At 41.5% G+C, this 136,492-nt stretch overlaps 21 protein-coding genes across 33 annotated transcripts in view; 13 read left to right on the top strand and 8 right to left on the bottom strand.

Moving 5' to 3' along the window:
- LOC107305265 (pentatricopeptide repeat-containing protein At5g47360-like) overlaps nucleotides 1-12,549 on the top strand; it is a 17,399-nt gene extending 4,850 nt beyond the window's left edge. The window contains exons 2-7 of one of the 3 annotated variants that reach the window (XM_040528989.1): nucleotides 8,003-8,102; nucleotides 8,893-10,716; nucleotides 10,900-11,026; nucleotides 11,559-11,667; nucleotides 11,939-12,162; nucleotides 12,246-12,549. In XM_040528989.1, coding sequence (XP_040384923.1) covers nucleotides 9,010-10,419 — 1,410 coding nt within the window. In that variant the 5' untranslated portion in view covers nucleotides 8,003-8,102; nucleotides 8,893-9,009 and the 3' untranslated portion in view covers nucleotides 10,420-10,716; nucleotides 10,900-11,026; nucleotides 11,559-11,667; nucleotides 11,939-12,162; nucleotides 12,246-12,549. Of the gene's footprint in view, nucleotides 1-8,002; nucleotides 8,103-8,892; nucleotides 10,717-10,830; nucleotides 11,027-11,558; nucleotides 11,668-11,898; nucleotides 12,163-12,245 lie in introns of all 3 variants that reach the window. The other 2 variants (XM_040528987.1, XM_040528988.1) reach the window with 2 other exon arrangements.
- A 1,510-nt stretch (nucleotides 12,550-14,059) lies between these two features.
- LOC102709325 (probable pyridoxal 5'-phosphate synthase subunit PDX1.1) lies at nucleotides 14,060-15,222 on the bottom strand. The gene has a single exon (XM_015842371.2). The coding sequence runs from the start codon at nucleotides 15,209-15,211 to the stop codon at nucleotides 14,084-14,086; it is 1,128 nt and encodes a 375-aa protein (XP_015697857.2). The 5' UTR covers nucleotides 15,212-15,222; the 3' UTR covers nucleotides 14,060-14,083.
- Nucleotides 15,223-18,090: 2,868 nt separating this feature from the next.
- Nucleotides 18,091-20,705, bottom strand: LOC102705020 (GDSL esterase/lipase CPRD49). Of its 2 annotated transcripts, XM_015842277.1 has the most exons (7): nucleotides 20,469-20,561; nucleotides 20,273-20,358; nucleotides 19,690-19,767; nucleotides 19,070-19,210; nucleotides 18,930-19,006; nucleotides 18,681-18,830; nucleotides 18,091-18,562 (listed from the first exon to the last, which is right to left on the bottom strand). In XM_015842277.1, the coding sequence occupies exons 1-7, from the start codon at nucleotides 20,473-20,475 to the stop codon at nucleotides 18,349-18,351; spliced, it is 753 nt and encodes a 250-aa protein (XP_015697763.1). In that variant the 5' UTR covers nucleotides 20,476-20,561; the 3' UTR covers nucleotides 18,091-18,348. The 2 variants fall into 2 exon arrangements, with proteins under 2 accessions (XP_015697763.1, XP_006663137.1); XM_006663074.3 differs by lacking the exon at nucleotides 20,273-20,358 and having other exon boundaries at nucleotides 20,432-20,705.
- Nucleotides 20,706-29,601: 8,896 nt separating this feature from the next.
- On the bottom strand, nucleotides 29,602-32,598 carry LOC102704749 (laccase-22). The gene is made up of 6 exons (XM_006663073.3): nucleotides 32,314-32,598; nucleotides 31,990-32,141; nucleotides 31,432-31,676; nucleotides 31,208-31,339; nucleotides 30,172-31,101; nucleotides 29,602-30,077 (listed from the first exon to the last, which is right to left on the bottom strand). Exons 1-6 carry the CDS (start codon nucleotides 32,422-32,424, stop codon nucleotides 29,947-29,949), a joined length of 1,701 nt encoding a protein of 566 aa, XP_006663136.1. The 5' UTR covers nucleotides 32,425-32,598; the 3' UTR covers nucleotides 29,602-29,946.
- A 5,796-nt stretch (nucleotides 32,599-38,394) lies between these two features.
- LOC102709041 (protein OCTOPUS-like) lies at nucleotides 38,395-40,422 on the top strand. The gene has a single exon (XM_040528917.1). It carries the CDS (start codon nucleotides 38,886-38,888, stop codon nucleotides 40,125-40,127), a length of 1,242 nt encoding a protein of 413 aa, XP_040384851.1. The 5' UTR covers nucleotides 38,395-38,885; the 3' UTR covers nucleotides 40,128-40,422.
- Nucleotides 40,423-41,117: 695 nt separating this feature from the next.
- On the bottom strand, nucleotides 41,118-44,500 carry LOC102704463 (mitochondrial uncoupling protein 1-like). The gene is made up of 8 exons (XM_006663072.3): nucleotides 44,234-44,500; nucleotides 43,920-44,129; nucleotides 43,611-43,823; nucleotides 43,417-43,515; nucleotides 43,244-43,348; nucleotides 42,598-42,672; nucleotides 41,539-41,625; nucleotides 41,118-41,450 (listed from the first exon to the last, which is right to left on the bottom strand). Exons 1-8 carry the CDS (start codon nucleotides 44,312-44,314, stop codon nucleotides 41,415-41,417), a joined length of 906 nt encoding a protein of 301 aa, XP_006663135.1. The 5' UTR covers nucleotides 44,315-44,500; the 3' UTR covers nucleotides 41,118-41,414.
- A 4,625-nt stretch (nucleotides 44,501-49,125) lies between these two features.
- LOC102704189 (elongin-C) lies at nucleotides 49,126-51,333 on the top strand. Its single transcript, XM_006663071.3, has 3 exons — nucleotides 49,126-49,430; nucleotides 49,524-49,629; nucleotides 50,998-51,333. The coding sequence occupies exons 1-3, from the start codon at nucleotides 49,244-49,246 to the stop codon at nucleotides 51,077-51,079; spliced, it is 375 nt and encodes a 124-aa protein (XP_006663134.1). The 5' UTR covers nucleotides 49,126-49,243; the 3' UTR covers nucleotides 51,080-51,333.
- A 2,717-nt stretch (nucleotides 51,334-54,050) lies between these two features.
- LOC102708758 (very-long-chain aldehyde decarbonylase GL1-11) lies at nucleotides 54,051-57,509 on the top strand. The gene is made up of 7 exons (XM_006663633.3): nucleotides 54,051-54,214; nucleotides 54,295-54,432; nucleotides 56,211-56,356; nucleotides 56,450-56,569; nucleotides 56,650-56,862; nucleotides 56,958-57,038; nucleotides 57,122-57,509. The coding sequence occupies exons 1-7, from the start codon at nucleotides 54,182-54,184 to the stop codon at nucleotides 57,189-57,191; spliced, it is 801 nt and encodes a 266-aa protein (XP_006663696.1). The 5' UTR covers nucleotides 54,051-54,181; the 3' UTR covers nucleotides 57,192-57,509.
- A 7,787-nt stretch (nucleotides 57,510-65,296) lies between these two features.
- On the top strand, nucleotides 65,297-66,469 carry LOC102708482 (zinc finger protein ZAT5-like). The gene is made up of 2 exons (XM_040528981.1): nucleotides 65,297-65,329; nucleotides 65,408-66,469. Exon 2 carries the CDS (start codon nucleotides 65,497-65,499, stop codon nucleotides 66,304-66,306), a length of 810 nt encoding a protein of 269 aa, XP_040384915.1. The 5' UTR covers nucleotides 65,297-65,329; nucleotides 65,408-65,496; the 3' UTR covers nucleotides 66,307-66,469.
- Nucleotides 66,470-74,005: 7,536 nt separating this feature from the next.
- LOC102708198 (ribulose bisphosphate carboxylase/oxygenase activase B, chloroplastic-like) lies at nucleotides 74,006-76,927 on the top strand. 2 transcript variants are annotated; one of them, XM_006663631.3, is made up of 4 exons: nucleotides 74,006-74,198; nucleotides 75,199-75,485; nucleotides 75,555-75,746; nucleotides 75,829-76,927. In XM_006663631.3, exons 1-4 carry the CDS (start codon nucleotides 74,133-74,135, stop codon nucleotides 76,694-76,696), a joined length of 1,413 nt encoding a protein of 470 aa, XP_006663694.2. In that variant the 5' UTR covers nucleotides 74,006-74,132; the 3' UTR covers nucleotides 76,697-76,927. The 2 variants fall into 2 exon arrangements, with proteins under 2 accessions (XP_006663694.2, XP_015697866.1); XM_015842380.2 differs by having other exon boundaries at nucleotides 75,196-75,485.
- A 1,260-nt stretch (nucleotides 76,928-78,187) lies between these two features.
- LOC102703910 (ribulose bisphosphate carboxylase/oxygenase activase, chloroplastic) lies at nucleotides 78,188-80,853 on the top strand. Of its 2 annotated transcripts, XR_001551394.2 has the most exons (7): nucleotides 78,201-78,307; nucleotides 78,412-78,710; nucleotides 78,799-78,990; nucleotides 79,086-79,558; nucleotides 79,646-79,927; nucleotides 80,247-80,329; nucleotides 80,559-80,853. XR_001551394.2 is itself a non-coding variant. In XM_015842381.2 (6 exons), exons 1-6 carry the CDS (start codon nucleotides 78,272-78,274, stop codon nucleotides 80,675-80,677), a joined length of 1,401 nt encoding a protein of 466 aa, XP_015697867.2. In that variant the 5' UTR covers nucleotides 78,188-78,271; the 3' UTR covers nucleotides 80,678-80,853. The 2 variants fall into 2 exon arrangements, 1 of the variants encoding a protein (XP_015697867.2); XM_015842381.2 differs by lacking the exon at nucleotides 80,247-80,329 and having other exon boundaries at nucleotides 78,188-78,307.
- Nucleotides 80,854-84,234: 3,381 nt separating this feature from the next.
- On the top strand, nucleotides 84,235-86,458 carry LOC102707915 (putative cyclin-D7-1). The gene is made up of 6 exons (XM_015842438.1): nucleotides 84,235-84,317; nucleotides 84,439-84,810; nucleotides 84,942-85,028; nucleotides 85,124-85,222; nucleotides 85,311-85,610; nucleotides 85,905-86,458. Exons 2-6 carry the CDS (start codon nucleotides 84,532-84,534, stop codon nucleotides 86,148-86,150), a joined length of 1,011 nt encoding a protein of 336 aa, XP_015697924.1. The 5' UTR covers nucleotides 84,235-84,317; nucleotides 84,439-84,531; the 3' UTR covers nucleotides 86,151-86,458.
- Nucleotides 86,459-87,444: 986 nt separating this feature from the next.
- LOC102707631 (thaumatin-like protein) lies at nucleotides 87,445-88,615 on the top strand. The gene is made up of 2 exons (XM_040529085.1): nucleotides 87,445-87,609; nucleotides 87,709-88,615. The coding sequence occupies exons 1-2, from the start codon at nucleotides 87,543-87,545 to the stop codon at nucleotides 88,410-88,412; spliced, it is 771 nt and encodes a 256-aa protein (XP_040385019.1). The 5' UTR covers nucleotides 87,445-87,542; the 3' UTR covers nucleotides 88,413-88,615.
- Nucleotides 88,616-89,439: 824 nt separating this feature from the next.
- LOC102703627 lies at nucleotides 89,440-95,357 on the top strand. 7 transcript variants are annotated; one of them, XM_015842022.2, is made up of 6 exons: nucleotides 89,440-89,580; nucleotides 90,870-90,972; nucleotides 92,304-92,378; nucleotides 92,952-93,011; nucleotides 93,135-93,275; nucleotides 93,391-93,935. In XM_015842022.2, exons 1-6 carry the CDS (start codon nucleotides 89,485-89,487, stop codon nucleotides 93,447-93,449), a joined length of 534 nt encoding a protein of 177 aa, XP_015697508.1. In that variant the 5' UTR covers nucleotides 89,440-89,484; the 3' UTR covers nucleotides 93,450-93,935. The 7 variants fall into 7 exon arrangements, 6 of the variants coding, with proteins under 6 accessions (XP_015697508.1, XP_015697503.1, XP_015697506.1 ...); XM_015842017.2 differs by having other exon boundaries at nucleotides 90,202-90,972; XR_001551349.2 differs by lacking the exon at nucleotides 89,440-89,580 and adding an exon at nucleotides 94,486-95,357 and having other exon boundaries at nucleotides 89,944-90,972; nucleotides 93,391-93,548.
- Nucleotides 95,358-95,986: 629 nt separating this feature from the next.
- On the bottom strand, nucleotides 95,987-97,478 carry LOC102707356 (scarecrow-like protein 34). The gene is made up of 3 exons (XM_040528594.1): nucleotides 96,711-97,478; nucleotides 96,116-96,603; nucleotides 95,987-96,005 (listed from the first exon to the last, which is right to left on the bottom strand). Exons 1-3 carry the CDS (start codon nucleotides 97,476-97,478, stop codon nucleotides 95,987-95,989), a joined length of 1,275 nt encoding a protein of 424 aa, XP_040384528.1.
- A 216-nt stretch (nucleotides 97,479-97,694) lies between these two features.
- On the bottom strand, nucleotides 97,695-99,499 carry LOC102707078 (scarecrow-like protein 33). The gene has a single exon (XM_006663628.3). It carries the CDS (start codon nucleotides 99,497-99,499, stop codon nucleotides 97,868-97,870), a length of 1,632 nt encoding a protein of 543 aa, XP_006663691.2. The 3' UTR covers nucleotides 97,695-97,867.
- Nucleotides 99,500-99,613: 114 nt separating this feature from the next.
- LOC102706800 (scarecrow-like protein 9) lies at nucleotides 99,614-101,759 on the bottom strand. Its single transcript, XM_040528913.1, has one exon. The coding sequence runs from the start codon at nucleotides 101,726-101,728 to the stop codon at nucleotides 99,797-99,799; it is 1,932 nt and encodes a 643-aa protein (XP_040384847.1). The 5' UTR covers nucleotides 101,729-101,759; the 3' UTR covers nucleotides 99,614-99,796.
- A 6,194-nt stretch (nucleotides 101,760-107,953) lies between these two features.
- On the bottom strand, nucleotides 107,954-110,315 carry LOC102706517 (scarecrow-like protein 34). The gene has a single exon (XM_006663626.3). The coding sequence runs from the start codon at nucleotides 110,169-110,171 to the stop codon at nucleotides 108,126-108,128; it is 2,046 nt and encodes a 681-aa protein (XP_006663689.1). The 5' UTR covers nucleotides 110,172-110,315; the 3' UTR covers nucleotides 107,954-108,125.
- Nucleotides 110,316-115,701: 5,386 nt separating this feature from the next.
- On the top strand, nucleotides 115,702-119,573 carry LOC102703347 (RHOMBOID-like protein 2). Its single transcript, XM_006663068.3, has 6 exons — nucleotides 115,702-116,261; nucleotides 117,456-117,619; nucleotides 118,146-118,309; nucleotides 118,439-118,698; nucleotides 118,795-118,921; nucleotides 119,213-119,573. Exons 1-6 carry the CDS (start codon nucleotides 115,960-115,962, stop codon nucleotides 119,333-119,335), a joined length of 1,140 nt encoding a protein of 379 aa, XP_006663131.1. The 5' UTR covers nucleotides 115,702-115,959; the 3' UTR covers nucleotides 119,336-119,573.
- Nucleotides 119,574-119,858: 285 nt separating this feature from the next.
- LOC102706239 (serine/arginine-rich SC35-like splicing factor SCL30) lies at nucleotides 119,859-125,265 on the top strand. 2 transcript variants are annotated; one of them, XM_006663625.3, is made up of 13 exons: nucleotides 119,859-119,948; nucleotides 120,143-120,286; nucleotides 120,367-120,444; nucleotides 121,229-121,393; nucleotides 121,477-121,608; nucleotides 122,517-122,584; nucleotides 122,656-122,722; nucleotides 122,803-122,970; nucleotides 123,479-123,546; nucleotides 123,617-123,683; nucleotides 123,755-123,922; nucleotides 124,449-124,516; nucleotides 124,587-125,265. In XM_006663625.3, the coding sequence occupies exons 2-13, from the start codon at nucleotides 120,153-120,155 to the stop codon at nucleotides 124,646-124,648; spliced, it is 1,245 nt and encodes a 414-aa protein (XP_006663688.1). In that variant the 5' UTR covers nucleotides 119,859-119,948; nucleotides 120,143-120,152; the 3' UTR covers nucleotides 124,649-125,265. The 2 variants fall into 2 exon arrangements, with proteins under 2 accessions (XP_006663688.1, XP_015697876.1); XM_015842390.2 differs by lacking the exon at nucleotides 119,859-119,948 and having other exon boundaries at nucleotides 120,204-120,286; nucleotides 122,808-122,970; nucleotides 123,479-123,548; nucleotides 124,587-125,264.
- A 4,785-nt stretch (nucleotides 125,266-130,050) lies between these two features.
- LOC102705962 (glucan endo-1,3-beta-glucosidase-like) lies at nucleotides 130,051-134,678 on the top strand. Its single transcript, XM_040529077.1, has 3 exons — nucleotides 130,051-131,247; nucleotides 133,742-134,045; nucleotides 134,183-134,678. Exons 1-3 carry the CDS (start codon nucleotides 130,162-130,164, stop codon nucleotides 134,209-134,211), a joined length of 1,419 nt encoding a protein of 472 aa, XP_040385011.1. The 5' UTR covers nucleotides 130,051-130,161; the 3' UTR covers nucleotides 134,212-134,678.
- Nucleotides 134,679-136,492: the final 1,814 nt, after the last annotated feature.

Here is a 136,492-nt window from a genome sequence, read left to right as displayed (position 1 = left end):
ACTTTCTAAATTAAAAACTATCTTACTAATTATAGAGTTTTCATATGTTAGAAGTTACCTTTTCAATTAGAAACTAGGAAAAAAGACCTTTTGTCAGAGTTTGTTTGGATAATCAGATTAACAAATGCTCGATAGATAAACAATTTTAAATGCTTGGTTTATATGATTGAATTTGAAAGAGTTTAGCATATCTTATTTGCATTATTAAATTGACACGTATATATAAGTAATATACAAATCATACATATATATCGATCAACATATTGAGGGAACATGCCCGTAAATGAATGAAAAAACTAGCGAATGACCAAAACGCCCCTCCTCCCTCTACCATCTCCGTCTCGCTCTCTCCCCTTCCCCCGATCTACACCGCCACTAGTCGGAGCTCCACTCGCGTGCCGCCACCGATGAGAATGCAACGCACACGTGCGTGGGTCAGGCGGCCACGGTGCTGACGCCATCTTCTCTCTTCTCCTTCCCGACTCTGCTTTAGCCTCCATCTCACTGTGTAGGAGCGCACGAGCAGTGCCGGGTGATGAACTCCACCCCCACCTGCCTCCCATCTTCTACCCGAATCTAATCGAAGGTATACCTCGTTGTTTCCTCTCCCTTATCCTTCCCTTCGATTACAAGACGACTAGTTTTTTTTCTTCGGTTGGTGAGTTGGCATAGATGGGAATCCGTACCAGCTTTGAGTGATTTCTTTCTTTCTTGAATAAGAGAGGATCCAAGGAAGAGGACTAGGTCTAACCAGTGACAGATTAGGTCTCTCACAGACCACTAGCCACTGTTGGGCCTCTTCGTCTCTGGCTCCGCGCTCAGCGGATCTCCGCCCTGCCCCACCGGCTGCCACCTGAGTGCCTGACGACGTGTGGTTCTGGGTCCTAGAGACACGCCTCTGCCACTGGCCCATTGGTTGTGTTGTGTTCATCCATTGGGAAATTCAGCTGCCAACTGCCCTGTTGGCCTGCCATAGCAATTACCAGGCTGCCTCGCCACCACTGCACTTGTCAACTGTTACGCTCAATTTCCAAAATTTGCCGGTTTCCTGACATATGTATTGTTCAATCACTCATTTTCAAAAAAAAAAGCATCGGAAAGTTACTATCTAACTTGTAAGATTTCTTATCATTTTGCTATTTTCTATCCTCTATGTACTAGATATTTTAGTAGTTTAGTACTTCCATATGCTAAACGCTTTCAATTTATGGTTCATTCTATGAGGGTTTAGGGTTTAAGGATTGTTGACTTTTGCATCTACGTTTGACCGTTTGTCTTATTCAATTTTTTTGTGCAAATATGCAAAATTATATCATTCTTAATGTTCATATAGTAACAAAATAATTAATTATTATATAGACTTTTTGAATAAGACAAATAGTATCATAAACCTAAAAGTTAATGCCACCAAATAAAAAAAAGCGGAGGGAGTATTAGTTTACAATTATGTGATATTATACATACAAAATATTAGGTTTATGATTGTACAATTTTTTTCTACCCCTTCCTTTTTCAAATTACCCAATCTTAAAATCCTAGGTCTGGCCCAGGATGAGATACAAACTGCGTGATGGAATAAGTCTTGATGGAATAAGTCTTGGCTGATTGGTCTTATGTTCTTTTTTGCTTTTCAGCTTTCTAGGACATCTACTTTTAGTTTGAGATGCTCTAGGACAACATCTCCTGTATGATTTCAGTTTGGGATGCTCTAGGACAACATCTCCTTAGACTAGCAAGCAGCTATAAATATGTATGCAACCTCCCCCGGGAGAGCATGTCATTTAGTGATAAGTAAACAGAAAATTGCTCCAACTCCTAGCGCCATCCAATCGATGAGAGTAAGGATTTTGTTGCTTACATCTGGTATCAGAGTTGTTCTATCCTATAGCCTAGACATCTCCTGCTCATCTCCTTCCTGAGCTCCCCTTTGTCCTTAGCTGACAGGAGGATCACCAGTTATTCCTGCTCATCCCTCTTCCTCTGCGCTGACGAGTAGAGGCAGCCTCCTCCCCTCACAGCAGCCCCTCGGTGGTGTGCCATGTCCGCAGGACAGTCTTAGCACTCGGCCGCCTTGAGCGTGCTACTCCGGTAGGAGGCGGAGCTCGCCGCGACAGAGGAACGCGAGCGAGCGGCGGTAGAGACCGCTACTACGACAACAAGGGCGTTAAGGCTGGCGGCGATAGAATTTGCAGCAACAAGGGCGAAAATGGAAGCAGCAGATGCAACGCGTGCGACGGCGGTAGTGCTCAAGGCTCTGTGCGACAGTAGCACCAGTAGCTGTCTCTGCCTACGACAACTCCGTTGATGAGTTGACGAGGGAGGCAGCTCGTACGCGGGCGGAGCAGTGGGCAATTGCGCAACCCCACGTGCTCGGTGGTGGCAGCCCAGACGGGCGTGGACGCACCGATGGCGCTCCCGATGGGGGAGCGCGTGACAGCGACGGCCCAAACGGGCGTGGATGCGTCGGCGGACCCCTCGGCGGGAGCACGGACAACGGCGGCGCCCTCGGAGGCAATGGCTGGGTCGACGGAGACTGCGGTTGTTGCAAGTTGCGTGACTCCCTATCCGGACTGGTACCGTGGTCACCACGGGATTCAGGCCGTCATCAGGGAAGTCGGCCCCGGCGATAGGTCGCCTACCCTCACCAAAACCAACTACATCGAGTGGGCCACGGTGGTGGATGAAGCTCCAGGTGCGACACATGTGGGAAGAAATTTGGTATGGCGACGTCGACTTTGATGAAGATCGACGGGCGCTAGATGCCCTCATCGCTGTAGTCCCATCCGAGATGTAGTTCTCGCTTTCGCAGAAGAGGACTGCCAAGTAGGCTTGGGACGCCATCGTTGTGGCATACATCAGTAGCGACCGCGCCCGCAAGATCATGCTGCAGGCACTTCGCAAGGAGTGGGAGAACTTGGCTTTCAAGCTAGGTGAGGACATCGATGACTCTGCCCTCAGTCTCAACTCTTTGCTTCAGAAGTTGGTGCAGTACGGCGACGACACCTACGATGAGGAGATAGCCGTCGAGAAGCTCTTCCTCTGCATCCCAGAGAAGTACAAGCAGATCGCTCGCTCGATCGAGTCTTTGCTGGACCTCTCCATGATGATGATCGAGGAGGCGATAGGTTGCCTCAAGGTCGTCGACGACAATGAGCCACAACCTCTCTTGGGGCCCATCACCATTGGCAAGAAGCTCCATCTCAGTCGGGAGCAATGGGAGGCATGTCAGGGCGACGGGAAAAAGGGGAGTCCTCGGTAGGCGGCCGAAAGCGCAGCAAGCCGCACAAGGGGCGTGGAGGTGTCCAAGTAAGGCCGCGAGGACGCACCTAGGGTGGAGCCTGCGGAGGCGCCCAGGACGGCGCCATTGACCACAGGCCGATGTGTGATGACGCCTACTGTAACTGTTGCAAGTCTAACCATTGGGCCAAAGACTGTCGACAGCTACGACACGACCATGCCAACGTCGCACAAGTGGAGGAGGAAGAGTCGGCCCTGCTCCTGGCACACGCAAGCATCGAGCTATCTCTGGTGCCCCCGGCTACAGCAGTTTTCCTCCACCTTGAAGAGCCAAAGGCATGCGCCCTTCTTGGCGACAGCTCCAACAACGACAAGACTAACGGGTGGGTCCTCGACACTGGCACCACCCATCACATGACCGGTCGATAGGAGTTCTTCACCGAGCTTGATTCCAGCGTCCGAGGCTTCATCAAGTTTGGGGACGCCTCAGCATAGAGATCAAGGGCACCGGCTCTGTTATCTTCATTACCAAGTCCGGGTCTACTACATCCCTGCGTTGAGGAACTCCATCATCAGCATTGGACAGTTGGAAGAAGAGGAAGGTTCACGGGTGGAGATCAAGAACGGAGTATGAGGATTTGGGATTGGGGAAAGATCGGGGATCGCCGTGGTCGCCTCCTTGTCAAGGTAACCGAAGGCACCAATCGACTCTACATCCTTAATGTGCAGGTGACAACCCGTTTGCTTCACCATCCGTTGGGACGAGGCATGGCGGTGGCACGAGCACTTCGGCATCTTCACTTCGAGGCCCCGAAGCGACTCAATGCCAAGGAGATGGTGCGAGGCCTGCCATGCCTTGACCACGTGGAGCAATTCTGCGACATCTGCGTGTTGACGAAACAGAGGCGGCTCCCCTTTCCCCAGTAGATGAGCTTTCGAGCCAAGGAGCGGCTCAAGCTCGTGCACGGGGACTTGTGTGGCCCACTGACACCGGCCACACCGGGAGGACGATGTTACTTCCTGTTGCTCTTCGACGCCCTCTCCCGCTACATGTGGATGATGGTCCTCGGTAGCAAGGAAGAGGCTGCAAGGGAGAGGCTGCGGATGCCATCGAGCGCACGCAGGCTGCTGTGGAGGCGGAGTGCGGCAGCAAGTTGCGTGTGCTGCGCACCGACAACTGTGGTGACGGCGGCTGAATTTGCGTCGGCGCCGATGAAGGCATTCACCGCCACTACTCTGCGTCGTACAGCCCGCAGCAGAACGACGTCATCGATCGGCACAACCAGACGGTTTACGGATGGCTCAGGCCCTCCTTAAGCACAGAAGGATGTCGGTTGTCCTCTGGGAGAGGCGGTGGTGACGGTCGTCTACATCCTCAACCACTCACCTACCAAGGCCCTCGATGGCAGGACACCGTACGAGGCTTGGCACGTAAGCCAACAGTCTCCCACCCGCGGGTCTTCGGCTGCCTCGCGTTCGCCAAGGAGCTTGGCCACATTGGCAAGCTCGACGACAGGAGCACCCCAGGGGTGTTCATCGGCTACACAGAGGGCTCGAAGGCCTACCACATCCTTGACCCGAAGACACAATGTGTGCGCACGGTGCGCGACGTAGTGTTCGATGAAGGGTGAGGATGGGCATGGGACATGACGGTGGACAACGACTCGACTCCGATGTACGACGACTTCACTGTCGAGTACGTCCACTTCAAGCGAGCTTGGGGAGTAGGCAGCTCTTCTTCACCGAGCGTGCCTCCTCGAGCCTCCGCCAACTCCGGTACCCGCCACTTTGGCAGCGCCACGCTCTCGAGCCACGACTTCGGCAATGATGAGTTCTTCGTCGACACCACCACAGTCTGCAACCCCATGCACTCCGGCACCAACAGCCACCCCTTCGGGCATGTCCACTCTGACACCAGCTCGCATTGAGCACAACCCGGTGGAGTTCGCTACTCCGCTCTCCCATGACGAGGAGCACATCGACGCCTACCACGACAGAGAGCCCTTGCGATACGGTAGGATGGAAGACCTGCTCGACGACCAGCCGGTGTTGGGACTGGTGTCTCATGACCTGGAGGAGCAGTTGCACCTTGCGTGCGACGACGGCGAGCCTTGGTCCTTCATAGAGGCCGAGAGACACGTGGCATGGCGCGCCGCGATGCAGTCGGAAATGGACGTGATTAAGGAGAACCACACCTGGGAGCTTGCTGACCTCCCTCGTGGTCACCGCGCGATCACCCTTAAGTGGGTGTTCAAATTGAAGAGGGATGAAGCCTGAGCCATCATCAAGCACAAGGCTCGTTTGGTGGCACGCGGTTTCATGCAGCAGGAGGGGAGCGACTTCAACGATGCCTTCGCCCTCGTGGCACAGATGGAATCTGTGCGACTCCTTGCGCTAGCAGCTCAGCAAGGTTGGCGCGTCCATCACATGGACGTCAAGTCGGCGTTTCTTAACAGCGACTTGAAGGAGGAGGTCTACGTGCACCAGCCGCCGGGTTTTGTGATCCCTGGGAAGGTGCTACGCCTACACAAGGCCCTCTACGACTTGCGGCAAGCACTGAGGGCGTGGAATGCCAAGTTGGATTCCACGCTCAAGGGGATGGGCTTCGAGCCAAGCCCGCATGAGGCGGCCATCTACCGGCGGGGCAATGGAGGAAATACCTTGCTGATGGGTGTTTGCGTCGATGACCTTGTGATGACTGGCACCAAGGATGCGGAGGTGGCGGCGTTCAAGGAAGACATGAAGGCCACTTTTCTAGATGAGTGACCTGGGGCCTCTATCCTACCTGGGGATCGAGGTGCACCAAGATGACTCCGGGATCACGCTTAGCCAGACCGCCTACACCAAGCGCGTCGTTGAGCTAGCTGGGCTCATCGATTGCAACCCAGCCCTCACTCCGATGGAGGAGAGGCTGAAACTGAGCTGGGATAGCATGGCGGAGGTGGACGCTACGCAGTACCGACGTCTTGTGGGGAGCCTTTGCTACCTCACCCACACACGACTGGACTTGGCATTCTTCGTCAGCTACGTTAGTCGGTTCATGCAATGACTGACGACAGAGCACCAGCAGGCTGTGAAGAGGATCATCCGCTATGTTGCGGGGACTCTCGACCATGGTCTCTACTACCTGAGGTGCCTTGGAAAAGCACACTTCGTCGGGTACATCGACAGCGACCACAACGGCGACATCTGACACTAGCAAGAGCATGAGTGGGATTCTCTTCTTCCTCGGCAAGTGCCTCGTTAGCTGACAGCCGGTCAAGCAGCAGGTGGTAGCCCTTTCCAGTTGCGAGTCCGAATACACAGCGGCCTCCACCGCTGCGACCCAGGCGCTCTGGCTTGCTCGACTACTCGGTGATCTCCTTGGTAGAGACACTGGAGCGGTGGAGCTTAGTGTGGACATCAAGTCCGCCCTGGCCCTGGCAAAGAACCCCATTTTTCACGAACGGAGCAAGCACATCCGGGTGAAGTACCACTTCATCCAAGGCTGCTTGGAGTAAGGGAGTATCAAGGCGAGCTATATCAACACCAAGGACCAGCTTGTGGACTTGCCCACCAAACCCCTTGGGAGGATAAAGTTATTTGAGCTTTGCTCTAGGATCGGGATGGCTCAACTTTCCCACAAGACGACGCAGGGTTTAGGGTTTAGGGTTTAAGACTTAGGGGGGGAATGATGGAATAAGTTGTGGCTGATTGGTCTTGTGTTCTTTTTTGCTTTTCAACTTTCTAGGACAACATCTCCTACTTTATGGTTCAACTTTTGCTTTTCAGCTTTCGTGGAGTTTGGGATGCTCTAGGGCAGCATCTCTTTTATGCATCCAGTTTGGGATGTTCTAGGACAACATCTCCTTTATGCTTTCAGTTTGGGACACTCTAGGACAGCATCTCCTTAGACTAGCAAGCAGCTATAAATATATATCCAATCTCCCCCAGGAGAGCATGGCATTTGGTGATAAGTAAACAGAAAATTGTCCCAACTCTCCTAGCACCATCCTCTCGACGAGAATAAGGATTTTGTTGCTAACACTGCGAAGTACCCAGATTTCTTTTGCTCCATATATCATAGCTGCTCAATCTTCAACCTCCAGACCTAAATCCTTCACTTTACCAGACCACTTATGTCAATTTGGTGATAATGTTCGATCACTCTCAAAATCTTTGGTGGATATTGATGCTATATAAATCTATTATTGCTACTGTGCGTGTCAAATTGAAGTTCTTTTATTTGGTCTAAGCATTTAAGTCCTGCTAAATTCTGCCAAAATATGTTTTTAATTTGTTCATTGTTCCTGTTTCAAATATTTATGGCCTTTATTTTTGAAGATCAAACCACATCAGTTATGAAAGAAATATCTCCCAATCTGGCTACCTTTATTCTTCTTCACATGGTTTCCAACTTTTGACCTCTGATAAAAATTCATGTAGCATCTATATAGACTTATTTGTCTGGTGGGATTGGAAAAGCTAGGAAAAAGAAATTGCTAGATGGAACTTCAAGGAATTAAATTTCCCTTTAGCATTTACGGGACAGGAAGCTATCTGGCAAAAAGTCTTTAAGACAGTGCGACAGATACAATTTAAACTCTGAAGCATATTGTCAATTTTTGGAGTTTAAATTGTTAACATACTGCAACCCACTACTGCAAAAATTCTGTATGTTGGTTATGATGGGTCATACGTATAGATTAGTAGAAGCTGCATCTGTTTCTTTACCCAATAGGTTACTCAGGATGGCTCAGTCCTATTGTATGCGTTGCCTTTGCAGAGCTGTTGATTATTCATCTGATTAAGTGAGTTCTGCTTCACAACCTCTGCAATGGATAACTATGACTGGGGCTCCACACCAACATTGTTGACAAGATCAGGTGAATTTTTCATTCGTTCATCTATGTGCATATCATTCAGTCAATTAAGATATCTTTTGCATGCTACTACTTTTGAGCAGTTCTTTACAGAGGTGTGTGATGCTCAGAATTGATGATTAACTGGTTTTACTTGTTGAATACATTATCTCACATGCATAGTGCACATATGAAAGCATGTAGGATAAAACATAATTTTATTCTGAAGGTGTGCTGGAGGTGAGTCTTGTGCATCTGGATTCACGACATACAGAACTCAATTAGTTTTATGTTAGGTTAACAACTTAACATGGCTGTTGCACAAACTATGCTGCTGATTCCTGCTGATTTCTTATAGTTTATGAAAGATTTTTAGTTTACACTTGCATTCTATCATTTCTTCCTTTTTTCTTGAAATTCTAGAAAGAGTGTTGATGAGTACATTAGTAGGTGGCATGGTTAAGTATGGCTAATCTGATGTGAAGGGTTGGATTGATTAAATTTATGAAATCTGAAGTTGCACTGAAAGAACTGGTACTCACATTTAAATATAGACACATTCTTTAATTTGGATTGACCTCTAAAATACAGTATGATCTCATTGAGTATGTTTCTCCTTGTCTTACAGAAATCTGGAACAAATTGTTAACCTTACATCTTTTGAGAATCTATGGGAAATTTCAATTTGTGTATATGCAGTTCCTACATACTGCCTTGTAGCTAGTGATGTGAACTAAACAGTAAACACCATATTGGTTTTTAATTGCATCTACATCTATCTATATGTGAAAGCTGAATGTTTTCTTGACACCAGGATGAGCTACATCAGCGAGAAATCCATGGCCATCAGATGGAGGAATGAGACAGCCTAGGAGCACAATTACATTACTGATTGCATCCCTTAACCAAACACTATCCAAACCGGCACAAGATGCCACCACAGCGTCCGTGCCTGTCCCTCATCCGGTGCCTCTCCAGTTATGGTGATGGCGATCTCACCACCCTCCTCTTGGTCCTCCGCTCGCCGCCAACATCCTCCACGTCGCTCCAGCGCACCCTCACCAGTGCTTTCCCATCTCCCTCCAACTCCTTTCCCCTTCAGAAACTCCCCTACCTCCTCCCGCTCCTCCCCTCCCCCCTCCTCTCCCTCCAGTTCCTCCTGTGGCGCCTGCCCCCCTCCTTGCCACTCCCGTCTTCATACACCCTCTCCTCGCTCGCCGCCTCGCTCCCTGATCTCCCATCCTCCATGCCCCTCCTCCTCTCTTCTTCACCACAACCTCTCCCCCTCAGGCACTATGCCCTCTTACTGAGCATCTCCGCACACGCTGGCCTGTTTCCCACCTCCCTTGCCATCTTGCGACACATGCATTCTTTCAGCCTCACCCCTGATGTTTCCTGCTTCCTCTCCGCCCTTCGCTCAGCGAGCTCTCCCAGCGATGTCTGCACCATTCTCAGTATCATGTCAGTGTCTAGTGTCTCACCAAGTGTCCCACTGGTTGTGACCTCGGTTCATAAGCTGGCAAACGCAGGGGACTTTGTTGGTGCCCGCCGGCTCATCAAGAAAATGCCAGAGTTTGGGTGCGTGGCCAATGTGACTGTGTACACTGCGTTGCTCGATGGGATGTGCAATTTCGGGGATGTGGATGCCGCGTTGGGACTCATGGAAGAGATGGAGGGTGGTAGCTTGGGCACAGGGTGTGCACCCACCGTGGTGTCCTATACGTGTTTGGTGAAATGCCTGTGTGGTAATAGGAGGATGGTGGAGGCACTGGGCGTGCTGGAAAGGATGACAGGGAGAGGGGTGATGCCCAACCGGGTGTTTGTGCGAACACTTGTCAGTGGGTTTTGTTCAGAAGCAAGGGTCATGGATGCTTATGCTGTGGTGGAGCGTGTGGTCAGCGATGGGAGCATGTCAAGCGAGCAATGCTACAATGTTCTGCTTGTTTGCCTGTGGAAGGTTGGGATGGAGGGTGAAGCTGAAGGAGTTGCGCAGAGGATGATGAAGAAAGGGGTGCAGCTGAGCCCACTGGCAGGCACTGTAATGATCAGAGAGCTCTGCAATAGGAACAGGTTACTGGATGCTTGCTACTGGATAGGAGTCATGGAAAAGAATGGGGTGATCTGTGACACTGATGTCTACACTGGTCTGTTGCTTAGGCTGTGTGCGGAAGGGCATGTTGGTGAGACCTTGGTGTTGACGAGGAAGGTTGCTGAGAGGGGAATTCTCATAGAGGCCTATTGTGCTGATCGTTTGATGGAGTTGCTTAAGCAATATGGTGATGAGGATCTAGCATCACGTATATCAAGACTGAGAAGGTGCTCTGAAGTGCTATCACATTGACCAATGTGTGATTCCAACCCTCATATAATTTATGAAGAATATCATGGTTAGTTGAGTTCAAATCAAGAAAATTGCTTCTGTGCTGCATGATTACTGCAAGAGAAGGCTCTGGGAGTTTGCTACGGTGAAATAGATTGGTTGGGGGGAGGGGGGGGGGGGGGGGGGGAGGTGCAGCACAGTGATTTGCGTGAGCAAAATGTGTGCGATTTGCCCATTTCCTTTGGTTTATCTGAAGAACTCAGTCCAGATCCAAAGGGTGCTTGAGGCCGTGTAAATTATGGTTGCGATGGAACTCAGGTACCTCCCCAGTCTCCTCCCAAACAGATACATAAATGCTTTACATGGATTAATACTTTTTAAAAACACATGCTAACACTGTAACTCGTACTTTTTTTTTACATTCATGTGTAGCGGCCAATTCTAATCAAAATCAGACTACAGATTTAGAGCCAGAATACTCCAACCTGAATTCTTTGACAGGTTCAAATGAGTTGATCTTAAGGAAGAAGGCATTGAACAGTTGGTACTTCTGCTCGTTTTTCCTTCCCCACGAGTATAGCATGATGTGCCCAAGTCACGGCAGCAACTTATACTCGATAGAGTCTTGGTATGTGTGCACCGCAAATAATTCCATTTGAATTCATATGTTTATTTATGGTGACTAATATCCAGGGTGAATCCAACATTTATATGGAATACTTCATTTGGAACATTAAGTGTATATTTATATAACTACTACAAATTCCATAAGAACTATTGCAACCAGATACCAATGTTGACACAATTCGATATTCTTATATCAGCAGACAGTAGCAAAACAATAACATTAAACAATTTTAGTGAAAGTTTTAATGATATGGATTTCACGGCTCCCATCGTTTCGCTTTTTAGAGGAAAAGGCGAAAACACGTTTTTGCAAACGAAAAATAATTTGCAGGTAAAACTTTTATATATGTGTCCATGGTGACTCAAAAGCAAAATATATAAAATAAACCACGATGCAAAAAAACCACAAAAATCAAGTGCAAAATTAAGTTCTAAAATTCAAATTTTGGTTTATAACTTATAAGTAGTTGCAGCTGCGAAACGATAGGAGCCCACATCTTCATAGCCTTAGCATACCTTTATTTCATTTGCAGTGATTACTAAAAGCCGTTTCACCCTCATGGAAAGAAGAATTTCAGTATACAGCATATGCAACCAATGCATATGTTGCCTTAGGATCACTTTGGAAGCCAGCATTACAAGGTAAACGCTTCTTTCTTGTGAACATCCCATCTTATTTACAAACAATGCATGAGCATCCTTATGTGTAAAGTTCAGCACCACCACTATCTTGGTTGTTGCTAGATGGATTGTGAAGTTTATTAAGATTGTCTATTGCGAACTAGTGGCCACACTAATTAAAATTCTGGTCTTTGACCTACCTCGAACGTTTCAGTTTTTTCTTGATGTGGTCCTGTGTTCAAATTCATTTAGGAAATTGCGAATGTGGAGCGCATATGTTTTTACTATGCAGGGAACAGGTCGGTCAAGCTTAGTACTGCTTTTCACGCTCAACATAGAGGTAGTGGATCCAAACGTGCTAACTGCTAAGCGCAACCAGATGAGTAATTTGGAAGCTAAGCTTGATGACCTGCGAAGAGAGAGCTCTTTTAATAATGGGGTTATATTCCCACATGTTATTTTTGTCACCCAGCACATTTCCCTCCTGAACTGCAAAAACCAACCGACGATGCTGAGGTGAGGTTTGGTTCAAATTTGTCTGTTCTATCTATTATTTTGTGTTTGGACTGAGCTAGAACATGCACATTCATCTTCTGCAGCTAGAAAGGTTAATGCAGAGAAGTACGGCAGTGTGCGGTTACGTGTCAATTCAGAAATACTGGGGGAAAGGCAAAAGAAAGATAAAGAGGATGTTCTCTGAATTAGCGCGGTTTTATTTTTGGTTATGCGGGCTAATATACTTAACAAGGCAAATTTACTGCTGGATCTGGAGTGGTGTTGGAATTTAAACGAGTTTATATAGTCGAGGAATCACAGGGTTTAGGTTTAGGGTGATTGTTTGGCGTCATATTTGTAAGCGAAAAATAATTTTAGAATATGTTGGATATATGTATTCTTAGTGATCTAAAAGATAAAACTGGAAAACAAACTTAGAGAAAAAAAACCCAAAATAAACTCTAAATTTATGGTTAAAAATTTAAATTTTAGTTTATAAACATAAACAAAGGAAAAATGAAGGTTGCATTGTTTTTTCTTTTCCAGCTCTTTTTTTTTTGAAAGATTTCCAGCTCTTATTATGATAGATTTAAAAGATGATTTTGTAAAATTATTCTTAAAAGTTATATTTCAAATTTTTTGGCTATTTAAAAAGGCAGTGCCATGCAGAGCCGGAATGTTTAGAGGGTCTGTTTGGTCTGTTATCATTTTTAAGCCATCATCAAATTTTACCATTAGTAATTTTCTGGAAACGTAACGAGGAAATGTACTGTAACCATTGTTATCTTACCAAATTTTTAGTAGTTCTGAAAGTTGTCTTAAAAAGTAGATAGCAAAACATGATAATCCCACAAACCAAACACATCCCAACTGCGCCAAAATTTAGTAATGTAAAATATAAGCCAAAACTTAGCATTATTTCTGTAGGGTCGGCCCTTAATTTCATTTAATGTAGTATTATGAGCAGATTTAGGCTCTCTTTGATTTGTAGGTAAAGCATAGGAAGTGTGGAGGACTTTAATCTTATGTAAAAATTTCCTATGAGAGCCTCTGATGGCTTTGAAAATATTCCCACATGTTTCTTTGGATCAAAAGAACAACCCTTTAGAATTCCTATAGAATGACCTAAAGCATAGGAATTTTGGAGAAAATCTACCGTAAGCTCAAACCTTTTAGATCTCTGTGTCCCCTCTTCTCCAAATTCATAAACAATTTTCCTATGAAACAACTAAATAATAAGATTGAGCTATTTCTATGTTTTGGCATTCCATAGGATCAAGTAAGCAAGATATCTTAAATCATGTGTTTTTCCTATTCCATATTTTCGAATCATGTGTTTCAAAGGAGCACCTGAAGAATTGTGTTCTACCCTTTTGTTTAAAATTCCTATGGATTTGGCAAATCCTATAGAAGTTTGGAGGAAAATAAACATAACATCCTGCCTTATGTTTTCTTCTTATATTACTATAAATTTCTTTGTTTTCCTACATATAAATCAAACGATGGTTTTTAACTTTATTGTGTTTTCAATTCCTATAAAAATCTAGTGGGCAGGGTAATTCCCGTTCCTGCATTTTTCATATTCTCAAGTTTTCACAATGCTAGCCTAGCAGGACGAACGATATTGAAATGAAACCAAAGATGTTGGTAAGGAGTCTCAGGTCATGTTGGAAATCAAAGATGGTACAATACCATACCCCCAACACGTTCGAAAGAAACTTAGGAATCTGAAATGTAATTCAGCAAAAGCTTGGTAAGGAGTCTCAGGGCGATTTGGCTCAAAATCCCATGGCAATAATGTGAACAAGTGTGTTATTTGCTGCCGGAGTAACTAATGGAGTAGCAGCAGTGGAGTGGATATCATCTCCAAGGCAACGAATTTTTCTTCTTATCGTCGTCGTTCTGATGCTGATCCGAATCGAATCTGATGGATGGCGAAGAGTTAGTGGGAGCGGGCGGCGTAGCGCTCCACGTTTTCGTCGGAGAGGTTGATGCCGACCATGGCCTCCCCGAGCCCGGCGCTGACGTCGGCGAGGATCTCCGGATCGCTGTAGTGGGTGACGGCCTGAACGATGGCACGGGCGCGCCGCGCGGGGTCGCCGCTCTTGAAGATGCCGGAGCCGACGAAGACACCGTCGCAGCCCAGCTGCATCATGAGGGCGGCATCGGCGGGGGTGGCCACCCCGCCGGCCGCGAACTGCACGACGGGGAGGCGGCCCAGCTGCTTGGTCTGCATGACGAGGTCGTAGGGCGCGGCGATGCGCTTGGCGTAGGAGAAGACCTCGTCGTCGTCCATGTTGCGGAGCGCGCGGATGTCGCCCATGACGGAGCGCACGTGGCGGACGGCCTCGACGACGTTGCCGGTGCCGGCCTCGCCCTTGGTGCGGATCATGGCGGCGCCCTCACGGATGCGGCGGAGCGCCTCGCCGAGGTCGCGGCAGCCGCAGACGAAGGGGACGCGGAAGTTGTGCTTGTTGATGTGGTGGGCGTGGTCGGCGGGGGTGAGCACCTCGCTCTCGTCCACGTAGTCGACGCCGACGGCCTCGAGGATCTGGGCCTCGACGAAGTGGCCGATGCGGGCCTTGGCCATGACCGGGATGGTGACGGCGCGCTTGATGTCGCGGATGAGGGCCGGGTCGGACATGCGGGCTACGCCGCCCTGGGAGCGGATGTCGGCGGGGACGCGCTCAAGCGCCATGACGGCGCAGGCTCCGGCCTCCTCGGCGAGGCGCGCCTGCTCGGGGGTGACCACGTCCATGATGACGCCGCCGCGCAGCATCTGGGCCAGGCCCACCTTGACGGAGAAGGTAGCTGCGGGTTTGGAGGAGGGCTCGACCACCACCTTGCCGCCGCCGTAGAGGGCCACCACGCCGCTGCCGCTGCCGTCGTCGGAGGATGCCATCCTGTGGAGTGTGGATCTTGCCTTGCTACTCGACTGGGACTGCGACTGCGAGAGAGGTGAAGTGGTGGTTCCGAGAAGATAGATGGAGAGAGAGAGAGAGATAGATGGTTCCAGATGGAGATGGAGCGGATGTGATTTGGGATGGAATAGAATGGGATCCCTTGGCATACCTTCGGAACCCGACCTGCCAACGGGGAATTGCCCGTCACCTCTAGCTCATCTTTAAAAAAAAATTAAATAACTAATATACTATCTTCGTCTCATAATAATTTTATTTTTTATTTTTTCTTAACGTTTGATTATTTGTATTATTTAAAAAATTTATATAAAAAATTAAAAAAAATTAGTCATGCATAAAGTATTACTTATATTTTTTCATGTTTATCATAGAGTAAAAATAAAAATATTAGTCGTAAAAATATTTCAAATAAGACGAATGGACAGATGTAGTACTAAATTTTACTAATTATATTAAAATATATACTCACAAGACTAATCATTTGACTTGTTTATGACATCTAAATTACTAAACTTCTCGCCCAATGACCAAACCTTGTCAGTCTCCCTTATTCCCTATCATATATCTAGATATATCTAGATAACTACGTGAATCCCATCGTCCATCCATACTTTCTTGAGAAATATGCACGCTTTATTTTTACTTATATTTATAAGTCAAAATTTATTTTTTAACTTTATATTTAGAGTTAATTTTGATGTTTTCTCATCGTAATTTATTTTTCAGTATTTGCTTTTAGATCGTTAATAACATGTATATAAAGATTTTATTTACAAATTATTTTTTGTTTGTAAATATATCATTTGATTTGTTTTATCAAAAAGCCAAAAGATAGCAGCTACAGAGAGTGGATATAGAGTCAGTGAGATGTGTTGGACTTTGCAAATTTTAGATAGTGTTAGGAGTCTGTTAGAGCACACATTAATTCAGAGATAAAATCATTTTCATATGAATCGCTAAATTGAGATTTGAATTGGTAAATTTTAGCCATGCTGTTTAGAAAGCTTTTACGTCTCCATCCTTACCCCGTAAGCCAGAATTTTCACCGTTTTTGTCCTGTCACCACCAATGACAACGGGGATAAATTTTTTTCATCCCCGTCCCTCATGGAGAATTTATCTCCACAGAGTCCCCGTCCCCCCTTAAAAACTTAATATACATTTCAAATCAAATATGTAATTCATATTTTATTATCATTTTATCAACATATATTCATTTATTGACATAATAAAAGTGCAATACTGTAATTTATTAAATATACTAAGGAATATAATCACATGTTATGAGCAGAAAACGGAAACGAGAGGGAGGATCATCCCCACCCTCATATGATTCGATGGGACATGTTTTTTTTCCATTTGATTTTCTGTTGAGAAACAATTTCAACCATTCCGTTCACCCTAATAAGAGAATTTTCCGCTAGAAAAACGAAAGAGGAGCCCATTGCCACCTCCTCTATTACGGACTAGGTAGTTACTTGCGGTGGTCGTGCACCCCTATATGGTTGGTTCTAAAATTTGATCGATATCATTTAGGTATTTGTAATCTTAAAACACACAATTAATAATATAAAGTCGTTTAGCTGTGTTACTTAATATCTCATCTTTTATTTATTTATTTTGACAAGCACAACACATATTGATGATTAAAAAATAATTTTTAGGTAAAATTTTTATAAACATGTTCTTAACAAGCTAAAAGTTAAGGTTGGAAAAATAAACAACAACAAAAATTTCAAAATCAACTTCAAATTTAAGTTTTAAATTTGAAATTTGGTTTATAAGTATAAGTCAAGTGAAAACGATGAGGGCAAAACAATTAATATCATATTTGAACATTTCGGGTGCTAATGTTGATTTATGTAATTTTGGTAATCAGGCCTGAATTTGATGTGCTTTTACCATCGGAATATAAAAGATAATTTATGTACTTTCGGAACCCATATTTGAACAGTTCAATGTTCGATTCAGTTGATATTTCTTAATGAAACTTCAATTTCATCGAACAATAGCGTGAGGAATGTGTATATCCAAAATTGTGCTGTCCCTCAATAAAAAAAATCAATCATAAGTCTCTATAATATTTATATTGGTCACCACAGTACATACACATGTGACCACTAAAATTTCAGTAACACAACAAATATCCTATGGACATGTACCAGAAGGTTGAGTCTGGAATCCAAATCACGCATTACTGATATAGATAAGGGAAAATTTGCTACAGGTCACTCATATTTGGCGCTCTTTTCGGAAGAGCACTGCAAGATCGCGTTTTGGCTTGAAGACATCCCAAAAAAAAGGGTAATTTGCCACGGGACATTGCCGGCATTAATTTATTATTTTTGCTATACTAATTTATTATTTTTGCTACACTTGGAGAGAGAAACTTTCTAAAAAGACAGTATTGCCCTTAGTCCAACTCATTGAAAGGAGGTGTCGCGAGGGCATTGTCGCCGTGGCCGAGTGAAAGGTTGTCACCACCACTAGGTTTTCTGGAGAAGGGGATCGGGGAGCTTTCAGTTGTGACCAGACTCACTTAGTCTAAACGAAGGAGACAAGAGCATTTCGGTCCTTTCATCCAGTTTTCTCTCTCCAAATGTAGCAGAAATAATAAATTAATGCCGACGGTATCCAGTGGCAAATTACCCTTTTTTTATGCCTCCGGGTCAAAACGCGATCTTGCAGTGCCCTTTAGCAAAGAGCGCAAAATTTGGGTGTCCTGTAGCAAATTTTTCCTATAAATAAATATTAAATTGGGCATTTGTTGTATACTCCTTCCGTCCCTAAATGTTTGACGCCATTGATTTTTTTATACACGTTTAACCATTCCTCTTATTCAATTTTTTTTAAAATATGCAAAGCTATATATATGTATAAAAGTATACTTAACAATAAATAAAATAATATAAAAATAATTAATAATTTGGAATTTTCTTTTGAGTAAGACGAATGGTCAAACATATATAAAAAAGTCAACGGCGTCAAACATTTAGAGACGGAGGTAGCAGTATATAGCAGCCCAGGGGACAAAACAATTAATATCATCATAAATCTGTCTTTTGTTGAGATTGATTGATCGAGCTAAACCCTATTAATACATGACCCCTTCGTCAAAAGCTGGTATTTGATCCCTACGATAAATCAAAGAGATCTTAATTATAAATCATGTAATGTTCTTGAGCACGTTGGAGATATGATCCATCAGGCATCGTCATCATCAGAAATTTAGATTCAGACGAACTAAGGAAGCAGCAGAGATGCTCCTGTGGGGTCGACGGGTTCAGTCAGTCCCACTGTATCCTCCTGTGGAAGGTCCAGTCGGAGGGGTTGATGGTGGATTGGCCGCTGGAGGAGACGAGGTCATAGGGCGAGTCCTCCCCAAACTCCGTCGGCATCGCCTTCCAGTGCAGGCATGGATCCCACTCTGCCTCCTTGAGTACCCTCAGTATCTCTTCCACGACAATCTTGCTCCCTTCTTCAGAGAGATGCAGTCCATCCCTGCAGGCAGCCACATTCACAAACCACGGATTGAGTGTATTGCATCCAGCTAGATATTTTTGGACGGAGGTAGCACTCTCAAGGAAATGGATGAATTATAAATCATTCACAAACTCACGTGAAGCAGGCTGTCGCCCAGTCGTCCCGCTTCTGCATACCATTCCAAAGATCAACCACCTTCAGGTCCATCTCTTTGCATAGAGATACACAGGCTTCAGAGTACAGGCGGCAAGTTTCGTTTGTCCGGACTATCTCACTCAGTACAGTGCTGTATACATTATATACACAACCTCTGAATTACTACTTCCCATTCAAATATAAGCCAACAGATCCTAGACAGGAAGTTAAGATTATCTTTAATTTGAACCTGGTTGATTTACGGAGCGTCTCCTCGTTAAGCGGCGGGCAGCTGAGGAAGATGACACGAGTCTTCTCAGACAAGCTCTGAACATAAAGGCCACAGTCAAGCAAGTTCACAAAATGGTATAAGTAATTTGCATTCTGTACCTTCAGGTGTTTTGCTATCTTTCTCATGTTGTCTATGTACTCCTCTAGTGGCACATGAGGTCCAAGACCAGATGAATGGGCAGCAACCGAATCATTGCCACCAAAGTAAACTATTACCAAAGAAGGTTGCACGGGCGAATCCTAAGGCGAATGGAGCTCACAAAATCAGTAATTTGGCAACTGCCAACTAAATTTGAACACAAAAATCATAATAAATAACAACATAGTAAATAAAATATATTAATCGTATACAGTGATCCTCGAGACTATCGAGAAATTTGACACTGAAAGTATTCTATTCTACAAAAGGGATTTCTGGCACATTTGAGGATTAACGTAAATCATACAACAAATGTGACAGTAAATGACAGCAACTATTACGAGCATGGTAAATAGAGCCAGATTAGTTCTTGTTGAATGAATAATGAATTAAGTAGCACAAGAGGGGATATCACTAAGATAAGAATCATCATATTAGAAGGGAGGATCGAACCAAGCACAATACTCATGATTATCCGGACGTATGACCATAATCTGTAGCAACTGCTCCTACCATGTTAAATTATCCACTCCACTTGATCTGGCTGGTCGTAGGAACGAGAGCAAAAAGGGCCAAATACCTTGGGGAAAACTTTGTCAATGACTTGAAGGGCGCGCCTTGAGTTCCAACCAATATACCCTCTGAGAAGGATATCAGCCTGAATGGTTGTGGATAGACAGTTGAATTAGTGAGATGTACTCCATAGTATGTAGGACACCAATTAATACACACATTATGTTGAAAATGGCACGAAATAGAGGGCATTTGTGGTTGGGCCAACCTGGGACCAGAACACTGATTCAAACCAAAACGAACACCATAGATGCAAATAATAGAAATAATGCCATCCATTGCCACCATACTCATAGATGCTTCGGAAAATCATTGCTTACGATAAGTCAACATACAAGGAAACGTTTTTACCTTGAGGCCTATGAATTCTTAAGACAGACTACCTGGAAAAAAACAAAGTTTCACAAAACTCTATGTATGTTTTGAGGCATTGTAACACAAAACCCTATGAATGCTGCTGAAATCGGTTGCGGCAGAAGCATGCCCATTTAGATAGAGTACTATTTCCTCGAAGTCTTACATTAGTATTTACTAGTAGATACTCTACTATCACTAGTGGTAACTAAGGAAAAAAAAAGGACTAGATTTACATGGCCACCCAGAGATGGGGGATCAAGATGCCAGACAACCAATCTCCTATGACAGGTGGGAATTGAACAATCTCGTATGGAAAATCCTGCAAAAAAATAACAGTTAATGTGATAGGGATTGGAGAGCCTCCCTCAGGAGAGAGGGAGGGTGTGGGTGACCTTGCGGGCGTAGATGTCGGCAAGAGCGGCACCCCACCCGCCATTGCTGAAGCTGAACTGCACGATGGAGGAGCCGAAGAGCACGAAGAGCGGCCGGCCTGGCGCCGGCGCAAAACCAATCATCTCTTTCCTTGTGGAAATTGGATTGGATTTCCTCCTCCTTCTTCTTCTTGGATCGGAAAGCAGCTAGCTAGACGGGCCTGAGAAGAAAAGGGGAGTCGCAGAAGAGGAGGGATTTCACATAACTTAAAAGATAGTGGAGTATAAATTAAAAGTAGTGCTCCGGCCGCGATCAATTAAATTGACGACGGTCTGCAGTGTACTATTACTCGATATTAAAGGAGCAGAACATGGCAGATACAACGACAGTAACTCTTCCAATACTCTTCGTATGGCCCGGTTCAGTTACTAAAAACTTTTTCTAAAAACATCACGTCGAATCTTTGATATTTAAATAAAGTATTATATATATAAACATTAAAACTAATTATACGATTATGAAGAAAATCGTCTGATGAATCTTTTGAGTCTAATTAGTATATAATTAGCCATAAGTGTTATAATAACCAACATGTGCTAATGACGAATTAATTAGACTCAAAAGATTCGTCTCGTAGTTTTCAGACAGAATCTAAAGTTTGTTTTGTAATTAAACTATATTTAAAGTTTCATACAGAATTTAAAATTTATTTTGTAATTAAACTTCAAATATATAACCGTCGATGTCATATGTCCTCCAAAAATTTTGGCAATTATACTCCTCAAGTACGACAGACCTCGGCTGACATTTCTAGGTGGATTGAGTAATTGCTGTCGCATTAATAGCTGGATCCGACGGATCCTCTGCCTCCAACAATAGAGATTGTATAATGCCTCTACGGATGGTAAAAGACAATTTCTTTATTTAATGTCTAGCACTTATTAAATAGCTTATAATATAAATAATCATATAATTTATTCTTATTTGACATTAAAATATATGCAAGAGACTATCTCTTGGTTAAGACATAGCTTTTACCTCTCTTTTTAAAAAAATTATATAGTGTATTTTATAGATAGCTTATAGATACCCATTGAAGATGGCCTCACAGCAGTGAGACCCTGTTTGTTTCTCTCCAACGGTTTTTTTAATCCTTGTCATATCGAATGTTTGATACTAATTAAAAATACTAAATATAGACTATTAATAAAATTCACCACGTACTCTGGACTATTTCGCGAGACAAATGTATTTAGCCTAATTAGTCTATGATTAGCGAATGTGATGCTACTATAAACATTTGCTAATCATTGATTAATTAGGCTTAAAAAATTTGTCTAATGAAATTGCCTTTATTTATGTAATTAGTTTTGTATCTGTCTATATTTAATACTCCTATGATGCGTTTGGTTCGTGGACGAGATGGATTGGGTTGGCTCTATCCCTGGATTATAGGATGGGTTGGTTTCATTTTTCTATTTGGTTGGATGGATGAGTTGAACCTTGTTTTTTTGTTTGGTGTAAGAGATGAGATGGGATGGGTTAGACCTGTTTTTTGTTTGGTTGAAGGGATGAGATGAGACAAAGGTTACCTCTCATATCCAAAATAAAATATTAAATACTAAAATTAATATATGAATAACCTAAAATAATTGAATGTATATTTATACAAGTAATATATTTTAAATAAATTTAATAAATAAAATGGATATCTCTCTATGCGTCATGGTTGTTCTGGGACGGATCCGTCCCACCGTTTTGGTGGGATGGGTTGGATCTGGATCTGAGAGGAATATTTCTCTTCTGGGTCCAACCCATCCACCAACCAAACATGATCAAAAATGGGTTGGCTCTATCCCAACCCATCCCATCCTTACAACCAAACACATCCCTAATTAACGTACAAACATCCGATGTGACAATTACTACGAAAATATCCATGGATCTAAACAACCACTAAATCTTTATTGAGATTCACTATGCTATGGTACCGAGTTACTCCCTCTCGTTTCTAAAATAAATAAATCTAATTCTTTCTCCGTTTTATAATATAAGATGTTTCACTTTTTTGCTTACAATGTTTGACCATTTATCCTATTTAAAAAATTATGAAAGTATGCTTGTGACTTACTTTATTATCAAAAGAATTTTAAGCACGACTTATCATTTTTTATATTTGTACTAAATTTTTAAATAAGATGAACGGTCAAACGTTACAACTAAAAAATTAAACATCTTATATTACGAAACGGACCTAGTTATTATATGAAACACATCTTGAAGTACTGCAGAGGATCTTATAAATCTTTAATTGGATAATAACTATATGAACCATATAAGGATTTTTTATGTATTTTTAATTTGTTTTGACGGTTCGATCGAACATCGAACGTAATCCATTACCTAGTAATGATATCAATAATAAGGAAGTGTTAATTTATTAGCACACAATGGTGTCATTTACTGCGGTATAAAGATTTAAATGTAGTGTGTAAATTATATTTCATATTTTGAATGCAAAATTTTAAATCATATTTAAATCGTATGTAGAGTCTGAAATCAACACATCAATGCAAATTTTTGAATCAAATACAAATAAAAAAACAATACATAGAAACTAAAACCCAACGTGTGTTTTCTTAAAAGAAAATAAAAGCCATGAAAAATATTTTTTTGTGATGTCCAATTGTTTGAATTTATCTCTGTAGCTTTACATATTCCAAATTTGAAATTATGTTGACGTGCATGTCTCTATACAATGCATGCATGATTAGGTTAAGAATGGGCAATTATGACCGTTGATGTTTTACCCCTATTTTTCGCTTCTATTTATTCTTAAAGGCAAAATTTGAATTTTGGAGTAGATTTTAAGGGTTTGTTTATCTTAATTTATTTTTCATTTGCAAATAAGTTTACAAATTATTTTTTATTTGCAAATAAACAATCACCATTTTCCTTTTGTGCCATGGTGCATTTATTGAATCAACAGATTATATTTTCATTAGAAAAATAAATGAAATAATAAAAGTTAGGATTTGTATCTCAAACAAAGTAAAATAGCTCAATATATAAACATTATTACAGGTGTCACATTCATTTTTAATTCTTTATTTTGGAACGCAGAGAGTAGGATCCATATGCATTACTTCATTTTAATTAATATAGAGGTTACCCTAATGGCGGCCAGCTATATTATGTGCTCACGTGTTCTGATTATTAGTGAAGCATTGATCAAATACATGGGAATTGAATTGTGTGATACAATGGTACTATATGCAGTATTTCAAAATATAAATATTTCTATTGTTTAAATCTTGAACTTTCTTTATTTCAAAATATAAGCCATAACTATTTTTTTATATTCCATAATATAAGATGTACGTGTAAACATATTTTTACTAGCATATCTCCTTTCTATAAATTTAGCATATCTCCTTTCTATAAATTTAATTTATTTCTTTACCATCAAAATGCTCAACCTCGTTGAATGCATGCATGCACCAGGGATTACTAAATGAGAAGGGTGGTTATAACTTGTTATTTGTGTTAGTGACAGACACACCTTATATTTTATATTTTAGAATATATGGAGTACTTTAATATAATTATTTTATTGCTACTCACCGTACTAATTATCACACCAATCACCTTATATTTAAAATTATTCTCATTTTATCTTTCCACCCACATCTACATCTTATTTATTCAAAAACACTTTAGTCTTTTCTCGTAACCTAGTCTATTAAGTAATAAAGAAATACTTGTATTTTGGAAAATTGGAGAAGAGGTGCAGTTGGGTGGAGATTGGAAGTCATGGAAACCATGTGTGATCTGTGACCCATCATCATTATTCAGTTGTCACTTCCCTTGTCTAAAAAATCAGCTTGAGTTTGTGTAGGACCATTTAGACAGTCAGCATCCGTTTCTTCAACCACCCGTGTCGACAATCACTGCTTCGAGGCCAATGTCATTCAATTCCAAACATACGAGTAGTTGAAGCTGCAGATTTGCAGCTTGCAAATTTCATTTACTCTATCACAATAAATACCACCGTGCAGAGCAAGCAGGTGGTAGTTCTCTAGTGTTCCCTGTATGCGAGTAGCAACCATATATTGCTTGCTAGTACTGTATTTCCTACGAATAGTTTTGAATTACCTCATTTGAACTTTTGCATGCAAAAGTTCTATAGGGTTTACACTCACTAAGGGCTCCTCCAAATTCCTATATTTTAAGATATTTCTAAGAAATTTTAAAGATGCATTCATTTGTTCCAAACACCATATATGAATAGTTTTGAATTACCTCCTTTGAACTTTTGCATGCAAAAGTTCTATAGGGTTTACACTCACTAAGGGCTCCTCCAAATTCCTATATTTTAAGATATTTCTAAGAAATTTTAAAGATGCATTCATTTGTTCCAAACACCATATATGAATAGTTTTGAATTACCTCCTTTGAACTTTTGCATGCAAAAGTTCTATAGGGTTTACACTCACTAAGGGCTCCTCCAAATTCCTATATTTTAAGACATTTCTAAGAAATTTTGAAGATGCATTCATTTGTTCCAAACACTATGTATGAATTTTTCAATAGAAATCTAATCCTTCAAAATTTCTCTAAAATCCATTTGTTCCAAATGAGCCATAAATTACGTATTACATAAATTCTTTGTCCTATTGATTTGTAAATTTGCCAATAGTTAAAATTTTTAGCAAGTTTGAACCTCCGTTCCGCAATGTAAGTCTTTCTAGCATTGCCTATATTCATATGGATGCTAATGAATCTAAACACATATATAAATTATATACATTCATCAATGAATGAATTTATGCAAGGCCAGAAAGACTTACAATATAAAACGGAGGTAGTAGTTTCTATAGCATTAAATGCATTGTCACATAAGCATAAATCTTATGTGGTAAGAGAGTTAATGAGGAGAGAGAAAAAAAGATGAAAAGATCATTTCTCATGGAAGAAACCATCTCTACACAAGAACTAAGAGCACAAACAAGGTGATAGGTGGATAAAAGGAGAGAGAAGACAGATGATTGAATAAGAATTTAATTTGAAAACATCATCAGTGTCTATATGCATGACACGTATGAAAACTACTTGATAGTTTCTAGGTTGGGAATGACCTAAATGTCTGTTTGGCCACCCTTGTGGCCAGTCTGAGGTTTGACCAGGCACGTATAGCCCAACTACTTTGACCGGAGATACAAGGATAGTCTTAATGCATAGTTTTGTCTCACACTTTTAAAAAGTGATACATCAGTTTTCTTTAAGTTTGATGTATGAGACAACCTCTATCAGTACATAGTTTCATCACACATTAGTTTCATCTCACAATTTAGTACGCTAGCTATGACATTAGATCTTTGCTTGAGGTTATAATCAAGTGTGATATATAAATTATGTATACATTTGTATATAACATGATATGCATTCAGTTTCTCTACATTGGATCATAAAGATGATGTTCAAATGAAACTTTTTGCTCTCGGTGACATTTCATTCGAGTTTTATCGGCTGGAAAACAACGCCCACCATGTTTCATCCTGATGAAACTATCATGAAACGAATTTGCTCTCTTCTGTTAATTTTGTTGTCATGTTATCTATTTTACCAATGTAGCACTCTATTAAATAGATGAAACCCCACTAGAACTAGCCTGAGAGCAAATTCAATAGTATAGCCAACTACTGGCTACAAATTATCTATAGCTAATTTAATAGTCAATTCATAAAATAGTCATATACTACACAATTAATACTCAACCCCACCTGTCATACATACATATGTCTTAAAGTCCGTGCTGCAGCTGGCTACAAATCTGTAGCCCGCTGCTCTTCTCTCTCCTCTTTTATCACCTTAAAATATACTCATAGCTAGCTTATAGTCTGCTATTGTACATGCTCTAAAGAGTGCTTTAATCGTAGATACGCAGGTATTATGACCAACAACTATGGTTTAATTCGATTAAGACCGTCCTTGTGTTTTTAGTCCCGAGGTACATTGAGTCTTCGTTGATTTCTAAACCTAGTTATAGGATACATGGAGAAAACTGTTTACACAAGGCTAACCTCTTATGGTATTTTTTTCATCAGATATTCTATCTTATTCTTCATCCTGAATATAGAGTGCGTGAAGGAAAAATTGTTCAACAAATACTTCATTCTATTCTCCAAAAATAGAGCATCCTTTATATTAAAAAAGAAACATTATATTTTGAGTTTCTCTGCTCACTCCATTTTAACATCCAACCTTACGATATAAGGACAAGAACAATATGAGAGCAGAGCAGACGGTTGAAAAATATTAATGAAATATATATGAAAATTATAATATGAATATCCGTTAAAGTAATAACTGATATTTAGAAAGAATTTATCTAGATGATCATCAAAATAATAATATAGATAATTAAATTTGAACGAGCTGTTGAAATGCCCTTATAAGTGCTATGTTTGATGACTCTGTACTGTTCCAATGAAGAAGCTTCCAAGCATTAGGTGATTGCCCATGTTGGTCGAAAAAGATGCCAACAGTTCCAATGAGGTCTATGTAAATTTCTACATCTATGTAGATTTTGGTTCTAGTGACCTTAGCCCCTACCTTATACAAGTTCCTACGAGAAGTCCTGTAAAATTATGTATTCAAAGGTGTTTGGCTGTGACATAAACCTTTGAAGCAAACCACTGGCTCTGGTTTCTGGTTTTTGCTGGTTTAATCACGTCCCGGTTTGGTTTTGATAACTATACCACTTTTGATTAAACATTTGATTTTTTTTTCTGGTGTCAAACACACGTGCAATATATGGGAAAGACATGTATGAGCTTTTTGACTTACGTATACGCTTTTAGATTATTATCCAATAATTGTAACTGGATTTGATTGATAGAATTAAAAATTTCAAACATTTGATCACTAGACGAACCTAATAAAAAGATGATGGGAGAGAAAATGGAAGAAAGAAAGAAAAGAAGGGCAATTTAGTCCTAAGATTCTGATACGAAGGGGGGTAAGCAGCGTCATATTTTAAATAGATTCAACGCCATAATGACGTCGTTATGAATATATAAATAAGTAGTATTTCGAAACCTGCATTTGCATATTTCCAAATCTTTGTTCAGGCGGAGGCTAAAGACCAAAGCGTCGCCATATTGGGCTGGGCCTGTTTGTTTGGGTGGCCTACGGCGGCGGCGGCGGCGGAGACTGCTCCAGTGCCGTCCACCCCGCCGCATCGACGGCGCCTTCGCACTTCTCCTCCACTTTCCTTCCTCGCACTCTCCCTCCTGGTTCCTGCAGGTCCGGGTTCTACTTATTACTGCTTTTCCTCTCAGATTAAGGTTCGTCCTTAGCTTATTAGTTCATAATTCGGGATATTTTCCTCGATCCATGAATAATTTGATTAATCTGCTGAACGGATGAACTCGTCTTGCAAGAGACTAGGATATTGAACTTCTAATAAATGGGGACAAATAAAATGCCTTTCTTCTCTACCTATGGGTTGCTCTGAACTTGAATATCTAGCAGTCTACACATCTGACACCACGAACACCGCTCTAGAGTGTTTCATGATGTACTGCGAGAAGCTCTATGCCTTCTGCTGCAATTTGCAAGAGATTGTGCTAATGTGCAGAAGCTGGAATTGACAAGTAGCTTTAGGGATCAATTGCACTTGCATGATTTATTGACGTATAGAATCCATACCTCCCAGAATGGAAGTTTGTTGATTCAGATAATGGTACTCAAAATGCAGTACAGTGTCAAGCTGACATACTTGCACACTAATGCCTATCTGGTAGGTACAAGGTACGACCGTCCAAAATATGTTGTTTCTCTGCATCTACATAGGTGCCAGGCAGATTACTAGGGTTTAGTTACTTCCGAAGGCTTAGAGCAAGTTCAATAGTATAGCTAACTACTAACTTCAATTTATCTATAGTCAATCTAATAGTCAATTCATACAATAGTTATCTACAAAACATCAATTCATGGTCTCACATATCATACATATATTTTGTCTTAGAGTCCATGTGCAGCTGGCTACAAATTAGTAGCCCACCACCCTTCTCTCTCCCCTCTTATCTCTTTAAAATATGCTTATAGCTGGTTTATAGCCTGCTACTGTACCTGCTCTTATATCGGAGCTCCCGGTTGAGTGTTCTTTTCCTGCTTTCTGCAGTATGAAAATCTGAACATTTTTGTCACAAAAACAATCGAATATTTTGCCGAGTGCCATCCAAAGCTTTAAAAAGTTTTGCCTGTGCATTGGAGGTTGTTATGACATCATTCAATAGTATTTTATGTTGCAAGTGGCATTCATATACCATCATTTATATGTCTTGTCGAATGTTTAACAATTGTTTCTTGCATAGCTGACCTCAATAATTCCGTTAATGGGGGTGTACCACGTACATCAGATGTTTTGTTGGCCCATTATCAGGTATGTTCAATGCATGTTCCTAACAGTTACCAATTTATTAGTGATTACTTTGAAGTTTAGCTAGTATGCGATTACCATTTGTGTTGAACATAGTACTACAAGCTATCAGATAATAAATAGTCATCACTTGTTTCTTTTGGAAGGTTTTTCTAAGAAAATCTGGAAACTTAGGCTGCTTAATCTAGGAGCTAGTTCTTAATATTCAGGTCATTAAAATTGAGTAACATGGTAGCTACCTTTTAGAACGTCATTCCCTTCCTTGCTAAAAAGTTTGTTTGACATGGAGAGTAGCTTGCTGCTAACACTTATATTCCACACTGAAGAACCTGAACTATCAACTAAGGATAATCCTCAAGCAATGGGGACCGGTGATATTCTTCGAAAGAGTCTCCTTGACTCTTCAAAATGTTGAGTTTTCAGCTCAAGATGTCAATGTTTTTAGGTTTGGCCAGTAGCCAGCTGCCAGCTGGATAGAATGGGAGGTGGAGGCAGCATAACTCAAGCTGGGTTGGTCCCCCGCCCCAAGATCAATGTCAGGATTAAAATCAAGGGTCAAGTCTGCCCAAAGAGGCAAAGGTGCCAAGGCTGCCTGGATTTTTTGAATTGGGTTACCGTTGAACAGGTTTAGAGTAAGGATTAGCCTGCCTGAAGAATACTAAACTGGAGCTAGCACTAGATAGACTATACAGGGGTGGGTTCAGCCAAAGAAGATAGGGAGTACCATATAGGTGGTAGAAGGGATCAAGGGAATAGCTAGAGGCGAGGTATTTCTAAAAGTGGATATCTTTTGGTGACATATACTTAAGACGGATTGATCTTTTACGAGGCATTCCAACATATATATTTTCATTCATTGTAAAAGGGAAAAGGAGTTGATGGCAATAGCTAATTACAACCTGAATGCCCTATACGCATTATCTTGGTAAACAAGCCCAAAAAACTCAAAATGAGAAAAAATGTAGCAAGAGTCAAGTAGTATCACATTTGGCAAATCACCATTGTTCCTTTTCCGCACATCAGACCAAAGCCAATTACCCTTCTTGTAATTGGCCCCACTCCCTTAGGGCAGTTTCGAATTCCATGTTGTTAACAGTGCGGAAGATCTTTGGGTGGTGGAATCAGAGTCTCACTAGGTCTTTTTCCATTGTCCACTACAAAGACCATCTTTAGTCCCCATGATGTGTGCACCTCGAAATGGCAATGCATAAACCAAACACCTGGAATATAACAGGTCAATCAAATTTTTTTTTCTGGAAAGCAGAAACATGAGGTGTTATTGTGTCTTAAAAATGCATGTTTTAAATTCAATACCAGGGTTGTCTGCTCTAAATCTGATAGCTGTCCAACCTCCAGTAGGAACTCCAACGGTGTTCCTCTCGATGGGGTCGATGAGGTTGAATGTAGAAGGGGAGGTCTTGGGGTTGTAGTTCCCAACGCCCCTCCCAACCACAAAAAAATTAAAGCCATGTAAATGGATGGGGTGGCTTTCTGGTGATATGATTCCTGTATCCTGGAGTACAACCTGCACTGAAGCATTGTAAGGCAGTCTGTAAACCCTGGTCCCATTCATGGTTTGAAGATTTTTGGGACCGCTCCCTGTATAGTTGAACTTGTGCAGTGGTGTTGCTGGGAAGTCTTGTGTGAACACCCCTGGAATGTTATAATAGTAGGCTTGAAGAATTGGGGTTGATGGCATGATGAACGTCACGTTGTTGATTGTGCCCACCACCCTTGTCCCATTGATGCAGCTTGGACATGGATTGACGCCCACCCCGACAGTAAGGAGAAGGGAGTGGTCTATTGTCTGTGGCACATTGGCAGGGTACTCCTTGGAATTGAGGCTATGGAGCCGGTCAGCAAATTTCGACACGATGGAGGTGGCATTTTGTGGTGGCAGCTTGATGAGAATGAGAGGTGCCGCCATGGAGGATGAGACTGTGTTGGCATAGTGCAAAGTAGCAGTGCCTGTTTTGTTGTCAACCTGCAGGGGTGAATCCATGAAGGGGGAGACTGAGAGAAGGTAACGGCCAGCACTCTGGTTAGCTCTGAGAAGGACGCTGGTGGTCTGGCCTGGGGTGATGAGCAAGGTATCGGTCGTAAATGGCTTGGTATAGACTGCATCAACCTCAACAACAGTTAGTTCATGGCCAGCAACCTTGAAAAACAGGTCATCATTCAGTGCAGCGTTGATGATCCGGAGCATGTATGTCTTGCCATTTTCAACTTTGAGCTTGAACCCATCTGTGCAGTGTATTGCAATCATGCATCAGAAAATTGTCAAGTCTTTTTGGCTCAGCTGTAGGACTAGCACCGAGTTAGCCATAACGACAAGCGGTGGCCCTCTCACCTTGCGAGGAAGCACACTCAGACAACGGACCAGGATGACCATTGATGGTGTGTGAATCAGAAATATTGGGTCCCACGCCTAGCTGCATGGCCTGGTTAATTACATTTTCTGTGTCCTCTTTCCACCATTCTCCTGGATGCAGCACATGATAAAGTAATTAGAGCTGAATGCATCAAGATGTAAAGAAACAGCTACATTATATTCCCCTATATATATATATATACCTAACACAATAACATCCTCCTTGTGAGGAGCGGGGAAGGGGTAGGGCACGCCAAGCTTTGGAAGGATGACGATAGCACCATGGATGGTAGCTCGTAGCCAGTTGATGTGGGCATGCCAGAGGAGCGTTCCACGTTGGCCGGTTATGGTGAAATTGTACAGAAAGCTGCTGCCTGGCTGTATTGGGCACTGTGTTATGTAAGCTGGTCCATCGTACCACCCTGTCCTTATCTGCCTTACCCCATGCCTGATACAGTTATGACATAAGTACCTGTTATGAAGCTATACACCACGTGTATTTTGTTGCATAAATGAGAACTTAGCTAGCATATTTCTGTTTTGTGCTCACTGGGGAGGATCTAATGCTCCAGTGAATGAAGCTACGCATGTTTTTATCTTTTAACTAACACAGCCTGATTATATTTTCTTCTTCTTATGGGGTACTTTACTTATAGAGAGCAAAGGGCGGGACCCTTGAAGTATTGATTTAAATTCTGGTGTATATTTCGTGCACGGTTGAAGCATATATGCATAGGTAGCTAGCTAGCTAAGCTGCTTACCAGTGGATGGTAACGTTGTTTGCAACATGGTTGACGACCTTGACAAGGACGTTGTCGCCTTCTCTTGCATACAGTGTCGGTCCCGGGAACTTGCCATTGACAGTGAGGACGGGCTTGGTCGAGCAAAGCCGTGTCATGTTTCGCATGACCACCTGCACAAGAGAGACAGCCAGACCAGACCATGGTAATAAATAACCATCCATCGATCTTGCCATTTCTGCTGCAACCTAATATAAAGACTCGTATGATATATGTTTGTTGATAATTGCGATGGATATGCATGCAGTTATCTATCATATATGTGGCAAAGACTGATGCCCTCACATTGAACTTGTAATGCCGGGTGATGGCGTGGGCACTGAGAGCCTGAAGCAGGAAGCAGCCGGCCATCAGGAGCAGGGTAAGCCGCCGGCGTGACGGCGGCAGGACGGCCATGTTTGGTGTTGTCACCGGCGGCGGCAGGGGAAGGAGAAATAAGCTGGGTGACAGTGCAGTGCATGGAAATATGGAGGCAATGCATGCTTATAATGCTGCTGCTGCTTGCACTGGCTAGCTCGGAGCATTGGGCGGTGTTGGGATTTTAGCTGCCATGTCGTTTTAAAATTTAGGTGGGGAAGCCTTGCTTAACAAGGCTAGGAGGCTTCTGATTTCCTGTCCATTCATAATTTACTTTCACGAGCATTTCTGGCTGTTCAATTTTACATTATTTATCAGCACCCCAAACCCAGCTGCTGCTGCTGCTGCTTGGCTCATAGTAGTACATTATATTCCTTGAGTACTACACAAAGCTAGCTACCCGATTACTCCACTGCCGCACCCAGTTTCTGGCTGTTCATACGTGGTGAACCTTCACATGACATTCTTAATTGTTTTATTTGTTGCATATATCCGTCCCTTTCTATGGGTTGGCTAGCAGGCAGAGGCTAATAAAATTTGCAAAGATATACGCACTTGGAATGCATGGATCCATCTGGGGGGTTTGGTTCCTTGTGCTTGTCCTCGATCACGTAACAAAACGGCCATTTGCTCATGCAGTGGCTACTTACAGGTCAGTTTATCTCTATCGGCCTCTTTCTCCCATCAAACTGAAACTGAAGGATAATATAGTATAGGAGTAGGAGTAGGAGTAGGAGTTTAAGTAACTTACAGTTCACTTCCTACCTTTGACCGCTTACAATGAGCTATGGTCGTATCAACATCCTGGTATTTCACCTGGCAAATCAAAGCACCCCTAAAGGCTTTGGACAAAATTAAGAGATAGTATTGTATTGCCGACCAAACACACCAAGGCAACAGGAGACATCCTGCTGCCCTTTCACCAAGTCTTTCTGGGAAGCTATTGGTTTCAACCTACCATATCGAATATTTGCAATCAAACTACCTACTGCCTCGCACACACTCCCATTTTTTCTACATCCTCTGCTTCTGGCTACTATTGAACCATAGGCATGATGGGCTTGGTGAACCTCCTTTTCGGCAGAGAGGCTTAAAATTGAAGACAGAGGAATTGCAGCGGAACTGCAACGAGTTCCTTCAGCTGCCCTACCTCTAAACTATTTTGCTTGCTTGTATATAACCGGAGGCTTTTAAACTGTAATGGTCATTGGTCTCCCTAACTGTAGTTGAGAGTTGAGACCTCTTGTATCTTTTGCTATTTGGAAATGAATTTAGATGGGCCGGGGAACCTCTCCCTCCCGGTGATCCTTCGAAAAAAAGCAATTAGTGCTTAGCGATGTAACAACCCTGTTATTGAGTAATAAAAGCTCTTAGAGCATGTTCATTAGTATAGCTAAAAGTTCATATTAGAGTTAACAGGTACAATAGATTAATTAGCTAACTGGGAGGCTAGCTCACACAATTTTTATTTCTCAGTTTCGGTGTCTCGATGGAGTTCGATCGTGACGGTGTGAGTGTTGCGTACGCTTCAGCCAGCTAAATATTTCCCTTTTCTTCAACCATTTAGAACAATCGATCGGACCATGCATTGCATGTCATGGCCCTGGGGATTAGTTGGATGCACCGCGATCAAAATCCATCGACAGGATTCATCATTGGATTAGATTAGATTAGATGGTACATTGCCATGGCATCCTTTCCATTTGCATGTAGTTGAGAGGTGCCTGTCCAAGGTAGCTAGGGAGGAGAATAAGATCGATGTCGATGCAGCCAGCTTCGCACAATCATATATATGTAAGATAATTCCGGTTGATTCAAAACCAAGCTAGATAGAACTAATCCATGTCCACCTGGCTGGTTAAATAGCTTTTGTACGGTATATATATACGCACCAAGGAAAAGGAAGCATACACCATCCATCCCTATCTCCATTTGCTTTTTGTTTGATGCATTCAGTCAACGCTACCTCAAATACTCCCTCCGGTTACGTTGGTGTGACACCGTTGACTTTTAAATTTTTAATTTATGTTTGATGTTTCGTATTATTTAAAAATTTTATCCAAATATACAAAATTATAAATCATACTTAAAGTTATTTTAGTAATAAATCAAATCATAACAAAATAGTCAATAATTATATAATTTTTTAAATAAGACAAAATATCAAACATAGATAAAAAGTCAACGACTTTAAACAAAAAATCGGAGGGAGTAGGTAGTGATACATATGCACTAGAGAACCATGGAGATACTACAGTAGAGTATATCGATTTATGTATGTGTGCATTTCTACAAAGAGACCGGCCAGTTCGTGCAGTGTGTGCAAGAGGGAAAAAAAAGATCAGAGAATTAATGCGGACTAAAATAGTAGTAGGGAAAATTCAAAGAAGATAGATAAAACTTTAAAAACAAGTAAATATTCACACAAAAAGAAGCCGACATTAGCGTGGAGAATTTTTTGTTGAGTCTGAAACTTTATACTCCCTCATTCCAAAATATAAGTAAATCTAGATCGTTCAAATACTAAGTTTAGATCAAAAGATACCCTTTTAGTTACTTATTATTAGTGATCACTATTTGAATTTTGTTCTACTTTTCACGTATATTTTTATTAGGATGATACATGATTACAACATACATCTCCCCATTTTTTTGAATTTTTCAAATTGTTTACATAGGTTGGAAGCAACTTAGATGGTTTAAGTTCAAGCAAATAGTCAAAAAATTGAAAATATACCTTTTATAATGGTGTTATCTATGGCTTAAAAGAATTTAGCTTAAAATAAAACTTATATTAACAATGGCAACAAAAAGAAATATTATTAAGTAGTGAAGTGAACCATTTTCAATAGGTTAGAGGAGGGAGGGGGAGAGGGTAAATGAGCCAAAGAATACTTTAAAGGGTTAAGTGGTAAATCAATTAGTTTGGGGGGTAAAATGGACTTTTTTTCTTTTTGGATGGACTGTTTTATTTTCTTGAGAAGTCTTGTATGCATGCACGTATCGGTCCGTTATGGATGTATACATGGGGCCGGGGCATATAATTACCAGTGCGCCCATCCACGTTTGTCACTCGTTCGTTTTGCAGATGGTGATGGCCCATGAAACATCAACTTCTAGCTGGGCCTGGGTGCTTCAACACATTAACAGTGCGGATATGGCGCAATGTAAATACAAAAATCAAGGCCCACTATATATATGAACTAGGCTAGATTGCGAAAGTCTCCAGGCCATGGCCCAACGGGTGGCTAAGGTTATGGTCTTCTAAGAGAAAATGTCAATTTTTGCCTCTTAATTATCACATGATTTCGAATTACATCTTTCATTTATAAAACCGGATACACAACGTTTCAAACCAGATCAACTCAACTCCAACAGCGCTTTTATCTGACATGTCACATTGGCCGGCTAACAATGACTTTTGACTATAGGACTTTTGGCCGACTTAACCGGATTTACTACCCACGGATTTTATTCAGATTCATCTAATACTGGAGTAGTTAAGAAAGACAAAATGACATTTAACAAATGCAACAATGTAAGTAACATATGCTTCTATATCTGATTAAAAATACATTAAGTTTTATATTTTTTTTATAAAGCATGTCATTGACCATAATTTTTATTATGGTAGTTCTGTAAAGTTCAATAAGTTTAATAGGCTAAATATTTTTCAAGAAAAATACGTGTTCTTTCTAGCTACTCCTACTAAATTATCGTTGTTTAAGTTGTTAAATGATATATTTTCGAGAAACAAAATAAAATATTTATTAATTCATTTTTTACTGGACTGAATTTGTTTATTATATATACCTCTTTAATATTTATTTTTATAAATAAATCATCCCAAGACTTATTTTGAAAATTTACACTATCTTGTCACAACAGTCTCATGCGACGTTGACACTTGACCACTGATTGTTTGGTTGTTTCATATAAAAAGACAAACAAAATGTTTAAAAACAAAAATAATTTGTGAATAAATTTTTTTATATATGTATTCTTAGCAATCTAAAAGTAGTTAAGACTAGAATTTCTAAACTTTGATTAAACAACTTTAAAATTAACTTAGATTAAATTTTGGCTTACGAGGGTAAGTAAAAGTATAGGATGAACATCATTTCATTTTTACACATCTATGATCGGAGGGACTAGGGAGTGGTGTATGGATTGATGGATTAATTTGTAGGGTTAGAGCGCCATCTGGCGGCGGCAGGCACGGTTACCATCATTGTTGTTTGTACGTGCCGATGAAAGTATGAGCAGGCGCAGCTAGCATTTGTCCTTGTCATCGCTTGCAGCCGTAGCCATCCAATATATCTGTATGATCGTCGCCGTCGCTTTCAGCTAACTATATGAATACGACCTATTAACACTGAGGTTTCGCTCTTTTTTTTTTAATTATTGATTATGGTTTTTCTCAATCTTTTAAGTAATGTGTTTTATAATGAAAATATATACAAAAGTTACTTATCTCATATTTTTGAAAGCAAACTTTTTATCTTTGTTTATACCATCAAATAATTATCATAGTTTAAATCTAAAATACTCTTGAAAAATGAAATAACCCAAAAAAATGGAAATCTCATAAGAAAAAACACCACCTCGGTGCCTATGCATACTTACTGGTCTAGATAATATGTAAGTGCACATATATGCTTTCGAGTAAATATCACAAAAATTTTGGGTGCCTTACTCAATATATGGTAAAACTTAAAAGTATGCCTCGCAAAACTCAAAGTGTAACATATATACTCCCTCATTTTCTAAATATTTGACATCATTGATTTTTTAAACATGTTTGACCGTACGTCTTATTTAAAAAATTAAGTAATTATTAATTTTTTTCTCTATCATGTGATTCATTGTTAAATATATTTGTATGTATACATATAGTTTTACATATTTCACAAAAATTTTTAGTAAGACGAAACGGTTAAACATATTTAAAAAAATCATTGGCATCAAATATTTAGGGACTGAGAAGAGAGCAGTTGTTATCGCAAAACTACCTGCATTAGACAACCATTAGCTTCACCGCTAGTTGACACGTAGAACCCTCGTCTAGTCGCAGGTATGAACTATGCGACACATGCTAGTGGGTTGTACATGTCAGGTGATGGTGGATCTAATGTGGGAAGCCTAACGCATGTAATTTTGTATAACATATCTGTTAAATACATAGTTTCGTGAGACATGTACTTATAATTATAATTTTATGATATTTTGGATAAAGTTTATGTTGTTTGGCGAAATTGGATGGCCCACTTGGCTTTCTATATATGGCGACTTCCAAGCACCACCAGTAAGAACAGTTCTAATGAAAAAAAACAAACATACATGAAACCATCTATAAAAACTATTTTTTACTATGGAGATGTCTTTTATTAATAATTATCTTCTCTTTTTCTCTCCTAACTTTTTATTTTTCTACCAACGTTGAGCGTGACATGTCATAAAAACTAGTGGTTTTTCTCTAATGATGAATTCATGGTTTCTGGGTGCATTGGGTGAAGAGAAACTTATTTTTTCACGAGAAAACCATTTCTAAATTTTTTTCCTATCTTTCTTTATTAATTACGTTGTCATGTCATCATTTTACTTATGTGACAATCTATTTAGTGAGAATAGAAACTACCATTAATATATGAACCGGCCCTAACGCTGGTATATTCGATACAACAAGTAGCTGCTAATGATAGGCTGAACGCGTAGATGGTATTCACAGCGGTGGAGAGGATTAAAATTGAAGTTGGGGCGCATGCGTGGAGATGTATGATGCTCAGCCTGCATGTTGTCAATAATAATGATAATTATTATGAAGTGTGCATGCCATGGCCATACGGAATGGGAATGGCCCCAGACCATTCATAATTCGGAATGATCCAGCTAATAATCTGCGTGCTACACCCCATATGATGCATCAATTTCACCTACTGCTGCTGCTGCGTATTACTACTACACAAGAATACGCACGCTGATGCATGCATCGATCCGGAACATCTAGATGAGATCCAATAGTATCTGCCCTGCACAAGAAGTGGAGTATTTGAAATAAAAAGTTAGGGAAAAAAAGAGCAAAAGCAAAGTTAGCACTGCAACCAAAACCAAAACAAAAACAAAGACAGCGGTACTACAGTTATAGGAATGCGGAGCTAAGAGTGTGCTCTGCTCTGGAGTAATACTATCACTACAACCAGGCAAAGGGAGCTGGGAAAGAAGAGAAGGAAAAGAAGAAAGAAAAAAAGAAAGCAAAAGAGAAAGAGTAAAGGGAAAGAGAAGCAGCGAGCTGAGCCTGAGCTCAAGTAGAAGAGCATCGATCTGTCTCTTTTGCCTCCTCTCTCTCTCTCTCTCTCTCTCTCTCATCTTCCTTTCTTTTCACGAGATAGCAGCTGCTGCTGCTGCTTCTTCTTCTTCTGCTGCTGCTGAATTGCAAGTTTGCAAGAAGAAGAATTTGCAATTGCATTTTGATTCTAGCTAGCTTAGTTACAAAGATTGGGATGATGGAGGAAGAGTCGACGGGGTCCGGGTGCGTGTGCGCCCTCCACCCGGGCGTCGCCGTCACCGGCTTCTGCCCGGCCTGCCTCCGCGACCGCCTCGCCGGCCTCCACCCGCCCTCCGCCGACCTCCGCCGCTGCAAGTCCTTCTCTAACTACGCCCGCTCCTCCAATTCCTACTTGGACCACCCGCACCGCCGCTCCTGCGACGCCCGCCAGCCGCCGCCCATTCTGCTCCCGGAGCCGGAGGACACCATCGCCCGCCCGATGAAGGAGCACATCAGCCTGCAGCAGGAATCCAGGAATGGCGCCTTGGGTGCCCTGGGCAAGCGCTGGCAGGAATGGCGCCGCAAGACCAAGCTCAAGAAGCAGAACCACCACACTGGTCCTACCACCACCACTAGGCCCCTTCCGCCGGACTCCTCCTCGCTCGCCCGCCGCTCCTGCGACGCTTTCTCCAGCCGCACCATGCTGGGCTTCGACGAGCCCCGCGCTTCCTGCGACCACCGGCCCCTCTTCGTCCCACGCTCCGACGACCAGATCCCCGTGGAGGAGGAGGAGGATGAGGATGCTTACGAGGCCGTGCCCGGCGGCACCACCCAGACAAGGGACTACTACCTCGACTCCTCCAGCTCCAGCAGGCGCCGCCGGAGCGTGGACCGCAAATCCTTCTCCTCCGACACCGGTGAGCTGCCCAGGATGATCGCTGGTGCGGCTGCCAATGCAAGGGTCTCACCAGCATTCGTCGGCACAGAGTTCTACCAGCACCAGCAGCAGGTGAGCAACCAGTACCACCATCGCCAGCCAAGCTTGGAGCCGCCATTCTTGGGCCGGGAAGAGGCAGCAAAGCAGAGCAAGCACAAGAGCAAGGGGATCAAGGGGTGGAGCATCTGGGGCCTCCTGCACAAGAAGAACAGCAGCAGCAGCTCATTCGGCGGCGAGGCGGCACGGGCGACGGCGCCGGAGCTCCGGGCAAGGGGGTACGACGGGCAGATGCTCCGGTGCAACAGCAGCGTGAGCGCGAGAAACTCGTTCAGTGGAAGCGGATTGGGGAGGATTCGGAGGGCAGACGAGGTGCTGCTGGAGAGGAATTTCAGCGCCAGATATTCCTCCTCCTCCTCCTGCAGGATGTCACAGCTTCACAACAACTCCAACTCCATTGCCAACATCTACAGAGGTGGAGGTGGAAGGCCCCCTCGTTCATCAGCTACTTCCAGGACCTCACTTGGCCTCTACTACTACTGAAATTGCTCCCTCTTCTTTTCTTGCTTGCTTAGCCTTACTTAGCCGCCCAAATCAACCAATTATTAATGTGCATAGCAGCTTATATATACTTGGAGACTTAGAACTGGTGATTGTATTGATCGCAGCGATGCTTATACCCAATCTTACTTAGTTTGCATTACTACATCCTTTGTTTATTAATCTTGTCCAGCCACAACATATATGCATGTTTTTTCTTCTTCTTTCATCCCTTCAATTCAAGTTGCTTATTACGTTTTTCTGCTGCTTCTATGTCTATGTCTACATCTATCGATGCTTGAGATTAGCCATATGTTGGACTGGTTCATTGTCATTTTTCATTAAAAAAAACACATGTTTTCGGACCATTTTGTGCAGTAAATTAAGAGGCAGTAACCCATGGCTCGGGCCTCATGGTCCGAGGAAGTCATCGTTCTTATTCAAGGGCTTGTTTGACACGGCCTTCGCCCCCACCCAAAATAAAAACAAATTAGGCTGAAATGATCTATAGAAAATAAACTAGAGAGATCAAGCTCAAATCAGGCTGAAATGATCTATAAAAAGATGAAGCTAGGTTGAAGTCACTCCAGAACTCCACTAGAATTTAATTTAGGAGTTACAACTCTATCAAACATGCATTAAATCTCAACAGAGACTATATTTGGAGGTCATAGCCAAAAAATATATTGGTAAACAAAAAAATGAATAAAAAATATTTATATATATGTTCTTAATCATCTAAAATAAAAGACTGAAAAATAAATTATGATGAAATCAACTCTAAATTTAATGTTAAAAATTCAAATACTGGCATATAAGCATCAGAAGTGAAACGAAGAGGCTCTTGACATGCTACAAAATCTAGAGCTCGCGTTTCAAAATAAATTATGATTTTCCATTCGCAGACAAATGTTCTTGACGCCTCAGCTCAGTGCTCATTCATCAGGGATAAAGCGAATGACATTCAACCAACGTTTAACAATGTAGACAACAGAGAACCAACCAAGGTCTTATTTCAATCAGAAAACAAATTTGTCCCTGTCGAGCTTATGCAATTCATCTTCGATGATTCTCCACAACAAAAATGGCACTACTTCACCAATTCTGTCAGGGTCATGCAAAGGCCCGCTAAGATTTATTACTGCACCACGTTCTCACAATTGAGCAATCAAGTTTTTCCTTGCTTCCCAATTCTCAAGGGGGGTTAAATAGTTGCTTCTTCTGTAAGAAGATTAAGAAAAAAAAATGTTTCATGTCCTTCCACGCTGGCAAAATCATGCGTTATAATCTTCAACTTCCAGGTTTCCTCACAAACAGCTTCTGGACCTGTCCAAGTAAAACAGAACAAAAAAGCATTAATCATGCTTATATCCCTGCATTTTATCCGATAATACAGATTCAGTTATCGGCTTACCTGCTCCAGTGTCAAGAACATTATCACATTCCATGATCCCAGTCTAGCAAAGTTTGGGAGGAAACCTTTGTAAAATGCCAGAGGCCCCTGCAGACAAAACCCACTTATGAGCTATATGCACTCCTTATGTATTCAAAAGGTATAAAGCAGTCGGCTAGAACAAAAACAGGGTTTTCAGCTGTTAGTCTGTACTGACAATTATAAGATTGAAGACCACAGTTCAAAATGTATGTATGCAGCCCTGAAAGCTATGCTGAGTACAATTACAAAGATGGCATTTACTCCTTGGGCTGGTTTGTGACAAGTTACATCAGCTCACTGGGATGCGTTGTGGCCCATTCAGGACCAACTGGATGGCAGATAACAGGGACCCCCTGCAACTCAGGCAGGAACAAAACCGTAGTGGAGAAAATTATCCTGGACGGTCATTCTCCTTGCTGTTCTACTCATGTACCCCGTTTTCCTGTAACATTCCCCTTTCTCTCGTCTGAGCTCCCCATAAATCCACATCTGCCATGTTTGAACTACAAAATACCTATGATATCTGGGCTATGGCGGAGAAGGTCTGTAACGGATGAGGCTGCACCTCTAGATTAAGCTTCACATGCAAAGTGTCATGATCAATGATAAAGGTGCTATAAAGGAGATAAAAGATGATTCACACCACTGGCTGCCATGAAGATGGGTAATTAATGGCATGCATCTACACAATAATTCCATGTTGCTACCAAGATGCACTTTTTTACATGATTGAATGGGATAAGTTGTGCTGATCTTCCCTACAGAAATTCAGCCTAAGAATGTCCTGGTAGCAAAACTAGCTAAACCAATAGGTGGCTTTCACTGTGTCACAGTGAACCATCAAAGAGGTCAGATTCCAACAACACAATCTGGATCTGTAACCAGTGAATCATCTTATTGGCCATGTTCATTGCATTATATTCTATGCAGAGAGCTAGTAGGAAATTAGAGTAGTTCTCTTGTTAAACACTGTCCAAAAATGATCACACAACATCTATTTACTTGCAACTCAAAACAGGGTAAGAGAGTAGAGCGTACATCATTCTTTAGTGTCTTCACAAAACAATCGATAGTACTTGTGTAGGCCGAGTCACCCATCATTCTTGACTTAACCTGTGAGAATGTGTTGCTTATCAGTCCAGGTACTGAGATTCAGTTACTAAGAAATATCCAGTACTACACAATACTTCCTCGATAATAACCACAATAAATTAGGGGTCTTCCTTGCTGTACAAAGGATTACCAGCACGTTTGACCCAAATATGTATAACAAGAGTCACTTATGCCAACAAACTAGGCAACAAGCATGTGGAGGAGATCAAACACGTTATGGATTAACAACGGAGGCATAAATTGCAGAAGCATGTGACACTGAAAGATCGTACTGAAAACAGCAATGAGGCAAAAATGTAGACTACACATCAATAGAAAGTATGTTGGCAACATTCCTGATAGGTGCATTTACAGGGTAGAAAAGAAGACTAACATCACCAATGTTTCATCAGGAGCAAGATGATCCTATTTTAATAGTGAGCACAGTGGGTACTCAGAGGAAACCATTCAGGAAAGAATTGTTTACAGTTGCTAGTTGGGTAGTACAGAGTCATAATACTGTAGAAATTCATAAACTGCAGTAGGGAAGCATGCACACGAAACTGTTTACTGAGCATAAAGGTCATCTCACCACATCCACTGGAGAACCAACACAGACAGCGAAGAAGCCCGCGCCCAAACCAGATAAGAGGTGAGTCAGTACATCATCTTTGAAGCCAGGAAGCTTCAAGATTGTCTGCACAATGAGGGGTAACAATGTGATCTTGCGTGTGTGAAAATTTGAGTCATTGTGAGGAAAAGGACCTGCTTGACTTGATCATAGCTGGCCAACTCGGCAGCATTGATGATGGCATTACGCGCAACATTGGGTCCAATGCCAGTCCACAAAGCAGCAAAGCCTTCCTGAAGATGATCAAAGTGGTGTTGGGGTGGAAGAGGGAAGAGAAAAGAGATGCAGAAGAAGAAGAAGAAGAAGAAGAAGAAGAAAGGTAGCTGACCTGCCTAACAATCTTGGCGTAGGCGTCCATGGCCCCAGCGTAGCGGCGTGGGACACCAGGCGCCAGCTTGCCCTCGGCCTGAAGCCTAACCTTGACAAGGTCAGTGGGGTTGGCGATGCTGATGGCGATGGCACCAGTGGTGAAGCCAGCAGCGATCTTCTTGGAGAGAGGCACATCCCCAACATGGTCTTTGCCGACATACAAGGATTTGACCTGCCAACATACAAGGAGTACATACAAAGTGCAAAGTGAAATGAAATTGGGAGTAGTAGTAGAGTGGTGGTGGAGGCCAAGGACGATGATGCGTACGGGCTCATAGAGACCGATGCGGAGGCCACCGTAGATGCACTGGCGGTGGAGGCCAGGGACGATGCCCTTCCAGAGAGCGGCGGCGCCTTCCTCGCGGGCGATGGTGGCGGCGGTGCCGAGGAGGCCGCGGTACTTGGGGGCGGCATCGGCGGCGGCGTTCTTCTGCAGCTGAAGCCTGACCTTGGCCGTATCGAGGGGGATCGTGCACACCTAATAAGTATGGAAGGGAAGGAAACATGAGTTGGGGGGTGGTGGGTTGATCTACAAATCGAAATCCCTACCTACTGTGGCAACAGAAGAAGAAGAAGTACTACCTCGGCGAAGCATGCGGCGATGGCGCTCGCGGTGAAGCGGCCGGCGAAGGAGATGTCGACCTTGGAACCGTGGTCCGGCATCGCGGCAGGTGGGAAACCACGAATCGCAAGCAACGCTCTCCCCGTCCTCCTCCTCCTCCTCCTCAACACTACTACTACTAGTAGCAATCGCACTACTCCCTCGGCCTCCTTTATTCTCTCAACTACTTCTACTTGTTTGATTTTCGGTCGATTATTATCTGCTTGTTGTGCTTTTGTTCGATGACTCGGATTCACATCGCGCAATCCCACTCCCTCCTATACCTTACCTCTGCTTTTAATTATTATAGTGCTTAATATTTAAATTAATTCTATTATATTTTTAATTATTCGATTGGCTCTGAAATTATTAAAATAGAAGTTATGAGAATAAGTCCAATAATATTTCTATTATGATAAAAAAAATTAAATATTAGAAATATTTACATTTAAAGGGAGTTTTCCGGCCTCATCTTTTAAATCCTTAGAAACATGATCAAATCCGTATATCAACAATTAAAAATAATTATATATATATACATATATATATATACACACTATTATAAAAAGCGGGCCTACGATTTTTGGTACGTCACCTGGGCCGACCCGCCGGTGCGTCCACCTACGTTGACCAGGCCACCGGTGTCCGCGTCCACCTGGGCCGACCAGCCACGCGTGGCTCACAGCTCCAGCAACTCAGCCCTTTCTCCGTTCCGTGATATGGGCCACGCTTGTTTAAAAAAAAAATCAAAACGCCATAGATGCGGGGTATCAAACCCTCGTATGCTAAGCAGGCACTAAACCATCCGAGCTACGATACAACGTCTCCAACTTGACGATAAGGCTAAATTCCATCTTAAATTCTTTCGGATTACATTATACTACTGCTACCTCCATCCTATATTAAGTTTATATTATAGTTTAGATATAATATTTTGACTCTTCGTCTTATTTAAAATATTTTTACGATTAATATTTTTAAAACATGAATAATACTTTATGCGTGACTATTTTTTAAAGTTTTTTTTATAAATTCTTCAAATAAGACGAATGGTCAAAACATTAGACACATAAATTGAAAAATAAAATTATTATAAAACAAAGGTAGTACGTGATATCAGAGAGACACACTAAACTGAAATTAATATATGATTGACTGAACAAGACATACAGGCGCAGATAATCATCTAACAAGCCCATTTTGAAGTAATCTCCTTTCAAATATGCAGCATCTTGCAAAAAAAATCAGTACAAATTGTTAATAGTGTTTTAGTCTAATTCGTCGTCTTTTCCTTCTTTGTTTCTGCTTCTTATAATGGTATAGATAAGCTAAAATGTAATTTTTTAATCTTAGATTTATAGTTGATTTTAGAATTTGTTTATCATTGTTTATTTAAGAGAAACTTGCAAACGTGTCATTATAATTTTGCAAGGTTAGAGATATGCCATTGGTATCTCAATGACATATGGGGCCCGCATGAGTCAACGACATGTGGGTCATGATGGCATATCTCTAGTTTTGCAAAATTATACTGACATCCTTGTAATTTTTCCTTTATTGGTATTTAAATACAACATCCCCTCGTTCAATTTCTACCGCCTCTCGTAAGCTTCCAATTCTAACAATGCCCACGAGCAATCACGTCAGAAGCAAATAAAAAGACCAAAAGTGATTGTTTGAGTGTTTCATAAAAAATGCCAAACAATATATTTTTAAACGAAAAATAATTTATAAATAAAAATTTTATATATGTCTTCTTAGAGATCTAAAAGCCAATCATATATATATCATAGCTAATTGCACCGAGTGCGTTAGTGTACAGGGAATTTTTCTTGCCTCGTCATATGACCAGTTGAGCAAATGTTTTTGTTGATTAATATGAAGTTTGAACTTATCAAGATTGACCTAGCTAAATGCACACTCTCGATTCAAGATACCACGGAGAATTGATGATGGTGCCATTTGTAGCTTTATAAAACAAAGTGGAACAACCAAACTTTTACAGATGGCATCGTTGGTCATTTAGGATGAAGCCTTTGTGAAGGCCGTGTTCGTTTCAACCCTGGTAAGTTAACTTACCCCGCTGCAGAAAACACGGTAATAAATTAGTACATGATTAATTAATTAATAATTATTAAAAAATATAAAGTAGATTAATATGATTTTTTAAAACAACTTTCCTATAGAATTTTTTTGAAAAAATACACCGTTTAGTAGTTCGGAAAGCGTGTGCCGGAAAACAAGAGAGGTAAGTTAACTTACCTCCCTAGCCGAACGCAACCTAAGAGGCAATCGGTGGAGGCACTGGACAGCAGTATACATGACATAATGAACAAACCAAATCTTCCGTTTGGTGGAGAAATGGTTGTGTTCGGAGGTGATTTCAGGCAAGTTCTTTCGGCTGTTCGAAAGGGTTAAGGGGTCAAATAGTAGACGTTTCATTGCACAGGTTTAACCTGGAAGTCCATGTGTATCTGGTGCACAACATGAGGGCACAAAGCGATCCGTGGTTCACGGAATACCTACTACAGATCGGTAATGGCACTGAAGATGTTAATGATATTGGAGACATACATGATATAGGGCCTGTTTAGGGGAGCTTTAGATTCTGAGAAGCAGCTGCTTAGTAGCCAACTTCTGAGAATCTGGAAAAACTCCTAAACCCAGCTTCTCCAGATTCTAGATTCTTAGTTCATTTTTCAGAATCTGTAACTATAGATTCTCAGAAGTTGTGGACCGTTTGGGGCAGCTTCTAGCAGAAGCAGCTTCTGAAAAAAGCTACAGCTGGGAGAAGCTCCCCCAAACAGGCCCACATGCATGGCACATTCCGAGGATGACAGTGACATAGACAAACTAATTGAGAGTGTTTCTGTCCATTGTCATCCCTATATTTTGAACTGTCAAATTTCTGTGTTAAAATAATTCAAGATCGAATACAAAATCAAAAAGAGATTACATGCCCACTATAATCTTTAAACAAGCACGAGTCAATCGAGCATTTTTACAAATTTTCAACTTTTGTTTTTAAGTCCGTTGCAACGCACGGACATTTTGCTAGTATATATATACGTTCTTGACGATAAAGACTAAAAATAAATTATATAAATATTTTTTAATTTTTAATTATAAAGAGATTTTTTTTAAATACTGATACTTATTTTGCAAGGAATGGTTATGAGATGCGATGCGATGCTCTGCTCGACGAGAGATTGATTGATTATATACAAGAAAAGATAGTATGGAATTAATTAATATAAAAAATAACCCTACGTTCGATCTCAAGAATTAAAACTTCTCGTATTAATTAAAAAGAGAAAGTTAAGCTGTTGATTAAAGCATAGGACCAAATCTATTTATTATCTATCTACCTTATTGTATACCCTAAAGCATACGCCCATAAAAATTCTCCAACCTCATTGTTTCACTACAATTAAGCATTAATAAAATGACTTATTATAGATAAAAATGTTATATGCATATAATTTTTATATACATGCGTTTATCAATCTAAAATCAACATGGAAAATAAGCTATGCTGAAAAAACTTTAAAATCAACTCTAAATTTAAGTAGAAAAAATTAAATTTTAACTTGTAAGCACTAGCATAAAAGTAAATATGATCTTCTCAACCACCAGGTGCCATATCTTAAAACTTACAAAGATTTCTAAAGATTATAGAATAAAAAAATTCATCCTTGATTTGCACCCCATAAATGTATTATTTTTAACCATTAGATCAATAAAATTAACAAAGTCTCATAAACCTCCCACTGTTCCGTACATATCTAATTCTCTACTCCAGCCTTGAATAGCGTATGTACGCATGCACGTATGTAAGATAAGTACAATGTACGTAACTCAGTTTTTTTCTCGACCCGTTGAGAAAATCACACGTATATAAATATATAAGTTAAGCATGTACACATGTGCGTACTGCACGTGTATGCTTTCCAATAAATACTCAATTAGATATTTTTCTTTTAAAAAACTAATCGCCTCCTACTCTACCTACTTTGTTCAACCTAGATATTTGGACACCCCTTTCACTTTTATTTCGGTACGGTAAGTGATTATTTAAAACAAATTATCCTCAAATATATAACTATTAAACCATTATTTAATTTGCAGGGTTTTTAAATAAATGTATACCTTGTAACTAAACCATCAATTTAAGATATACTAGTATATATTTTTTAACTAAAAAAGTATATGGACCTATGTTATAAACTCCAAATAGTCATAAAAAGTATAAACATGCTTGACAATTTATATATTTAGCGCTCCTATAAATATACATGGCTAAATTAGATCTACAATAGGGGGAATTCATAACTTTATATCATATGTCCAATTTAGAATCTATTTTAGTCCATTGTATTATATTACTATAATTAAATTCAACGTCGATGGTTCATATTAACCGTTTAATTAGTCTATAGGCTGGTCTGAGGACGGGCTCACTTACACTTGTACTAACTAAGGCTATGTTTTAGTGCTAAATGCATTGTGAATCATGCATGCATGCATGCGTGTAGAAAGTTCAAATCGTATTTTATTGCGTTTTGTTTGTATCAACATTTCATTTTCTACAAATTTGTACAGCCTTATCTCCTCTCTGTATATTATGTTACTATAAGATATCTTGTATTTTATAGATATATCTATAAAATAATATATAGTAAGCGAAGCATCTTTTACGAGAGCGTGAGAGAGAGAGAGAGAGAGAGAGAGAGAGAGAGGTGATACTTGAAGTATTCTTTTGTGCTTAGCAGTGGCAGGCTCCCCTTGGGTTGGGCCTTGATCGATCAGCAGGCCCAACACCCAACCCAACTACCTCAGAAAAGAAAGGGGAAAGAAGGAAGAAGAAGAAACTGTGATTATCCTCCCTTCCTCCTGTCCGAACTAGCCTAGGGAGGAGGGGGAGGGGGAGGAGGAGGCACACGATAGGGAAGGGGTCGGATCCGCAAGGGATCGAGGAGGAGGAAGGAAGGATGCTGGGCAGCCGCAAGGGCGAGGCGCCGGGACACCACGCCAACCCCAAGGACGCTGACGACGACTCCACCGACGAAGCACCGCACGGCGTCGTCAAGCTAATCAGCGCAGAAGGCTTCGAGTTCGTCGTCGACAAGAAGGCCGCCATGGTCTCCAACACCCTCCGCAACATGCTCACCTCGCCCGGTTCCTCCCTTCTCCATCTACTACTTTTCCATTCCATTCAAATTCTCCACCCTAACCCTATCTATGTCCACCAAATCCAACAACTCAACGCAGGCGGCTTCTCCGAGACGCGCGAGGGCGAGGTTAGGTTCCCCGAGATCAGTACCCCCATCCTCGAGAAGATCTGCCAGTACTTCTACTGGTCGCTCCACTACTCCAGGTGCCTTTGGATCCCAATCCTCTACTCCTCTGCACCTCTCTTTTAAGATCCATCGCTCTGGGCTCCTTTTTTTTTTTTAAGGGAAGCACATAATAATCATTCAGCGCCAATATTGCTCGCTCCCTTCGAAATATATAATTACTAATCCTCGGCATACATCTTTCCAAAATTTAGAGCTAATCTCCGCTCCTGCGTCTCATATTTACGACCAGGAAACCCAACACCCCTACAACATAAGCACCGTCATTTCCATGTTTGTTTGTTTGGAAATTGTGAAGCGTGCAACTTCTGAATGCAAAATTTACATCCCGTACATTATTCTTAGCTTGCGTGCAGTGTATAAGGTTATTAAAATCATGGAAGGCATTATACACCTTTCAAATAACTGTGCGCCTATAGTTTATTTATTGTCTACTTTATGGTGGTAATGGCATGGTCATGGAGGAATTTAGTTGGTGTATCTTTCAAGTCCTACCCTACCCAATCAGTCAACTGGTTTTGTAATCAATGTGATTCATGCAATTTTTTGTGGCGGCTGCTCCAAAACTATTAAAACGTGGAAAACTTTCCTCAATTCATATATGACCATGAACTGAAATAACTCAAATAACATAAATGCATTGCAATCTTGACTGTTTTCTACTCTATAGATCTTGCTTTTGCATGTACCTATTCAATCCAGAATTCAGATTTAGTTTTTGTCATTACCAAATTGTTTTGATGTTAGTGTTTCTTGTGCTACCACAATGATCTTACATTTTTGTAGGGTGTACTAGTGAACCAAACCAGTCATTACTCTGATTCTCTCTATATATGCGTGTGTATCTTTTATATTATTACTCAGGGTAACAGATTCGTTTTAAGATTTACTTCAAGTTTAAGGCACCCATGCTCGCTTTTACCGTTCCTACTTAAGTTGTACAATACACATTCAGTTAGTTTTGGTGAAAATCATGGAGATGGGGAGCTGGATGATCTAACAGGACGATGTTGACTCAATGGCAATGACTGGTCTTAATGTTGCCATGCATCTTTAGATAGCTTGAAGCAATTATGATGGATGGGAAGATTATTGATTGAACAGGACCAAAAAAACGACATTGTTGAGAACCAACTTTTGCAAACTGTTGTGGCTATGTTTGATGTTAGTTACCTGTCAGATTTTGTGTTGAACTAGATCTCGTTTTGAGATTACGGCACACAACATTTTTTTTCAACGAGAGGTAATGTTTTTACCACATCAACTGCATGGCATACTAATACTGTCGACATGATAGTAGTGATGTACATGTACCGGGTGCTCTTTTGCTTGTTCAATTTGCAGTTGCCTATTTTCTAACTCCGTTTATTTGTTTGTTTGGTTTGTAGTGGGAAGGAGACATCTGAGTTTCAAATTGAACCTGAGATAACTCTGGAGCTGATGATGGCTGCAAATTATTTGGACACCTGATGATGAGCTGGAATTGTTTTAGTAGCAGCTTCTTCTTGTTAATGAATGAATGAAGTGATCTCTAAACAAGAGGACCGAGTGGATCCCTTGTTTGCATCCCATTTGAGTGATGTAAACATTAGAGGATGTAATGGATGTGTTGTGCTGTAATGTGGTTGCGTAAGAAGGCATCTCTCATACTTTAGATGGCAATGCCCATGTGTGCAAGTGGTCGGTTTTTCACAGGAATAATGGACATCCATCTCTGATATTCATCCCACTAGTAGCAGGCTTGTGCATTGTAACAACGCCTATCCATGGAAATAAGCATAGGATGGATTTCTTTTATCATCTTTTCGCTTAAGATAAGCATAAAAAAATGGCTTCTTAGTGATTGAAAACTAATTTGTTAAATACACTTTTATAGTTTTAGAAAAATAAATTAGGATGAAAAACCTGGAAATTAACTCTAAATTTACGCCAAAAAACATAATAATTAACTTTGAATTTAAGTCGTAAAAGTTAATTTTAAGTTTATAAGCATAGGAGTGAGCATATTCTCTTAGTATAATGGGTGGAGGAAAGAAAGTGGGACGAGTAGAGCAGGCTTCGGGTGGGACTGCGAAGGGCAGAGCTCGCCGAAGGCGAGGGTGAATTGTTGGATTTTTCTTATTGCTTTCTAACCTTCTAAAAGATATGTTATATATAATAAAATTCATATGATATTTTATAAAACAAAATTTTAACTTAGTAGAAATATTTTTTTCGTTTATAAGCTCAAATAGTTATAAAAGTAGATAATCCATCAAACTGTTAAAGTATTTTATTGTTATAGTTGTTTTTTTAAACGAATAGCACCTGACAGTGCCATGTTTGAAATTTATATAGCTGATTATGTTCTTTTGTTAACGAATGATGATAGATTATTTGTTTCTATAGCTATTTAATAGCGCAAATGATAAAATTAACTGCTATAAAATTAAAAGTCTACTTAAGAAATGTGAGACGATAAACTTTTATATAAAAAATTTTACACAAAACACTATTTAGCAGTACAGAAAGCTTGCGAGTAAAAATCGATAAAAAATTTGTACTGTAGCAGGCCAAGTGAACACACCTATAGCCCTAGGAGATTGTTATTAGGAAAAGAAAAGGAAAACCCCCACAAATGTTGACAGAGCTAACACATGCTAAAAGGATTAAAACTGTAGTACCGTACCAATGGTCTCTATACAAGGTCAGACGTTACTAGACATACAAGCATACGATGTAACTACCACTCAACCATCCACCATACTTCCAAACAATTGAAACACCGTCCTTTTGGACATTAGCAAAAAGTGTTGTAGAGGAAGAGGGCAAGAGAGAAGAAGATCCCTCCTCGTGCAGACCCACTACTGTATAGAAGCGCCAACACAATTATCAGGGCAAATGAGATAGAAATGAGATCTCCTGGGTGACGATCCTAGGAAGAAAGTGACGCCAAAGCATCGTCAGTGTCTATCCAAAGAAATATAACACAACATTCACTTGGCGTTTTCTCTGGGAGATAGTGAGATGACTTAGCATGAGTTCAAGAGGTATCATGCCACTTAAGTGTCATCATCACCGGCCCAAAAACCTCCAAGAAAGGTTTTCATCTACTGTTTGGCCATCCCTACAATCCTAACTCCATTTTCTTAACATCATTCATAACTGGCGATGTATAGACAATGTTGCACCAATGTTACTTTGTTGGTTAGCCTCAACCCATCTCTACACAACAAATGTGCAACTTTTGTCCCTAGGCCACAAATCCCATCCACACTTCACCATCATTGCAATGGGTGCCACGAGGGTCAAGCACATCCACCCTCCCTATCCTAGGATTGTTCTACCATCGTTAACCTCATTAACTATCGTCCTTGCTACCATATTATTTGATGTTACTGTGAGCTAAAACGTGCATGCCAGGGACACCTAGCCTTCCCATGCATCGTTTTGATCCACCACCATTGACACAACAAGTCATCATTGCTCGAGTTGTCATGGTCCAAATTGTTCTTTGGGCTGGGCACACATTTCTTTCTCGGAGTGGATTTGACCCATGCCGCCATCACTAGTTTTCCATCGTCGCCTGCCTAGCTCCAATAAAGTAGTGGCGGTGCCCATAACTGATGTCGTTGTTGAGGTCGATTGAGGCGATGACCATTGCGATGCATGTTCCACTCGCAATTGTCTGCTTCCATCGGATTTGACCGTATCTTAGATCTCAACAGATATGCCAAGGGAGAAGAAATAAATAGCTCAACTGTAACTATTCTTGTAACGGTTCAATTTGTTGGTCGAGTAACGATGAGGTGGAGAGGAGAGAGATGTAGTCATAAGCGTCCGTGTCACCTATATAGTCGGAATAGTGGTTTTGATATGAGATTGAAGCGTACTAGCAACTCATAATATTGACATATATCTGTCATATGCATGTATGGGACGTGAGAAATATGTGCGAGTATGACATGATGGGTAGTCTTCCTTGTGTACCATATAACGTGGAGAGGAGAGGAGAGGAGTATAGGCCTTGTTTAGTTGCTAAAAATTTTTGGCAAAAAAGTCACATCGGACGTTTGACCAGATGTCAAAAAGGGTTTTTAAACACGAATGAAAAAACGAATTTTAGATTCCGCCTGAAAACTGCGAGACGAATCTTTTGAGTCTAATTAATCCATCATTAGCACATGTTGGTTAGGTTACGGTAGTACTTATGGCTAAGTATGTACTAATTATGCTTAAAAGATTTGTCTTATAATTTTTCCCATAACCTTATAATTTGTTTTAATGTTTATGTATATTTAATACTCTATTTAAATATTCAAAGATTTGACACGATGTTTTTTTAAAAAAATTTAGCAACTAAACAGGACTGAGATGAGCAAAGGCAGATGCGGAGGGAGGAACAGATGGCAGAAACAGCTAATAATAAGGGCGCCTTGCCAGCCAGCCACATGGTGATATATACGAGAAGAGAGGGGCGTCGCGGCAGCCACGACACAACCGGAGAATCTCTCCTCTCCTCTCCTCTCCTCTCATCTCTCTTCGCTTCGCTTCGCTTCCATCCCCGCCGGTCGCCGGAGCACCCCCTTCCCAATGGCGGCGTCCGCCCTCGAGTCCGCCTGGGAGGTACTCGATCTCTTCTCTACTCGCACCCCCCGCCCTCTCCTACACAGATTTGCTCACAGATCTCCCCCCCCCCTCTGCAGGGCCTCACCAGCAGCTTCACCGAGTTCCAGCTCGCCACCGTCGTCACCTTCCTCCTCCACGAGACCGTCTTCTTCCTCTCCGGCCTTCCCTCCCTCCTCTTCGAGCGCTTCGGCCTCTTCGCCAAGTACAAGATCCAGGTCCATCCCATATTCTCATCAATCTACTCCACTACTGTTGCTACTCCACCCAAACAACATCAACATCAAAAATAAAAAATGCTCCCACCATTTTTCTTTTATTCATTGCCTACCTACCAAATCAATTCAATCCCACTGGAACACCGCATATGGTTTGGATCACGCAACCAAGAAAACGATTCCTTTCCCCTTTACATATATAAATGCATGTATTGAATTCCGCTTCAGGGAGCCTTTCTGCTACCTGCTACGCCATCCCGATATCTGCCTCGCCTCAAGTCAGACTACTGTGCGAAGAAAACGAAATAGAAAGGACCACTTTCATTTATTTTTTTGTGTCTTGCGTCTCAAAAGGTCCATCTACTAACACTTTCCATTGATTGTGGATGGGGATGGCTCTAACAACAAGCACATCAAGCTCTTAAGCGCTAGCCCCAAGACGCGTGTAGGCTCAAATGATGATGTGGAGGGGAGAGAGAGAGAAGAGGCACCCCTCACTCAAGGGGAAACCTCCACACACACACAAACTACAAAAGGAAAAGAGAAACATGAAAAGTGGATTGGGCAAATAAATTGTTGAGATTAGTGTATTAGAGCTAGCGTAGAGGTGATCTGTTGTCTATGCTAACTCTTACCTATCAGTTGCTTACATGGATAAAATTGGAGATACCAACTAGCTCAAACTTGCTCTAACCGTTGCTCATACACTACATTGCCCAACAGCAACAAATAAAAATTCCAAGCTACCAAATCCTTGATATATGAAATGTTTCGGCGGTACATGCTTTGTGGATTAAACTCCATATCTTTGTCAGGTCAAACAGATTACTTTGCTTGCACTAAATACAGCTGAATACTTTAAATGCGGGGGTATCTCTGCACCAGCACTAGATCTATGTTGTGTAGGCTATGTACAATATATTAGTCGAACCATTAACCATCACTACTGGAAAACTCTTGTTGCGCTTTTAAGTACCATGGAAATGCACTACTACCAATATTGAATCTCTTTCACAGGGAAAGTAATTACTGATCACATTAGTTTCTATAATCCCCTTGCTTTAAGATATATGCTTTTGACTTGTAATATACCGTGCACCTTTTAAAAAACAAAAGTTGTGAAGACAAGTTGTTTCTGGATATCATCAATATATCAAGGAATACTCAATCTCCATGTGGATATTTCAAGGAAGATCTGTCACAATATGTTTCCAGCAGGTATATTGTTTGGCTAATGGCTGTGTAGCTTTGTAAAGTAAAGCACAGTAAAAAACGTATTGTAAAATCATAATCATAGAAATACAACCCTGATCAAAATCAAAATGTGGACATCTGACTTGTACACTATGGGGATGGTGAGGAGATATATATTTTACATCCCAGAGTGTCTATGCTTGTGATTGCTCTTCCCCTGTCGGTTGAGTTTTGTTTTATGATTGTGATTGCTATTGTTCCCAATTTACAGTGCTTGACTCAGAAGTCACATTATTACTATTTGAGGTGTTAGTGCCATGCCATTTTATTGATCACAAAATCAAATTTAAGAACAATCATTAGTTTTTTAATTGTTTCAAAAGAAGAGAATATGCTCTTATTCTGTCCCCACTTTCCATCTCTTCTCGTTTGCTCCCCTCTGTTCTTTTTTTTTTTGGGGGGGGGGGGGGGGGTGTGGAGGGGGGGATTGTATTACAGAACAATCGAACACTGTTCAACTCAGTAGAGATTTATACTCGCTACCATATCTTGTCTCATAAAAAAAGGTGTATGGATCTTTGCAGAAGAAGAGCAATACCCCTTCTTACCAGAATAGATGTGTGCTGCGTCTCATTCTGTACCATGTCTGCGTGAACTTGCCTGTAATGGTTTTCTCCTACCCTGCCTTCAAATTCATGGGCCTGAGGAGCTCTCTTCCTCTGCCACACTGGTATTCAAACTTGGATTCCTTTAATTCTTTCTTTAAACCAAAGTAACACTTCATTTACTACAATGGTTTAACTTGCCACCTACGTTTGTGCAGGACGGTTATTGTTTCTCAAGTTCTTTTCTACTTTGTACTCGAGGATTTCATATTTTATTGGGGACATAGGGCACTGCACACCAAATGGCTATACAAGCATGTTCATAGTGTTCACCATGAGTACGTAATGCTGCATCATGGCCTCTTACTTTTACATTTTATTATTGCTCTAGTTTTCTGAAACAACAATTTTCTGGCAGATATGCTACACCCTTTGGCTTAACTTCTGAATATGCCCACCCTGCTGAAATTTTATTCCTTGGATTTGCCACAATTGTTGGTCCCGCCCTCACTGGTCCTCACTTGTTCACTCTATGGCTGTGGATGGTGTTGAGGGTATTGGAGACAGTTGAAGCTCACAGTGGATACCACTTCCCATGGAGCCCATCAAATTTCCTGCCACTATATGGAGGGTAAGTGATCTAGATCTTTTAAGTGTGCTATAAAATGGTATGAGGACCACATTAGTTAATATTCCGTCGCTAAATGTGTTTTTCCCCATGACCAGATCTGACTTCCATGACTATCATCATCGTGTGCTCTACACCAAATCAGGAAACTACTCCTCTACTTTTATTTATATGGACTGGTAAGAAACTGTTGCCTTTGCTGTGTTGAATCATGCATTCTTACCTTACTCCCTTACCTGAGGAGCCTTCATGTTTCTGATAGGCTGTTTGGGACGGACAAGGACTACCGCAATGCCAAGGTTATTGAGGTGAAAGACGGGAAGCATTTGTAAATTGTGGGAGCTCCTCTCTTTCTCTTTGTTCAACTCATCGAAACAAGGGTTTGATATCTTGTACTGGTTGATAGCATTGTGTTCATGGGAGGAAGTAGGTGTCCTTGCCACAGGTATCACCTGAGATGATCATACACTTTAGATTTTCTTTGCCCAAATTCGCTATACTATCATCATGAGACCCTGCTGTGTTATGGAGGCCTCCATGATGTAATTTGTCATAAGCTTAATTTGATGTGCGCTATTTTGTGGTTTGCTTGGACGGGGATATATGCCATGACAGAAGTGAACTAATCGAATCAGAAAATTGTCAGATCAGTAAGTCATGCGTGTTTTAGTATGGTTGTTTTGTTGGGTGTATCCTTTTCTCGTTCTTGCCCACTTTCGAAGTCGAAACAAGCTGGCCATTTTAGCGTATAAATCTGCTGGCTTTGTACGCGAACACGACCGACTTATTTTGTAGTGCTGCGTAGCCTGAGTGTTTAGATTGCAGTTAAGTTTGCCTTGCATCTTTTATAGCCAGCGTTGCGTAGAGCTAAGCGACCACAGCTGCTTGAATTACAGGAATCGGCGCTCATGCAAAGCAAATTAAGAAATTAAACAAACTAGAGAGGTACGTACTAAAATACGGAAAATAAAAACTACAAGAAATAAGACCTGGTCACAACCATTATCCTCACTACAAAACCGGTTTCTGTAGATTTTTTAGAGTAACCGCCTTTAACAAAACCGGTTTCTGCATATAAAAAGGCATGTGCATCAATACAACTGCAAAGGTGGTTGTACGAGAGCGGGATCTGCAGGCCCCGAGGGGTTGAGGCCACCTTCAACTGCAAATATAGCATACTGTCTCTAAGTATTTTAAAAATAATTTCTTTAATGATATAGCTCTTAGCAAATAACTTATAATACAGATGACCATACAATTCATTCTCACTTGACATTAAAATATGTGCAATAACTTTTATTAAAAAATTATATTAAAAAATTATATAGTATGTCTTATTATAGATAGCTTATAAATACCCATTAGAAGTAGTCTTAGGGTTTAGGCCATGTAAAGATGGATCTACACAAACACCTTCATCTTTAGCGGATGCTTATAAGTCAAAATTTAAATTTTTAATTTCAAATTTAGAGTTGATTGTGGGCTTTTTCACCAAAATTTATTTTCTAGCATTGACTTTTAGATCAGTAAGATTAAGTATATAAAGTTTTTATTTACAATTTTTTTATTTATAAATATGCCTATGAAAAGCCAAACAATTATGGCACGCAGCTGTACGTGAGCCAATTAGTCAGATGAGAGATGCTCACACTAAAAGAAAAGGCTGGCATGGTGAGAGAGACCGAAAGGAGATGGGAGGGTCAGGGGAGTTTTTCTTAAAAAAACATAATGCTATTTCAATGAAAAATTATAAAAATATATGTCACCGGAGAAAAATAATGGAAATAGAACCCCCGTTGAACTCTACATGGTCTTTACAGCCTTTATCGAATATGGGATAAATTATAGGGTCCAATCAATGGTCGACATTTTGTATAGGCTACATTAGCTGTGAGCCTTATCGAACTCTCCTAGATCAACCGGCTTTCTCCGCCAGCCATATCGAACATCGATAATTCGACAACTGCGTTTAAAATGTTTCCCACCTCAGATGACTCCTGTTGAATTATGTTGCGTCAACAAGCTCCCATCGAATAGACATATATCAACATGTTTTTTGTCGACCCGGCTAAGTTCGAGAGACTCTGTTTTTCTAAATTTTAATATCCAATACTTATTTTTGTAACTTTTATAAATAATATCTATTATATATAAAAAAATAATAGAAAAATAAGACTCCACGTTGTCTTTCACGGGCTAGAAATTATAAGATTATTCAAAGAAAAATATGAGAAAAAGAAAAAAAAAGAACAATCGGACAGATATGCTAATGACCGATTACTATGTTTGTGGCTATTTTTGTGTATATATATATATATATATATATATATATATATATATATATATATATATATATATATATATATATATATATATATATGATGCAAACAGATTAGGTAGAGCTATAGGAGACTTTGGCCGTCATCTGACTTGAATTAAAAATAAATAAAAATAATAATAAGAGTCATGTGTAAATACAGTTTAAAAAATTCAAAACTTGTATTAAAATTTTTAAAATAATTGATGCTGAGGAAAGAGTCCATCTATAAATGCAATTTATAAATATCTAAAGTAATAAGAAAAGTAACCTCCACGTTGTGTCTCACGGGATAGAAATTCAGAGATTAGTCGAAACAAACATACGAGGAAAGAAAGAACAATCAGACAAAAGGAAAATTATCAATCGGACAAAGATGGTAATGACCGATTACTATGTTTGTGGGTACTAAGTAAAGTATTTTTGTATATATATGACGCAAACAGATTAGGTAGAGCTACAGGAGACTTCGGCCATCATCTGACTTGAATTTAAAATAAATAAAAACAATAAAAAGAGTTCATGTGTAAATACAATTTAGAAAAATTCAAAACTCGGATTAAAAATTTTAAAATAGTTGATATTGAGGGAAGAATCTATCTATAAATACAATTTAGAAATATCTAAAATTCCAGTTAAAAAGAATCAGATTAGAAATACATTTCAGAACTAAAAATAAAGAAAAATAATAAAAAGAGTTCATGTGTAAATACTGTTTAGAAAAATTCAAAACTTGGATTAAAAATTTTAAAATAATTGATATGGAGGGGAAAAACCATCTATAAATATAATTTTTGGAAATATCTTAAAAATTGAAAACTTAAGAGAAAATGTCCATTTATAAATACATTTTAGAACTATCTAAATTTTAAATTTTAAATTAGATATTATGCAAGCATGTACCAGTACATTTTAGAATACAGGTCTAAATGAGGTTTCATATAAAAATATAATTTAGGAAAATTTAAATTCGATTAAACAATTAAAAAATTATTATTATCTAGATAAGATACCACATATATATATATATATATAAATATAAAATTTATAACGATGCTAGCCACGCATTTTACGCTGGCCCACCCGTACTAGTTCTTTTTAAAAAGAAAATCAGTGGATGGGGGGAGCACGACCTCAGTTCAAATGTGTTGGGGACTTGGTGCCCCTCTCCGACCGATTCCACCTTTTATTTGTGTGTTTTGTAGCAGTGCCTCTAATTTATTGGCAAATTAAATAGCAGAACTATCTTTTGTCTTTGATGATTCTCTAAATGGTAGATTTGTAGGGGTGGACAAAATTGACCGCACCCAATAAAAACCTGAACCTGAGGCAAAAAGACAGTGCCAATAAACTTAGGTCATCAATCTCAACTTTGACTAACGATTTTTTATCAATTTAGCCATCATCCTCTATTAATCCAATTGACGAAAACAACAAAGATAGACCAAAATACTAAAAAAAAACCCTCCCACAAATCACCAAATAAGCCAGTAGATCCTTGCAAGCTATTCACATGTCCTTAGTAACTCAGGCTACACAACCGCGCATGTTGCGTGCACACAAACCTAGCTCCACCCTTACCCGCCTGCCAGTTCTCATGCTTAACATCATCCTTGGCTCCTCCGGGACACAACCTACTAAGTCTCCCTCAAACCTAGTGTTGGGCGGCATGTAGAAAATATTAGATAGGAGAGAAATCATATGATCTATTGTGATCTGTTGTATATTGCACTGACCCTTATGGGTATATTTATAAGGTACATAGGAGATAGAAACTTGAAGTACAAGATAAATATTCTATCGTATCTCTCTAAGATTTTATCTTGATCTCTAGAATTTCAATTGGACTCTGTTATCTCTAACCGTATGTATCTATATCTCTAATATTCCCCCTCAGTCGTAACGGGAGCGAAGCGAACGTTTGCGACTGGATTTGAAATCTTATGTTTCACCTTTTTTTTCTTTGTTTCCATCATCGATTACATCTCTGATGGATAGTCCTCCACTTTGGTGACTGGGTCTCCTTCCGTGTCGTCTCGGTCCTCCACCTTGGTGACTACGTCCCCTTCTGTGTCATCCCTTGTCTCTCTCCTCTATTCCCTCCCATAGTCATAGCGGGAGTGTCATGGACGACAGCGATGACATGAACGCTTTTGACTGGAGTTGTCGAGGATGACTTGTTGTAATGTTTGTCGAGGTAGTCGATCATGTGGTAGCCGTGGTCGGTGTAGACATGGTAGTTGATGTAGCCGTATATAGCCGAAGGTGAAAAAAATTGAAGACAGATGTACGATCATAGATGAGGCACCTTGCAGATGTCAGAGGATGCCATTGAAAGCATCTTTGCATATGTCAGAGGATGCCCTTGGGTCATCTTGCAGATGTCAAGAGAACACTGTTAACGTCAGGTCATCAATTTTTTGTTGTACTCCATACGTCGTGTAGGAGGTCACCACCATAGTGATGCCAAGTTGATACAGTCTTTGCCCGTCGTAGATGACGCGGTCGATACCGTCGTCGATGAAGCGTCTTGCAGAGATTTCTATCAGAGGACGCGAGATAAATATCCATCGTTGTGGACGTAGCGGCGTCGTGTTCTTCCCATGTTGGTGTAGACCATCGGTGGTGTTACTTCAATTTTGTTGATGGCGGACGTGGAGATTTGGTAAAGACGTCAGTTGCTTGATGCAGTGCTTGCTTGCTAGTTGATTGATGTCGCCGCACTTCTGCTTCTGCCGCTAGAATTTAGGGATTTTCTAGCGAGAAGAAACTAATCTAATTTAATCTATGGATGATATATGGTGGCTAAGAAAAATTAATCTATAATTAGAGAAAATCTAATCTATAAAGCTAATGAAAGAGAGAAAATTAAATGCATGCTCTCTACTGCATGGTGAAAAGTGAAAAAGAAATTGAAGATCGATAGCTGCAGCCTCGCCGTCTTGTTCTCAAAAACAAATTGAGCCCATGCATGTGCCCTTCGGACGAGCGGTTTGCATGGCAGCGGGGAGGAGTGATCCATGATCAGTGCATATCGACGACGGATGGCTGGTGTCAGTCTTCGCGTTGATCGGCTGGATGGCTCGCCAGCCTGTTGGATGGGCTCGCCGGCATGCCGGCGTGCACTCAAAATCGACGACTTGTGTTAGGATCTAGACTCTGATACCATGTAGAAAATATTGGATAGGAGAGAAATCATATGATCTATTATGATCTGTTGTATATTGCACTAACCCTTATGCGTATATTTATATGGTACATAGGAGATAGAAACTTAGAGTACAAGATAAATATTCTATCGTATCTCTCTAGGATTTTATCTTGATCTCTAGAGTTTCAATTAAACTCTGTTATCTTTAACCGTATGTATCTATATCTCTAACACGGTACGTCTTTGCCTCTGTATGTGTTGCATGTGTCAATAATGCTTGTGCTACAGTGACCATGTCAAACCATTTCACCACTCCATCACTTCGCTTGCCTTGTGGGCACCAACGGATAGTGAAGGGTTTCGAGGTGTAGATCTAGACGGGCACTAACTCTTATCCTCGCACTTGCTTGTGGGCACCAACGGATAGTGAAGGGTTTCGAGGGGTAGATCTAGGCGGGCACTAACTCTTATCCTCGTACTTGGTTTTTGTGTTTTGATTTTATGAGTTTCGACAATCCCTATTTCTATGGATTTATTGATGATTTCGGTTATAATTAATACCGAAACCAAATAATTTTGAAATGTAATTTGATTATCAGTTTTATAGGATTCAAATTTCTCTAAGATCGAAGACGAAGATTGACTCGACGGTCCGATCGAGTACCCACCCGTAACCAACTAGTGCTGGTGCAAAATAGAGTTCTAGCCCACCATGTGATCCTGTAGACGGAGGCAGATGCTTTCATTCAGAGCAAGCACATGAGAACAGTCTTAATTTTAGTGTGAAGCAGCTTTCAGTCAGAGTACTGGGAACATCAGACAACAGCAAAAGAATCTTTGCCTGCCTGCTTGCTTGCCCAGCCCAGCCAGCACTAACAGAGGCCCTGTGCACTGAGAAAAATTAAAGATATCTCAGAGATCATATATACATCTATCTATCTATCAGGAGGCCAGGAGGGGCCAATTAACAGTTGCGCAGAAAGGGCTAGTCCACATCCACTGCCAGCCAACCCTTCATGTAATTGAAATGCATACATGTGTGTGTACAGTCGCAGCAGCAGCAAGCAACAGCCTTGGCCTGGACAAACCTTTTGTTTTTCTGAATTCAACTAGTCCCTTTTGTTTTCTTCACTGCTGTCATGCTGCATATGCATGCCTATGCATGGGTCAAAACAATTTTACAGTGCCATGTGAACCTCTACGTTTATACAGTCAGATCTCAGATGACAAACTACCAATTCATACATATTACCTGTAATAATGAAAGCAAACAAAGAATGTGCACTGTAATTAAGTTGACAACAATGCGCAGCAATCACTAGAGACTAGCTAGCTAGGTCAGCAATAAAATTTTAAAAAACAGAAGATATCGGGACAAGGATGTGGAAAAGCAGTGAGAAAACAATGACAAAGGCAATTAAACTAAAGCAAGCAACAAGACAAACACATCTCACAAGCATCAACTTTATGGCTCCAGGGACTACTAGTCGACTAATTATATATGTCTAGCTAGCTAATTATATACATGTAATCAGGTGGAGGAGTGTATGACAGCGAGAAGAAAAGAACACCAGCTAGCTAGCCATGACATGCTAATCAACAATTAGTAGTAATACACTACGTACTGCATCGATCGATCTACAATTCTGATTCCGTGTGGTTCTGATCTTGTCCGTCTCATGAACGCCAATTCTTGTTTTAATTAAGTGCCTTGTTCAAATGAAGAACTCATGTCGCGACGTGTAATCGATTTGGCGTCCATTCCGGCCAGCATTATGTTCTGCTACCTAGCTATAGCAGCTGGGGCATGACTAGTTCAGAGTCAGATTGATACTAGTACTAGACAGGTAGCAGTAGCGTAGATCGAGGAGGTCAGTTGCATCATGAAAATAATAAGCTAAATTAATCACGCATGTAGAGCTAGCGATGCTTGAACCCTCGCTCCAACTAAAAGCAGATATATTCATTTGGGTGTTCGATTGAGACGGAAAATTTCACAAGTAATTCTGAACTTCACTTACCGATCGATATGTACCTCTCTCAGTATATTGTCTCATCGATGATGGTGTTGCAATTGGGTGGGAGGGAGCACCTCGGATGCCTTTTCCTACTGAACTAACTAGTTCTCAGTGTTTATTCTCTTTCAGTGGCTTCTTCTTGGAACTGAACTATTAACTTAATTTCTTTGAGAAGAAAAACTATTACCTGAATTTCAATAAACATGTAGACCTGCATATATGGCAAGAGAATCGATTTAGAAATTCCAGATTCGATGGAGACACACTACCACCTAGATAGATCAGGACGACTTAGCTAGCAAGAATATTGCCTAATGAATTCCAGACAGCATCGATGACTAGTCAAGACCAATGAATATATATTTTTAAAACATAATTTTCCCAGGAGAAACAAAACCCAGACAGTAGTGCATTCTCTACTATATGCTCCTCGGTTTTATGTTTTGTCCAATAAATAAATTTTCTATACCATTATTATGAGAGAAATTTGGGTGGCAAAGTAATTACTTAATTAAGCTGCATATATATATATATGGATTTTTTTTCTGAAATATATAAATCAAAGAAGAAAACAAAAATATATTAAAGAAGAGAAAAAGCAGGCCACATGTGCACAGTGCAGCACCCAATATATACCTAAACAACAAAACCTGATGGATGATGAGAAGACATGCCATCTAATCATGCACTGCACGCGCACACACACATGACATAGCTATAGACATACTAGTATATATCTGATCTAAAATTCTGATCTGATCCTTGCCTAATTGGATCTTTTCCCAGACTTGCACTCTTTCTTTCTCCTAATTTCCTCCTGCAAATTGATATGCATGCGCAAATGCTGTCGTCGTCGACAGTGTGTACGTCTGTCTGTCTGATCAGCTCGCTCGCTGCACATAGAGAGGGTTGATGCATGCACCTTGATTGATTGATTCACTCACTGATTGCTTCTTACACACCGCAACTAGCTTCTCTAATTAGGTACTAGTACTTAGTTGCTGCTTGATTATTGTCGGTACTAGCTACTACTCATCTACTAATTAAGCTAGCTAGCTGCAGACCAGACCAGCAGTAGAAGAGATCGAGGAGGAGACATGCGTATGCAAGCTTAGCTGCCTAGCTGCTTAATTGTCTTGAGCTTGGCTTTAATGAACTCCACAGCAGCAGCAATGGAGCAAAGAGGAGGAGAGCACTGGGGGAGCATGTGGGAAACAGCATCAAGACGAAGCATCCGGCCATCGGCGCTGTACAGCGGCGGCGGCAGCGAGCCGTCGTGGGAGGAGCAGGCGTTTGCACGCGATGCGGCAGCGAACCTCGGTGGCTGCGTGTGGCCGCCGCGCTTCTACACGTGCAGCTTCTGCCAGCGCGAGTTCCGGTCGGCGCAGGCGCTCGGCGGCCACATGAACGTGCACCGCCGCGACCGTGCCCGTCTCCGGCAGCGATCGTCGTCGCCTGGCCACGAAGAAGAAGAAGAAGAAGGAGAAGATCATCAGCAACAAGGCCGCTACTACACATCTTTCTCTAAACCTAGCTCCACCACCAATAATAGTACGAGCAACGAAGACATAGGAGATGATGTACTAGTCGGAGTTACCACTACTCGTGCTTCCCGCTCATCAGCTACCATCATCAGAGAAACCATCAAGAAGAGAGTCATCGTCCCGGTGTCGGCGACAGCAGATGATGAGGAAGACGACTCTAAGGAGGAATTGGGGAAAAGGTCCAAGAGGAGGCGGCGTCGGTTGGATCTGCTGCCGTCGTGTGAAGGACTGATGGATCATCATCATCAGGTTGCAAATAATAAGGTATTGATCACATCAGCTGCCGCAGCCGCAAGCCCTGCTAGCTCTAATTCTGCTTCTGCCCTTGTGGATCATCAGAATCAACAAGCGGCAGTCGGAGTGCTAGATCTAGAGCTTAGGCTTGGGACTACCCCTAAAACTGTTGCTCGCGCTTAATCTGCATGAAATTAATTATTGATAAGTGTATGCATGATATATAGGTCTTGGCTGCTCCCATTTTTCTCAGTTTTTCGACCCCCTTGTGATTTCTCTTGGGTCTTAATTTCTCTTGTGAAGTATATATAGCTAATTGAATCCAGTCGAATTGATGAGTGACATCAGGAATTTGTATTGTGTGTGTTCCTATACAGTTTCTATATATGATCAAATTTGATCGATTGTTTTCAACATTTTGCTTCCGATTGTTCCCTCCAATCTTAGGAGCTGATCCGCAGTTTTGAACTACAATACGTTGATTAATTACTATATTTTGGTCGTTCATCCTATACCAGAAATTTACATGCATGATTATCAATAGCCAGCTTACCTAGCTAGATTCAATCGCCAATTATCAATTCAAGCACACATAATATGTTTTGATGTAAGTGTACACGTACACCGTAAAAGATTGAATTTCTAAGGTAAGATGATTGTAAAAACTCAAAAGGTTATAGGACAATCAATTATGTCCAACTGAGTGTGTGTACCTCTAATAATCCTACATACTACTATAGCTTAACAAAGACAAGAAGCAGATCGGCAATATAGTGAGGAGAACGAACTGACACAGCAATCATCTGTTTTTTGTCTTATGTATGCACTTCTTAGGTTGAACTCACCAGTAGAGATTTTTCTCAACTTTTTTCTTGGCTTTTGCGTTCACGCTCCTTAGACGGTTAAAACGATGTATTATTTTAAAAAAAATTCTATATAGAGGTTAATCATTTCATCTCATCTTTTTAAATAGATTTTAAATATTGTAGTAGCTAATTCTATTGTTTATATGATTAAGTAACTATAAAAATAATCTTCATCTGCTCAAAATAACACAGCCTTAGGCCATATTCTTTTCAGATTATTTACTGGATTATTTGCCCTCACTTTGAAGAACACATTTTCTAAACAGAACTTTCTTCCAGTGCGCACATTGTTTAGACCATTTTTTTTAAGCTACTCCCCCATGTTTGATACTATAAATCAGTTTAAGTTTGCCCTCATCCTAAGTCAAACCACTTAAAGTTTAACTAAGTTTAAAAAATAAATATACTATAAACATGTATTCAATTGTGGATTTGATGGAACTAATTTTGTGTTGTAGATGTTAGTTAATTTTTCTATAAAATTAGTTAAACTTAAATAGATTTGACTTGGGATAAACTCAAAATGACTCATAATATGAAATAGAGGGATTATTTATTAAGTTTGGTTATTATAATAATTAATTTACCCCTATAAATTTAGTATGTATAATCCATAACAATAGTCCCATCAATAATATAAATTAAACGGGCACTTAAAAAGTGCCCATCTATGCATCATGTGGGGGCACTGTATTGTAGATGATATAGGGATAGGGGCTCATTGTTGGTTTTTTATGAAAAAAACAAACGTCATATTTGAAAAAGAAATTTATAAATAAAACATATATATATTTATATATGTGCGTATATATATATATGTGTGTTTTTTTCTTAGCAATCTAAAAGCAAAAGCTGAAAAATAAACTACGATTAAAAAACCTCAAATTTAACACCAAATTTAAGTTTGATAATTTATTTTTTTACGAGCATAAACAGAAGCGAAAAGACAGAGGTGATAATATTCTGATTCTTCAAGTACGTGTACATATCTTCATAAAAAACTATACTTTAAGTAAGAAACTCTGTTTGTAAATGGTTTTTTTATGGTGCGTTTTGTGTTTGCATGCATGAGGGAGAGAGAGAGAGAGCCGAACAAGAACAACTGGCCAAGCTGCCATTGCTCTGGATTTGGCTCTAGCTAGCTAGTAGACAGAAGGATGGTCGATGAATTGCAAAAGTTCAGAGGGTGCATGCGTTTACACATGCATGCATGGTGTTTCTCTGGCCGGCCGGATCAGTAGTAGCTTGGATCTCTCTCTCTCTCTCTGTCCCGTTGCCGTTGGTGATCAACGCATGCACATGGAATATTTCAAATCAAGACGCCTCCCGCTGCCTTCATATATACATGGATTATTTGATCTCCCATCAACTGGCATACTTCCTGCATGCATGAGACTCTGACTGCTGATAATTTGTTGGCCTCCACATGTTCAATATGCTTCAAGGATTGGCGTTGAGCCAGCTACGTACAATGGGATTAATCCTTCTTTTTCCTTTTCTACACAGGCCTGATTATATTAAACAAGAGATCAAATTACAACCATGTGTTTAATTAATTAATTACAATTAAAAACAAAAGATTTACCCGCAAAGAAAAAAAAAGGCTCTATATCTTGAACTATCACAAGAGACTCGAGCACATGAGTAAACTATAATGCTAACTCTCGCACAGGTAAAAGTTAAATCAAGAAGCACCTGCCACTATCTTCATCTATCCCCGTGACAAATTACCGAATTAATTGAACAAACTGGTAATCCGAAACCTAATGACGGTGCCGTTTGTGATCCAATAGGCAAGCCTTCTTAGGTCCTTTTTTTTTCGATCGAGAATCTCACGGTGAAATAGCCACCAATCAAGACAGAGGAATTAAACACAAAACTCCTTGTAGATAAACATCTTTAGATACTGGAGAAAACACTAGAAAACATAATAGACTAGGTAGAGAAGAGAGATGTCTCCCTTCTCACTTTCCGCCTGCAAGAACTCTGAAGAGTGCAGGGGGTGCATTGGGGGGGGGGGGGGGGGGGGGGGGTGGGGGTGTGGTGGAGCAATGACACAAAGGGGCATGGATTCGCTTATGTTAACTTTTCAATGGCATAGTTACTAACATGTGGATCTATGTGCCCAACGTATCAATAATCACATCCCTCTTATATTATGCTAGAGGATCTCAACCCGGCAATGAAGACCTAGCTCCAAAGATAAGCAATTACAGGATGACCGTCTCATAACCTTTGAAGAGGCATTGGTGTTAGTTCTCAATACTTTTTTCATGGTCAACATAGCAATAGAAGTGTAACAGATATGAGATACCCTATAGAAGTGTACTTACTTCAACAAAAGTAATAAATACCAATTCCTATATAGAAAAAACTATACATACGACAAAATTATGATCATATAAGGAATGCGTCCTTGATAAGGGAACAAATGCATACTTCTGCTTGGCTCCTATTAAGACTAATCAGATCGTATTCACACTTATCTTCCTAGTGCTACTTCAACAAGGGGGCGGGCATCAAAGGTATAAATTCAAGGCCCGCAAGACCAAGATAACCAATATAGCCAAGACACAATACAATCCACTTCTAGCACCATTGAGTAAACATTGGAGAAGCCTAATAACGTTTAGTCACCGACAACCATGAATTAGTTCCATGCCGATGTAGTTATACACTAGATTAGGATTATTATTTTCATGTGTTGTAATCACCATAGATTGATATAGTTTATCTAGTCTTCAATAGAACATGATATAGGCCTAGTACCCACCTTGGGAGACTAAACTTGTATAAAAAATTCTTGTCTCACTTGCTCTCTTGGTAGATTCGTCTGCATCTTCATATCGACTAATCTATATGTCCTTCAAATACATCATTTATACATAGACCACATTGTCAAATTATTATTCATCAACACCCTTTCTAAGGTACATGGTTGTATCTCTCATACCTACTTAAAGCCCATAAAACACAATGCGAAAAAATGATTGAAACAATTAGCAAACATAACTACACAAAAGAGTTACTTGCTGAAGAGTATATTTCACAATGGTTGCATATTTTCATCAAAGTTTCAGAAAAATTAGGGCTAAACCATTGTTTTTATTTAACACCACATCAATATTGTCTGATCGGCTGATCGAACCTGATCGCCATGGCACCGATCAGGTAGATCAGACCGATTAATTGAGTCTGATCGGTACAGTACTACAATCTATGCAGTGTACTAGTGTGCAATATAAAATACAATAATAGAGGAATCATTTGATGGTTAGATGGTAATTACCTTTGAGCTTTGTTGTTTGAGGTGCCCATAACTCCAGATTCTAGTCCTATACTCCATATATTTCTAAGAGACTAAGATTCTAGTCCCATACTCCATATTAAAATTCGACGAGACTAAATATTGCCTAGCCCAACTCAAAACTCCAAAGTCACATGCTGATCGGTTGATCGCCACCCCTTCTGATCGCCCAATTAATCGGACCTAATCATCGGCTAATCGGACGATCGGGTTTCTAATCGGTCTGATCGTTTCGAATGGCCTAATCGAGGTCAGGGGACCAATCAGTCTGATTAATCGCGATTAATTGGACGATCAGATAACACTACACCACATGTAATTACACTAGTGTACAATTTGGACTGGGGTGAGCGAGCATATACCCAGGGCATATGTGTGATAACTTAATATAGGTAATAACACATAGGTGCATATCTAAAAGGAAAACACTATATGTTTTCATTCTTTTTTATTGTGAGTAATATATGATCAAATAGTTATATTTCCATTTGATTTTTATTCATTTTCCCTCCATGTAGATCAATATGTGCATTTTTTAAATGAATAATTTTACTACAAGATACAAAAAGTTTGTGTAATTTGCTGGTGGTCATAAAAAAACTTGTCACGGCTGAAATACACCTAAAAAACTAGTAATTTGTTAGAGGACATTTGTTAACACCAAAATTTGGTATGATTCTTTAGTGGATTCGGTTAAGTAAAGAGGTAGATCAATAAATGGAAAGGCCAAATTCAAGAAGAAATTGCGAAGATCATGACAAGACAATTTTATCCTTTTTTAAAAAAAATCTCTCGTAATTAGGAATGGTTAATTGTTTTCTTTTTTCTCAGAAAAGTTTTATTTCGTGTCCGATATGTACTTGTATAAACATGAGGGTATATTGTATACATAGGTACACCCTAGGGCTTGTAACTCATCTCCTTAGAAGTAGGTTTTTTTTTGACCGAACGGACTCTCAACTGAGTTGCATCAGTTAGGTCCGACCTTCGGCATGTGAGTTTGTTCTCTTCACCATGTTAGTCGTATTGGCAAGATCGTGACTTTCTCGATTCAGTTTGATATTCTAATCCGGTTATCCTAGCTATTGTATCAGTTTCAGTTCAAGTTACACTTTTGTGTATTTTATCGTTCTGGTTAATTATAGTAATTGTATTGGCTAGGTCAGAACTTTCTTGGTTAGGTCCAATATTCTTATCAAAACCCCTACTATTGCTAGTGATTATAACTGTTCAGTTCTAAGTTATTCTAGTATTAGTTTTTTTTGTGTGTCTAAAAGTGCATCGAGGCCCCTAATTAATTGGTTATTAATGATAATTACTTAGCGAGCAGTAAAGTGTACGTGAGTTATGTAAAGTAAAAGATTAGTCCTTATGAAGGTGAAGTCATAACCATGCCCATGTAGGAAAAGAGAAAAAAAGATAAAACTGTGTTGTGGAAATATTTGTATATTTTTTGAGTCAATAGGAATGTCATAGTATGAAGAGGGGTGTTGCCATAAAATCTAGAAATCAGTCCGGTGGTTCGAAATTATTTTTGAAGTGTCCCTCATTGCTTTTTGCTTTGTTTGAAGCTTTGTTCTATTATTTGGAAGTTCCAAACAAGTGTGGGTCACTCCGTTTCAATTTCTTAAAACTGCCAAAAGTTTCAAAGAGATCAATGTGATACACTTGAGTCCAGTTCTGTAAAACCGCTAAAAGTTCTAAAGTTGTCCTCCAAAAGTTCTGAAGAAGTGTTGTGCACTTCTTGGTTTTGGTTCTATAAAACGGTCGAAGGTTCCAAAGACTTGTTTCTTTTAAAATGAGCTTGAAGTTTCTATGTGTTGTGGGTGGCTGTCAAACTTCACTGTTCGAAAATTCCGAAGAGACCATCTTTTGCCCCAACAACCAGATTTGGAGAGGGGTTATAAATACTCCTTCCATCTCAATAAGCTAGGGTTGTTGCTTTACTTTAACATTTATTTTTCCTTGGCTTGATTTCTTGTATTCAATTTGAACCTTGTTTTCTCACATCCACCTCTTCATAGATCTAAAAGTTTGGATCTTATGTGCGTGAGAGAATAATTGATTTGGGTTGGTTTGAGTGCTTGATCTTGACTTTGTAAGAAATTTTTTGAGCACTAGATTCAGCCCCAAGACGTTCATTGGAAACCTTTACTCTTAGTGGTTGAGGACACTTAGACGGCTATGTGTCATTCCTTGAGCCATCTAATTGTGTGTGGTGAGCCAAGAAGTTCTTCAAGGTTGGGTCTCACCTAGCCTAGGGTGTCTGTGTTTCAAACTCTTTCCTGCTAATATATTGACGTACAAATCTTTTACGCATTTGAGAAAAAAAAGGCAAGCCTCGAGATTGACAAATAGATAAATCTAGACATAATGGGTCTTGCACTAATATATTGACGTGCAAATCATTTATCATGGGTCTCCAAACTCTTGGGCCTAATTGAACTACTCCATCCACTACAGTGCAAGATTTTTTTTTTACTTTGACCATATTTATATGAATGCTAATGAATCTAAATAAATATATATATAAATCAATCATATACATTGATCAATAGATAAATCTAGACATGACAAAAAATTTCTAAAATAGAACAAAGGAATCATTTATCTAGGTAGCTCACACTAAGTGATATTTTTGGGGCTAGTACTTGAGGCATTACTGTACTTGGTCTTGGAAAGGGATTCATTTCGTGGGAATATGTGAAACTGTTTTAAGTTTTAAGCACACGGGTGGATGTCTACCCGTATGCTTGCATGTCATCTAAATAGTTATAAAAAATATGAAAAAAATTTAATAACATAGATTAATATGAGTATATCACTTTACAGACATGCAAGTTTAAATTTAACTTGTACAAGTTGTAGCAAAAAAAAAACTAAAACTAGTATACACACATTTAATTACAATTATTTTTGTTATTTTTTATCACATGTAGAAGTCGAATTTAGACTTGCATGTTTGTGGAGTGATATAACTCATATTAATCGTATCTTATCAAATTTTTTTCATATTTTTTATAACTATTTAGATGATATGTAAGCAACGAGTGAACATCCACCCGTGTACTACAAAACTGCATCCGTGGGAATATATATGCACGAATTGGATGGTAATTATTGGTGGTTGGATATATACTTGTGTCCTGATGATCCAATGGTTATAAAAAGGTGACCAAAATTTGGGAATTGGTAAATGGGATACTCTTGTACATGTTAATGAGCAGACATGAGCTGGGTAGAGACGAATGAAATGATGCATGCGACAAAAGTGAAGAAGGAGCTGCAAGCTTCCATGGATTGATGGACGGGGTTGTCCGGCCTTTGTGGATCGTCGGATCTCATCCATCGGGAGGCGGAGAAGCAGCCACGTATACATATATATGGTGGATTATTTCCTCCGCGTGCGTGTGTGTGGCTGATGGAGCACCTCCAAACTCATCCACACAAATTAACTCATATCTCTATATCCAATACTACTCTCTGCATATATATCTATTAGCTACTCTACTTATCATTAATTTGCGTCATATAATTAATTAACATATAAAATATATTAGGAACATGCAGGCACGCTCTAGAAGAATCTGGCACAGTACAGTCGATCGATCGCTTGGACACTAGCTATAGCTGCAATCGTTTGCGTTGCATTGCTACGGCTATAAATAAATCTCCCTTCATCTCTCGCTACCTCCATCGATCATCTTGCCTTCACCAGCTGCTTAATTAATTGCACATTTTTCCTCACTCGCTCAGTTAATTACTAGCTGCTAGCAAGCTCGATCGATCGGTAACAAACTAGCTAGCCAGCTGCAGCTAATTAATCAAGCATAGTGATGCAGCTGCTAGCAGCGACGTCGACGACGATGGCTGCTTCTTTCTCCTCCACCGTCGGAGCCCCGGTATAATATTCCTACACTTGATTTCATAAAGGCTAATTAATCAATTTCCTTCCTGCCTACATTCTGCTGCTATGTATTTGCATTTAATTAAGCAAGCTTCATTGTCCTCTTTCTACCTTTTTTGTTTTGTCCCACAAATTTTACAATGTCAAAATTCAGTTTTTATTTTATAATAAGAGTGATTTGGTAGCTTTGTGGAGGTATTATTTGACATACCACATGACAAATTTTGGTACATCTTAATTTGTACCTCAAATGCCTGGATCTACCAAACTTTACAGTAAAGTTGGTATCTTTCAGTACATCTCCAGGAACATAAAATTTATTTACAATAAATTTATGAATTTCATCATATTTATAGTTTTGAGATATTTATTTTAAAAAGCAGTCCGTAAAGCATTAATTTCATGATTTCGGCTGGGTTCTTTTGGTTAATGAAAGATGAACGATCATCTGACTTTTAATAACTATTTAATAGTATAAATAATAAAATTATTAACTATAAAATTAAAAATTCACTCTACAAGAGTGATATGATGAACTTCTATATTATTTTAAAAAAATTACTATTTAACAATTTAACAAGAGCGCACAGAAGTTTTTTTTTTGAGAAAGAAAAACTAAAAACCCCTTTCATTTTCATTAACAGAAAAGATAACCATATGTTCCCACAAAACTCCTGTATACACAGCTCGAACCCATCCTCCCACTACCAAACTAATCTCATAGAACCAAAAACACACTAACAAAAGTTGAGGAATAGTTTGGCCCAAAGCCCAAAAGAACGCAGCCCAAGCAAGCAAAAACATGAATGGATTTAAAGACAGAAAGACTGTTTTTCTGAGGTCAACAGGAGTCCTGCTCACAATGAGAGAGAGACAGAGAGAAAAAGAAACAGAGGAGTCGTATATATGAAAGCAGATGAGATGAGGTATAAATAGTGACATGAGAAGCTGAGCTAGCTAGGTGCATGGTTTGTTTGGCACTTGGGTGGCAGCAGCTGGCAAACGGGTTGGTGGTGAAGAAGGTGAGGGTGGGCGCGTACGGACATGGCAGGTCGAGGTTGGTCAAGAGGAGGATCATGGCGATGGCGAGCAAGGAGCTGGACGAGGAGAAGCAGACGGATGGCGACCGGTGGAAGGGGCTCGCCTACGACATCTCCGACGACCAGCAGGACATCACCAGAGGGAAGGGCCTCGCCGACTCCCTCTTCCAGGCTCCCTCCGGCGTTGGCACCCACGAGGCCGTGCTCACCTCCTACGAGTACCTCAGCCAGGGTCTCAGGCAGTAAGCATCATCATCTTCTCCATCCTATGAATGCTGCATTGATTTGCATTGACCATGAACGTAAACTAGGTACAACTTGGACAACACCATGGACGGCCTCTACATCGCCCCGGCATTCATGGACAAGCTCGTCGTCCACATCTCCAAGAACTTCATGAAGCTGCCCAACATCAAGGTGCCACTCATCCTCGGCATCTGGGGAGGCAAGGGCCAGGGCAAGTCCTTCCAGTGTGAGCTCGTCTTCGCCAAGATGGGAATCAAGTCTCTACCTGTTATGTTAACCTCTACCTTAATTCATTCCTAGCTAGCTAGCTACTTCTACTTAAAATGCACTGCACTGCAGCCCCATCATGATGAGCGCCGGTGAGCTGGAGAGCGGCAATGCCGGCGAGCCGGCCAAGCTCATCCGGCAACGGTACCGCGAGGCGGCCGACATCATCAAGAAGGGGAAGATGTGCGTCCTCTTCATCAACGATCTGGACGCCGGAGCCGGCCGGATGGGCGGCACCACGCAGTACACGGTGAACAACCAGATGGTGAACGCCACGCTGATGAACATCGCCGACAACCCCACCAACGTGCAGCTGCCGGGCATGTACAACAAGGAGGAGAACCCGCGCGTCCCCATCATCGTCACCGGCAACGACTTCTCCACGCTGTACGCGCCGCTCATCCGCGACGGCCGCATGGAGAAGTTCTACTGGGCGCCCACCCGCGAGGACCGCATCGGCGTCGCCAAGGGCATCTTCCGCACCGACAAGGTCCCCGACGATGCCATCGTCAAGCTCGTCGACACCTTCCCCGGCCAGTCCATCGACTTCTTCGGTGCTCTGCGTGCCCGCGTTTACGACGACGAGGTGCGGCGGTGGATCACGGAGGTCGGGGTGGAGAACGTCGGCAAGAGGCTGGTGAACTCGAGGGAGGGGCCGCCGGAGTTCGAGCAGCCGAGGATGACGCTGGAGAAGCTGATGGAGTACGGCCACATGCTGGTGCGCGAGCAGGAGAACGTGAAGCGCGTGCAGCTCGCCGACAAGTACCTCAGCGAGGCGGCGCTCGGCGACGCCAACGACGACGCCATCAAGTCCGGCAGCTTCTACGGCAAGGCCGCGCAGCAGACGCCCGTCCCGGTCCCGGCGGGCTGCACCGACCAACGCGCCGCTAACTACGACCCCACCGCCCGGAGCGACGACGGCAGCTGCGTCTACAACTGATCAATCCAGTCGCCGCCGGCGCGCGCTTTCTCAATTAGTAATTATTTACACGTACATGCAGTACTCGTTCATCAACATTATGCATGAACAGTACCGACCGATGGACGTACGAGTACGGTTGTGAAGTCGTAAGTACTACTCCGTACCTGCCGATTTGACACTGCACAGATTTATAGTAATTAATTAAAGCATATTAGTTGCCTATAGTCCAATCCGGTCTCTGGTTACCATGGATGTCTGATTGTTTGGCGATCGGTATATTTACAAACGAAAAATAATTTATAGATAATAAATAAAAAATTATATATATATATATATATTCTTAGCGATATAAAAGTCAAAGCTGAAAAAAATAAACTTTAGCTATAAAACCCGAAAATTAACTCTAAATTTAAGGTTGAAAATTTAAATTTTGGTATAGACAAAAAGATGGAGGTGATATACACATATGACTATGGATGCATTCTCAAGTTGGGGGTTGCATTAATTTGTTACTAAAAGTGCATACGCTATATAAAAATTCCTGTGCGATTCATGCTGTAGGAGGTGTCATTGCAATGATGTACAAGTTGGGGAATGCATACACAGTGTGTGTACTATTTGCTAGTGAGATCGATGACAGTATTATTTCAATGTGGATCTTAATTACAAGTGTCATCGATCACTTAACAAACGACCCCATCTCAAACATATGTCTCACAAGGGACAAGGAGAAAGTAATTTCCCATGACTAGAGAGAGGCTTAGGAGGAACGCAGGCTATGAACCACAAATAAAATTCACCTTACGAAAGGCATGGCTCCATTTTTGCAAAATTGCAGCAAAAAGAAAAGAAAAAAAAACTAACAGTGCAAAATTAGCACCTGGGTTTTTGTGGTAACACAAACCATCAAGGAGAAAAGGGTACAATGTTTATGTTGTACGTTAAGAGAAGTTTTGTGTGGTACCAAATGACAGTCCTAGCCTGATGGTTATCGAGAGAGCAGAAAATGTGCAGCAGAGCAGAATATTTGTGGTAGTTGAAGTAGAATACAGTTTGCATGCCATCCCTCATCCAAGAAGCAGGGGAACGAGAGGCAGCAACAGGTTTTTCTGTGGTGATGCAAAATGAAGAGGTGATGGTTGCTAGCTGCCGGGAGAGGAATGTGAGGCAAGGAAAGGAAAGAAAGAAAAACGAGAGAGAGTTGATCTGAAATGGCTGAAATTCTGTGGTGATAAAAGGTGAAGGAACTGAAGCCAAGAGATGCACTCATTAGAGGAGAGGTCAGTGAGAGTACTGGCCTGAGCTTCCAGGTCCAAGTCATGGTATCGATCGGTCGGCCGAGATTGCGCCACGTGTGCAGAACCCAATCCTCAGCGTGTGGCCTGCGGGGGATCTGGAAGCTGATCCACAAGGAGGAGTGTGTGCTTCTCCATGGCGACGGCCGGCGATCGGTCCTAGCTAAGCTAGCAGGGAAGGATATGAGTATTATTTAAGGCATAGCACAGCTCGGCCTCTACACTTTGAGCAGCAGCGGCAGCCGCCCATCACTACTACTGATCACCTCCTCTTCAATACAATTTTGAGCACAACAAGATGGCTGCCGCCTTCTCCTCCACCGTTGGAGCTCCGGTATATTTTTCTCTTGTATTGTACTAGTAGAAGGTAGTAGCTGCAAATGAAATGAAGCTAGCTAGCTAGGTAGCAGTAGTGATATATTGGGTATGGATGTGCAGGCGTCCACTCCGACGACGTTCCTGGGGAAGAAGCTGAAGAAGCAGGTGACCTCGGCCATGAACTACCATGGGAAGAGCTCGAACGTGAACAGGTTCAGAGTGATGGCAAAGGAGCTGGACGAGGGCAAGCAGACGGACCAGGACAAGTGGAAGGGCCTGGCCTACGACATCTCCGACGACCAGCAGGACATCACCAGGGGGAAGGGTCTCGTCGACTCCCTCTTCCAGGCTCCCACGGGCGACGGCACCCACGAGGCCGTCCTCAGCTCCTACGAGTACCTCAGCCAGGGTCTCAGAACGTACGTAATTCATTCATTCATTGATGTCCTCAGCTTCTACGTACATTCTTTTCTTTTGTTAACACAAGATATATCACCTGTGCTGCAGCTACGACTTCGACAACACCATGGGAGGGTTCTACATCGCCCCGGCTTTCATGGACAAGCTCGTCGTCCACATCTCCAAGAACTTCATGAGCCTGCCCAACATCAAGGTCCCACTCATCCTGGGTATCTGGGGAGGCAAGGGTCAGGGAAAATCCTTCCAGTGTGAGCTCGTCTTCGCCAAGATGGGGATCAAGTAATTTCCCTTCGATTAATTAATGTCGTGTATTTCTGTGGGTAACAAACAATTAATTTGAGAGAGGAAACTAATATAAATAAATAAACAAACAGCCCGATCATGATGAGCGCCGGAGAGCTGGAGAGCGGCAACGCCGGAGAGCCGGCGAAGCTGATCAGGCAGCGGTACCGTGAGGCGGCGGACATCATCAAGAAGGGGAAGATGTGCTGCCTCTTCATCAACGATCTGGACGCAGGAGCCGGGCGGATGGGCGGCACCACGCAGTACACGGTGAACAACCAGATGGTGAACGCCACGCTGATGAACATCGCCGACAACCCCACCAACGTGCAGCTGCCGGGCATGTACAACAAGGAGGAGAACCCGCGCGTCCCCATCATCGTCACCGGTAACGACTTCTCCACGCTGTACGCTCCCCTCATCCGTGACGGGCGCATGGAGAAGTTCTACTGGGCTCCCACCCGCGACGACCGCGTCGGAGTGTGCAAGGGTATCTTCCGCACCGACAACGTCCCCGAGGACGACATCGTCAAGGTCGTCGACACCTTCCCAGGCCAATCCATCGGTAAGCAATTTACTCATCAATTGCTCATCTCATCCATCCATGCTCCTGCAATTAATTAACACTAACCAACTAAATGAAATGGATCAGACTTCTTCGGCGCTCTCCGTGCCCGTGTTTACGACGACGAGGTGCGCAAGTGGGTGTCTGACACCGGAGTGGAGAACATCGGCAAGAGGCTGGTGAACTCCAGGGAGGGCCCGCCGGAGTTCGAGCAGCCCAAGATGACGATCCAGAAGCTCCTAGAGTACGGCCAAATGCTTGTCAGGGAGCAGGAGAACGTCAAGCGTGTGCAGCTGGCTGACAAGTACTTGAGTGAGGCTGCTCTTGGTGACGCCAACCAGGACGCCATGAAGACTGGCTCCTTCTACGGTTAGAACCTTCTTCTACTCTGCCATTATTCATTCAGTTCTAGTTCATGATAAATCAAAACAACTTATATATGTAAGGTGTTGGGACAAACCCCTACGTCCTCTAAATTAATTATGACCATCACGCACGTACATTTTGTTAAGTAATTATTCTATAGGCAGGGGCGGAGCCACGTGTGGGGCAGCTTGCGCTTAAGCCCCGCATGTGACATAACAATTAAAGGAAATTATAAATTTTTAGTTCAGATTTCTTCCACAAATTTATAATACTACATGGTTGAGCGTGACAAAATTCAATCTGCCTCCGCCCCTGTCTATAGGTGCTGCGCCATCCAGCTGAACAAACGATCTCTAGCTATTCTCGTACCATCGATCTCGTAGGCGGTCTGCATAGGAGGAGGAGGTGATTCAACCTTAACTCTTTCACTATTCCATTTCATAATTCCTGTATTTTCAGCTCTTCAGTATACATTTGTATATTATTACATATATATTCTACTATATAATAATAAACTACTAGTTATCTGCATTGCATTTTCTCAAAAAAATATTTTTATATACTATATACATCGATCGACGGGTGGTTAATTGTTGATTAAATTTAGTACTGAAATAATTTTGGTTTGGATCAGGGCAAGGAGCACAGCAAGCAGGTAACCTGCCTGTGCCGGAAGGTTGCACCGACCCTGGTGCCAAGAACTTCGACCCGACGGCGAGGAGCGACGACGGCAGCTGCCTCTACACCTTCTAAGCAGGCCTCTTGCTATATATTAATTATCTCTCTCTTTGTGTTAATTTTCTCTTTGTACTACATGTATCAGATCGCGCCCAAGCCATAGCTGGGCAGGACAAGTTTTTGTTAATAATAATATAATATAAAAGATATTCCCTACACTACACTACATGCAAGATTTTCATTTTGGTAAATTAATTACCCCTGGTTGTATTGATCGTTTGCCAATATTTATTCACTGGCTACTGTCAGCCAGGACGAGAGACTAAATAAATAAATAAATACTATAATTGAAGTAATTCGTAGTCACAAGTGACAGCCATGGAACGAGATAGAGAGAGAATACCCGTTGATTGAGGGGCGAAGTAGGTTGATGGTCGATGCGCGGGCCTTGTGAGGCATTTGAACGAACACATAGCGAGCGAGACTTGCCGCATCAGCATCACCGTGGGTCGGATTGGGTTGGTGAAGCAATCAGCAAGAAGCGGCACTGCGAAAGAAATTAGTGGAAGAGATGACGCTGAGGGTGAGCAGCATGGAGGTTGGGGACCGGAAGAGACATCGCCGTCGCCATCGCAGGCTCGCAGCTGAGGAATCGAGAGGAACAAGACTATTTATAAAGAAGGGGAAGGGATTGATGGTATCCGATTTATAGGTCACTAGTGGGCTCAAACAAAAAAAAGACATGCTCAGGCCCATTAGGTAACCAGGCCTTATGGGTCATGAGCTATACATAGGCCATAGCCACTGGATCCTGCGGCCCATACCTGGTATACTCTTACTTACTTTGTATTCATGACTCATGAGGAGCCAATGTCTCAGTCGGTCTCATCCAATCCCTGGACGAGAGATAACTATTCGGTTTTTCTTTTACGTTCGTGGACAAAGCCAGATATGACGGTACAAAGAGAAAGTATTTCACGAAAATGTTGATGAGAGTATCCGGCCAAATTAGCCGAATGAACTTATCCACCTTCATTAACAGTAATCATTAACGATTGTTTAGTGATAATTAGCATATTTTGTCGCTAATTAGTAATTAACAAGTTTAAATTAGTATTAATTAGTGATTATATATTTATTTTATTGTTACTTTGTACTAATTATGATAATATCTATAATAATTAATTTATATATTATGTATTAGTAATTTAATATGTACATCACATCCTTTCTCGTCCATCCAACTAAATAAAAAATTGAATCATTCCATCTATCCGACCAAACATCACCGTATCCTTAAAAATATAAATTGTCATATGTCATCCCACCTTAGCCGCCAACCAAACTACTCCCTACGTTTCGGCATCGTAAAACATAAGCATTTCTCTAGCAAGACCAAAATTATAGAAAAAAATTTAATAACTTTAAATTATAAAATAGTAAATCATAGGACTAAATAATACTAAACAATATTTATATTTTGGTACAAGATTTAAACCCTATAAATAATTATATTTTGTAACGGGCGGGTTAAAGTGTAAGTATTTTTGTAATTTAAATATTATACTGAAATATAAGTATTTCTATCATTATTCATAATACTTTGGCATCAATCACTTCTCACTAATTTAAACTGCCCTCCCGCATATATATTATTTTCTATTTATTAAAAGATATTATAATTTAATATATGTTTATATTTTGGAGCGGATTTAATACTGTACGCTGCACTGCACGGACTGAACCAACTTCTCTGCAACTGTCAGATACTATATATCCAAATTATTACATACTCAACTGTATTAAAAACCGATGCACGTAGAATGATTACTCCCGTAAAGATGATCAATTATTCAATCTTTGTTGGCTTTTTCCGTACGTTTTCGTAGTACAAAATAATAATTTATATGTACATGTATAAATTTATTATCTCATATTTTTAAACTATGACAAGAATTAGATAATATTTCAAGTTAACTGAAAAATAACACAAATAGAGAGGCCACGCTAGCTGTCATCAAAGCAGGCAGGGCGGTGATGCTGCATGGAGAGAGAGAGAGAGAGATATATATATATATATATATATATATATATATATATATATATATATATATATATATATATAGGCCGGGGCATGATCGAGTACCTAGCGTATATACCTGCAGGAATGACACCGGATATATCGAATTGAATTGAATGCACATTTCCCAGTAGTAGTACGTACGTATATGCATGGGACCACTCCAACATTAATTACTCATGCTCGCAAGTATATTCATATAACACTGTACGTACCTAGTATATATATGTTGCATTTTCGTTAGGTAGAATTTTAATTAAATTCATGCACATCCAATTGATTAAGGCACCATTCCGTACGTGCATGCATGGCACGACCCACATGATATGATCCACAAATCAACCGGCCGGCCGGCGACCCACTAGCTAGGATCTCTCAATATTATTATTCCTATATGTATCTAGCCGCACAGTTCTTAATTAACATGTATGCATCATGCATGCGTGTATGTACGTTGTTGGTTCGATCATGCGTATGCTCGCTTTGTAATCTTTCACTATATTTAGTTGGAAAATGTACAAGAGAAATACTTAAACAGAAAAACGAATGAACTTTAAGCAATTAAAAATAATCTATTGTCAAAAAATTTAAATATGTATTACTCATGGTTTAAAAGATAAACCTAAAAAATAAACTACAATCAAAAACATCAAATTGATTGTGAAATGAAGTTCCAAAATTCAAATATCTAGGCACATGAAATTTGACAAATATCAAATGAAAAAATATTAGCTGCATGAGGTTATAAATTAATATTTTTTTAAAAAAAACAAAACTACTCCAATATATATTGGCAGAACATATAATTAGTTGTGAGTTTGGACCTATACTATTTTGAATTGCTAAAAATCTTTGACAATTTTTTCTCCATCAAAATATTTTGCATTTGTGACTGATGGAAGGTCTCGAGATTCATGTAATTAAGGAGTGCAAAAAAATAAAATTGGTCGATGGGCGCAAGAGAGATATTCAAACCCCGCATCCCTAGAAATTTGCAACCGTATTGCATATATGATTTTATAAAGTTAGAGATATATCATTGGTCTCTCAATTACACGTGGATCAGGTTGGCATATCTCTAATTTAACAAAATTATAATGACAGCCTTGCAATTTTCCCTAGATTATAATAGTTTTCATACAACTTTTAAACATATATAATAGGATAACTAAATGTGTGTATTACTTAGAGTTTAATTTGTTCACGACTTCGGATTTAGACATGCATATTCGTGAAATAACATATTACATATTCATCTATTTTGTCGATTTTTCTTAATTATTTAGATGACATAAAAAAGAGAGGTCATTTTCTTGAGGGACTAAAATCAATTTTGTATTAATAACTATAGTATAATTAATATAACGTAAATACACACTTAAACGTTTTCAGTACGTAAAGAAAACAGCTAGTGGAATATATGTTAGTGTAGGTGCATGAACAGGGCAGGGCCAGGCGTGTGCACATCGATCTGGATCTTGCGGTTTTTAAGGCAACGTAGCACGTCTTATGCACGCATGCCTTGCGGCGTGTCTATATAATTGATCGAGATCACCCCCCATGGTGCATTGGTGGTTCGCTACCCCTCTCTCTCTCGCATTCGCATGGTGGTTCATGCATGCCGCCTTGCTTCAGGTATGGCGCTCTCCTCTCTAGTCTACATCTCACAGCCACAATTAATTTATTTAGCAGCCATGCATATATCGCCAATTGATTGATGGATTGGATATATACTTGCTTGTTGATCATTAATCAGATAGTAGGTATATAGTACGTTGATGGGGATCGGAGCTGCAGGCAGGCAGGGATAGATTCATGAAGACCGTGAGGTAGATCTATCGAGCATGCCATGGATGACGACGATAGCAGTACTTTCAATTCTCTCCTCTACTGCGACGAGGAACCTTTCGACTCCACGCCGCCGCCACCGGAGCAGCAGCAACGGCGGCAGCTGGCAGTAAGGACGCCGGACGACGACGACGAGGAGGAGGTGATGGAGTACTACAAGGCGAAGCAGAGGTCGTACGCTCCGCAGAGAGATTACTGCTTCTGCCTGCAACAGCAGCAGCAGCAGCTTCAGCATGGCGTGTCCACGGCCAGGCTCAAAGCCGTACGCTACATCATCTACGTACGTACAGATTCAGTATCTTTCTTTTTATTTATTATTAGCTTGCTATGGAAATTCTTTCCATCTGATGGGTTGATAGATATAGTAGATTAATTATAGCTAGATTCATATGAATTATCAATATTGATCAGGCAATGGGCAGGCTGGGACTGGATGCATCGACGGCGTTCAACGCAGTCAACTATCTGGATCGCTTCCTCTCTATCAATTGCCATCTGGTATAATATTATATGTATAGATGATACGCATGCATGAATGCATGGATATTATCTAGTTGGATTAACCATGCATGTATATATGGTGATGCATGCAGAGGTGGGAGGAGTGGATGGTGGAAGTGGTGAGCGTGGCCTGCCTCTCCCTCGCATGCAAGCTGGACGAGGTCACCATCCCCTCGCTCCACGACCTTCAGGTACGGTATACCCACCAACTCATCTCATTTCGATCATGCATGCGTGTCATCGATCGAGTTGATTCATGCGTGCGTGTGAGTGTGGCAGATGGAGGAGGCGATGGGGCACTCGTTCCGGCCGTCCACCGTCGGGGACATGGAGCTCACGCTGCTCAAGGCTCTCCGGTGGCGCCTCGCCTGCGTCACTCCCTTCTCCTTCCTCCTCCCCGCCGCCGCCACCGCCGCCGCCGCCGCTTCTCACATCCTCCTCCGCTCCCTCTTGGACCCTTCCTTCCTCCGGTTTGATGCCTCGCTGCTTGCTGCCTCTGCTCTTGTATGCACCATTCATCCACAGCCTCATCATCTCTCCGCCCATGTCAACCGTCTCATCCATCCATTGCGCCAAACGGTAATTATCATATCGATCCTACTTACATCGATCGATTGTTATCTCTGCAAATGCTACCATACCAGCTGTTTGCGTATTGACATCCATAATGTTTTGCCAGATTGTGAACACTACTACTCTGTTTCTTGATTCTGTTTTATGATGCAAGTGTAGTAGTATAGGTTGCATATATACTTGCATGCCCTCATGTCTGACAAAAAAAAACAGTGTAAATAGTATTGTTCTTCATTGTTGAAGCTAGCATTTGTCTGTTTTCATAAGGGTAACAGCTGATGGAGTTAAACTAATTAACAGGATCATGAGGTCAAGGAGTGCTTCAACATGATGAGAGAACTTAATTTGGATCTGTCCAACAATCCTGGCAGGTGTACTGACCAGTTGTGGAGTCCGATTTCAGTAGTTCCCTTCCAGACTGACGGTACAGTTAACAGGTCAGCAGTAAGCCGACGCCTATTCGGCGGATTAAACCCAGAAGTTGGTGATAATACAGAGGAAGACAAGGATAGTGGACTATGCACATTTGTTCAAGAGATGAAGTGATCTCATAGCTAAAAGTGAACTATCCACTGAAAGCATTAACCTAATTGGAAATGGGAGGATATTAACATTATTATATATTCGTTTACTGTACCTAATCAGACAAAGTAATGTGTTTTGTGTATTTATATTCCTTGTGTAATATCAGTCCTCGCTAAAAGCATGCACATGTATTTGTGTTGTGCGTGCTCCTCAATTTCATGTTTCAACAGTTGTACAAGAGTTATGTGTGCAGAATATTTCATTTGTAAAATGTAACATTGGTCGAGTATAATGTATATCGTCAACTAGAATATATACATATGTGACTGGTCTGGTTAAAATGTATGTCTTCATGCTTTGGTGTGAATATGAAAAAGAAAAGGGTAAAACCATAACAAGTGACTGGAGTGAGCTAGACTAAGACCCCTTTCTGACTTGGAAAGCGACTGAACATACATGCTTTGCTTTCTGATGAATATATGTGAGATCTAGACCCCAGTGGCTTTCATAGGATAGATAGATAGAGATCATGAAGAAGAAGAGAAAGCAGAGAGAGCAAAAGCAAAAGAGAGGAAGATTCCAATGCTCATCAACTGGGGCTACGGCTCAAATTCTTTTCCTTATCCAAGTGACGATCGAGGAGATACCTATGTATAGTTTGATGCATATTTGCAGCACAAGTACAAAGCGAGAAACCTCAGCGCAAAGCAAAGAATAGATCCTGACGTATCTGCATGGATCGCAATCCCCAAAGGAAAAAAGAAGAAAGATAAATGAATTAAAGTTGGTATTTAATTAGCAGCCTTTAGAGTTTGCTGCTCTGCTCTGACCGACTGACTGACTGACTGATCCGATTGTCTGCCATCTCGTTGCACATTTGCCCTGTACAGAGGTCAGTGAAGTACTGAAGTACTGTGAAGTTGAGCTAGCTATAGCAGCCTGGTAGATAAGCGTGACGAATGAAAAAAAAAACTGTTGTTACTGTACAAGCTTAAAATAATTGGTGCCATACAACTGCAACACCATCGTCTAGCCTTGTGGAGCATGCAGGCATTGCTAAGCATGCTTTCAGCCGGTGCGAACAAGTCGACAGAATTATGCATGGCAGCAACAGCGTGCTGTGGGATCGAGGGACACATGAAAACTGAAATCTTTATTTGATTCAGATGTCCCAGGGGGCACCCAAGTGAGTTAGCTACGTACCTCTGCTTTGCAAAGTTGGGTGCATAATTTAGTCACTTTGATACACATAAGTTGATAGCAGCTTATATATAAGTTGGCTGGGCTGGCCACCGCTCTGCCCCGGCCACAGGCTGACCGATGATCATCGGTCAAGCAACTAAGCTAGCTAGTTAATTAATTAGTGTGCACACATAACCATACATAGTTAGCTAGCTGATTTCAAGTTAATTGATGGCCATTCCTCTGCTCATCCTCGTCAATGCCATCATCACCCTCGTCGTCTCCATCGCAGTCACTCGTACGTAAACCACTCTCCTAAGCTACTACAGTACTACTTAATCTTGCACGCATGGTTCCTATAAATTATTAATGACAATTGCATTCGAAAAATTTGCAGGAGGAGCAGCAGGTGGTGGCAATGGCATCCAGCTGATCATGGTGAACAACTGCGGCGAGTCGGTGTGGCCGGGCCTGCTGGGCACCGCCGGCCACCCCACGCCGCAGTCGGGCGGATTCCACCTGGGCCCCGGCGAGGAGGCGGCGTTCGAGGTGGCGGCGGGGTGGTCGGGGCGCGTGTGGCCACGGCGGGGCTGCAAGTTCGACTCCCGCGGGCGCGGCAGCTGCGCGACGGGCGACTGCGGCGGGGTGATGCGGTGCGGCGGTGCGGCGGGGGCGACGCCGGCGACGGTGGTGGAGATGACGCTGGGGACGCCGGCGTCGGCGATGCACTTCTACGACGTGAGCCTGGTAGACGGGTTCAACCTGGCGGTGGCGATGGCGCCGGTGGGGGGAGGCGTGGGGTGCGGGACGGCGGCGTGCGGGGCGGACGTGAACGTGTGCTGCCCGTCGGCGCTGGAGGTGAGGGACAGGGAAGGGAGGGTGGCGGGGTGCAGGAGCGCGTGCAGGGCGATGGGCGGCGACCGGTACTGCTGCACGGGGGCGTACGGGTCGCCGTCGACGTGCCGGCCGAGCATGTTCTCCCACCTGTTCAAGGCCATCTGCCCGCGCGCCTACAGCTACGCCTTCGACGACGCCACCAGCCTCAACCGCTGCCGCGCCAGCCGCTACCTCATCACCTTCTGCCCCCCGCAACCTTCTTAATTTCATTTCTCTATATATATATATCATCCACCACTCGATCTCGATCACATATATATGTGTATGTATGTATGTATTTACTAGATCCTCGCTCTGATCTCGATCTCTTGTGTGTACAACCAAAAACAAGATCGATCGAGTTGCATGCCTGCGGTTGGCCACACTCACTATATGTACTCCCTCCATATAACACCGTTGACTTTTAGAATCACATTTCACCATTTATTTTATTCAAAATTTATATCCAAATATGAAAAATTATAATGCATAATTAAAGTTTCTATAATAATAAATTATATTATAATAAAATAATTAATAATTATATAATTTTTTAATAAGACGAATGATCAAACGTAAACCTAAAAATCAACGATGTCATATAAAAAATAATAAATATAGAGAGAGTATATCATGTCGATTCAACCAACCACTCGATCATCTGCCTAGCTCCGCCGGCCGTCGACTCCAGCATCTTGCCAATATATGCCATGCTGGCTGATTCACCATCTACTTAATCATTCCAATTCGAACATCAAAATGTGTGTTGTAGTTCTTCTGTCTACTCTTTCAAGTCCAATCATCTTATTTATTATTTACTTTGTTGTGATTTACTTAAATTAAGCATAACTTCATAATTATAGATATTTTTTTAAAAAATAAAAATAAAAATAAAATGATCAAACAAATATTTAAAAGTTAGCTACGTAAAACATAAAATATATATGAGATGATGGGCAGATCGCAAATAACTGTGGGCTATATCTTTCAGCCAACAATTAAGCAAATCAAAGTACATAGAGCATTTTTATCCTTGGCTGTGTGCGGCAAAAAAAGAAAACTCGGTAATCTAATTTGAAACAAGGAGTCCTCCAAAGGCTTATGTTAAGGCCCAGCCCACCTGGGGAAAGAATCGAAGTTGGCCGAGCAGAGATGTATGTGGGCCAAAAGAAGCCTCGCTGCCTCCTTTATTTTATTTTTATTTCTCCTGTACATCACTCACTCACTTGTTCTACTTCTATCTGCTGCTCCCAGTCCCCACTAGAGATTGAGCTTTGAGCCGCCGCATCCGTCCGCCATGCCGCAGCCCGCCTTCTTCCGCTCCCCGCCGCCGCTCCCTCACCTGCAGCCCCCCCGCGGCTTCCACGTCGACCTCGCCGCTCGCCACAAAGCGGTCAGAACTCCTCCTCCTCCTCCTCCTCCCATTCGATCTGACGAGGGAAGCCGGCCGGCCTTCTATCTGTTGGTGGAACGGACCGGCGGGGTGGGAATGTTTGTGGAAAGCGTTTGATCTGTTGTCTGGGGATCGGGTTTATTATAAGCTTTGCCATTTCCCTTTCTGATTACTAGTAATTGTTAGCTACTAATACAATTGATTGTGCTTATAGTTAATTTATACAGTGTTGCTGGTGGGTGATTTGTGACGGCATAATCATCTTTTTGGAATTAAATTATGAAGAAATTGTCTTATGATATCCTATTAGATCAGGGATATTTATTGAGGATTACTCAGTATAGATTTCGTTGATCTCTTGTAACTTTTGATTGAATCCACGATGTTTCATGTCATTCTACAGATACAACAGTACAACACTAATTTGAATTATGGGAATGGTGTAATAGTTATTTTTCCATCTTCGTTTTAGGTCATTAACTGTAGTATTTTTAGAGAAAATTGCCCATCTTCCACATATATAGTTGAATGGCATCCTCTATTTTTCCACCAAGTTGAGTGGCTTTTCTAAAATGCAACAAACTTCATGTGGGTATCGGATGATTTGCCACTCTTTCACAGGAAGTTACATAGTCGCCCTCTTCTTCTACCTCCCAATTCTTCTTCCTATCTCAAGCTTTGGTCATGGTCACTTGTGTCGCACCGTCGAGGTTGCAAGGAGAGGTTCCGTGCAGCAGCAAGTGAGGAGCTTCTCGATGTCTGGGGTGAACACTAGCAGCTCATGGTCATGAGCAAAAACAATGAGCAGTTGCAGATCAAGTCTCCAAGCTGCATGGCAAGCGGCAGTGGGTGAGCAGAAGCAGCTCAAGGTCAGGAACAGCGGCGGCGACTTGAGATTGTGAGCAGTGATGGCAGTGGGCTTGCGGTTACTCGCATCTGGAAGCATCGTCAGCAGATGAACGATGGCTTGCATCTGCGAGCAGCAACAAGACAACAACAGCGAGTTTGTTTCTGGCCAGATAGGGGAGGAAGTGATGATTTTACTAGATGGATGAGGAAGAAGAGGGCAATTTGGTTCTATATCTGTCAAAATGTGGCAAAAGAGAGGAAATACGTTCAACTATGTGGCATTTTAGCAAAACCACTAAACTTTGTGGCAAAATAGATACACTCACTATGGGGCAATGGAACAATTTTCCCTCTTTTTTTTAAAATTTGTTTGGGTTTCCCTGTGGTATAGTTCCCACTCGTGTTTTTTAGTTTTCTATTCATCATTATTGGTCTTGCAGCTTTTGGAGGAGGATGTTGCTTTGAAGAGGTTTAAATCATACAAAAGCAAGGCGAAACAGGTCTTGAGGGCCAGGAATGCTCTTACCAGCGTTGTTCTTTGTGGTATGCTACCTTTTCTTATAGCTTTGTTTCTTGTGACATCAACTTCTATTGTATTGCTCGCTGATTAATAATTCATCACTTTCTCGTTCTATCTCAGAGTATCCATTCATTCGATACTCATCCGCTTCTAGTTCGACTTTCTGTAATAGAATTCGAGCTTTTTCGAGCTGCTCAATGGTTCCTCTACGCAATTCTTCCGAATTTCGAATAGCACTCAAGATCCTCTGTTTTCGATTATCTAATAAATCTTTTAATGAAAGTAGATTACCTTGCTATTAAGTTTACAACTTTTATGATCTCTTCCCGAACCAAACATGAATCGTGGATGTGAACACTTGTATTATGAGTACTGATACACCTGCACTTAGTTGAATGAAATGTCTAGTGAATTTCTTGAGTTTTTGAAAAAAGAAACTTAAGCAGGATATTAATAATAAGGTGGAATTGGAACTTTCCTTGTTTGTATTCCAATAGTTAGCAAGAGGCTTTCCAAAATCCAGTTCCTTGGAAACAGCAGTTCAATATAGTCCACAACACCACATGGTAGCTGTTTTAGATTTTTCACCATCTAGATTTCTAGTACTGACTACTTCTCACTAGTTTCTTATGCCCTGGGCAACAATCTAGATGCAGAATAAATAGCTCAGCAATCCATCTATTTAGCATTTCTTGTTTTGCCGTTCTAGCTAAGTAACTTCATAGCAGGTTAAAATGTACTACTAACCTCCTAGTAGCGGAACAGAGGTGGCTAGGCATAGAGCCGCAGGCCAGGCTACAAGGCAACTTCTTGCTTAGTTGCCTTCTTCTGTCTGATTTGATTTCTGCAGAAATAAAGATCAATTAGAATTATCTATCCCACCACCGTGAGCCAGCCAAGTCATGCATATGTATGTTAATTTTGTCCTTTTTATCTGATTAGCTACTGAGTACTCCATATTTAACCGACTGACAATGGAATTAGCATATGCAAGATGATAGGATGGGGAGAACAATTCAGTTTGTGACTAATTTGGTTTATTAGTTTGTGAATCAACACTAACAATCCATCAGCTGCAATAGATTGCTGCAAACGTTAATTTGCACGTTGCCGACTTGCTTATATATATTGAAACTATCTGGATAAATGTAGGGGTTCTAGTTGATGGGTCTATCTAGTGTCATATAATTTCATGGTTTTTAAACAACTTTTTGTTTCTTCTGTTGTCATTTGCACCTCTTTTTTTGTCCTCCGCCACTGCTCTCTGTTTTGTATTATTGAAGGTTCCTGTGGTCTTTTACATCAATTGACTGGAGTCCTGCCACCTCCATATTTCTTGGTTTTTGATTTCTAGTTCCATTCGGTGTTCCATACCAGAATAACAGAAGGATACCGACAATGCGGGTCTATTGCACTGCTGATGAAGAAGGTTAGTCTAATGGTAACAGCAGAATGGCAAGTTGTAGGAACATCTAATGCTTCATTTTACATGAATAGGTTAGAGTTTTTGATTCTTAGGTGAAATTTCTTGTTACCCAGACCCAGATGTTGAGGTGGTTATAACCTTTTGATGTATCTTACAATAGGAATTACTGTTTTATTTCTTTTTTCATATTTTTGATAAGTAGAAGTATTTATATTGTGGCTGTACATTGCACACCACATTTACTTTCCAAGTACAAGAGTGCGTGGAAGTTTTGAGCTTTCACACACCTCTAATAGCTGTGCATAATGTTTTGCAAAATGAACAGCAGAAGCTCCTAATGAGCCATCACAAAACTCGGTTTGGCAAAATGTATATAGCCCACTATCAAACAGTGGTGCAAATTTTCCAATTCATGTATCTCGTACTTAAGTAAAGGACTAAGTCTAAGCAATTGATTATGTGATTAGGAGATTGCACATTGATCTTTACTTTAATGGAACACATACTTGTGTTTTTTCTGTGTAAAGCTATAGGTCTGATAAACTTGACCGCATTTGTGCTTTTTGTGATTTTAAGTAGAGGAAGTCAGTGACTTGGGAGTCAACGTGGCACTATCCATGCTAAAATTTTACAAAAGTAAGTTCACTATTGCTGTTTTCATCTTGTATTAATGTGTTAATGTGCAGCAATCATAGGGCTTTGCCTTTTGATCTCAATGTCTCTATAGCTTGCTCACTGGCTCAGCCTTTATGTGAACAGGAGAAATATCGCCCTTACTACCCTCAAGCTGCCGTTATGTGCCAACTTGCAGTGAGTACTCTATGCAAGCATACAAAAAATACGGTGTTGCAAAGGGTACAATCTTGACAGCTTGGCGGCTATGCCGTTGTAATCCTCTTGGTATGTAGTTTTTCTGTTGGTTCATGGTTCTTTCGATTTGTTTGATAGTTTCAATCTGCAGTTCTGCACCAGTATCATATCATATTATTGAGTTTCTTTTCCAATACGCAAACAGGTGGTCATGGATATGATCCCCCAAGGTGGTTTGGCGAGGAAGAGTTGCCCAAGGAATGATGACCTGGTAACTACTAGAGAATGTGCGCCCATGCCCTATGGTCGTTTTGTATACAGTTAAATGCGATATTGGACAGTGTAGTTCCAGAATGTTTTTAGGTAAATGCCACATAGAAAATATGACAAATGCTGCTATGCTGTTATATCTACACAATCTGTTTTCTTATACAGCCTCTTTCTAGCCATTACATTCAACTTGTATGTTGGTGGCTTTGTTTATGTATGCTCTCTCTACTTTCTGCACATTAGTGTCAACACCAAGCTGGCCTGTTGCTTTCTAAACCCTGTAAACAGCCTGCCAATCAAGTAGTCACATACATCATACATGGTTGTAAGATTTGCATTTGTATTTGGCCAGCGTCATGTTATCAAACTTGTGTGGACCCAGGTGAAGGATGAACATTGAAATGTTCCTGAACATGAAAAAGTCGAAATTTTAAAATTACCACTTTCTGTAAATTTTAGAGCACTTATAATTAAGGATGTCAAGAGGGGATATATTTTTGCACTGTATGTTTGTGAAACTGAAACCATTCTTAACCTCAGGGGGTTCTGAGTGCACTTCATCATGTGTCTCATTTCAATGTTTGCCTTTATGCCTCAACTCATCTGATCCCCTGGTTACCATGTCTCATATATGATGGTTGTTTGTTGGTTATGCAATATGACATATCATATTTCATCTTTCCCTTTTAAATATTTGATGGTTTATGTTATATCAATGTTTTAAAAGCGGTAAGCAGTTTTGTGCAGTCACCGAACCTTGTCGTGCTTATGTGTCATAATCAGCAGTTTATGCAGCTTAAGCGGTACAAGGTTGGGGCACCCGATCCTTGTATGTGGCCTTGTAGACCTTTTTGTAAAACACTGTGTTATATAGATTTGAGGATTTGCACATCAGATCAGATTTTAGATAGTGGAATGAACATTCCACCACTGCACCCATAGATGCAGAAAGCCACACTTTCAGCTATAGCTAATGATAATTTGGTGCCCATGTTGACCTTTTCTCTTTGTTTTTTCTTTTAATTTTCAGATGTCAGATTAAGTATTTACAAGGATGTCCTCCATTTCATGTTCGATCATTCAAATGGAGCAAGAAAGGATGCTCAGGAGTTTTACTGCATCTGCCAATTTCAAGGGGAACTTATATGTTAACAGTGCGTCATCTCATGCCGTACTGAGAAGGTGTTCAGATGTTTGGAATTTCTACGAGGAAGATTGTTATGATAAATGGTAATTGACTTTCGAATATGCAGTCCAACACTTCAAAACCACGTCTTGAGTCAGAGTTGTGCTGGTTTATCAGTACAACCGAGGAATCATTTCCCCAGGAGTCCCATTGGATTTTTCATCTGATAGGAAGGAGCAGTGATGCCTGTGGTACTCCATGCCTCCATGCCATGTGAAGCTCTTTCATTCTTCAAGATTGCTTTTATCATCGAAGACATGCACATCTTGATTCTGTAGCCACACTCTTGTGCTCCCGTCCTATCAAAAGCAGCAATGATCAATTGATCATTGAATATAATGTGATGGGAGAGCAGAGGACTCTGTTGTATTGATACAGGGGACCAGCCAAAACTACACTACATCAGTATAAAATATAATTTAGTGATGTACTAGCTGAGAACCATTTGACAGAGTTAATGATGTAGCAAAGGTAATTTTAAAATTTGACCCACTCAGTTTGACAGATAAATATGTGCAAATATTAGATCTTTGTAAAGTGAGGTGCAAGGGCAACTTCACAACCACATGGTGAATTATGTCACTATACTCAGTGAGTCACTGATGCAAAAGAGATGGGAGATAAGCATCTGTACGCAGCAGCACTGCTCCAGTGTTATTCATTTTGCCTGTCCACTCCAGAGTGAGATAAGTATTTTAATTAGTACTAGCATTTTCTTGTGGGGCTCTTGGTAAGATCGAGGAAGACAGAGAATGGAGGCATCGATTCCTTCAAGGCATTCAGCGGAAGAACTCTTCTGGTGATAGATACGTAGCATGTTGGTGTTTTTATTTTGCTGAGGACAGGGTTTGGTGTCTTCCATGTCTGTATTGGATTCATTGGCCACCTCCTGCTTGTTGGCATATACAGCTGATGGATCTTACAAGGGAAAAAATAAAACAAGCCATGTTGCAAACTGGAGCAATCTAATATACAGGTAAGTACTACCATTACTCTAGATGTCCTCTACACTGCATGCTAACATCGTTTATTAATGTGGTACACCTCTCTTGTCCAGATAATAAGAGTTTAGTAGTAACCTCCTTTTCTTAGTTTTCATGCAGAGAAAAGAAGAAAAAGAAAGAAACTAAAGAATCACCCAGAAGGCAGTGGCACCCATGCGGAGTGAGCAAAGAGGACTCGCCCCATCCATCCCTGCAGCAGCCACTGTCCATCCTCGCACAGCAGGAAGTCCTTGTGATGGTACCTCTTCACCTCATCGCTGATTGCAGCAAGCATTTCTGGTCTGAGTGGCAGCTGCTGCATGCCTGCACGGTGGTTCCTTGCCTGCCATTGCCTGTACTTCTCAGGGCGCTCCACCAGGTCTGCACCCTCGCAGGCAATGGCGTTGAGGGCGTAGGGCCCCAGAATGTTCTGCTCCAGCGCCAGCCGCAGCTCACTCCCCCTCGGGACGGTGGCGTCCAGCATGTCGAACAGCGCCGAGTAATACAGGAGCGCGCCACGGAATCTTGACAGGAAGGAAGCGCCGTGGTTGGCATTGGCGATGCCCTGGATGAACACCACGTCTGCCCGCATCCTGCCGATGTTACGGAGTGCAACGTCCCTGGGACTTGGCCCCTCCGAGAAGACGCTCTCGTCCATGAGCACACTGAAACTGAGGAGGTCATTGACGACCAGCACCTCGTCGGGATCGATGTGCAGGTCATCGGCACCAACGGTCTCCCACTTGGCCGCCGCGACAGCTTGGAATCTGAACGGGACACCCAGCTCTTTGGCGCAGCTGCTGAGACAGCGTCCTGATGCCTCGATCCTCTGGGCTGGACGGAACCCAGGCTGGGGGATGTCGACGATGGTGATCCTCACCTCCGGCGGCCCGCCCTCCCGGCTTCCCAGCCGGCGGAACAGGTCCGGCCAATGCAGCCCGCAGTCCGCCGTAATCGACGATGTGCAGCTTCTGCTTCCCTTGGACGGCATGCATGATCGTCATGGCGGCGAAGAGGAGCGCCACCTTCTTGAAGCTGCAGGCCGACATGTAGAGCTTGTACACCTTGAGGTACTCCACCAGCGACATGCGCCACCGGCTCTGATACAGCTGCCTCCCGCTGCCGTCGAGCCGTGCCTCCAGCCCCTTGGCGAAGCAGTGAGCCACCCGCTGCATGGCGTCGCCCGTCGCCGACGAGTGCTGCCTGATCTTCTTTAGCACCTGCCCTGCACACTGCTGGCTGTCGGATCAGCAGCATCCGTAGGTCCACCACCTTGCTGCTGCTGCTCTTCTTCTCCGCTTCCTTGTCCATGTCAACCCGCAGCTTCTCCATGTCCTTGATGCATGTCTCGTGCCCGTGCAGCATCAGTTCATCCAGCATCTCGCGGGCACCAGTCGCCTCCGCCGCTGCAATCGTCAAAGCAGCTAATTTACTGCTACTCCCCACTTCCTCCTCCAGCTGCTGCTGCTGCTCATCCCTGTCATGGTTTTTCTTCCTTCGTCCCATGCCATGACCTTGCACCGTCTCCTCACTTCCGAAGCCGTTGTTTCTGGGCAAGAACTTGCTGGCCTCTTCCATGCCCTTCAAGAACGCCCTCACCACTTCAGTGCCTGGCAACAAGTCCTCTGTGCTGCCCCTGTCGACACGCTGCAACTTGGCAGCAGCAGCAGAACCTGTCTCGTCCTCCATGAGCATACGCGAGATGTAGGACAGAAGTTGGTTATCCAACAAGGAGGGATCCTCGCCATCTCTGTTGGTGAGGGGCGTTGGTGCTTCAAAGAAGACAGGTGGTGGGGATGGTGCTTCGTTCTCCTTCAGGAGGGCCTCCCAAAAGAAATCCTCTGGGTTGCCCATGGGTGGATGATCATTCAATGGTGGTACCCTTTGCTCATAATATCACCATGAGCTAAAAAAAAACCTTGCTCAGTGACTACAAACATAATGTGGAGATTATTCCAACAACCTAGCATAAACAAGACAAACAAGTGGAGAAGATCCCAAGGTCACTTGGATAATGAAGACAAGGTAATATATATTCCTTGTTTTTTTCTTACTATTTACTACCTGTTCAATATATGACTATCCTTGCAAAAATTTCAGAACAATAAGAATACAGTGCTTACTCACACAGCTATAATTATTTTCTTTCACGCAGTAACACACAGTAATCCATAAAATATTTCTTTTGAATGGAATATATCTGCCATCGTGGAGGGAATTGTAGCAGCGAGGAGCTAGACTAGTCATTTTGCTACCCATGTAGAGTGGGCAAAGAGGATTCGGCCCTTCCACCCCTGAAGAAGCCACTGTTGATCTTCCTCAATGACAAAATCCTTGTGGTAATGTTTCTTAACCATATTGGTAACCATGACAAGAGTCTCCCTGTTCAACGGCAGCTGCCTCAGGCCTGCCCTTTGGTTCCTGACCTGCCACTGCTTGTATGTCTCCCCACGCTCCACCCGGTCCTCGCCTTCGCAAGCAATGGCATTCAAGGCGACCCACCCAAGGATGTCCTGCTCCAGCACCAGCCGCAGTTGGCTCTCCCGTGGCATCGTCGCGTCGAGCATGTCAAACATGGCAGAGTGGTAGAAGAGAGCCTCTCGGAAGCGTGACAAGAAGGTGATGCCATGGGATCCATTCACGGTGCCATGGACGAACACGTCCGGCCGCATCTTGGCGATGTTGCTGAGGACAATGTCTCTGGGGCTCTTGCTGTCTATCACAACACTCTCGTCCATTAAGGTCCTGAAATTGAAGAGGTCATTGACGGTGAGCACCTCATCAGGCTCCATGTTGATATCATCGACGCACACGCTCTGCCACTGTGGTGCCACGATAAGACGGAACTCGAATGGCACACCGAACTGATGGGCACAGCGGCTGAGCCGAGTACCCATCTCCTCCATGTGCTTTGCTGGTCGGAACCCGCTCTGTGGGAGATCAATGTGGGTGATCCTGACCACCGGCGGGCCACCCTCTCTTTCCCCTAGCCACTGCAGCAGCTCCGGCCACTGGAAGCCGTGATGGAGGCCATAATCCACGATGTGCAGCCGGCTTCTTCCAGCTGCAGCATTGAAGATGGCCTTGTTGGCGAAGGTGAAGGCCACCTTTCTGAAGCAACAGGTGGACATGAAGAGCTGGTAGGCCTTGAGGAAGTCTGCCGTTGATGTCCGCGTTGCGGCGAGCGACCGGTACGCATGGATCCCCGTGCCCGACAACCGGGCCTCCAGCCCCTTGGCAAAACAATGGCCAAGGCGCTGCACGGCATCCCCGGTGGGCGAGGCATGCTGCCTGATCTGCTCCAGCAGCTCAGCCGCGCTCCGGCGTTCGTCCACCACCGCCTTGGCACAATGGAGCAGCAGCGTGTGCAGGTCAACCGCCTCCGCCTCCTTGTTCTTGTTGCACTTGTTCATGCTGGCCTTCTCCTCCATAGGGATGGCAAAGCCGTGGAGCATCATTTGGTCCAACATCTCGTTGGTATCGGCTTCCACCGCCGCCACTTTGGTTGGCGCCCTGCAAACATCCAGCTCGTCCTCAACGCCGTGGCCCCTTGCGGCTTTCTCCTTGGGAGGGGTGGGCAGAAACTTGCCGGCGTCGTCCATGCCCTTGAAGAAGGCAGCCCTGAACATGTCTGGGTTGTAGTCGTCCGTGTTGACAAGCAGGTTGGCCGAGACGACCCCATTGTTATCCTCCGGCAACAAGGAGGTGGAGGTGGAGGTGGAGGAGGAGGAGAGGATTTGGGCGAAGGGCTGCTGGACGTGAAGGAGAGCGGGGTGATCACCATAGGCATGGTCCTCTTCTTCCTCCATGAGAATGCGGCGGAGCTGAAGCAGGTGGCGCTGCTCCTCCGAGTGCGAAGGTGAGTGGGGCGCCATGGATGTCGTGTCGTAGTGGAAAATGGCAATGCTTGTTTATTGAGCCATGATGTTCCGGCCGCCGCTCGCCTTGTTGGTAAGAACTTGGAACCATCGATTGGATTCGATCAACAAACAAGAAAGGATCTGCTTTGCTTAATCAAGCAATCAACATTTTTATTTATCCATAGACCAGTCCCATTCTCGTGTTTATGCAGCCATGATTAACTAACAACAACTAGTAGTAGGAAACAGTAAGTGAGACAGTGGTCAGCACGATCAAAAAATGAGATGCCCATGAAAATGGAAGGTAGCTGCCTAGGTTAGTGCAACCCAAGTGGAGAGGGCGTAGAGCACCCTGCCCTTCCAGCGGTGCAGAAGCCAGCGGTGGTCCTGGTCCACCACGAAATCCTTGTGGTACCTGTCCCTGATCTTGTCCAGCACCAGCGTCACCACCTTGGGATTCAACGGCAGCTGCGTCAGGCCGGCGCGCTGGTTCCTCGCCTGCCACTGCTTGTACGTCTCCGGCCGCTCCACCCGCTCCGCGCCCTCGCAGGCGATCACGTTCACCGCCGCGCGGCCGAAGATGTCGCGCTCCACCAGCATCCGCTCGTGGCTGTCCCGCGCCACCGTCGCCTCCAGCAGGTCGAACTGCGCCGCGTAGTAGAAGAGAGCCTCCCGGAAGCGCGTCAGGAAGTAGGTCGCGCCATAGCCGCCGTTCATGATCCCGTGGATGAACACGTCCGGCCGCATCCTGCGGATGTTGCTCAGCACCTCGTCCCTCGGGCTCATCCGCCTCTCCTCCGCCGGGGACACGCTCTCGTCCATCACGTTCCTGAATTGGCACAGACTGATCACCACCAGCACCTCGTCTGCTTCCGTCTCGAGGTCTTCCAGCCGCACGCTCTCCTTCTTTGTCGCCGCGATGCCCTGGAACTTGAACGGGACACCGAGCTCGTCGGCGTACTTGGCGAGCCGCCGCCCCGTCTCGTCGATGTGCTGGGTCGCATGAAACCCAGGCTGGGGTAGGTCAATGCCGGTGATCCTCACCTCCGGCGGGCCGCCCGTCCTGGCCGCCAGCTCGCGGAGCAAGCCCGGCCACTGGAACCCGTAGCTGAGGCCGTAGTCGACGATGTGGAGGCGGCTCCTCCCGGCGACGGCGTCGTAGATGGTCTTGTTGGAGAAGACGAAGGCCACCTTCTTGCAGCAGCAGGCCTCCATGTACAGCCGGTACGCCTTGAGGAAGTCAACCACGGAGGTGCGTCTCGACATGAGCGACTGGTACACTTGGCTCCCGGTGCCGGCCAGCCGGGCCTCCAGCCCCTGCGCGAAGCAGTGTGCCAGCCTCTGCGCCGCGTCTCCCCACGGCGACGAGTGCTGCTTGATCTGCCTCAGCAGCTCGTGCGCGCTCCGGCGGTCGTCCGTCGTGACCGCCTGCGCGCACTGGAGCAGCAAGTTGTGCAGGTCCACCGTCTCGGTGTGGATCGTACTGCGTCGCCCCCGCGGCCTCTTCTCGCCTCCCCCTTCCTTGCTGCTGCTCTTCGTCCTGGGCTTGGCCTTCTTCCCCGTCTCACTGCCCGTGCTGACGCTCAGCTGCTTCACCCCCTTCATGCAAATCTCGTGTTGCTGGAGCATCATTTCGTCGAACATCTCGCTTGCGCCTTCCTCCTCCAGCTCCGGCTCCGGTGCCATCAGTTTGGCGGCCCTGCCTGCGCCTACCTCCGAGTCGTCCCTGTCTTTCCGTCCGCCATGAGTAACCAACTCCCCTTGGCCCAACATGAGGAGTCTCTGGCTGCCGTTGGTGGTGGGCAAGAACCTGTTGGCCTCCTCCATGCCCTTGAGGAACGCCATGTTGAGCATGTCAGAGCCGGCACCCAAGAGTCCATAGCTTGTTGCGGCCTGGTCAACGCTGTTAACCTGAGCAGTGGGGAAAGTCGCTGTCTTGGCCGCCACCTCGTCGTCGAACAAGGTCCTGCTGGGCGGGGCATCGGCGGAGGAGGACGACGAGCCGCCGCTGCCGCCGGAGCAGGAGGAGGAGGAAGAAGAAGAGGAAGCAAGGATCTGGGCGAAGGGCTGCTGGACATGGAGGAGTGCCGGGTGGTCGGGATACTGGTAAAAGAAGTGGTCTTGGACGTCGTCCTCCATGAGGAGGCGGGAGATGTAGGGGAGGACCATGTCGTCGTCGAAGGCCGAGGAAGCAGGCGGCTCCGGCCATGGGAGGTGGCCGGATTCCTCCGGCGTGGCAGCCATAGGTTAGGTGGTTACTGGTTAAGCAGACTCTCTCGCTGGCTCAGCGATCGCCTGTCATGTCATAGGTTTGGTTTGGTTTTTCTTTTCGAGACCAAATTTAAAGCTGCTTTACCACCATCACCTAGGACTAGTTAACTATACTATACAATACTAAGTAGTAAAATATTTCAGAATATTTATGTTGCCATGTGCGCGTATACAATACAAAGAAGCACTATCACTTTGTTTATTGAATCCAAGGACAAAATGTTGCACCAACCCAAGATATGCCAAATCGGTGTGCTCACATTTCCACTGACCGTCCCAGGGAAATGGAAACCTATTCAACTTGTACCAGTATTGTTCATCTTACTCCACTCCATCAGCAACAGCATGTTTCTTCTCTATAGAATATAACTTAGCTTACACATTGATATCGTAAATAATTGGACACAAAACGTAATCTAATTATAAAATAAATTTCAGATTCCGCCTGAAAACCACGACATGAAACTTTTGAATCTAATTAATCTGTCATTACCACATATTGATTATTGTAGCACTTATAGCTAATCACGTACTAATTAGGCTCAAAATATTCGTCTCATGATTTTATGCATGACTATATAATTTGTTTTTAGTGTTCATGTATATTTAATGTTTTTGATGTGATGTTTTTGAGAAAAGTTTTTGGAAACTAAATAAGGAAACGAGGGCTAACTTTTGAAACAACTCGCCAATCTTTCACATACTTCTTTCTCAGACAGTACAGCTACATGCTTGTTAGTGTTGCAGGCTTGCAGCCTGAAAAAAAGCATTAGAGATCGATCCCCTCTCGGAGACGATCAGGGTTATTATTGTTTGGTTTTTTATATAAAAAGTCAAACGATCTATCTAATAATCTATTATATATATAAAGTAATAGAAAAAGGAGCCACCACGTTCACTCTCACGGGCTCGAAAATCCCACGTTAATTGAGAGAAAATAAGAAAAATAGAAAATCCCACGTTAATTGAAAATAATATAAGAAAAAATTAAAAAAGAGTCAATCGGAGACTACATCCACGTTAATAGGATCGGAATCAAGAAAAAGAAAAAAATGCAGTCCGAGACCGTGTAGATTGATTCTTTCCTTGGGAAACGTATTTTAGTGATTAACTTTTGTGGGCTGGAAAATCCCTAAGGATAAATAGAAAAACAAAAATTTCAATCAGAGATGTCGACGTTAATATGATGGAAAACAAATTGCATCCACATTAATAGGATCGGAATAAAGAAAAACAGAAAAAAAAACTGTCCAAGACCCGGTAGATTGATCGTTTGTTTGGGAAACGTATTTTAGAAATTAACTTTTATTGGCTGGAAAATCACTGAGGATAAATAATAAAAAAACAAAATTTCAATCAGAGATGTCCACGTTAATACGATGGAAAACAACCAGAAAAGAATCAATTGGATTTAATGCCATGGATATAGTAAGTACTTTGTATTCATGTGAAACGCCTTAAACTAAAAATATTTAATCCTATATACCTAATTTATTTCGTCACCATTCAATTAACCAATGTTGGACATGTATCTTTTGAAAGACTGCACGTTTGTTATTTATTTAAGTAACTGCCACATAAAACATATCGACTAACTAATTAATTAATAGCTATAAAGATATAATAGATGAATTGATCTATTTTTAAAAGAAACTTTCACATGTTCTTTCAATAAATATACTGTTTAGCAATGTATTAAGCATGCACGCAATCTCAAGAGAAAATATCAATCGGAATAAGTGACGTCTCAATAACCTATTCAATTTTTACCAACTCAATTTCTTAGTAATATATGGTAACCCATTGTACTGTTGTAAGCCGATTGTATTATATTTCGTTACAAAACTTTCGATTAGGCTGGAAAATTAATAGATGGCCTACACCCTACCTAATTTGAATCATATGATGTACTACATTTATCCCAAAAAATCACTTATAATAAAATTACAAGAAGAAAAAATTGATCTAAATGCGCTTATTTTAAATGACATAGCCCTCATTTTTCACCTATAATTATCCTTGAAAAAGAGCCTCCACGTTGTCTCTCATGGACTAGAAATTCTAAGATTAATCAAAGAAAAATAAGAGAAAAAAGATCAACTAGACACATCAGGTTCTCTTATAGAATCCTGGTAGCCTCCACGTTCTCTCACGGGCTAGAAATTCTGAGATTAATTGAAGAAAAAAAAGATCAATCGGATAAAAGAAAAAGATCAACCAGACACATCGGGTTCTCTTATAGAATCCTGATCAATAGTAATATTAAAAGAGAAAAGATCAATCGAGAAAAGATCACATCAATCGGATTTGTAATTGTCATCTCATTGTTTCTATAAGAGATAAAAATAAAATCACATACATATGTATGAATGAGGACCAAAGACATTTCACGTTCACTCTCACATGCCAGAAAATACCACATTAATCAAAAAAAACGATTGAAATTAAAATTTTGGAATTAAATAAAAAGAAAAATAATAAAAAAGAGTCATGTATAAATACAGTTTAGAAAAATCCAATCCAAATTTTGGATTAAAACATTTATAATAATTTATATTGAGGTAAGTGTCCATCTATAAATACAATCAGGAAATCTCTAAAATTTTGGTTAAAAAGAATCCGATTAGAAATACAATTTCGGAATTAAGAATAAAGAAAAGTAAAAAAATTCAATGTGTAAATATAGTTTAAAAAATCCAAATTTTGGATTAAAAATTTTAAAATAATTGGAATGGTGTTATTGGGGATAGTGAGAGCAACTACTATTATATTGATGATAGAGATGGAGAGAAGAAGATAAACAAATATATCGTAAAATTTTTATATCTTTGTATTACTGTATTATTAAGAGAATACTAAAAAATATTGATGATGTTTATGCACATACGAATCACTATATTAATTAAAGTATCATACATATAATTTTGATCAGGTTAAAATTTAAATTATATTACTACGTAACACATTTGTCTACAATAAAATATGTGAAAGGATTTTATATCGATGCTAGCCACGTAAACTGCGGGGGCCACCACTAGTTATATATGTAGACTAGTTATTAGAAATTAACTTTGGTAAAATATTTTAAAATTAACTTTAAATTTAAGATTAAAAATTTAAATTTTAGTTTATAAATATAAAGAGAATCATAAAGATGAAGTTGGGTGAGTGCTCACGCGGTCAGCATCCATTCCATCCACCATTAGCACGTTCTTTCCGTGCATGTCCATCGATCGGTCCGTTACCTGTTAGCCATGTTTATTAATTAGTTGGTTAATTTATGGACACGAAAAATGTAATGGCGTATCATAATGGTTAATTAATAGAAAAAAAAATTAACAGTAGATTAGTATATGTTAATTAATTATTAGTTAGAAAAACTTAAAATTGGTTAAAATGATTTCTTAAGACCACTTTTTATTAAAAAATATTTTTAAAAAACATATTATTTAATAGCTCGGAAAATATACACATGACGAGCAAACAAGAAAATATTATAGAAAGAGGTGCTGCCGAAAGCAGCCGTACTCTCTCAATTAACCACACGAAGCTGCAACTTACTGCAGTTTAACACGTGTTGCTTGCCCAGTGGACACGGGCATTACCCATATAGGTAATACGTGATCGGTGATGTTAAAAATAAAATCCAGTTTGTTTAGTTAAACTACGGTCTCCTACATTTTATTTGTGGGTCGATCTGGTAACATCATCTTTAAGATGGTACGTACCTCACCGCCTTATGCTAAACGGCTCAACTTATTTATTAGGATGTATATAAGTAAGTGCATACTTTTTTAGTTTGATAATCCTTGCTATTTTAAATAATAACATGATACATAGATATATCTTTTTGACTATAATTTTTATGAACATAATCAATCTATTAATTAATATTTTCGTTTATTAAAGCACACTTTATGACTTATACAGTTTTAAAAGTTCGATAACGATCCCGTCTGAAGCGACCGGAACTATGAAATTAGAGGTACTTTCTTCGTCTCAAAATAAATCAATATTTCACTTTTTACATACTTCATCTTATTTGAAAAAAAATTATAATTAATAGTTTTATTTTTATTAGATGGTAAATTATGAATAGTACTTTAAGTATGACTAATTTTTTTTAAATTTTTTAAATTTTCTTAAATAAAACAGATGGTCAAACGCTGGACACAAAAGCTAAAAAAATTAGGTTTTTTAGGCTAGAGGGAGTACGATGCTAGGTGGTCACGCCAAACTATCCCATTTGGCTGCAGTACTATACTAATACTAGCACGTAATTTAAAAGACAAGCTCCCAACCAAGCTGAAGCTGCACTTAAATGTTTTATCTATTCTCCCTCCTAGCAATAATTAAACATGTTTTAGTACTATGTACTAGTACAATTACTACTCCGTTCATGTCTCCATCCCTCAATGCATGCTCGCCATCGTGTTGGTATCACAATGGTTACATATCAGTAATATGTTCCAAAATATAAATATTTTAGATTGTTTAATATATATTAAAGATAAGAAAAATAGAGAAATATGGTTTTCTCAACAGATGTGGTAAGAACGTGGTGGGAGGGCAGGTAGGAATAAAATGACAAAAAAAATAAATTAGAAGAGTTTTATATAATAAATAACACTGTAAATACAGCTAAAAGCCTAAAAATACTTGTATTTTAAAACAAGATCTAGATTTTAGAAATGATTAATTAATTTTGAAACATAGGAGGTACGTATATCTCTACGGGAGGTTAATTATGCATAGGACACATTGGATCGATCGATGAGCTACATTTACAGTGGCATCCTCTACGTACATACTCCTACTTTACTGCACATTGCATTACATTTTCACTTAGCTTCTCTCAAATAAAATCGTCTCCTTTCCTAAGTAGTACGGCCTTGTACGTAGCTAGGAGTACGTAGGAGCAATTAATCATAAATCACGAATACATGCATGTATACGTACGTACGTACATCCACTGCGTTGATGGAATGCACTCGATCGTACTGCGGCTGTATATATATACTACTACTACTACACCGTTTGATCGATGGACCCTACAGAACAGTGACAGATAGACCGACTGGATCTTTGCTTGTTTGTCGGTCGGCGAAGAGGTGATTGTTTGGAAAAATCAGCGTGCTAATAAAATTTTTATATATACATGTTCTTAATGATCTAAAAGCTAAGATTAAAAAATAACCCTGTCGTCTCCGAGCATAGACCAATTGGCCAACTACCTATCATGCTTGGAGAGTCTTCGGCGACTTTATAAAAAAAACAGAGTTTTCTGTCAAAATACACCTGCATACAAAAAAAAATCAAGGCTAAAATATATAAGAAGATGCTTCAGGGACATAGCAAAAGACAGATCTCAAATAACACCTACTACATCAGCCTGTAATTAACAAACCATCTCAGCAGTCAGCACATGGAAGATGAACCAAACTAGCAGTATTTCAAACCTGCAAGCAAACTATGAAAACACAACCCAGAAAAAAGAATGTGGTACTAGGATTTGTAAGAGGTTACAAGCAAATGGCTGCTAAGCAATAACAACCTTCGACAAAAAGCTCAGTGTGCTTTGAAAACTGAAAAGGTCATCCTAAAATACTAAGCATTTCCTAACAGATTTAGCTATTGACCAACAATTGACTATTCATACAACAAATCGGAATACCTGTAATTCGTGGACCTTTCTCAGGTATGATCACGACATTAGTATAACATCCTGAACTTGGTCGAAGTTCACCAGCCACATATTTTGTTGAAAGTTAAGGAGCCATCTTTGTTTGGACATCGTCAGTGTCAGCTCCACACAATACAGTATGACGGAGATAGCCCCAATCAACTCCTCCAGAAATTTCCAGAAAAGTAACACTTGTCTGACTGAAATAGTGAAATACAACTACAAATATCCCATACACGTTTTATGGTAAATATGCGCTTTTTGTTGTCAGATTTGAAATACTTTCATGACTGCATCCACGCAAACAGAAAAGTAACCCTGCCCCACGAACAATTGAAAAGTAGCAAGACGGTGATGCACACGTCAAACACTTCGAATACATAAAACAGCTCAATTGAAAAGTAACACTTTTTTCCAGGGCAATGGAAGCATCATGAAATTGACTGTGCAGCGAACTTGATTGATATAAAGAGCCCGTATCATCGAACACAAGTATAGGAAAATAATATGTGGAATTGATTTTCAGCAAGAGAAGAGCACATAATATAGGAGTACTTAATTATTTATGTCGTACGAAAATGGTATACAATGCGCGTGTGCAAAAGATATCACGATGGACATTAGTACAATCTAGTAGTTGTGAAGTGAAGCTGTGAGGAGGTATAATACATGAATCGAAGCAGGTAATTAAAGTGAAATTAATGAGGCTGAGCAACCAACCCATGTGGACATGGCGTACAGAATCCTTCCCTTCCACCCATGCAGCAGCCAGTGGTTATCGACGTCGACGACGAAGTCTTTGTGGTAGAGGGTTTTGACCTTGTCTCTGACGAGCTGCACCACCTGGGGCTTCAATGGCAGCTGCGTCAGCCCAGCGCGGTGGTTGCGCACCTGCCACTGCTTGTACGTCTCCGGCCGATCCACCCGGTCGGCGCCCTCGCAGGCGATGACGTTGAGGGCGGAGCGCCCCAGGATGTCGCGCTCGATCAGCAGCCGCTCGTCGTTGTCGCGCGGGATGGTGGCGTCCAGCATGTCGAACTGCGCCGAGTAGAAGAAGAGCGCCTCCCTGAAGCGCGTCAGGAAGAAGGGCGCGCCGTACGCGCCGTTCACCACGCACTGGATCACCACGTCGGGCCTCATGTCGCGGATGTTGCGCAGCACCACGTCTCGCGGGCTCGCTTTCTCCACCACCACGCTCTCGTCCTGCAGGTTGTTCAGCCCATGGAGGCAGTTCACCACCAGCACCTCCTCTGGGTCCACGCCGAGGTCCTCGCGACGGACCGTCTCCCACTTCGCCGCAATGCCGCGGAACTTGAATGGCACCCCGAACTGCCGCGCGCAGTTGCTCAGCCGCCGGCCTGTCTCCTCGATCTGCTCGGCCGGCCGGAACCCCGGCTGCGGGAGGTCGATGCCGGTCATCCTCACCTCCGGCGGGCCGCCTTCCCACTCTCCCATCGACCTGAACAGGCCTGGCCACTGCAACCCGTAGTGCAGGCAGTAGTCGACGATGTGCAGCTTGCGCCTCCCCACCATGGCGTCGGAGATGGTCTTGTTGGAGAAGATGACGTTCGCCTTCTTGATGCTGCAGGCTGCCGTGAACAGCTTGTAGGCCTTGAGGAAGTCCACCGTCGACGTGCGCTTCGCCACCAGCGACTTGTACACCTGGCTCCCCGTGCCGGCCAGCCGCGCCTCCAGCCCCTCGGCGAAGCAGGACGCCAGCCGCTGCGTCGCGTCTCCTCTCACCGACGAGTGCTCCTTGATCTGCTTCAGGAGCTCTGTCGCGCTCCGCCGGTCGCTCGTCGCCACCGCCTGCGCGCAGTGGATGAGCAGGGTGTGCAGGTCGACCACCGCCTCCTTCGCGCGCGCCGCCCGCCGGCCGACGTTCCGGGTCTTCTTCTCGGCCTCGCTGTCCATGGCGATGCGTAGTTCGTTCATCCCCTTGATGAACACCTCGTACCCGCTGAGCATAATTTCGTCGACCATCTCGCGGGCGGCGGCGGTGTCCTCTTGCTCTGGCAGCATCAGCTTGCTGCTCCTGCCCGTCTCCGCCTCCAGGTCGTCCTCCACGCCGTGCCGGTTCTTCCGGCCCCTTCCGCTGCCGCTGTTGAACGTCGTCCCATCCACCAGCGGAAAAGGCTCCTCCTTGACCTCGAAGCCGGCGGCGAGGAGGGGGTTGTTTGTGGGCAGGAATTTGCTGGCCTCCTCCCTCCCCTTGAGGAACGCCATTTTGAGCATCTCCATGTCGTGGACGCCAGCGAACAGCTGCTTCAGGTCGGTGTCCTCCTCCGGCGTGCTCTTGGTGGTGGCGATGGCATCGTGGTGGTGGTCGGGCAGGGCGAGCGTGTCGGGGTGGGGCGGGGATTGGAGCAGCTGAGAGAGCTCGATTGGATCGTAGGGCCAGGCGGCGGCGTTGGCGCCGGAGTCGCCCGAGGAGTTGTTGGTGGCGGAACCGGAGGCGGAGGTGGTGGCGTCGCCGGAGGAGGAGGAGGAAGAGGTTTCGAGTATCTGGGCGTAGGGCCGCTGGGCGTCGAGGAGGGCGGGGTGGTCGGGGTACTGGTAGAAGAACTTGTCGTCGATGTCTTCCTCCATGAGCATGCGGGAGATGAAGGGGAGGAGGAGGTCGTCATTGTTGGGGTCGTCGTCGTCGTGCGGCGTGGGGGGCAGGTCGAGGAACAGCGACGGGGAGAACGCCTCGAGGTCCTCCAGCTGCGGCGGCGGCGGGGCGGTGGACATGGCCTCGATCGAGTGCTAGCTAGCTAGTAGCTACTGCGACCGGACGGAGGAGTTAATGGAGTGAGTGACCGGGGTGGGTGTCCACGACCGGCAGGTTCAAGGAAGGCGGCGGCCGGCGGCCGGCGGGAGGAAGACGCAACTCACGACGACTTCCATTCTTGGTCCTCACCCCAAGGCATTACTATGTTTGTAAGTCTGTTTGCTTCTCATCACAATCAACAATGATGCAATAATTCATGCTTATTTCATAAAAAAAGCGAGTTTTAACTAAAGATTACTGTAACAGGAGTGATTAAAATTCTAGAGTTAGATGCTTAAGAATTAAGAAATTTTACTCTAATAAGTAATAACATCGATCCTTCGTCTAAAAAATGATTAATTTTAGAGATAATCTAAAGATTATCCGAGCACGATCGTTTAACGTGTGAGAAAGAAACCTAAAGTCAATTGGAGTCGTCAGAGAAACAACTGGATTAATTAAATATCACTCTCACTCACTGTCATGTTGTTTTTTGTTTTTTGTTTTTGCATCTTTCTCTACTGTGAGATTATTACGAAACGAAACACATAACTTTGTTTCTTTTGTCTTGACCTTTCAGCCCAAGACAGCCAGACAGCCATACTGTACCGACTTGTTTTTCAAAATAAGCCTTTAATTACATTGCAGATCCGCACGTGCGTTTGACTCGTGTTATATTTGATGGACAAGTAATAAGCATACACCCATGAATGAAGAATTGATTGAATACATACATAAGCTAGTCGTTAGCTACATACGATGCTTTCTCCGTTATGATAGTGACGACTAATTAAGTTATCGTCTTTCTAAACAAATCCTCCATCATGCACTAGCCTAGCTTAATTATGTACAGCAGTGTCGGGGAGGTAAACGTGAGCCAAGGCGGCCATAGATTTTGTTTAACTAGCTAGCTAGGTACTCCCTCCAAGGGCACTCCCTGTTATAGTATAAGAAATCATCTATATAAACCATTTTTCACAATAAAGATGTCTTTAAATAATAATGATTTTCTCTTTCTCTTCTAACTCTATATATTCTATCAATGGTGAGTATGACACATGTCCTCTAGAAACTAATGGTTTTTTTCCAATGATGATTTTATGGTTCTTACTGAGTGAGTCCACCACTCAATCATGCAATCACCATTTACCTGATAGTCTTTCTGTGAAATTATTAACATTTTATTAATGGAGACAAAGTTAAGGGAAATAACATCGCCACGCATTAAACAAATTAGCTTAAATTAATGAACCATCTTAAATATATTTACAGTAGACGAGCAGATCAACTGAGAGCTATGGCGTTGCTCGATGACTATATCCTTCCATCCTGTCTTTTCGCTTTAGCCTTCAGTCTATACTTCAACATTTAAATTTTAAATTTTAAATTTAGAATTGATTTTGAGACTTTTTTATCGCAGTTTATTTTTTATTTGTAAATATATTATTTAACATTTTCATTCAAAAAAGCAAAAAATGACCCATATGACTAGGTTCTTTCCTAGAATTTTGACATTACAGTTATTTTTAAAAACTTATTTTACAAATAGAAAAAATTTATTGCATAGATATTTTTGACCACACCAACGTTTTTGGCGTCGTCGTTGTATAGGACGGCACCAACGACGTTGGCGTGGTCAAAAAAGGAATTTCGAGGTATCGTGTAAAAATTTAGTACTTAAGGTATCAAGATTTTGCATTAAAATTTTTAAGTACTTCAAGGCACTTTTTACAGATAATTAAAAAAATCCTTAGTACAAATGATAAAATTAATGCCGATAAAGTTAAAATTTATTTTATAAATATAAGACAAACTTTTATATAAATATTTTTTCCAAAATGCACCATTTAGCTATTTGGAAATAGGAAGTACTTGCAAAGAAGAGAACACCGTCTATGTTGTCGCCTCCAATATAACTATACAATTAATGCCTCCGATTAGGAATTTAGGATACGCAGCCGATGACACTCTCGGTAGCAACAAAATTAGCGACGACAATCCTATGACAGTCAGACGCTGCCAGCGGCCGTCGATTGGGTGACGAACGAGGAGGTGAACTGGTGAAGACACCGGCGTCAGCACTAACTCTGGCCGTCATGCAAAAAGAAAAAAGAAGAAACGGCTGGAAGTAATAGCATTATTATTTCGTTAGAATTAAGCATAAACAAAACAACTTATTAACGATTAAAAAATAATTGGTGGATAAAACTTGTATATATAGTAATTTTAAAATAAAGGTCAGAAACAACCAGAGGTGAAAAAACAAACTTCAAATTTAAATTTTAGGCCATAAGTATAATATATGCAAAAAAAAACGAGGTAAAACAGTAAGAAGGAAGGAAAGAAAAACATCTGGCGCTTGCATCTCGACAAAAGGAAAGCATAGATATTAGGCCAGTTATACCGTTATTGGGCCTAGATGAGAAGGTCCACGTATGAATGAATTTAAGAAAGGCGGCCTTTGCAATTCTGTATGTTAGCCCACAGTTTGATGAAGAGAGGATGGGCTTTGTAAGGAGGCAATTGACGTTGTTACCTGCGAGGAAGAAGTTCATTTTAGGCCCCTTAATTGAAATAGTTTGATTTTCATCACTGAACCACGATACCAGATACAATAGGTCCATTAACTGTTAAAATCGGTGTAAAATAAGTTCTAAGGTGATTTGGACGGTAGTTTTAACTGACATGGCACATATGTGGTTGGTTTGACTTGGTCCTCGTCCTACGTGGCAATAACATGGCACTGAAAGCACAATATAAAAATTAAAGCGACGATACCCTCCACCATATAGAGAAGAGAGGGGATGAGGTGGAGGAAGTGGTACCCACCTACATGTGAGTCATACTATTTTTTAATTTTATTATTTGACCACCATAACGGCCCACATAATTTGTATTATTTTTTAATTGTTATATTTTTCTTCATGTGCCACGTCAGGACGAGTACTGATTGGCGCCACATCAACTGAAACCACCATCCTAACCCGCCTTAGGACTTATTTTGCACTGATTTTAATAGTTGAAGGACCTATTGTATATGATTTTTCGATTGGAGAACAAAAAAACAGATTCATTAATAAAATAACGAACCTCAGATGAACTTATTTTTACCTGTGAGGAACAATGTCCCAACTGGATATAAAAATATATCAAAATAATTATGGCAAGAGTGAGATGAAGTTGCTAACAGGCAAAACAACATCGAGAAACACGTTCTACACTGGAGATAGGCAAACCTCCCAAAAAACGCTCCGGAACCAGAAGTGACTGTGTTGTCGCCATTCACCCTAGTGTTGCTGCTACTGCTTCCTGTTCCCTCTGTTGCTACCTTCAATGGTCGACATGTTTGATGCAGTGGAAGTAGAGAGTTGTTGCATAGTAAAAAATGTTGTGCCTGATGATGAGGAAACTGAGAGCAGTCGCGCAAAGTGCTCCTGAAAGGCTTGATCAACCACCTATCCATGTAGGTACTCAAGCGAACGGAGTTTCGACGTGTGCTTGCTTCGAGTACTTGCATACGCAAATATCAGAACTAGAAAAAACAGACATCACAAGAGTGAAAACTTGGTGAGGACGGTAGAGGAGATCAACTCCATTCTTCTTTTGTTGGAGAAATAATCGATTAGCGTTAACTTACCATCAAGTATCATTCACTACTCCACCATTAACCAACCATCAATAAGTTGTTATTGAGGGTGTTACCATTCAAAAACCATTATACTTCCACTTAATAGCACATAAACAAATGATATGAATATACATAGCTCCTAGCATCATGCTCTGGTTAATTTATTTGATTTAATTAATTTGGATGTGTCAATTACCTAATTAAAACCAACAAAAAGAGCAGGTAAATTAAATTAATTGTTTCCGCACTTATGACAAAGTTTAGCAAGAAAATGAATAAATAGCATACGGTTTGACTACAGCATTTGCTTATAATGAGAGGTGACCATGAGTGGGTTCCACAAAGTTATGGGACCTATAACGAAGGAATTTGAGAAATGTCGCTTGTGTTCATATGTTGGGACGAGAGGAAAAACCTATCTCTTCTCTTATGTTTACATGCATAAGTTAAAATTTAAAATTTAAATTTAAAGATAATTTTAAGGTTTTTTAATTTATTTTTCATCATTTGCTTTTAAATTGTTAAGAACATGGATATAAAAAGTTTACTGATAAATTATGAGTTTTAATAGTCAATAGTTGTTTCCCTTATATTTACTACAAGTCAAAAGATAATGTTGTATATGTTGTTTTCCAAGTGCAGGGTTATGTGGCTGGGGACTTAAGTCACACGTAAGTTTTGTGGTCTGATGGTCACAGAAGTCAGAAGCGAAGGCATCGCCGGAGGCAGAGGCAGGTGAAACAAATAAAAAAACAAACGTGCAAGTACACGTATCGCAAGCATTCATGAATCATGGAAAGTACTACTAGTACTAGATTGTTGCGTATGGAGGGGATGCCAGATTTCCTTGTTCATGTCAAATGATGTGACGAGGGACGGATAATCCGGGACACCTCCTCTTTTATGTTTGGGCAAATGGCGGTAGGTGCGATAGAATTAAGGTTTGTTTAGATTGAGAAAATTTTTGAGAGAAGTGTTACGTTAAATGTTTGATCGAATGTCGGAAGGGGTTTTTAGACACGGATGAAAAAACGAATTTCACCGCTAGCCTGGAAACCGCGAGACAAATTTTTTGAGCTTAATTAATCCGTCATTAGCACATGTTGGTTACTGTAGCACTTATGGCTAATTATGGACTAACTAGGCTCAAAAGATTCGTCTTAATATTTCTTTCGTAACTATGCAATTAATTTTTTGGTTCATCTATGTTTAATGATTTACTTAGGTGTCTAAAAATTCAATTTGGTGTTTTTGGAAAAATATTTTGGGAGCTAAACAAGGCCTAAGTAAACACTAGAGTGTTTGTGAACGTCACATCAGACGTTTGACTGGAATGGGTTTTTGAACAAGAATGAAAAAACGAATTTCATGGCTGCCATGGAAACCTCGAGAAGAATCTTTTGAGCCTAATTAATCCATCATTAGCGCGTGTTGGTTACTGTAACACTTATGACTAATCATGTACTAATTAGGCTCAAAAGATTCGTCTCACGATTTCTTACATAACTGTGCAATTAGTTTTTCGATTTAGAGACGAATCTTTTGAGTCTAATTAGTACATGATTAGTCATAAGTGCTACAGTAACCAAATGTGTTAATGGCGATATAATTAGCCTCAGAAGATTCGTTTCGCGGTTTTTAGGCGAGCTGTGAAATTCGGTTTTTCATTCGCGTCCGAAAACCCTTTTCAACATTCGATAAAACGTCTGATGTGATATTTTTGCCAAAATTTTTTGTCATGTAACCACCCCTTAAAGAAAAAGGATGGACGCGTTATTTGCAGGTCGAGGTTGGGCCAACAAACGCACGCGTTCGCAGTAGAAAATGAGTTGTTGTTGTAGTGCCTACGAAGCAACTATTTTCCTTTCTTTTTCCCTCTGACCTGAGATGCATTTCCTCCTCCTCTTCTTCTGCTAGTTGAGTCGTTGCGATCTCAATCTATCGGAACAGCACGACAAGAAGAAGAAGAAGAAGAAACTTGATACACGCTACGCTGGCGGCTGATTCTTCTCTTCTCCCGCCAGCCGAGCCGAGCCGGCGCTAATAAGCAACCACCCAAACTTGCTCCTCTTCTTCCGCAATTACTCACAGTAGGAGTAGGAGGAGGCTGTTCCATCCCCCGCCCCGATTGATTGAATAATATGAAGCCGTCGCCGGCCAACCTCGACGTCCGCGTCGAGCGCCCACCCCCGCCTCTTAGGCCGCCGTCGACCCTCGACACACACCCGGGTAGGCTGAGGCTGAAGGCGCGCCCCTACTACCGCCGATGGACGCCATGGCTCGTCGCCGCCATCACCTTCACCTGCGTCCTCGTCTTCCTCATCTCCATGTACGTCAACGACTGCCCCCGCCGCAACTCCGCCGACTGCGCCGCCGGCTTCCTCGGCCGCTTCGCCTTCCAGCCGCTCCGAGAGAATCCCCTCCTCGGCCCTTCCTCTGCCACGTACGTCATTCCTTATCCCTCCCCAACCTTCTCCTCTTTATGGCCGCTTTCTTTCTTGCATAAATGTAACTGCTTTTCTCTCTCTCTCTCTCTCTCTCTATTTTGCATTACGTGATTATCTGATTTCTTCCACGATGCTCCTACACCACCGATCCATCCTTTACTTTCTGTACATTCGAGATGAGTAGATAAAAAATCAACAGTTACAGATGAAGACCAAACTCAAATATTTGCCTTTTCTCTTCATATCTGCCTCCTAATTGCGATGCCCAATTTGGTCTACTCCATGTGGTTCGTTGGAGTTAGGAGCCTGACTCAAAACATGACATTTCTGTTATGCATCTCATTAGTTAGTAAGGGCCAATCATCCAATTCTTCAATTGGCTATACAGTACGAAGAATCAATCAAATACGAGCCATTTCTCATTATTGCTCAGCCATTTTGTGTTCATTCTACAGTTATAAGAGCATTTAAGAAAGGCTCACGTTTATGTACTTCAATAGTTTGGTCACACTGCTTCATGCCCAACGTACTTACCTCTGATGTATACTCTGCTAACTAATACTATGCAATAAAGAGACTACAGCTGCTCTCTCCTTTACATTTTTGTTTGCACCATAGACAACCCATCATCTTTTGTTTGCAAATCATTCATTATAATTCAGTAACTCGTTCATCCATAAAAGATTGTGAGCTCGTCTAGGTGAGAATTGTAGCATATGTTTTTATTCCATTAACTAGAGTAAATGTTCCTTTCCTCAGTTTTGCAACTTGACCTTGGGTGATCCGACAGTCTGAAAAACTGACAGTTCGAAAATAAAATTATGATTTATAAAAAATATAAAAATGTGCAAGTGGTCAACTGGTATCCCAATTCAAATGTATGATTATCTAAGCAGAATCATTAGACTTGGTATTAGTTGATTTGTCTTTGATTACTATGATCGTTGATTCAGTCTATCTTTTTGCTCACGGTGGTAGTTGGAGAGTTGGTAAACCCCGAAGCAAGATTGGAAGTTTCTTTCAAATTTCTAAATGCTCATCTTACAACACAGTGGATATTTGATAATATGTTGTGTTTGCAAAGTCTATTGTTGGAATTGAAAGTACCTTGTTCCATCAAAGACAATAAGTATTCTTCTACTATGCATATTGAATTCTAGAGGATAAAAACACTTCCATCTCATTGCCAGGCTGCTGAAGATGGGAGCTCTAGATGTTACTAAGGTTGTCCATGGTCACCAAGGCTGGCGTCTGATTACATGCATGTGGCTTCATGCTGGAGTCGTTCATTTGCTCATCAATATGCTATGCCTTCTATTTATTGGTATTCGACTTGAGCAGGAGTTTGGCTTTGGTAAGTGAATGCACTCTTTGCATATCTCATCTGAACTTTTAGATCCAGACAAGTCAACTATCCAGCCATAACCTTGCTTCTGATAATGGCTGACTACCTTCTTTGTACAATTTGTTACAAATGGAATTCTATTTGATGGCTGCACAATAATAGATTGTATATAAGTCCTCAGACATTTGACGAGTAGGACAACTTGATGATTGTCTTAGGACTCGCCGTATAATATCATGCCCTGTACTGTATGACTTGCATTGGCCACTGGTATAATCAAGCAAATGCATCAGGAGTTGGTCTCTTGAACTGTAATGTGAAGGTCAGGTGCTTATACTGAAGCAAAAAGCCTCCATACTTGAAAAACAAGAACACCTCAAAATGACTTTGTACATGTTAGTTACTGTGCAATAATTTCAGTGAATATGAACCAACGTTCATTGAAGTACCAGTGTAGTGATAAAATCAATATGGAATATATAGTTTCATTGCTTCGATGATTTACTGAAGTGTCATTTTCTCTACTATTATGCAGTGAGGATTGGTCTGGTTTATCTCATTTCTGGTCTTGGTGGTAGTTTGATGTCCGCCCTCTTCATCCAATCAAGTATTTCTGTTGGTGCCTCTGGTGCTTTGTTTGGATTGATCGGGTCCATGCTTTCTGAACTCATAACGAATTGGTCGCTCTATGCAAACAAGGTTTGTTTCCCTACCCTTCTCTAACATTGTGGTAAAAAAAAACTGCTATAGTGCCAATTCATTACTTCTTTTTCCGACTTGAAGGGACTTTATTGAATTGTACTGTGTGAATATTTTCTTATTTTTCAGGTGGCAGCACTACTAACACTAGTGTTTGTAATTGTGGTGAACTTAGCTCTTGGGTTACTTCCAAGGGTAGATAACTTTGCTCACATTGGGGGCCTTGTTTCCGGATTCCTTCTTGGATTTGTTTTGTTTATTCGACCACAGTTTGCCTGGTTAAATCAGAGAAGAGTAGTGCCTGGACAACAACCTGCTCCTGTGAAACGCAAGCACAAGACATACCAATATATACTGTGGTTAGCTGCTGCTATTATGCTAATTGTTGGGTTAGTTGACTGACCTTCCTCTTTGCGATCTAATAATAATGTATTTTCTCACTTCTTTCTTCCCTTGACGAAATCTCTCAATTTTGAACTTGGCAGATTTACAGTGGCTATAGTGATGCTTTTCCGAGGATATAACGCAAATGACCACTGTTCTTGGTGTCACTATCTCAGCTGTGTTCCTACGAAAAGATGGAAATGTAACTCGTCACCAACATATTGCACGGTAAGATGGTCCAAGAATCAATTTTTTCCTTTCTTTAATAGTATTGCTATCAGCGACGAATGAATAAGAAGAAGCTATAAATAAAATGAAGTATAATGGAGACAAGAAACCATTTATGTTGTTCTTGTGGTGTAATTGAACATTGCTCCTTCAAGATGTGCTGTTGATATTTAATTGAGTCTGGTTCAGTTGAAATCTGAATCGTTGAAACATTTAATTGCGGCTTCGGCTAAACTCTGAAATTAGCTTTGAATTTGGTTCATCCTAAGACTAAATTGTTCCTCCTTGCAGGTAATGCAAGAAGCAAATACCTTAAACTTGACATGTGAAGGCACAAACATACACCGGAGCTACATTATAGCGGATGCGACACAAGACAAGATCAACCAACTCTGCAACCAGCTTTGCAGTTAGCAGAATCTTGGTTGCCCTCCCTGAGTTGATCTCCTTGTAAAAAAAATTACTAGTATACATTTTCCATTGTTTGTGTACATGAATAGATACATGTTTGACAGACAGAAAATATAAAAGAATTTACTGTACCTATGAAAAAAAGAATACACGAGTAAATCTATGCAGTGCCATTAATAGATAATATAAAAGCATTTACTGTACCTATGTGGAGAAATGAATACAGGAGTGAATCCATCCAGTGACATTAGTCTTCTCTTTTCTTGTGAGTCGTAGTGTTTACATTACTGATTAGCCACTATATTTCGAGCCCTGTCGGTATTACTGAATTTTAATCAAATTTACTATTTGACATTTGAATTTGTCAAAGATCATTCAAATTTTCAGCTGGAAATTGATTTTGTTCTATCTGTACGTGTGTGGAGCTGAACTTGCAATGAAAGCCCATCAAATGTGGGATGGATGAGACAGGCCCATTGTTTATACTAAGTAGAGACAGGCCCACCATCTCTCTTCTCTCACGGCGCGCGTCTTGGGTGCCCTAGCTCCGGCTCCGGCACCGGTAGCGGCGGCGGTGCCGGTGTCTGGCAAGTCGCAAGTAGAGCGAAGAGATACGGTTCGTGTTTTCCCGAACCTCCAGCTCCAGTCTATCATTATCCTGTTCTGTTCCTTTTCACTATCTGGACGAAAGATTTCGCCGTTGTGCGCTCTGCTCCTCGAATCGCACGACCTTCTCACTGCAAGATGGAATGCCGATGTTTTTGCGATCCTCTTACCGCCGTTCACGGCGTTGTCAATGGCTATGTGCAGTCAGAGAGCGATGAGGAGCCGCAGCCCCGTGAACAGGAGAGGGAATGGCAGCAGGGGAAGAAGCTCTCCAAGGACTGGACATGGAGGGGGCAAGGAGCAGGGTGGCGTAAGCCTCTTCGTCAGTAACCTTCCGCTACGCTGCAGGCATACAAATTTGAAATTTCTCACCGCACCCCAACTCAGATCACCCTCCTCCTTTGTTGATTATAGTAATTTTTTTCCAGGCCTGAGGACGTCCGAGTTCCATTTCAAAAGTTTGGTCCTATTCGGGATGTTTATCTACCAAGACACTACCGTAGTGGGTAAGAAATTGTTGCTAATCTGTTGCTTACCTGTATCTGGTTTATCCTCATCATACCATACTATACTATATGGTTGGGTTTAAACATGCCGAGCCAGCCACGTTTCCAAGTCTCTTGAGGTAAGTCTTCTCTTGCTGGTCAGCCTCAGCCGTCAAGAGTGAAGACCCAGAAGTGCTATCTTCTTTTGAGATGTCTACCTTCTGTCATGTGGAATCAGCCTAACAAATCTAGATAAGCCCCACCATTATGAGGGTTGTGTTGTGTTGAAGTAAGTAGAAGCAATAGGGTTATTAAAGATCTCTTTCACAGTCCTAACTGTTCACTTGTTTGGTGAGGTAGAGTATTGTGCAAATAAAATTATTCTATGAAGAGGAGATTTGGTTTGTTGACAAATTGATTTCCTGAAGAGAAGTGGATTTTACTGGGGCTTCCCATGAGAAGATTTATTGAAGAGAAGTGGATTTCAGATACTTTTGTCACTTTTGAAACATTTGAGGAACTTGAAGTGAATCATTTTATGGAGATGTCATTATGCAAGAAATCCAGATACTAGAAGACTTTGGTCTCCTAACTGCTTTCTTGGAGGCATGCTACATATTTTGATGAAAAATGTTACTAATTGGCTGTTCTTCATGAGGAATCATGGAAAGTTCACTGAAACTGGAATTTTGGTGTTAATTAGAGCACATACCATATCCTATATGATGAATATGCACTCATTATTTGTTGATCTTATAGCATATATTGTTTTACTTATCCAACATTTTTATTACATCATATGTAGGGAGCCAAGAGGATTTGCTTTTGTGGAGTTTGCTGAATCTTCTGATGCTTCTAAGGCGCGATATCACATGGACCGTAAGATGCTTTCTGGACGTGAGATCGGTGTTGCTTTTGCTGCAGACACACGGAAAAGACCTGAAGAAATGCGTAGACGAACTGGAGCCATGTATGCTGCACCCACTAGGCCACTAGTGTTTTGGAAGATCTTTCCGTGTTTCATATGAAATGATCCTAGCGGTTGCTCTGCAGATGTAATTCCCCACAGAGAAAGGAAGAGCACCGAACAAAATCACCAGGACAGCCTAAACGACATGATGAGAAGCCCAGATCCTATACTCCTGACTATAATGATCGGCGGTATGCTGGCATTAGTCGTGATGAGTAAGTTCTGCTTGTTTGCTGCTGCTGCACATGTCATGTGTAATCTTGTTAATATATTCCAGAAGTAATGTTGTTGTATTTGGGTTCCATACTGATTAATCACACCACCATAAGTCTTTTGTCCTGTCCACCAGTCCACCCATCACTCACAGCCAAAAATAACAATATATTGAGGATTGGTACTTTAACTACTCTATACATGTATATTCAACTTAAGTCTTGCCCAGTAACGAATTGCCCTCACATGATCGCAGATAGTTTCAGATGGAACCCTGGACATATGCATACTTTTATATATCCTCAACCAATGGTGTATTTATCTTATACTGTCTGTGTGACTTAATTGTAGCCTTCTACTGCAGTAACCTTAGCCATTCTGTCATCTGTCAAAATTATCAAAATGGCTGTGCCTTTTTGAAGCATGATGCATGACTGTAAGAATTCATTGACCACTGATAGGATTACAAGCAATATTAGGTGCTGGTTCATTCGAAGTGAATGCACTATACTATCAGCAAAATATCAATATCATAGCCTTTTGTACAGTTCATTATCACCTGGAGGGTAAAAGACACTGATGTTAGTGTTTTTTTTTTTTGGTGAGAAAAATGTCTTAATTCTTGATCTACCTAGAGTTGAGGTAAGTCGTATTTGCTTGCGTATACGATTTCCTTTTTATTGGAATAGTATGCTATGTGCTGCTGTGATTGTATGCCTAAATGATGTTCTGTTTTGAGGTTGGTTGTTAACATGCTACTGGTAACAGATGGTATCATGCGTTCCTGTTTAGTTTAGAACTACTGAGATGCTGGTCATCTTTTGGATGTTCATTTGTTGCACATGCATAAATTATGATAAGATTTCGTGAATTCAGTTTGTAATAGTAACGTCGTATGTTTTATTGACAGGACACCACCGGCTTCTGATGGTGAGCGATCCTGGGCTCTTGGTAGGTCACCTCGGCCACCCCCTTCAGGTGAGCAGTCAGGACTAGTAGATAGGTTTTCCTAATCTTTGAATATTGACGAGTTGCTATGTTTCCTTCAGGGTGGTCTTGTTGTCATTCATACTCACGTTCCCGCTCTCCTTGCCTCCATTTCCATGCTAGATCACGGTATGCCGGTTGGATCTTCATGAAATTATCCACAATGAACCTTTTCCTTTAACTATCTTATATTCTTATTCACACTGTAGGTCAGGCTCTCCTGCTCCAGTAAGGCGAGCTCACCACTCTACTTCCCCACAGAGAAAGGATGAACACCAAACAAAATCACCAGGACAAGCTAAAGAACATGATGAGAAGTGCAGATCTGATACTCCTGACTATAACGATTGCCTGGCTGCTGACAATGGCCATGATGTGTAAGTTCTGTTCCTGCACTGCTACTAAATTTCTCTGGTGTAATCTTGATATATATATGATTTCAAGTAATGTTGTTGTATTTGGATCCTGTACCCTTTTTTTTCCTGTTGACTAGTCAGCTCAAATTGACAATGGGCATACACAAAGGCAATATTGTATTTATGAGCTCCAGTTCATAGCTTGGTTAGAATCTCTTTGCTATCTAATTTTAGCCTTCTTGTCTGGTGTTGGCCTCATCCATTATAATAGCTTGAATTCTTGATCTCCATAGAGTTCACTTGTAGTTTGTTGCATATACAATTCCTGTTATTCTTTGAACAATGTGATGTGCGCTTGCTTTGCTTGTTGTATGCCTAAATGACATTGTCTTTGAGGTTGGTGTTGACTTATTACTGGTAACAGATGGTATCATGCATGCGTGTTTAGTTTAAAATTGTTGCTATGCTGCATGTTTTGGATGCCCATTTTTTCTACATGTAATAGTATCATTGTATATTGTGTTGATAGGACGCCTCCAGCACCTGATAGTGAGCGATGCTGGGCGTTGGGCAGGTCACCCCGGCCATCCCCTCCAGGTGTGCTGTCAGGACCAGTGGATGGGTTTCGTTATCTTTGAATATTGACAGGTTGCTCTGTTTCCCACAGGACGGTCTCGTTGTCATTCGTACTCACGTTCCCGCTCTCCTGAACTCCGTGACCATGCTAGATCACGGTATGCCCGTGGATCTTCATGATATTCTGGACACCGAACAATTTTCCTTAATGACCTTATTCACACTGTAGGTCATGCTCTCCTGCCCAAGGAAGGCAATATCACTGGTCTGCTTCCCCAGAGAGAGAGGAGAAGCACCAAACAAAATCATCAGGACAAGCTAAAGAACATGATCAGAACCGCAGATCCTATACTCCCCAATACAATGATCGCCGGGATGCTGACATTGGTTATGATGAGTAAGTTCTGCGCTTTCTCTGCTGCTATATGTGTCTAGTTTAATTTTGTTGTATATAACGTTGTATTTGGATCCCACACCGATTATCTTTTTAGGGCCTCTTTTTTTGTCATGTTGCCTAGTCACCGCTCAAAATGTCAATACCTTGTGGATTATTATTTTGTATTGGTGTATACCATGTGTACAGCATAAGTTTGTGTAGTGCAGTAACTGAGTGGGCATATGCAAAGTCAATATTTCCCTGGGCAATAGTGTATGTATAAGGTCCAGTTCGTAGCTTGGTTAGGGTCTAATTTTAGCCTTGATGTCTGGTGTTGGCTTCATCCATTGTAGTACCTTGAATTCTTATTATCCCTAGAGGTAAGTCGCATTGTGTTTGAGGTTGATTGTTAACTTGTTACTGGTAACAGTGTAACAGATGGTACCATGCGCGCCCATTTAGTTGAGAATTATTGATATGCTGGCCATGTCTCCGATGTCTGTTTGTTGTACATGTGTAAGCGTAGCATTGTATGCTGTGTTGACAGAACACCGCCGGCACCTGATAGTGAGCGATGCTGGGCGCTGGATAGGACACCCCGGCCATCCCCTCCAGGTGCGTGGTCAGGCATAGCGTCTGGGCTTCCTCATCCTTGAATGTTGACAAGTTGCTATGTTTCCTGCAGGACGATCTCATTGCCATTCATACTCGTGCTCCCGCTCTCCTAAACTCCGTGGCCGTTCATGATGTGCCACACAATGAACATTTCTCCTTAATGACATTGTACTCCTGATTATGCTGATCGGCGTGTTGCTGTCATCGGTCAATGATGAGTAAGTTGGGCTCCTGAACTGCTGTTACATGTGTCAGGTGCAATCGTGTTATATAACTCGGGAAGTAATATCTTCGTACTTTAAGGATTTTTTTTGGGGTAATTTCATCTTAGTTGGTGTATACCATGTGTAGTGTATATGTGCCATAGTTTGAATAGTTCTCTGCCAGATAGTTTTTTTTTCTTTTTAATGAAATGGTGGGCATAGCTTGGTTAGAATGTGTTTGCTAAATTGTGCTTTTAGCCTTGCTGTGGGTTTTGGTCACATGCATTTTAGTGTGTGAAAATGGAGCAAGCATATCGAGATGATGTATTGTGCAGCTTTTTGAAGCAAAATGCATGGCGTGACAGAATCATTTTGGCTGGTGACAGAATTACATGTCATATAGTACTACTAGTAGTGAGAATAATATGTTTGCACGAGAAATGGTGTTTTTGAGGTTGTTAGTGGTTGACATGTATATAGTAGGTACAGTAGTACTTTGACTAGTGTAATTGTAGGGTTTTTTTTTTCTTTCGTCGGACGAAAGATTTTTTTTTCCCCACGCTTCATTGCACACCACAGCGCTCCACTTTTAATTATCATGCTTTACTACGATAGCGACAATGTTTAGACGAAAAAGTATGGGAGAAAAAGTGTACCACGTATGGATGTGCTCCATAACATGAGCTACTATAGTCTATATGTGTAGGAGAGAGAGATCAAATCTGAATGGTGTAGTATGCTTATATACGTTAATTTCTAAAGCTATTAGTTAGCTGCAGACCTGCGGTGCACGCACGGGACATGTTCCTGTTTCTCCGTCGTCTATTCATCATTCATAAATTACGGAAGACATGGCATGGCGACCGTAACGTTACGTTCCTTTCCTCCACTGGAGGAATCCTCCCTTTCTTCCTCTGGCTAGTTTCTTTTCCTCGAAGCAACAACCTCCTCCAGATGCGCGCTTTTCCTCACATAACCCCACAATTCCACAGCCTTTCCAGTTTAATCCTACGTGCTTCTGATCTCCTCATGTTCAAAGAAAAAAGTCCTCTCTTCACTGTAACGGTTACTGCACCAAGTGGGACTATAATACCAGTACAAACGATTAATTTTTTTTAATAAGTGGGACTATAATACCAGTACAAACGATTAATTTTTTTTAATACAGTATAACGTACGCACACTCTCCTCTCTAAGGACGTAATTCGCTCCAACGAAAGAGTCGAACCCAAGATCTCAAGTGCTACTGAGGCATTTGCAACCACTAGGCTACAGACCCTTTCGTAGTACAAACGATTATTAGATTTATGCCATTATAATTTTGCCTGTTTTAAAATATACCATTATTATTCGACTAATTGTAAAGATGTCATTATAATTCTATAACTATTTCAGATATTCAGATATGTCATTTTTGGACCAAATTACCTTTTCCACCTACATAGGGTCAATATGGTCTAATTTTCTTTAAAAAATACACCAAAAGGGCACAGAGTGACATATTTCGAATAATTCTAAAATTATAATGCCATTATTACGATTAGTCAAATAGTAATGGCATATTTCAAAACTGACTAATTTAGAAGGGCATGAATCTAATTAACCCTTTAAAACAACTGCTGCACACTCTCTTTTACAGATTTACGTCATCTACCACAACAATAATGCCACTATACTTACTGATATATCGGTACGTAGAAGAACGCAATAACACTAACATAATGACAGTGCATTCAAACTCATCTCTTACCACCCACATTTTCTAAAAACTGTTTTTCAAAAATCAGTACATGGGAGAAATTAACAGGAGCAGTAAATGTTACACTTCACATATAAAAATGTGTAAAATGTAAAGCCAGTGTTAGAACTTGTCAGAATATATCAACTACGGTTCCGGTTTAGTTTCCAATTTTTTTCAAAAAACATCACATCGGTTCTTTAAACATTTAAATGGAACATTAAATATAGATAAAAAAATGGATTGCATATTTATGGGAGAAATCGTAAGACAAATCTTTTGATCCTAATTAGTGCATGATTAGTCATAAGTGCTATAGTAATCCAATGTGCTAAGAGCAAGTATAATAGCAGGTTATAAGCTAGCTAAATGCTGAGCTGAAGGAGAGAGAATGAGAGAGAGGAGAAACGGGCTGTGAGCTTATAGCCAGCTCAGGCACAAAACCAAAAAGCTTTGTGAGAGAGACCAGTGGGACCTGCATTGATGATAAAGAGCTAATCGCTATATGGGTGGGCTATAAGAAGGCTACAAAGAGTTTTATAGTTAACTTGCTGCCTATATTATTAGCCTTGCTCTAATGACAGATTAATTAGGTTAAAAAGATTTGTCTCGTGGTTTCCAGGTGAGCTGTAAAATTTTTTTTATTCGTATTCACAAACCCCTTACGATATCCGATCAAACATCTGACGTGACACCTAATTTTTTTTCCTACCTAAACACCCCCACATCTCTCAACTCAACCTTGTGTGCTAACGTGGCATGCCACGACATACTAGCGGCTACTGGCTACATATCATATAAGAAAGAGGAGGGAGGGAGTAGGGATGTGTTTTTAAATTTTATTTTTCTCCGTATGACTCCCACAAATTATTTTAGTTTTTATAGTATAATTACGACTGACATATTATTCGTATCGTATATGTTTTTAATTCTTCAATGGTTGTAATCATGTATCCCCATTCTAAATATAAATATTTTTAGATTTTATATCTTATACAAATGTATCTATTTATGATACTATTCATAGCACTAATAGTCATATTAATTACTTCTTATTTAAAATTTTTCGTATTTTACCTCTCACCTATCCTTCCACCTCATTCATTTGTCATTTATTAAATGACATCATAATTTTTTTCTTAACATTAACCCTTACTAAACAACTCAAAAATGATTACATTTTAGGACAAAGTTAGTAGATATCATGTGGCACCACTTAAGAGGAAGAAGTCCATGGGGATTCACTGTAGTACATCACCGTGAGGACATATGAATATATGGCATCCGTGACAAGTTTAGGGTACTGAAACGTATTTTGAGAGTTCATATACCTAGATAGTACAATCATACACGATCATACACGTTAGGGACGCCCATGTACTTTTACTCCACGAAAAATATGGCAAGGTCTTTTTCATAGATTTAATTATATGTTCACTTATTTTGCATTAAATAATTGTGCCTATAAATATTACACACACGTTAAGTTGTTTTTAATAGGATTTCAATGAGGCTGGAGTTGTCACATTGGTCCCTATCTCTTTAAACTATACAATTAGAGAGCACATTTTTCGTGTTATATGTGTATCTGTTGTGTGTAATCATATAAGAAAATATCTGTTTCAAATTCCTTGTGGATAATTCATTACAATTTTTTTAGATCTTCGTGGAATACATTACACGTGTTTTTTACTTTTACATATGAAAAACATCCGTTTCTTGATGCGTACAGGCTGAAGGAGACCTTAGGCTTACGACGAACTCGGTGATTTGGATGATCTCTTTCAAAAATTCTCATTTAAACAATCAAAAAAAATTAGAATAGGTTTAGTTTGGTTAAATTCAAAAGGTGAACCAAATAACTTGCTAAAAGAAAATCGGGACATTCTATTATTTGTGACATATACAGCTAGTTTAACAATCCATCACCTAAGAGCTAGAATCCACGTGTAATAGACATATAATTTAGTTGTTATACATAAGAGTGACAAATACTAAAATATCACGTTGACGAAACATGACTTAAGTCATGTTGTATAAAAAAAATTAAGGGATTTAGGCTATATATATTTATATGGATAGTGAAAATCTTTTATACTACAAAAAATACTACCTCTGTCTTAAATAAAATTATTTTGGGTCTTTGAGCTTGTTTAAAAATAAGTTTATTTCCGAGTAATTCTTGTATTGGAGTTTACGAAGAGCAAGAAAAATATATTAGAAATACATAAAGTAATAAATAATTGTTCAGAATTTAGTAAAATAAATGGTATTTTTTAGAGATAGTCTTATTTTATTTTTAAAAAAGGAAACAATTTTTTTAGTTTTCAACATTTAAGTCTTATTTGATTTTAAAATAAATTAAAAGAATTAGTCATATATAAAGTATAATTCATGTTTTATTATTATCTAATAAAAATAAAAATATTAATCGGAGTGGGTATTTGTTTAGAGATAGTAACGAATGAGTTAACGACTAAAAATACAAATTTTAATTAGGGAAATAAAAATTTTTGTATGTCACGTCATACGTTTGACTTGAGGTTTTCGGACACAAATGAAAAAATGAATTTCACGCTTGCCTAGAAACTGCAAGACAAATCTTTTGAGTCTAATTAATCTGGCATTAACACATGTGGATTACTGTAGCACTTTTGACTAATAATGAATTAATTAGGTTTAAAAGATTCTTAAAACGATTTCTATCATAACTGTGTAATTAGTTTTTTTGTCTCATCTATATTTAATATTCTATTTAGATATCCAAAGATGTTTTTGGAAAAAGATTTGAAACATGGGCTCGGGGGTGTTTAGTTGGTGAAATGAAAATTTCTGCGTGTCACATCAGACATTTGACCGGATGTCGGAAAAGGTTTTTGGACAAGAATGAAAAAACGAATTTCACAGCTGGCATGGAAACCACGAGACGGATCTTTTGGGTCTAATTAATCCGTCATTAGCGCATATAGGTTACTGTAGCACTTATGACTAATCATATACTAATTAGGTTTAAAAGATTTGTCTCACGATTTCTTACATAAATATGTAATTAGTTTTTTGATTTATCTATATTTAATACTTTATTTAGATGTCTAAAGATTTGATGTGATGTTTTTGGATGAAAATTTTCGGAACTAAACGGGCCTTACTATCTTGAAAGAATCGTATAGAAAGTCTCTGTAGCCGAGAAATATGGGAAAAGGTAATCAGGAGTGGGGGGAAGTGGGGAGGAAGGAGGCAGTAACGGTCGGCTGGGAACCCGCTGGGTTGAACACCTGGCCTATTGTTATTGTTATCGCATCGGCATGTTTACCAAACCGCCATTAAATTAATTCATTATTTTATTCATCATAAATTAGAGCAGTATAATAGCGGGCTATAAATCAGTTATAACCATATTTTAAAGTGATAAAAAGATAGAGAAGAGAGGTTAGCCAGTTGTACACCGGCTCTAAGATAACATGTATTTATGACATGTGAGACATATGTTGATGTTTTATAGATAATTGGTTATTAGATTGACTATAAATGAATTAGAGCTATCAGTATACTGTACCATTGAACTTGCTCTTAAAAACACACTACTCTCGTCTCTGTGTGTCAGTGTGTGTTAGCAAGAGAAGAGAAGAGGAGAGGAGAGGAGCGTGGTCGAGTTTGAAATCCACTCAAAAGCAAAGCGAAGCGAAGCGATGAGATGAGATGAGATGAGAAACCCACCTACGAAGAAACCCAATACCACTATTATGCTGCTCTTCCTCTTCCTCCTCCTCCTCGCCTCGCCGGCGGCGCAGGCGGTGCTGCCTTCCATGGCCGTCGGCGTCAACTACGGCGCCAACGCCGACAACCTCCCTCCGCCCAAGGACGTCGCCACCTTCCTCGCCGCCCACACCACCATCGACCGCGTCAAGCTCTTCGACGCCAACCCGGCCTTCATCTCCGCCTTCGCCAACACCGGCATCTCCCTCGCCGTCTCCCTCCCCAACTCCGCCCTCCCTTCCCTCGCCGACAAGACCACCGGCCTCGACGCCGCCCGCTCCTGGGTCCGCGCCAACCTCTCCCCCTTCGTCCCCGCCACCAACGTCTCCCTCCTCCTCGCCGGCAACGAGATCCTCCTCTCCCCCGACCCCAACCTCGTCGTCTCCCTCCTCCCCGCCATGCGCCGCCTCGCCCAGGCCCTCACCCTCGAGGGCCTCACCGGTGTCCGCGTCACCACCCCGCACTACCTCGGCATCCTCGCCCCCTCCGACGGGATCCCCTCCAACGCCCGCTTCCGCCCCGCCTACGACACCAAGCTCTTCCCGCCGATGCTCCAGTTCCACCGCGACACCGGCTCGCCCTTCATGGTCAACCCCTACCCCTACTTCAGCTACAACAACCAGACGCTCAACTACGCGCTCTTCCGCCCCAACCGCGGCGTCTACGACCCCAACACCAAGCTCAACTACACCTCCATGTTCGACGCCCAGATGGACGCCATCTACACCGCCATGAAGCGCCTCGGCTACGGCGACGTCCCCATCGCCGTCGGGGAGGCCGGCTGGCCCACGCAGGCCGACCCCGGCCAGCTCGGCGTCGGCGTCGACGAGGCCAGGGACTTCAACGAGGGGATGCTACGCGTCGTCAGCAGCGGCAAGGGGACGCCGCTCATGCCCAACCGCAAGTTCGAGACATACATCTTCTCCCTCTTCGACGAGAACCAGAAGCCAGGGCCCATCGCCGAGAAGCACTTCGGCATCCTCAACCCCGACTTCACCCCCATCTACGACCTCGGCCTCCTCCGCCAATCCGACGTACGTAACCATCTTTCACTCCCTGATTTGATTTCATTTGATTGGATTAGGAAATTGATTTTGTTGTCTTTCTGAAATTACCCACCCGGACATATATACAGTTTAACAGGAAAAAAAAGTCTTTTTTGGGGGAGATTACCCAGATTAACATCATCTTGTGTTACTTAAAGATGCATTTTTTTTTAAAAAAAAGATCAGTGCGGTTTCTTTTCTTCAGGAGGGGAGAAAGAATAATAATAACTAGATTCGCATAGCTTTAGCAGACCAATTTTTAACTCATATGGCAGGGCAGCATGATCACTTTGATTGGTCTTTTACACGCTTTGCTGATCTAAGCCGGTCCTTGCTTACGGCCACTCTCCGTGTGACCGTGACCATGCGGATTTTGGTTGTTCACACTGCATTGTCAAAGATGTGGAGATGGGGTATGGGCCGACCCCTCTGGAAAGAGCTGTTTCCGGTTCCAACTTTTGCTCCTTATCTCATCAGATGATCTGTTTGTTCAAAGAATGCTTGCCGCAACAGGTTGCTTTTCTCGATGAATCCAGGGGTGATAGCCCATGTGGCGAAGCCTTTGGACACGTCTGCATTTTTTTTATATGCTATTGGGACCGCTGCAAACCTCTGCTTAAGATCTAGATGCACATGCTAGCAATATGTGCTCAAGTGCTACACTTCTGTCGCCCGAGATTCTCAACTTTTTTGCATACTACTCACCTATCTACCATGTTATCGACTGAAGCATCCTTAGCGGATCATTTAAATTTGGTCATCTATATCTTTATTTAGATGATCATCTAAAACATTTTTATCCTCCATATTTATTTGTACTTCAACAGATCATCCATGTATAACATCCTACATATTTTTTTGGAGGATGTAGAGAGAACATCCAAATATAGAGACTCTCTCTCCAAATATGGATGACATTCAAAAATAGAGAGTGAGATGGATGTTCTGCTGGAGTTCAATTTTTACCTTTCATCCTCTATTTGTAGGATAGAGGATGAGATCGATGAACTTAGTACTACTACTACCTCTGTCCCATATTAAGTTTATTTTTTAGTTTTTAGATATAATGTTTTGACTCTTTGTTTTATTTGAAATTTTTTTGCGATTAATATTTTTATTGTTACTAGATGGTAAAACATGAATAGTACTTTATGCATAACTAATTTTTATAAAGTTTTTGTACAAATTTTTCAAATAAGACGAATGGTCAAATGTTTAGGCGCATGAATCGGAAAAATGAAGTTATTATGGGACGGAGGTAGTAGAGTAATAGGTTAAAAGCCTATTGGTTTCAGAAATCTGAATGCTAGTATGGCTCATGGTTTAAGTATAATTTGTTTTAGGATTTTGTGGTGAACCAAATAACCAAGAGAATGATACAATGAAATATCATGTGTTACACCAGTTTTTTTATCCATACCAAGATGGTGCTTTTGAGATAGTACATTAGGACAGCCTAGTGCATACTGCAGCTGCTAAGCAACAGATGTGGATGTAAGCGTATTGTTCTGCGGCTCTGTAGCTTAGCTTCCGCCTTCTATTCTGAAATCAAACTGTTTGGTACCTATTGGTACCTCTTGTTTGAACTTTGCATCGATTTGAAGGTACCAATGTGGTCTGGTGCTTCTAGGAAGCTACCTTCAAGCTTAGAGCTAGTTTAATAAGTGAGGCAGTTGCTACTTCTAATTTTATCCATGTAAGCTACTCATTAATTAAGAGGTAGTATATAAAATACCACCTCCATACAAGCTGTTTGGTACCTCATCTTTACTTTTTCTCGAGGGATTAATATGCTGTCTGCCTCTCATTTCAAGCTCAATTAAAAACAAACTCAAAAGGTAGGATGGTCAGTTCACACTGGCAAGTACAATCATCACACATGGAGCTTGCTGAGTGGAGCAGTGTGCCAGACTGCCAGTGTCGTTTCTAACTTTGCTTCATCTGGTGTCACCTCTGTCCCCCCATCCCATGATTTCCACGTGCATGCATTTGTCATTTTATCGTTCGAGCCTTGCTAAAAGTTGCTATCCTCTGTTCTTGCAGCCAATTAGCTAGTTAGTTGCCTTTGGTGACACTTAGGGAAAGTAGTGAACCATGTGTAGAAGGCAGGGCTGTATCACTGGATCAATTTAGTGAGCCAACGATCTTAAGCAAACAATTGGTCTTGACAGGCCAATAAACCCTGTTCTGGATGGTGCCAGTGCAGAATATTGAGAACATGTATTTGCTGTCTAGTGCATCAGTAACATACTAACATGTACATAAGAGGGATTTAGTCATCTATTACATACAGGCAAACAAAATTTGATTGAAGAGGTGTTATGTGTTCCAAAATGGATTTACATTACCGTTTACCATTGTCCACAGTTCTGTGTGGTACTGCAGTTACTGCTTATTTATTTAGGCATCCTGGTTCTTGGATAGTTGGATTCATTCCTGCATCATTTGACTTACCTGTTGTGTAATGTTTTCTGCATTGCAGTCTGGGGCCCCAAACCCTGCGCCAAATCCATCACCCAACCCTAGTCCAAAACCTGCCCCATCTGGTGGAGGGCAGTGGTGTGTTGCTAAGGCTGGTGCGAGCGATACTGATTTGCAGAACAACATCAACTATGCATGTGGCTATGTTGACTGTAAACCTATACAAAGCGGTGGTGCGTGCTTTGATCCGAACAATGTGCAGTCCCATGCTGCATTTGTGATGAATGCCTTCTACCAGGCCAATGGCCGGCACGACTATGATTGTGACTTCAAGGGCACCGGCGTGGTCACCTCCAATGACCCGAGTAAGTAGCAAACAATTGTACTTCGTTCCTGTTCTGCACCCATCAGCATTCCACCAAAATTTAATAAACGACCTCCTCATATGTAGTATATTTTGGGAAAGTTCATTATAATTGAGAAAATGATGCTTTTGTGGCAGGCTACGGAAGTTGCAAATACGTCTCCTGACGGGGCGCAGCAAGCTATGGCAGTGCTGGTGCAGTGGCACCAGCTTCGAGTCCACCTCCAGGGTTGAGTCACGGCAGCGCTGGAGTGTTGCCGATACTGCCTGGCTTGCGCCACATTTTTCTCTACTCATGTCTGACAGCAACAATGCTTCTTCCTTAGAAGAGCTACTAGTTGATCATATTCATTATGCTCCCCTTAGCACAGGGGGAAGAGCCTATATATTATTCGATTGTGTATCCATTTCCATTACCAGTCAGTTCTAGCTTGTGTTTGGCGATACCGCAATTCTTTTTTTGCTGTGTAGTGAAGTATTTGTGCTTACCTTATCATTCCATTCTATTCTATGTAGGAATATAAAAGAAATGGAGCCTCAGTCTCGTTGATGCTACTCCTTTTGTTTCCCATGTTTGAATGTACAGAGGGTAGGAGGCTTGCAGCCTGCTTCTGCAAGTCTTTTGCATTGGTCATTTCTGTCATTTTTATGTTTACATCTGTGACGATCAAAGCTTGCTATTTATATGCCCGAACTGAACTAAAGCCTTTTTGGTGTCAACTTAGCGTTTACCCTACTACCTCTCAAGCCCTTCTTTCACTGCATAGCTTCGCAGCGATCTACAGGTTCAGAAATATAATTAGGGTGTATCAATCGGTGCCTGAAACACTGAAACAGAATCAGCTGGCGGTAATGTTTAAATCAACACTGAAACTGACGAAGGTTTTGATATCCACCCCAGTACCATGTTAAAGGAACAGAGAAAGGCCAAAACATACTTATCTGCAAACCAGACAGACAGCCTAATTGCTGATCCCATGAGTTGATTAGAGTTACAAAAGGATGTGCATCAGATCATGATGCATCATGGGCAAGAAAACCACTAGTGTTCCCCCCTTTTTTCGTTCAAGGTGATTGCTTTAGTACTTTTGTGTAACCAAAGAATCTAACTTTTGGCTGTCATGGGATAGCTTGACGCCGATCAACCAGAATGCTACCTCAAGTTATGTTTTGTTGGACTAAAGCAAATCTTTGTACTGAGACAGAGGTTGTAGATATCTACATATGCAAAGAGAATTAAACCAGTTTAACATATTCATTCATCACTTCGGGTAGGCAATTACAGACACACATGCATACATCATAAGGAAACCAATAACATAGCTGCTAGTGTCACAAGCTACACATACATGCATGGCCAGTATACTGCACATGCACACCATATTGGTCAAGCAATAACCAAACCACTAATAATTAAGGTCTTGCTTATTCTTCATCTCACAATATAGCGGATAGGCAGGCAGATAGATCATAGATGCAGGCAGGTGTCTTAACAGTTGCAAGGGTTGCACTTGCAGTTGGAGCCGCAGCCGCAGCCATGGGCGGTCTCGCCGGACTCGGCCGCCGCCTCAAACTGCGCCTTCTTCTCCGGCGCCACGCCCAGCACGACGCTGCTCTGGCTGCTGCTGCTCTTCTCTTCCAGGTCTGGGTACTTCTTCCTGCAATTATTATTCGACCACCGTCACAAGCTACAAATTAAGAACGAATCAGTAAGTGAAAAAGGAGCAGAAAGTATATACCCGCAGGTGCAGTTTGAGCCGCAGCTGCAGCTAGATCCACAACTGCAAGACATCTTGGAATTAAGCTCAAGCAAAATCAAGGAGAAGAAGAGCTAGCTAAGCTTTGAGATTAATTATGAGCACAATGCGTAGCCTTCAGGTCCTCGCTTTTTATAGGACTTTTGGTTGATGCCAAGAAGCGTATAACACGACGTTGCTGCTTGTCACGATGCTATAGGCTATCGTCTGGAATTTGTCAATACAAGTTATCGCTCGTCCAATGGCCATCCCCGGTGATGAATCATATTCTGAAAGCGATATTTTCTGTATGTACAGCATTTGATTTTGATTTTGGCCACACGAATTTTAATCTCCATATTGATGGCGACTTTTGGAATACTATATATGGCAGAAATTTTCTGAGGAAATTCCAAAAGTAACCACAATAATGGCTAAAAATTCTCCTATTACGTGCCTAATTCTTACATTTAAGTTTTCTAAAGTGAATTGAGGCCTAATAACAATAGATTGCCCTCTCAAAATTCCTTTACATGAAGTTTTTTTTTTCTGAATAGAGTTATTCACGTCAGTGTCAAAATGTGGCTGCTCTCTGCAAAAGCAACAATGCGTAGTTGACTTCTCTTCCCCCGCCTCAATGAACCAGGAACGTTATTTAAGTATATTAAAAAAACACTATTATATGTCAATTTATATGTCTTTTAAGTATAAG

This window comes from Oryza brachyantha, chromosome 11 (assembly GCF_000231095.2).
Source record: "Oryza brachyantha chromosome 11, ObraRS2, whole genome shotgun sequence".
NCBI classification, from domain to species: domain Eukaryota; kingdom Viridiplantae; phylum Streptophyta; class Magnoliopsida; order Poales; family Poaceae; genus Oryza; species Oryza brachyantha.
The sequence above is the reverse complement of the archived record's forward strand: the minus strand, read 5'-3'. Positions and strand labels throughout refer to the sequence as shown.

What these genes read in the sequence shown, in the direction of transcription:
- LOC102704463 (XM_006663072.3), bottom strand. Translation starts at nt 44,314, where the DNA reads ATGCCGGACCACGGTTCCAAGGTCGACATCTCCTTCGCCGGCCGCTTC. An exon ending in TTGGTTCTCCAGTGGATGTG is followed by an intron (nt 42,673 to 43,243) that starts GTGAGATGACCT and finishes ACATTCTCACAG; the next exon opens with GTTAAGTCAAGAATGATGGG. An exon ending in TGAAGACACTAAAGAATGAT is followed by an intron (nt 41,626 to 42,597) that starts GTACGCTCTACT and finishes TTTTGTCTGCAG; the next exon opens with GGGCCTCTGGCATTTTACAA.
- LOC102704749 (XM_006663073.3), bottom strand. Translation starts at nt 32,424, where the DNA reads ATGGCCGTCCTGCCGCCGTCACGCCGGCGGCTTACCCTGCTCCTGATG. An exon ending in CCCGGCATTACAAGTTCAAT is followed by an intron (nt 32,142 to 32,313) that starts GTGAGGGCATCA and finishes TCTCTTGTGCAG; the next exon opens with GTGGTCATGCGAAACATGAC. An exon ending in TGAGTGTGCTTCCTCGCAAG is followed by an intron (nt 31,102 to 31,207) that starts GTGAGAGGGCCA and finishes TACACTGCACAG; the next exon opens with ATGGGTTCAAGCTCAAAGTT.
- LOC102705020 (XM_006663074.3), bottom strand. Translation starts at nt 20,554, where the DNA reads ATGATTGGTTTTGCGCCGGCGCCAGGCCGGCCGCTCTTCGTGCTCTTC. An exon ending in TTGACAAAGTTTTCCCCAAG is followed by an intron (nt 19,211 to 19,689) that starts GTATTTGGCCCT and finishes CATTCGCCTTAG; the next exon opens with GATTCGCCCGTGCAACCTTC. An exon ending in ACGCTCCGTAAATCAACCAG is followed by an intron (nt 18,831 to 18,929) that starts GTTCAAATTAAA and finishes TAATGTATACAG; the next exon opens with CACTGTACTGAGTGAGATAG.
- LOC102703347 (XM_006663068.3), top strand. Translation starts at nt 115,960, where the DNA reads ATGAAGCCGTCGCCGGCCAACCTCGACGTCCGCGTCGAGCGCCCACCC. An exon ending in TGAGCAGGAGTTTGGCTTTG is followed by an intron (nt 117,620 to 118,145) that starts GTAAGTGAATGC and finishes ACTATTATGCAG; the next exon opens with TGAGGATTGGTCTGGTTTAT. An exon ending in GCTATTATGCTAATTGTTGG is followed by an intron (nt 118,699 to 118,794) that starts GTTAGTTGACTG and finishes TGAACTTGGCAG; the next exon opens with ATTTACAGTGGCTATAGTGA.
- LOC102706517 (XM_006663626.3), bottom strand. Translation starts at nt 110,171, where the DNA reads ATGTCCACCGCCCCGCCGCCGCCGCAGCTGGAGGACCTCGAGGCGTTC.
- LOC102703627 (XM_015842020.2), top strand. Translation starts at nt 90,765, where the DNA reads ATGGAACAATTTTCCCTCTTTTTTTTAAAATTTGTTTGGGTTTCCCTG. An exon ending in TACCAGCGTTGTTCTTTGTG is followed by an intron (nt 90,973 to 92,303) that starts GTATGCTACCTT and finishes TTTGATTTCTAG; the next exon opens with TTCCATTCGGTGTTCCATAC. An exon ending in ATGCCGTTGTAATCCTCTTG is followed by an intron (nt 93,276 to 93,390) that starts GTATGTAGTTTT and finishes ATACGCAAACAG; the next exon opens with GTGGTCATGGATATGATCCC.
- LOC102708758 (XM_006663633.3), top strand. Translation starts at nt 54,182, where the DNA reads ATGGCGGCGTCCGCCCTCGAGTCCGCCTGGGAG. An exon ending in TCGCCAAGTACAAGATCCAG is followed by an intron (nt 54,433 to 56,210) that starts GTCCATCCCATA and finishes GGATCTTTGCAG; the next exon opens with AAGAAGAGCAATACCCCTTC. An exon ending in GTTCATAGTGTTCACCATGA is followed by an intron (nt 56,570 to 56,649) that starts GTACGTAATGCT and finishes ATTTTCTGGCAG; the next exon opens with ATATGCTACACCCTTTGGCT.
- LOC102703910 (XM_015842381.2), top strand. Translation starts at nt 78,272, where the DNA reads ATGGCTGCCGCCTTCTCCTCCACCGTTGGAGCTCCG. An exon ending in CCTCCACCGTTGGAGCTCCG is followed by an intron (nt 78,308 to 78,411) that starts GTATATTTTTCT and finishes ATGGATGTGCAG; the next exon opens with GCGTCCACTCCGACGACGTT. An exon ending in CTCAGCCAGGGTCTCAGAAC is followed by an intron (nt 78,711 to 78,798) that starts GTACGTAATTCA and finishes CCTGTGCTGCAG; the next exon opens with CTACGACTTCGACAACACCA.
- LOC102705962 (XM_040529077.1), top strand. Translation starts at nt 130,162, where the DNA reads ATGAGAAACCCACCTACGAAGAAACCCAATACCACTATTATGCTGCTC. An exon ending in GCCTCCTCCGCCAATCCGAC is followed by an intron (nt 131,248 to 133,741) that starts GTACGTAACCAT and finishes TCTGCATTGCAG; the next exon opens with TCTGGGGCCCCAAACCCTGC. An exon ending in GGTCACCTCCAATGACCCGA is followed by an intron (nt 134,046 to 134,182) that starts GTAAGTAGCAAA and finishes CTTTTGTGGCAG; the next exon opens with GCTACGGAAGTTGCAAATAC.
- LOC102707915 (XM_015842438.1), top strand. Translation starts at nt 84,532, where the DNA reads ATGGATGACGACGATAGCAGTACTTTCAATTCTCTCCTCTACTGCGAC. An exon ending in CCGTACGCTACATCATCTAC is followed by an intron (nt 84,811 to 84,941) that starts GTACGTACAGAT and finishes AATATTGATCAG; the next exon opens with GCAATGGGCAGGCTGGGACT. An exon ending in TCTCTATCAATTGCCATCTG is followed by an intron (nt 85,029 to 85,123) that starts GTATAATATTAT and finishes TGATGCATGCAG; the next exon opens with AGGTGGGAGGAGTGGATGGT.
- LOC102707356 (XM_040528594.1), bottom strand. Translation starts at nt 97,478, where the DNA reads ATGGGCAACCCAGAGGATTTCTTTTGGGAGGCCCTCCTGAAGGAGAAC. An exon ending in TATCAGAGCCGGTGGCGCAT is followed by an intron (nt 96,604 to 96,710) that starts GTCGCTGGTGGA and finishes ATGCCGTCCAAG; the next exon opens with GGAAGCAGAAGCTGCACATC.
- LOC102706800 (XM_040528913.1), bottom strand. Translation starts at nt 101,728, where the DNA reads ATGGCTGCCACGCCGGAGGAATCCGGCCACCTCCCATGGCCGGAGCCG.
- LOC102708482 (XM_040528981.1), top strand. Translation starts at nt 65,497, where the DNA reads ATGAACTCCACAGCAGCAGCAATGGAGCAAAGAGGAGGAGAGCACTGG.
- LOC102708198 (XM_015842380.2), top strand. Translation starts at nt 74,133, where the DNA reads ATGCAGCTGCTAGCAGCGACGTCGACGACGATGGCTGCTTCTTTCTCC. An exon ending in CCTCCACCGTCGGAGCCCCG is followed by an intron (nt 74,199 to 75,195) that starts GTATAATATTCC and finishes CTTGGGTGGCAG; the next exon opens with CAGCTGGCAAACGGGTTGGT. An exon ending in TTCGCCAAGATGGGAATCAA is followed by an intron (nt 75,747 to 75,828) that starts GTCTCTACCTGT and finishes ACTGCACTGCAG; the next exon opens with CCCCATCATGATGAGCGCCG.
- LOC102709325 (XM_015842371.2), bottom strand. Translation starts at nt 15,211, where the DNA reads ATGCCAAGGGATCCCATTCTATTCCATCCCAAATCACATCCGCTCCAT.
- LOC102707078 (XM_006663628.3), bottom strand. Translation starts at nt 99,499, where the DNA reads ATGGCGCCCCACTCACCTTCGCACTCGGAGGAGCAGCGCCACCTGCTT.
- LOC102704189 (XM_006663071.3), top strand. Translation starts at nt 49,244, where the DNA reads ATGCTGGGCAGCCGCAAGGGCGAGGCGCCGGGACACCACGCCAACCCC. An exon ending in CAACATGCTCACCTCGCCCG is followed by an intron (nt 49,431 to 49,523) that starts GTTCCTCCCTTC and finishes AACTCAACGCAG; the next exon opens with GCGGCTTCTCCGAGACGCGC. An exon ending in TGGTCGCTCCACTACTCCAG is followed by an intron (nt 49,630 to 50,997) that starts GTGCCTTTGGAT and finishes TTTGGTTTGTAG; the next exon opens with TGGGAAGGAGACATCTGAGT.
- LOC102709041 (XM_040528917.1), top strand. Translation starts at nt 38,886, where the DNA reads ATGATGGAGGAAGAGTCGACGGGGTCCGGGTGCGTGTGCGCCCTCCAC.
- LOC102707631 (XM_040529085.1), top strand. Translation starts at nt 87,543, where the DNA reads ATGGCCATTCCTCTGCTCATCCTCGTCAATGCCATCATCACCCTCGTC. An exon ending in CGTCTCCATCGCAGTCACTC is followed by an intron (nt 87,610 to 87,708) that starts GTACGTAAACCA and finishes AAAAATTTGCAG; the next exon opens with GAGGAGCAGCAGGTGGTGGC.
- LOC102706239 (XM_006663625.3), top strand. Translation starts at nt 120,153, where the DNA reads ATGAGGAGCCGCAGCCCCGTGAACAGGAGAGGGAATGGCAGCAGGGGA. An exon ending in AACCTTCCGCTACGCTGCAG is followed by an intron (nt 120,287 to 120,366) that starts GCATACAAATTT and finishes ATTTTTTTCCAG; the next exon opens with GCCTGAGGACGTCCGAGTTC. An exon ending in GCTGACATTGGTTATGATGA is followed by an intron (nt 123,923 to 124,448) that starts GTAAGTTCTGCG and finishes CTGTGTTGACAG; the next exon opens with AACACCGCCGGCACCTGATA.